The sequence below is a fragment of the Dryobates pubescens genome, chromosome Z (genome assembly GCF_014839835.1).
Source record: "Dryobates pubescens isolate bDryPub1 chromosome Z, bDryPub1.pri, whole genome shotgun sequence".
Lineage (NCBI taxonomy): Eukaryota > Metazoa > Chordata > Aves > Piciformes > Picidae > Dryobates > Dryobates pubescens.
Genome location: NC_071657.1, coordinates 126720095 through 126864273, shown reverse-complemented (window position 1 = coordinate 126864273; position 144179 = coordinate 126720095). Strand labels below are relative to the sequence as shown.

At 39.8% G+C, this 144179-nt stretch overlaps 1 protein-coding gene across 1 annotated transcript; it reads left to right on the top strand.

The window, feature by feature from the left end:
* Nucleotides 1-25471: 25471 nt before the first annotated feature.
* On the top strand, nucleotides 25472-109007 carry ADAMTS20 (ADAM metallopeptidase with thrombospondin type 1 motif 20). Its single transcript, XM_054178181.1, has 39 exons — nucleotides 25472-25755; nucleotides 26101-26447; nucleotides 39911-40070; nucleotides 41274-41533; nucleotides 49979-50062; nucleotides 50762-50886; nucleotides 51748-51788; nucleotides 52105-52210; nucleotides 54373-54519; nucleotides 56296-56437; nucleotides 57757-57861; nucleotides 64045-64190; nucleotides 64569-64750; nucleotides 64853-64989; nucleotides 66109-66226; nucleotides 70435-70530; nucleotides 71781-71947; nucleotides 72057-72186; nucleotides 74038-74164; nucleotides 74836-75046; nucleotides 75571-75735; nucleotides 76399-76563; nucleotides 77215-77337; nucleotides 79008-79115; nucleotides 79555-79719; nucleotides 79955-80221; nucleotides 80557-80718; nucleotides 82234-82410; nucleotides 98805-98972; nucleotides 100661-100834; nucleotides 101422-101592; nucleotides 102369-102569; nucleotides 102703-102832; nucleotides 102987-103081; nucleotides 103180-103274; nucleotides 103684-103817; nucleotides 104806-104897; nucleotides 107806-107910; nucleotides 108543-109007. Exons 1-39 carry the CDS (start codon nucleotides 25665-25667, stop codon nucleotides 108630-108632), a joined length of 5709 nt encoding a protein of 1902 aa, XP_054034156.1. The 5' UTR covers nucleotides 25472-25664; the 3' UTR covers nucleotides 108633-109007.
* The last annotated feature ends 35172 nt before the right edge of the window (nucleotides 109008-144179 follow it).

Sequence of the window (144179 nt, the reverse complement as noted above, 5' to 3'; positions counted from 1 at the left end):
CTTAACAACCCTGAAGCTCGAAGTCTGCTCATCCCCAGAACAGGTACCACTTACTCACAAATGCTGTGTTTCTTTCCACATTGCCAGACCAATAAATCTGAGCTGTTGCTCAGAGTACTTCTAGGGGTGAAAAGACAGTTTAATCTTCATGTCCATTCAATTTTTGGTCTCTTTACAAGAGACTGCCAAAAAAAGTTGCCAATTAGTGCTAATGGTAGAGAAGGTTTTTGTGATGTGCGCCCTTGCTCACTGAAAATTGGATTACAACCATCAAACTCATTTCCTATGCTGCTGATATATTTTATTCTGGTCACCAACACTTTTGCAGTTAGCCTTTTAAAAAATGGTATCTGATCACACACAAAGAGAACAGAGGTTGAAGAATTGTTGTGTTTCATCCCCTTTTCTCTCAGTTTGCTTGATACATTTAGGGGGGTTATGTTAGTTAAGTTTTCTCAACCACAATACACAAAAAACCAAAATAAGACTTCAAGAGCCTTTCGGTTCTCATGTGGTTATGTAATAACACATTAATATAAAGGATTTCCATTTTTAGACATCAAACCCCTGACAGATGTTTTTGGATCTAGTTGCATTCAGTTAGTCTCCATTATTATGGCACACTTTGATCTGGAGAATTCCTTGTCTGTGATCAAATGTAAAATGAATTCAGATTCATTTCCTTTCATCTCATGTGAGCAAGACGTGTGAACCATTTACTTAGCCCTGTGACTCTGTGTGATGAGTATTGTCTTTTCCACTGGTTCCTGGTGGGATTTTTTTCTTCCTCTGCTAGACGAACCAAGTCCTTTATATGATCTTACAAAAGACACCGGCAGAATGTCACTTCACATTTGTCAAGAGCAAGTCCCACAATCTCTTTAACAAGTGATGTTTTACAATGTCTTGCAAGAGATTTTTGCAAACTGATGTTAATTAGCTCAAAAAAAAAAAAAAAAGAAAAAGAAAAAAGATAGCAATTAAGGCATCAAAACTATCTTTGGAAAATCTGAAAGGTTTTATTCAACCCTGAACACTTAGATATTAGGAAGGATAACACTACAAAAGACTCCTTAACTCATCTTTTTATAGCTAAGCGTTGTGCTAATCAGTCAAGAAAGATTACCCTTGTTTAGGAGTCTTTTCTGCAACTATTAAGGCTCAACAGAGTGTGCTGAAAGAGATTTGCAGTAATATTAGTTTCTTTGTTTTCACAGTTTTGTACCATATCATTATTGTAGCTACATGTCTTTTCTATACCAGTATTTTGTTACTACAAGGAACATAGAAAAGACAAATAGATGCAACATAAATACTCTTCCCCTCACACACACAGCAGCAGCCTAAAATAAAGTGTCACTGTGTGCATTGAACATCACATGTCAACCATTCAGATTTTGAACTCCCAAACTGCATAATCTTTTCTGTAACCTATGAGAACAACCAATGCTCATATCAGGTTTGAAGAACAGGTTTTTAAATACTTATTTTTGTACATGTGATTTTCTTTAACCATTTATTTGCAAACTATTTTATAGCTGACTCTTATACCTTAGGCCAACATATTTAAAAGTGGGATACTATCATGGACTGCAATCCCACAAGCATACAATAGTGCATGTAACTTCAGCAATTTAAATACATGCTTACACATCTAAAAGGATGTTTGCATAGCACTTGTAGGAGAGACATCTTTAGACAGAACAGGATAGTTTTAAATTTGTGGCCCTAGGTCCTGAATTCCTAGTTCTGAACTCCTGCTAGCAGTTCAGCTTCAGCCAAGATTCATCTCAGTATCCAAAACTGAGCCTGGCACTGTACAACACCTCTATCATTGTGGACATCTCCAGGAGTTTCTGTTCTGTCCTGCTGGGATTTGTTTTGCTTATGAGGTTTTCAGCCTTCTCTGACACAAGGAGTCAGCCCAGCTCCCATTTCCTCACTGTTACCTTGAAACGTGTGCTCTGCCAAAGCTGTAGAGAAGGCCTCCATGCCTGACTGTCCCCAGGCACTCTCATGCCCCTGGTTCGTGCTCAGAGTATGGATGACTCTCCGTTTGAGCTGGCACTCTTAAACTGAGGTTGAGATGACACTTTCTTATTTTGCACTTCTAGGATTGGAGATAGGACAATAGGGCAAATACCAGTACAAAAATAGAGTCCAATTTCAACTTTAAGACACATTCTTTTTGTCCAAATTATTGACTTAGAAGTGTGAAATAAAACCTTGCTAAAAGCAGAAGTTGCGTACTTAAACATCTGCGCAATGTTTAGTTTCAGTTTAACTCCCAAACCCTGGTTATGATAATGGTGGTTGTTTTTATTGTCAGCTTGGTGTGTTTGAACCACTTCTTCAGAGAAAGCTACTTTAATGTCATATTAGATTGAAGGTTAGGAAGAAGAAGCAAAGTTTATTAAATTCAGTCCCTTTGGTTGCTTGGAAAGATGTGTGCTTGGAAAGCAGGAACAAACTACACTTCCAGTGTAAGGGAGAAGAGACAGCAAGTATGCAGGATCAGGCCAAGTTTTGATAATCTCCTGGTTTTCAAAACCGATTTTTAAAAATACAACATGAAAGAGATGGTAAAATCACCTTTTATATCTGCTAAGGCCCCAGAAAGCACCCACAGTCCTCATTGGTGCTCAGCTGATGTGGAAGTTGATCAAGTCATGGTGTCCCTTGCAAATGTATGGGCTTCCAGCATGTGTCCAAGGCAAAACTGCATTTTCACTTTCTTACTACTTTATACAATTTTCTCCTGTTTTGGCAGGAATGCCACTCCCCAAGCTAAGCTTTTGGAGGGAACACTGAAGAGCACACGTTATATTGTAGGGTAGCATGAAGACATTATTGATGGCAATATTTAAAGATAAAGGAATAAAATGATCCATGTAGTATGACCTGAAGCTCTTCTCGGCACATGACATAAATACCTTTCATAATCCCTTTTTTTCTTCAGTCATATGAGCTGGCATAGATGTCAAAATCATGCTGGTAAAACCTGATCATCACAATTATCTTTTTAACCATTTTCAGCTGGAATGCAAATTTTTCATGTGCAACACATTTTGTACTTTCTAACTGGCTGAAAGTCCTTGGCAAATTTTATTCTTCAAACTTTTTCTGTCTCTGGGATGGTGTTTGCAAGTCAATTATTATTAATAGTGGTTCTATACTGCCTCTGGATGGCAGTAAAGAGGCTGATATTAGAGGGATTTTTTTTCACAGGGGATATTTGTATGCCACTTCTGTTGTACACTATGTCAAGCACTTTGACTTCTGAGATGTAACAGTTCTGGGATAATAGGAAGAAAGGGAATCTCAGTCTCAAATTCAAATGTTTCATTCCTCAAGAAATATTTGTGACCTCAATTTTCTCTCAGTAAATCACAACCTTTCTTGCTGGCACACAGTTCTGCAGGTTATGGCCAAATACTTCAATGCCATTTGAAATAATTTAAATGTCACACATGCTTTCTACAGCAGTACATATAGAGAATAAATAGAAACAATCTGGAAATTAAGCCCTAAAAAGGTGTGTGTGCCTTCTGCATCTCACTGCTTAGATAACCGATGACACGTTTCAACACGCAAATTAGAGGTCCAAAAGATACAATGATTTCAATTAAAAATGAATTCTGCATTTTGAATAGCATTACATCTGGAGAAATGAATACACAAAGGCTGCTTTGCAGCTGTGGAAAAGATTGCAAATACTTTTTGTTCTGCCAACAACGGCCAGCGAGAAAGGGCATGCAACCCTACAGTTTGCTGTTCTGTATGGCCACAGTTACATTTTCTGTACGTAACAGGAAAGCGTTTTGCCCTTGTAGACAAATTTCATTCAGAATAGTAGGGCCCACAGAGGGCTCATAGTTTCATTGCATAAAGAGTGATAAAAAGAACTGTGGGTCAGGGAGACAAGAAACCCCTTGGTGTTCGAGAGTGTATCGGAATTAGTTTGCTATGTTCTTTCTGTTACAGGATGTTGGGATTTCCCCTTTCCCACATTTAAGGGGACAAAAGAAGTTCAGTAATTGTCAAACGTTACCAGAGCAACCAAGGAAACCCCAAGAGGCTGGCAGGGCTGTTGTGCTGAGCTCATAAACAGGCATGTATGCAACTTCTTCAGAGATGCCCTCAAGAGGCAGTGCCAAAACATGTCATCAAGGGGCATCTTGGACATCTCCCTAAACCTGTGGTGTGCTTGAAGAGATCACGATAGCAGACAAGCATCTTCTATTGCTGTGTTTGAAATGTCTAACAGTAAATCTCTGTAATGGTGTCATCACAGTGTAGTCATCCCAGAAGCAGTTTGGGACCTTGCTTAGTGTCGGTGTTGAACTCATCTCTACCTAGGACCATTTGTCACCATTCTGAAGAGTTTGAATACATCCAAAGAGAATATCTGAGATAAACCTTACTTTTGGTCCAAACAGTATCCAGAACAAGACTTGTCCTCAACTTAGAATTACTGGTAGGTGACCCTTCATTTCTTCAGTCTGTTGGCTTTGCGAGAATTTGCCTTTTGGAAGGAAGACAAATCTGCAGCAACTGGAGTAGGGAGAAATACCTGCAAACTAAAGAAACACTAATTCTTGCAACTCTGCCTACATTACTGTGTAATCCCCATCAGCCACTTATTGGAATCATGGTAAGAAAGTCATGGAAGCAGGATATTTCCTCCATGTCCTTTAGGTCTGGACTGGTTTCACCTAAAATCTTTTACTGTGTGGATGATGGCACTATTATAACTTATTATTAGTGTGCTTTGTCCATCAGCAGGTTTTGAGCACTTCATTTTCAGTTTCAGTTAAATTAAATATTACTCTTTTGACTCTGGCACTCACACACAAAACTGTCTTTCCAGTTGGGGTATTTTCAATTTGCTAAGCAGGTTCTCTATAGTCATCTGTGAAGATTTGTTCATTAGTTGTCAGTGTCTGCATGTAGGAAGAAGTTTTGTTTGGCTACTCAGTGATGTGCAAATCTATAAATAACAGCCTCTGACAATTTCCAGAATTACTTTTTTGATATAAAAGTCAAGTGAATCAAACACATGCAAATGCTATCAGTTACTCATGCTTCTAAGTTTATTTGCTGTTACTGGTTCACCCTGCAAACCTTGCCAGGAGATGTCTTTTGAGTGCAATTGTAGTGGGATCATTAACTTACACCCAATATAATATACTGCAGCTATTCTATTTTCTTTTTCTGCTGCCACAGTATGTGCAGATGCCTTTCATACTGATGGCTTTTATATTGATGCTCCACATTAAGAAGAGGGAAAAAAATAACATATCCTTCTTATTATTCACTTAACATAATGCCACAGGAAAAGCAGGACAAGATATCTTGTGTTTATATGGCAATTATTTTTTTTACCATTGCTCTTATAAAAAAGTGGAAGTTCTACCAAAGTTCCACTTCTTTGTCTGTTTTCCCAGTGTTAGAAGACTCCTGCATATCAGTCCTCAGCATTTCAGTGTCTCTTAACATTTGTCCTTTCCTTCTGGAAGTAGTTACTCTGATAAAAAAATCAAGACAATGAGCTTCCAGGACTGAAGACTCAAGTTTGTTTTATAAGTCAACAACATCTCAGGGTTGGACAACTCAAGAATACTTTTGCATGTGTCTAGTTCTAGGCAAGCAGAAGGGCACTGTTATTCAGGAAAGAAAAAAAGCAGCACACTACGATTCCTGTGTCTAGCAAGCATGACAATTAGACTAGTCTTGGGTATTTTTCAACAGAAGCACTTTAGGATTAAAGGAGCTGTCTTGCTACAGTTTTAATCTTCCACATTTGGAAGGGAAGTAAAACTAACTTTGTACCCATCACACTGGAGCACAGAATTGCAACCATTAAAATCACAGGTTTGGATCTGATTGAGGCACATTCTTAGCAAGAATAGCACATGCCTTACATAACCCCTGGCTCATGCAAGGAGGGGTGTGAAAATGGTCTTGCTCAGGTTGGAAGTATGAACTAATATAGCTCTCCAAGGAATTTAAAGCCACATACTTCACTCTCTCTTCACTTTAACACCATTTTGTGGCAGGTGATATAATAACAACGTGTCGATGATTTAGCTAAAGACATTTGTGGGAAAGGCTATGTTCACCTACCATTCAAAGACTCCAACTATGCTAACAGTCTTTTCTTGGGGCCACATAGCATACAAATGGTGAGATGGTAAGAATTTAAATTCATTCTCAAGTTCTGGACAAAGATCAAATACAAAAGCACATTGCATTTGAAGTGCAAGACTTTGACAGTTCAAAATGTGAAGCGCTTGCGTCAGGACATATTTCTTGTCTCTGCTACAGATTTCTAGAGTGAAGCTAAGGGAATCATTTAAAATGTGACATGTTGCAGTGTTTTGATCTCTGAAATGAGGACAGTGACAACTGCTCATCAGGAAGGTTGTGATGATTAATGTGTCATTCAAGCATTTTGAAATCTCAGGATGGAACTTGTTATAAAAATATGCAGTATTATTACTGTTGTGACTGGGCAAATTATTTACTTCCAGGGGATGTCATGGCTATAATTTAGATTCCATTTCATATCTTAAATTTTTGTTTGTGTTGGCTTTTCTTTATTGTCTTGGGCCACAAAATCACATGTCTACCTTACCCCAGAAGTTGGAAGGAAAGCCATTCAGCTGTTATCAGAATATTTCAAAAATTTATTTCTTTCAGCTGTTAGAGAAATTGAGAAGGACTATTTGGCACTTGGCGTCTCATATGCACGTTCAGTAATCACCACTGTGAACTGCTGCTTTGTTGAAAATTGCTTAAGATCCAAATTCAGTTTTCTGAATTTCATAAAGAAGAAATATATTCTCCCCACCTAGGGGTAAGGAGACAACATGCACATATACATGCAGTTAGAGAACTAAAAGTACATGGGCACCTCCTAAAAGGGTAACAGTAAAATAAGTGAAGTACAAATACGTCATGCTAAACCTTTTATACAGTGGATTCCAAACTACAGCTGTTGTGAGAGCCAGCAGTCCTAAATCTTGATTCTCTGACTGCTTTGCTCCAGCTTATCCATATGATCTGCTTCCCTTAGGATTTTCCTTAGAGCGTAAGTATCTTTCAGTCTATGGATGTCTTGGCATTATATTAGTTTTGCTCCATCTTTCCAGAAGTGGAAAGTAAGCATGGCTAGAGCAGGGCTGTGCTTTGATCTCCCTAAATGATGCCTTTTCAGGCACCAGCAACTTTGCCCAACATACAATAGTTTCAAGCTGTCTTCTAGGTTATATTGTGGACCAAGTGTTCTCCCAATCAGCCTCAGTCTTGGGGAGCTCAAAAAGAATATCTAAATATTCTGGCTTTCATGACTTTGCTCCAGACTAACCTAGCTGCACCAGAGAGTCTTGTTTCCACAAACTGTTGTCTAGAACTGTAGTAAGGATAATATTCTCTGTAGATCCATCTTAAATTATGGAAAATTGTATCAGTATGCCACCAATACAGGTGACTAACAGTTTTCCCCCATGTCAATCAGTAAGATTATGCTGTTTATTCCAACTGGAATCTGAGCAAGTGAGCTGAAAAATATTATTCATCCCTGTTGCTGCCATTATGTATTTAATTTCTTATTAGTAATCAAAGCTATCCAAGCTAACTTTGGTGTAAATGGAATCAGGATGTGATTATAGAATGTAATTGTTGTGTTTAAAAGCTACTACAGATAAATTCAGCATGTTTGCTGCCCGAGTGCTGAATGTGACTGCTGAAAACTGGATGAGATTTACATACTGACAGGTGAAATTTGGGGCCCAAATTCTAAAATTTTTATTATTCCCCCCAGCCTGTATTCACAAATTGTTTCCACAAGCTGTAACAATGTACATTCGCTCACTAGCATGATCTTTTGTTCATACGTCATACATCTACTCTTGCTTTGGTAAGACCTTAGGAGAGGAAGGTCAGTCTCAGCAGTAAGGCTGAGTGCTGACACAGATGCACGCAGATTTTCCATGTCTTGATCTTGACAGTTCATGTCAGTCTCTTGATTTGTAGAGATAAAAAATAGACAGACCTGGCTGCTATGTCCTCTTGTAAGAAGTGGGAAAGAACCAGCTAACACACACTTTAAACAATAATACAGGCAGCCATGTCTTTTTTTCTTTTTCTTTTTTTTTTTCTCTAAAGCATCTGTTAGTATAAAGTTCCAAAGTATCAAAATTATTTACTTTCCAGTAATGTAAGAAGTTATGGTAGGTAGGTATGATAGCTTAGAACTGAGATTGTATGAGGCGACCCTTACAGGATCCTGTTACCCTTGTTCACATCTTTACTGGATTCTAGGTTGATTATATATGAAAATCTTCAGATAGAATGCTGCAGACATCTCAGATAGACTACAGAAATAGCAAGTTGTTTTGTGCTTGCTGAAACAAATGTTGCTCACTTAAATGAAAGTTTCTTGGAGCAAAGGCATGGTATGTATGAAAGTGGAATGGCCTTTGCATTCTCCCAGATTTTGGCAAATTATGAACCTCTGAAAACTGAAACTGCACTAGCAGCTTCCACAATTTACAAGCTAGATCTTCTACAGGAATTTGCTTTATTCCCTTGCAGCTTCTGTGCATCCTCACTTCTCCTAAAAGGACAGCAGATGACTCCTTCTGGCACTTGAATTATCACAGTGCAAAATAATAAATAAGTTAGAAAAAGCTATCTCTCTTCTTGTTCTCCTTTTTATTTATTTATTTTTTTAACAGAGAGAAAAAATCTAATAGGAGTTATCTAATTAAATTGGAAAGTGCATAAGGAATTGTCTCCTCACTGCAAGGACATTTTTACCCAGTTTCTACTGCACTAGGCTGTGCAAACCCAGGCAGTCTGGTGTGGGGTGAGACTGTTTGGATCTGCTCCTAGCAACAAGCAGCACTGGCTCAGTATTTACCCAGCAAATTGGATTCAAATTAAATAGTGATATCCTCTGTCACATGTCTCTCTGTAGCAGCAAGCCACTCACATGAGTGCACAGATGGGGAATGTCAGGTCATCCATGTTTCCACCATCTCTGTTACGATTCAAAGGCCTTACAAGTCAACCACAGGTTTTTTATAGCCATTCATAAACCTCTGCATCCAGTGCAGCAGAGCTCATACAAGCTGAGTGGAAAATACTGGGAAAGGTGCCTTAGGCCTCAAACTGCCAGGGATGACAGGGGAATAGTGGAATAGGTTGTCCAGGGAGGTGGTGGAGTCACTGTCCCTGGAGGTGTTCAAGAAACTTGTGGATGTGGCACTATAGGGTGTGGTTTAATGGCCATGGTGACGTTAGGTTGGTGGTTGAACTTGATGATCTTAGAGATATTTTTCCAAGCAAAACAATTCTATGATTCTATGGTTCTATGAAAAAAGCAACCATACACGCCCTTTCTACGTTAGGAACCCTGAAATCAGACATCAGAACAGAGGAAACAGCATCTCTGAAGCAGCAAGAAGTCCCCAGTGGCAGCGCCATTCTGTTTGCCAGTGGCACCTGATACAGAAATGTGGCTCTCTGAAGCACTACCTCTGGGACTCCTCTGAAATTCTTCCTCCTTTCCCTTCCCTCCTTTGTTCTTTCCGGAGACACAAGAGAACTTTCTTCTGACTTTTCAGGCAGCAAAATTGAATTTTGCTTCACAATTCTAAGAAGCTTTGAGCTGTCTTTGAATTCATTCCAGGACAAACAGGACAACAAATAAACATCTAAGATCAGAATTAAGCTAATTCCACTAATTGAGTACTAAGTTACACTTAAAAAGGCAGAATATTTGTAATGGATGCCAGTGTGCATTTATCTCAATACATTTTAACACTACTGGATGTTTATCAAAATCAGCTTTAGTGTATTTATTTGGTGATCATATCTTAAAAATAAAAAGGATTTATAATTTCATCTTTCCTAAGGTGTTGCAAATAATTTTTGTGTATTACATCAGGTCTTATTGTTAATCAAAATGACAACAAAGAGCTCTCTTAAAATAAAGGACGCGCTTTATAATCAACTTTTAGCAGCTTTGGAAGAACATCTTTAAACAAGTGTAAAGTTCTGTTCTGATGTTTCTTTAGGACATGTCATTTGTTCCCGACAATGTTCTATTTTACAGAAGTGTAAAAGGAGTGACAGGTTATTGTCTATGTAATCATGGCTAATTTTTCCTTCAGAACTCCTCTGTGATCTTAAAAGCTTTTAATTTGTCCATAGGCACAGGTTTGTACAAGCCCTGGGAAACATCTGTTTTAACAAATAGTTATAGTAGTGGCTCTCCCTCCCCCACAGAAAAGTTTCATTAGATTTGAAAAGTGGCTTAAGCTGATCTGTGACTTTGACATGTACAAGCACCATCTCAGATGTTCTCATTTTGAACTTGGCATTGCAAAGTGCTGTGACTTTCATGCAAAAATGCTGTGTCCTGGTGTATTTCAGGGTGGGCAGCGTTTCACGAGACACAGTCAGTGCTTTTTTGAACTGGGAATATCTGTGAACTCAGAACTCTGTGGAAAATCTCTCGTGAAATGCTGTGTCACAGTGCTCCAATGCTTAGCTGATAGTTCAATGATATTAGAGGTCAAGAATATAGAAAAAGGTCATCTGTAGGTCCTTGTTCCCAAAATTGATGTTCTCCATTACCCCAACGTGCAGCATACCACAGATACTCCTCTTTGGGAGATATTTTGACTTGCTGGAGCATGTCCAGAAAAGGGCAACAAGGTTGGTGATGGGCTTGGAGCACAAGCCCTATGAGGAGAGATTGAGGGAGCTGGGGTTGCTTAGTCTGGAGAGGAGGAGACTCAGGGGTGACCTTATTGGTCTCTACAACTACCTGAAGGGAGGTTGTAGTGAGGCGGAGGTTGGTCTCTTCTCCCAGGCAACCAGTACCAGAACAAGAGGGCACAGCCTCAGGCTGCGCCAGGGGAGGTTTAGGCTGGAGGTTAGGAGGAAGTTTTACACAGAGAGAGTGATTGCCCACTGGAATGGGCTGCCCGAGGAGGTGGTGGGGTCGCCGTCGCTGGGGGTGTTCAGGGCAAGGCTTGACAGGATGCTTGGTTGCATGGTTTAATTGATTGGGTAGCATTGGATGATAGGTTGGACACAATGATCTCGAGGTCTCTTCCAACCTGGTCTATTCTATTCTATTCTATTCTATTCTATTCTATTCTATTCTATTCTATTCTATTTTTCATTAAAGAGACCCAGACTCTGTTACTGAGAACATCATACACATCATCACAGTTGAAATACATTGTAATGTTTATGTCCTGTCAGGTGTCACACACAACACACATGCTATTCAACACAGATAACTGAAAAAGACTAAAATCAATCATATTAATCAGTAATATTTTTAACTATGTAGTCAGATTAATGGCATCAGAGGAAGCTGTATATCTGTTTTAAAGTATTTCAAACTTTGTGAAAACAAAACATTTTAAAAGGCTATTAAATAGCAATTTTAGAAAAATCTTGACTAAAACTCTGCCTCTGTGTTTCATATTTGACCTAGTAGAATGTCTTTAAAGAGTTCTTTATGTATAATGTTAAGAATTGGAGTTCCTCTTTGTAAGAGCCTGAAACAATTCTATTTAAAAAATTTATAGTGGAAGTAAATTTAGGATAGGTAGCAAGAGTAGGCTTAAATTTTAAACAGTGGCCAATATTTACTGCTTTAGTGAAACTATACCTACTTACCTTGGCTGGCAAATTTGATTCCATTTGTGTTCAAGCAAAACCACATTATTCTTCCAGAAAACATGTGAGTGCTTATAGGACTTTTTCATATCTAATCCAGTCCTGCGTTTCTTGACATTAGTTGCAGAACTGCTGCAAACATTGCTGGGAGCAGCACTGAGCCCATGAAGTTTCTTCTTGTGTGGCAGGATCTCTCCCACTACCCAAATTCCAGAGCAAGGGGTGAGGTCTACAGTAACATCTATTTATAGTACCTGCTGCTCTGAGAAGCACAAGCAGAGAGTGAAATGGGATATAGCTGTCCAGTTAGGTGATCAGGAACCCTTAGAGGAGACAAAAAGCAAGCACCACCTCAGCTGTCAAGAAAGCGATGCAACATGATCTGGCTGTCCAGTGGGCCACCCAAAAAGAGGGGGTGTCTCCTTGCAGTCCTCCTGCACTGCCTGCTCACATAAAAGTCACTTGCACTTGCACATTTCAGCAGCTTTTACTAAAAAGATTAATTCCTACCATTCATTCTTCATCTCCTCTTTATTAAAGTGCTTTTTGGCCTCCTCTAACAGGAGCAGACTTGACCTGCAGGTCAGATTTTGGTACAGCCAAGCCACTACCAAAACTATAGCAACCAAGATAATCTCTCTCCCTGCACTAAAAAAAAAGGCAAGATAAAAGCAGATAAGCAGATAGTAATCAAGCAGATGCTTCATGTCAACATTCAGGAACAATGAACTGTTTCCTCTGCACTTCTTTTTTATAAGATGTGGCTCTCTTTAGGGATTACAATTTAAAAACACAAGCAGTGATATATCACAATGTATTTATTCACATTATGTGAGGATTCTGTGGTAAATGTTCCTCCTCTAGCATGCTGAGAAGAATCTGTTGCAATTGCTGTACGAGTCCTGCAGAATATCTGAGGGAAATGTAAGGTGTGTTCTTCAATTGTGCTTGAGTCATGACCTTATGCACCACCTCAAGCAGACCAAATTACACATAATCCCTTCTGGCTGGATCTCAAAGCTGTTGTTCACTGTCACTGTTTTTAGTTGGACTTATAGCTTAATGTATATAGTGCCTTTCCATATGCTGAGAGAAACATGGCAATACTGCATTTGTTCTGCTTGCTGCTCTCTTTGGTGACGCCAGTCTAGAGGTCCCCTAACATAAATGTTTGCCTTCTTTTATTTCTTGGCATACAGGACAATATCTGAGGGGAGAACAGAAAGTCCTTGGGTTTGGCATGACTGTTGGAATGAGCTGCTCCCAGTAAAAACAGCTGCATGTTACTCCTTTGTCCTGATATCTAAGTACAAAGTGCTTTGAAAATGCCAGCAAGGATTTTCCAAGACAAAAATACCTCTGAGTGTTTTCTAAGATGAGTGCTTATAGCTCCTTCACTTTGCACAAAGGATTTCACCATGAGCATCCTACTTTTCTGCATGTTTACCAGCAGCAAATCAAATAATTTTCAAATGAGAAGGAAGTGTATGCATCAGTTTTAAGTACCTCTGAATCCTGAAATCTGTTTGCTGCATTTAGCCCACTTTGACCTCTAATAAGGAAATTATTCCATGGTCCTGGCTGGCCTCCTGCCTACCTATCCCTGACATATATGGCCAGTGACTCTGGTTTTAGAATAGAATAGAATAGAATAGAATAGAATAGAATAGAATAGAATAGAATAGAATAGAATAGACCAGGTTGGAAGAGAGCCTCAAGATCATTGCGTCCAACTTATTATCCAACCCACCTAACCAACTAAACCATCCAACCAAGCACCCTATCAAGTCTCCTCCTGAACACCTCCAGTGATGGCCACTCCACCACCTCCTCGGGCAGCCCATTCCAATGGGCAATCACTCTCTCTGTGCAGAACTTCCTCCTAACCTCCAGCCTAAACCTCCCCTGGTGCAGCCTGAGCCTGTGTCCTCTTGTTCTGGTGCTGGTTGCCTGGGAGAAGAGAACAACCTCTGCCTGTCTACAGCCTCCCTTAAGGTAGTTGTAGACGGCAATAAGGTCACCCCTGAGTCTCCTCTTCTCCAGGCTAAGCAACTTCCACCGACATTAACCCACCTTACTGGACTTCTGTTAGGTCACCAGGGTAAACACTGCTAGAAAGTAATCTTCCCTCTAATCTCTTGTCAGGCTAATTTCTTGGCAAGAACCCACGTTGGATACATGACATTCGTTCTACTTCTACTTGTAAATCTCTTTTTAAGAAGATATAATATTCCAATTCTCTCACTTTAGGACATTTCCATTTCATTTAAATGTGAACATTTCTGCTGCTACCTCCATTTCTATGGCATCTATTTATAAGAGAAGTTTCTAAACTGGAGACCAGAGTACTTAACACAATGCTACCTAGCACATACTCTAGGCTTTTTTAAAAGATCCAGCATAATTAAAACTTTTTATAGAAGTTTGGTGGTGTGTTTTATATTATGATGCATTACATGAATCTAAAACCACTCTGACAGGAAAATGGATAAACTGCCTGTAGTCAGTGTAACAGGGAGGTGTATAGGTGGAAGCATTTCCCAAAACTAGAAGATTTTTTTTAAGCTAAAAATGGAAAACCAGAGGGAATAAGTTGAGCAAGGCTGAAACAAGATGCTGCATGACACTACATTGACAGGATTGTCTTTTATACATGTATTGAATGGTTCTTATTGTTAATTACTAGACTATAGTATCCTTCCTAATACATTCATATTTGATACATCAAGGGAGAAAAATGCATCTGTTGCCCCGTAGGCTTTCTCCTGTGGTTACAGAGTTCAAATTCTATTTTATCACTTATTCAAAGGAATAACCTGAGTAAGGTAGATTTCTTATTGTCTAATAAGCTGTCAGTCAGTCGTTGTAGCTAATGGTTTTCATCTCTAAGACATTGTGGTAAAGTTACAGATAATTACATTTAATTGTCCTTCTGCAAGGTATTGGGTGTCTGCCTGTAAAATGACAATGAAGAGATATCAGGCAAAACTGGCTAAGTTCACTAGTCATGGGTGGTGCAATTCATAGAAAAGTTTGGTCCTGGGTGTTCTCTAAATGTGGAAGGAGATAATTATTTTCCAAAGAGAAAGGAGATACATCAATAATAGTAGTATTATGCAAGAAACACGAGTTAATGTCTACTGCCAGCTAGATAACGTGCTTGCCATATTTCTGAGTGAGTCTTTTACTATGTCTGAAGTATTATGTAATGCATTGCTGAATGCAGACAAGAGCATATTGTTAGGGCATTCACTGATGCAAGCTATGAGTGTCCAAGCAGACTGTTAAAATCTGTAGGAAAAGTTTCCATGTGTTATCTTTTAGCAACTAGAGAACATAATTCTCCCTAGCCTGCTTTTGAGAAAATTGGGCAAAATGTTTCAAAACCAGAAAGTCTGTATCTAATGGCACAGTATGGGTAAAAGAAAGGGCCCATTTGATACTACACAGCCTTGAGTTAGCTATGAGAACAGTGTGTGTGTGTGTGTATTTGTTAAAAGAGAGTTACATTTATCTGCAAAATCCTTTAAAAACAGAAGTTTAAAGAAGCTTCCCTATTGAAAACAAAATTATATTTTTTTCTCTTAGAAAATGCTCTATAAATAAAAACCTCTTACAGGTATATCTACTGCATTTAAAGATCTGTCTTTGTAGGAATATGTACTGCATAGGTGTCTCAGCAAATGAACTGCAAGAAAGGACCAAAAAAGTGTCATAAACTCTATACATGAAAATATTGTTTAGAAAAGGCCAATAACAGAGCAAATGACATTACTTCATAAAAACAAACAAACTGAGTTACATATTTTACAGCAGCATCTTCTTACTGCAGTGCATGGAGCAGTGCGTGAGGAAGAGGAGTGGCGTGGTTGCTTATGGCAGTCTGTTAGAGAAATTTGCAAGCACAGGCAGTATGTACACACAGGTCCACTAAGTCTCATGACAGAAGGGTGGGATGATGAGCATTTGACAGCATCTCTACACCAATTCTACACAGCAAATTATAGGCTTCTAAAAAGCCCTTAGGAAACTAAGCAAACAACACTGATATGTATAGCGACTTAAACTCAGATATTTTTGAGTCACCATAATGAGTTAAATGATCTGTGCAATGACTCACTAAATTGCATGTGAAAGAGGAATGGTGTTTTCCTCTATTTAGCATTAATTTTTCTCATAAGGTTGATTTGCTGTTTATGAAAAGCCTGACTGATGGTACCACCTGCTAACTTGGGATCAGATTATTTCCTTCTACCACCTGCTGTAGGGAATAGAGCTGGGATTTAGCTGGTGTTTTTTACATACTGGTGACAAGACTGTAGCTGTTTCTGTAAACTGTATTTTAATCCAGGGGGTTCCCTGGGAATATTCTGCTAATTTTAGGTAGTTCAAAATGCTGCCATTATGAACTTGAACATTCAGAATCTGATGACTCAGGTTTTTTGAATCTTATTTTCCTTATTCATAATTTACTTTGGCTCCCTGTCAAATCCAAATACAGAATTTACTTTAGATCTTTTACTTTTTAATTCAGTTTGTACTTTTTTCATGTAGGCTTAACTGGCAGTAAGATGCCAAGCCATGGAAGATGGCATAATATCTGTAATAATTAAATTTATGAGGTATAAATTAGGATGAAGATTGCCCATGTCTTCTAGAAAAAGAAACATTCAGACATCACGACAACTACTTTTTGCTGAACAGTTTCAAGCATGATGAAGCCACATGTAATTTCTCCTTGTGAGAACTGATTTGGTGTGGCCACTCTTAATGAATGGGTAATTTCTAGGTAACTCACTGTACAGACTTACCTGTAATCCCATGCTTTGTAGCAGCATTTTTTCAGGAAGAAGTGTGTTTATGAGCAAAGTACATTTCCCTGTAAGAGGACTGCATGACACTGAAGTCCCTTTTAGGCTTGTAGGTAATTCTGTGAGTAGGGAACAGTCTTGTATTAAGTATTGTATAAAAGTGCTCATTATTGTCTCAGAGTGCAATGAAAGAGCTTATCATTATGCAGCGTGTGGGAGACTAGTGTTAAAATTACAGTGGAACTAAGAATTTCTAATTCTTAGTAACAGATTCATAGCTGAGTAGAGAACTTTACTATTTCTCTGCTTCTAGAAATGAAAATCTTTAGAAGACTGCTTGGTGTTAGGAAGAAAAAAGAGGGACTGTAGTTGTCTTACTGGCTCAAATTCCATGTAATCGTAATTCAAAGCTTGGAGATCTCAGCAAGAACAATGTGGGGTCCTCAAGTTTGTTTTCTGTTGCTGTCTTAATGAGATATGGAAGCATGCAAGAGAAAGCTGATCTAACTGCTATACTGTAACAGATTTTCTGCTAGGGAAATGGAAAGTATGCAATATATGTAAAGGAATATCATCAAGAAAATCAGTTACAAGCATGCCCAGCCTACTCTACTGAATACTAACAGATGCAAAAGACCAAATCTCCTTTGGAAGAAATAGAATTAAACCTGGGTTTTCCCCTGGATGAATTCTGCAACTGCAGGTTGAGTTAAAACAATTCTCATCCTTCATTAGTTTTGTAAACCTAAAGCTAAATTCAACCAAAATATTTGACTGAATTTGGATTTGTTTATCAAAATAATTTCTCCTAGAAGATGTAATTGATTCATTCAGTTGAGGCATCACTGCTTTCTGCAAAGTCCAGATGTATCCAGATGTAGCTAGCAGGAGCTAACCTTTCAAATTCAGTAAAGATGGAGAATCAACATTTCCAAGGCTTACAGAATAATGGATTTCAAAACAGGATGAAAATAAAACTGAAATTAATTAAATTGGGTAAGTTACTTAGAACTATGTAATCTGGTTTAAAAAAGGATCAAAATTTTATATTATATATCAAAGGGGAAAAAACTATTAAAAAGAAAAAAAAAAAGAGAAAGAAGTTCAGAAGCCCTCCACATAAAAATTTTGAATCTTTATTTATACAGGCACAGTACAATAAACACAGGTCTTTACATGCACCTGCATTTGCATGATATGACTATCATGTCAGAACAGTGAAATTAGTGCAGAGCAAGCTCATACCTCCTCTGAAACACAGCACTGTGATATGATGCTCATGATGTCTCATGATACTAGCTAGCATTGTGCTCCAAGTAATGTTTTTAGAATGATAAAAATAATAGAATTAAATAGAATTAACCAGGTTGGAAGAGACCTTTGAGATCATTGAGTCCAACCTATCATCCAACACTATCTAATCAACTAAACCATGGCACCAAGCATGCCATCAAGTCTCTTCCTAAACATTTCCAGTGATGGTGACTCCACCACCTCCCTGGGCAGCCCATTCCAATGTCCAATCACTCTTTCTATGAAGAACTCCTTCCTAACATACAGCCTAAACCTCCCCTGGTGCAGTGAATAAAGTTTAGATACGTCTGGATCCTTGTAGTCTTTGTGCAGCTTTCTTGTATGGACATTTATTTTAACATACATTTCTTGGTTTGAGGAGTTTAATTCCTGGTAAAGCTAGCATTTCTAACTGCCACATGATATGACTGGCTAAACATAGATTTGAGTTAGCACAATGCTATTAACAATTCGATGCTCACATTTTGCGACTCCTGTTTGTGCCTTGGAATGTTAAATTTATATTCTCTTGTGAACTAATTTTAGGGTACTACCCAGAGTGGGACTCAGGAAAAGGCTGGTAGCTAGGAGAGCGCTATGTGAGCCAAATTATGCCTGGCATAAATAACAGGGTTGATACAAGAGATGAATTGGGCCCTATGTCTCTTTACTGTTGAGAATATTTTCTCTTGAGCCAAAGTAACAGCTGCAGTGTGCTTGGGACTTAAAATTGAAAAAAAAAAATTAAAACAAGCTTGCTGTTTGGCAGAATAAGTACACATGTCTTTACAGCACAGTAATCCTTATTTTTCTGAATGAAAAATGCATGGGGTCACTTGTACATCTCAGGTTAGAGGGGGTTTTTTCTCATGCTCTCCTTTCTAAGAGCGTGAAGTGACCTACACTTGCCTTCTCTTGAAAGCTGAAAGTCCTCTGCTAATATCTCCTGCTAATACAACAGGTGCACTGTGCTGATAGAACACAAAGAGCAGGGTTCCTGCCCCAGGATTAGCAGAAAGCACAGAGCAGCCTGCCAGTTTCTGTCCTAGGACACCGAACCCCAGTACATCCACAGTGACTGCACAAAGCTGGGTGTAATACCTCGTAGCTGATGTATGCCTCTTCACCTTCCTTCCCACTGGATTTGTAATGATATTAAAGTGTCTGTACTCAGTTATAACACAAAGAAATTATTTTAATCTATCATATGGTACTTAAATTGTTACTTGTGACTGCCTGGCGTATATTTAATTGTTTCCAGATAGAATAGAATAGAATAGAATAGAATAGAATAGAACAGAATAGAATAGAATAGACCAGGTTGGAAGAGACCTTCAAGATAATGCTTTTTGTCAGTAAATTAGTATTTCATAGGCAATACTGTAAATGTATTCCTATAAAAAATAATGAGGGACCTCAATAAAAATGAATGGAAGTAAATTCCAGTTACATGGTAGGTTTGCAATACCTTTTAGTTCTATGTAAGCCTGCATTTCACAGGATAAAATTCATATTAAATAGCATAAAAGTAATGCACTTTCAGTTACCTTTGCTTAAGTGAGGTGCAGACATTAACCTTAAGAGTAAACATTGCTCAAAAACTGTTACAGTGTGAACACAGAGAGTGGCATAGAAGTATACATACCATATGGAAAAAACCCTTTTTTTGGTTGTTTTTCCCAAAAGAGATTTTGAATCAGCCTAAAGTGAAACAGGTTATTACATCAAACTGTTGAATCCATTCATTATATGGTTCAAAATGCCTCCATATTTCCATAAAATTTCATTAGTTTCACTATCTTTAAATTGTGTGGGTTTATGGATTTAGCCTGAATTGTCACCCTGTTCCCTGGTCTCCTCAGTATCCGTACACACACGTTGATATGCTCCTGGGCTCCCTCTGAAGTGACTAGACTGGTTGAAGGGAAAGCCTACTTGCATCTCCATGCAGCAAGGATGGATGAGACTATGTCAGAGTTGACATCCTGGCTCACCTCAGAGCATTTCTGGCAGAATCCCTGCTATCCCCATACTTTCACCCTTCTTTATACACTACTGTAATGCTTCCAGACCTTCCCATCCTGCTCTCAAGACTAGAAAAGCCCTTAGAACTGTGCTATCCAATGTAATTGTTGGGTTTTTTTTCTTTCACCTCATACATAACCAAGGATAAGTTTATTTTAAAAGCCCTTTGTTTGAACCCTATGACCATTTAACCTTTACTTTACTTGTGTCAATGACAATATATTTATATTTCAGTGCAAGATATATACTACCCTTGTGTAGTGTGAGGGTTTCACAGCAAGGTCTTTCCCTCATTGACCAGCTCCTGGAGCTGGCAAGTGGAGAGGCACTCTGAGGACTGGGCAGGATGGTGTGGGATAAGGTGAAGGAGGAGAGAGCAGGGTGGAGGATGGGACAAACAGCATTGGACCTTCATCATCTTTAATTTGTTTGGATTATGCCCAGAGACCTTGATAAAAGACAGTCTCTGATAGCATTTTGATGGATGATGCTGCTGACTCTGAGTTTCATGAGAAAAAAGAAAATTACCTGAAGTATCAGCTGCAGGCCATGCAGGAACAGCCCACCTGCCACCACACAGGGTACTGTTTCACCAGCATGCAGTGATCCAGCCAGCCTTCTCCCTCCAACAGCCCCAGCTTTATCAGCTGACTACAGATGGAGTTGTGCAAGAGGCATGGTGGGGCAGACAGGAAGGGCTATGACACAGGCATTGAGCCAGGCTCAGTGTAAAGCTCAGCATCTAGGCAAAGCTGGCCTGCTCCAGACAGTAGCCTTGATCAACAGGAATTCAAGCCTCTCTTGACCTGGTGCCAGGAATAAGGTAGTTCCATGTAGTTCCATGGTGTGTGTGTGTGTGTGTGTGTGTGTGTGTGTGTGTGTGTGTGTGTGTGTGTGTGTGTGTGTATACATATATGGAGAGAGAAAGAAAGAGCGAGTAAGCTTGAAGGTTTCATTGAAATTAAATTCCACAAGCCAGAAAAATGCTAAGATAGAATAAGGAAGTAAACCACAATTTGTATAGTCTCCCTTTCTAAATAAAATTTATTCATAGGTCTTACTTTTTATTAAAATGTCACTTACTTAAATGTTGCCTTTGCCTTTTCTGAAAAACTGACTTTTATTCTTCTACTATTTTCCACTTTACCCTTCTTGGTCAAAACCACTTACAAAAGCCCACTTTAAAGAGATGGAGGCAAAAAGAAGTTAAAGGATTTAATAGCTAATCTGTGGTAGGTTGTACTGGACCTAAGGAAGAAATTCATTAACTACTCAATGTACATTTTTACAGATCCTGCTCTTTTATCTGGCAAGCCTTATCTACTGCAGCGTGTTAAGTGTACAACACAAATATTTGAGTAATCATGACATAATTGCAATTCAGTTTGTCCATGCAATCCTAGTGAAACCCTGAGGAAGGCAAGTAGTTTCAGTGAGCACAGAATATCTTTGTGTTTCATTCACTTGCAAAGTAACTGGCACAACTTACTTCATTCCAAACATATCTGCTGAAAGAGATAAAGTGAAAAAGAATAAACAGTGTAAATAGATGGATTTATTTCACAAATGTAGGAGGCATTTTAAAGTCAACTGTTCAATAGCAAGCTTCAATGTGAATGCAAATTTAATGAAGTCAGAATACATTACATCCCTGAGGATAGCATTTGCAGATGTAAACTAGCACATTTCCACTGGCTTAGGTGGACCTTTACCAGTCTATAACTTCTAGCCTTGAAAAGTCTTCTCAAATCATCTCAGTTGTTTCTCCTTTCTTCCTCTTCTGTTTCTTTGTAGCCTAAGAATATTTTATCCTGATTTCCACCACCATAGATACCTGTTATTTTAGCAGATCTAGCGATTCTTTTATTATTCTCCACTTCAGATTTCTCCAGGAACCCTCTTTTCTTTGTTTCATATAATCATAGAATAATCTGGGCTGGAAGAAACCTCTACGGGTCATCTAGACTACCTCCTGCTCAGAGCAGGTCTAATTTCAAAGCTAGATCAGGTTGCTCAGGGCTTCCTTGTACAGCTGGGTTTTGAGTCTGTGCAAGGATGGAGACTGCACAACCTCTCTGTGCCCTTGTTCCAGTAGTTAACCTCCCATGTGAATTTTTAATGTTTCATTAGGTATTTTTTGCAGCTCTGCTCCTTTACACAGCTTCCATAATTCTGCAGTTTCATTTCATCCTTGTGACTGTCTCCACCTCTCTGCCTCTTAAAGTTGTAGCAAAGATACTATTCCCATGCTTTCTGAATTTTCTGGTGTACATATATTTCTTCATAATAGAAATACACCCCTTCCTATTATATCCAGGGTTACATTTACTCCTCACAAGACTCAAACTGATGCCATATGGGTGGAGGTCAGGTTGAATGACCGCAGATTATTGCCCAAAGCCATTAAGGTAACATGAATACTACTAGAACTGCCAACCCTCCCCCCACTCCTCTTAGTCTCCTGTGCTCCTGTACATCTAACACATCTTGCATTTGAAAACCAGACTTGTACCTGTAGAGCTCCAGTGATTTCTGACAGTGCAGTGGCTGCTAAATATAAAAAGGTGCATGATTTGAATGCCTGACATTGCCTGAATCACCAAATTCATGTCTGGGTGTTTACTTCTTGTTTAGGATGAAAATTTGAACACAACATTTGAAATAATTGGCTAACTTGGCAGCAGACTTTGAACAGTAGTCCCATGGCACTGCTGAGAGGTACTGGAACAACACTGGCAATCTAAATAAATTCAAAATTGTTCTAAACAACCTTTAGACAGATATAGACCGTCAATGATTATTACAGAAGAAATGCTATTCCAATTTTAATGTATAATATAGGGAAATTTGAGCATATTAAAGTGAGATTTAGGAAAAGTAATCTTATTTTGCTTATAACAGTCACATTTGGAAGTAAATGTTGCCTGTTATAAAATATGGGAAATATATACATAAATTGTAAAAAGAAATAAGTCATCTGCTTATATTTGTTTTGAAGTGGGCTACAATCTTTATGCTGGCAGTGCGAAGGCTGAACTGTGACTTCCCTGAGGCTCAATGCCTCTGCTCATTTTTAGGAAAAAAATAATTTGGCATATTTGGTCTCTTCTCCCAGGCAGCCAGTACCAGGACAAGAGGACACAGTCTCAGGCTGCGCCAGGGGAGGTTCAGGCTAGATGTTAGGAAAAAGTTCTATACAGAAAGAGTGATTGCCCATTGGAATGGGCTGCCTGGGGAGGTGGTGGAGTCGCCATCATTGGAGGTGTTCAGGAGAAGACTTGATGGGGTGCTTGGTGCCATGGGTTAGTTGTTTGGGTGGTGTTGGATTGGTTGATGGGTTGGACGTGATGATCTTGAAGGTCTCTTCCAACCTGGTTTATTCTATGTATTCTATCATAAAGAAGTGGAATGCCTCATCTTAATCAGAGGGTGTTGCTTACCCTTAATGAAATACTACCCATTTACTTCATCACTGACAAACATTTCAGCTGTCTAAGGAAGAAGGCAACTTGCTGCACTCTGATTACTGTTTTAATGAGTGAGATTCAGAAAAGGGAGAAATTCTCACTTGCTAGGAAAGCCTCTGGCATATGCAACAATTGCTCCTCTCTGTTTAATTTCTTCCCTTTGTTCATGCATTCTGCAAGTCAGTAAAATTGAACCATTCATTCTTAAACTTTGCTATACTACTGTGTGAGCATCCCACATGCTAGTTTTCTGCAGCAGGACATTGAGGGGTGCTGAAATCAGCTTTGTATTTTCATGTTTCTCTGACACTGAGGATGGAGCTCTCTCCACGCACCTCTTATTCTTTCCTACCATCCAGCACTCAGAACGGGAGTTTTGCCTACGTGTCACAATCCATCTTCTCCAATCTATGCAGTTTAAAAGAAAAAGTCTGGAATTCTTGCTTCTTGGTGGATTATTTTGATATTCATGGTATTTGAAGACACACAGCCTTTTTGTTTGTTGTCATTTCAGATTTCAAAAACTTGTTTCTTGGCATATGACAGTGTTTTTCAGTGACCAACATAAAGAAGACAGTTTAATATGCATCTGAGAGATGCCATCTTCAGAGCATTCAAGAAGACAACTCCATATTCCCAACAAGACTCAATATTCTCAAGATTGTGCTTGATACCAATATAGTCTCAACAATCCAGACATCTCTTCTACAATGCTGGACTGTGACAGGGGATATCTGGCTTTAGTCTAGTAGTGAAGGTTCTTCCAGTACTATTCACCTCCATCTAAAGTCTGATCAGCTCTTTTCCTCATGTCAGGGGAAGAAAATGTGTCCTCCCACTCTGTTTCTACCTTACAAGATTCCTAAAATATTTTGATCTGACTTAGCAATAAAATTGTGAGTTAGTTCACAAAAACGCTCTTTAATACTTCAAGCTTGAAGGCCATCCTTGAGGCCATTTTGCCTTTGGCAAGGAGGTTGCTGACTCCTCTTGTACTTCAGCAAAAACAGAGGAAGAGGCTGGAGGAGCTCAGCTCCCTGTGTATTCTGTTCCCTCCAACTATACAGTAAGCAACTTCTGAACACTTCTGAAGTTGTTCATGCTCTCTTGGCCACTAGGGTATCAATGAACAAATGCACTGAACGCAGTACTCATTCAGATGATTATAAACATGTCTGTTTAAACTCTTTATCTGACACTTATTGTTGAAGCACACAAGAAAAGATTGAGACAAAGTACTTAATAAAGAGGAGACAAAAGGAATAACGGGGGTGGTGGGTGGGGGGCGTGGAGAGTTTTCTGGAGAGCATTGGTGGCTGCACAGATTTCATTGCCTGTATTGCCTAGACCCACACCCAGCTTAGAAACCACAGGTATTGACAGGTGACGGTGAATAATGTTCTCCCATATTTAACAGTGATAAGTCATCAACGAAATAGATTCTTCAGCTTGAGTTGGCTCCCTGAGTGCTGGTACAAGCCATTTGATGAAGACTTTGCCTGGGCAGAGCAATCTAAGTAGGGCACCCAGCGTTAAAACAAGTCCAGTCTGTCCACGCCATGGTGTCAGACTCTGAGTGAAGATCTCCTTCCTTCCAAACTGTGCGTGGAAACGTCTTGCCTCTGGAGCTGATTTGCACGGCAAGGTGTTTGGCGGGGTGTGTGCGGGTGACATTGAGCCTGAGGCGACACCTCCAAATTTCACAGCCTTTGCCCTTGTCAGGGTGCATTCGGTATTGCCAGCCTTTTCGAAAGCCCTTTTTTTTTCCTGAAGTGGCACCCCTCTTGGGCTTTAATGCCACCTGCGACGCGGGGAGAACGTGTGGGAGGCAGCGGGAGGGGACGCCAGGGTCCCCCCGACAACTCCTGTCCATGCCGCGGGTGCCGTCGGCCTCCCCCGGGCGGGCGAGGGAGGTGCCGCGCGACAACCGCGCGCGGGGGCTACCCTCCGCCATTGGGCAGCGCCTGTCCCGGGGGCGGGCCGGGCCCCGGGTTCCCCTTTGAAGTGGGGGTCCGGGGATGGCTACCGCCTAAAGCCAGACGGGCATCCGCTCGCCTCCCCGCCGCCGGCGGGGGCAGGGACAAGGGAGGCGGAGGAAGGGCCGAGAAGGGCCGCCCTCGCCCACCCCAGCGGCGGAGAACGAGCTGGGGGAGCGGAGGCGAGGGGCTGGGAGGAGAGCGAGAGCGACGCGGCATCCCTCGGGAGGGGGCGTGTGAGGGGAGCGCGGAGAAGGCAGCAGGACAGCAAGGAGGGGCACGGGGAGCATGGTGGAGCCGCGAGGTGCAGGGGTGGCCCAGGCGGCCGGTGGCTGCTGAGGCAGCGGCCCGCGGGCGCTGTGGGCACGCCCGCCGCGGAGCCAGCCATGCGGGTGGCGAGGTGGCTGGCGGGTCTGCTCTGCCCACTCTCCCTGCTCGTCACCGAGTCGTGGGGAGTCCGCTTCCACCCCAGACAAGGTAAACAAGAGACAACAAAGGCAGCAGCTGCCCGGGGGTGCCAGCCCTGCGGCAGGCGCTGTGCCATGCGGGGCAGCCGCTGCTCGCCCCGCTACGGGCGGGGAGGCGGTACCGTTCCCTCGCGGTGCAGGAGCAGCGGGGTGACAGTCTCGGGGTACGTTCGCGCGGGGCGGTGGGTGGTGGGTCCTGGGAGTCTGTCCAGGCTCGCTGGAGGCAGGCCCCCGTCCTTCGCCCGTCACTGCACCCCAGGCTGGCACAGAGACTGCGACGCCAGGAGCTGTCTGGGCGCGAGTGAAGTTTGCTTCTGTGCTGTTGCGTTAGGTTGTCTCTTATTTTCTGTTGCAGAGACCCTAGTCAAGCAGCTCTCCTCCTACGAAATCGTCACACCTGTCCGGGTGAATGAGTTTGGAGAAGTTTTTCCTCACACGCATCACTTCAGCAGGAGGAAAAGGAGTTTGGAGGCGCCACTGGAGCCCATTGCTTTCCGAACACATTACCAGCTCAGTGCATACGGGCAGGTCTTCCAGCTCAATCTGAGTGCTGATGCAGACTTCGTTGCGGCTCAGTACGCCGTGGTGCACGTAGGGGCCCCGCAGAAACAGTCCTCCCCTGATTTGCGCCACTGTTTCTACCGTGGGCATGTCAATGCACAGGAGACGCACATGGCTGTCTTCAGCATCTGTGGTGGCTTGGTAAGCATGTTGGTTACTGCCTCCATTCATATTCTTCTGTAGTAGGATGCCTTTGCTGCAGATCTGAGATGGAAATTCTTGGGCATCAGTCCAAGTAGTTGGTCATGAAATGCCTTGGCATCGGCAGTTTGCAGTCATGATGATACTTTTTTGGTGGGACACAAATGCTGCTTTCAAAGGATCCATTGCTTGCCTGTAATAGAATTGGTTGATTTAACTCCTGACACCAAGAGCATTACAATGGAGGAAAAATCCATGCCACAGAAATACAGTAAGCTATTGTTTTGAGAAAATGATGCCATTAGTTGGCATCAGATATGTGTTTGTACCTTTGTAGATACTGTGCGTTTGAGGTACTTGAGATGATGAGAGAAGAACCAGTGTTGATATTTTTCTTCCCATGCTTTTACAACGCTGCAGAGGTGTGTCATGTTAATTGGTGTGCTGTAGTGCTCTCTGATCATGTTTCTGTTAGAAGTGAATGGGAAGCTTCCTACTAACTTGAGTGGGAGTTACTTCTGGACAACTCAATTGAGTGAACAAATCGAAACTCGCATTGATATACATTTTATATTTATCTCTTGGTAGCATCCCTTATGTCTTCCAAAGTGATAATGAATAAATAACATCACACAGATGCTGTCAGAACAATTGTACTGTGTTACTATATTTTATAGCTTTGTGTCTAGAAGCAAGACTGATACCTAGTGCTTAACCACATGACTGTTTCCTGATGCAACAAAAAGTTGAGAACAATCGTGTGATATGCACACTAAAAATATGAAGTAGCAAATGAGTACTGTGACTTTAAGTTGAAGTTGTTCTGTGTTTTTTGCAGTTAGGAAAGTAAAGGTGCAAGACCTATTTTTGGGAGCTGATCCAACTTGGTATTCTAGTCCCTTTCTAATACCCTTTAGAAAATAGAATAGTGGTGGCTGCATGCATGCAGGAGGGTATAATGTATATTAAAAGAAAGTGATACATAGTGGAAAAGATCAGAAATAATTGATTCTTGGGGCAGACACCTCTGCCTTGTGCTTATTCTTGGATATTTGTATATATATCATCTTTCTTTGGGTTGAGGTTTGTAGGCTTGGGCTAGTCCTTCGAAATTGCTGGAGAAGCAAATATTTGAAAATAGTAATTCTGCATTCATCTAAGTTTTGCCTGTCACTGGTTCTTGTCTGCATTATACAAAACCCAACTCTAACCTGTACCAAAAGACACAAAATTTTGCACTGACTCGGAGCAGGAAAGAGGAGGAATCACAAGGATATGATTTTTTTTCTTTTTATGTTTTAGTAGATGCTTATATACCATGGCTTTGAGAGTAGTATCACAGAATGGTAGGGAGTGGAAGTGACCACTGGAGATCACCTAGTCCTCTCTTCCCTGCTAACACAGGTTCGCCTAGATCAGGTTGCACATGAACACATCTAGGTGGGTTTTGAAAATCTCCAGAAGAGACTCCTTAACCTCCCTGGGCAGCCTGTTTCAGTGCTCTGTCACCCTCAAAGTAAAGTTTTTCCTCAAGTTCAAGTGAAACCTCCTGTTTTTTCTAGTTTGTACCCCTTGTCCTGTCACTGGACACCACTGAAAAGGGCCCAGCCCCATCCTCATGACCTTCACCCTTTAGATATTTATATACATTTATAAGATCTCTCAGTTTTCTCTTTTCTAGTCTAAAGAGTCCCTGGTGTCTTGGCCTGTCCTAGTGAGAGGTATAGTCCACCCCCCTAACCATCTTTGTGGCCCTAGTGTCCTACATTACAGAAGCCAGTTCTAACTATGAGGCATTTAAAACCCTTCTCGTATTTTTGTTTTGCACATTTTAATTCTGTCCCTGCAAACCATCACTTTTCATTACTCAAAGGGACCACATGCACTGAAAATACTTTTAATGAAAAACATGCACCTACTGTATTTGAAAGTTGTTTCAACTCACTATTATTTAGCAGTTCTCAAACTTCAGTGCAAGACCCTTTTCATTGTAGTAATTTGAATGTCTTGCTTCTCTTCTGTCTCTCCCTTACTGGTACGTTGCAGTTTGCATTTCTGAGCTTCAACTCAGAAGTCCCTGAGTGCCTTTAAACTGTGACTTTTCTTGCTGAACCTTGTTGAACTTCTACTATAGGTTGCAGCTGGACTTCGTGTTCTCAGCCACTGCCTGGCTAACAAGAGTGCCTGATCTGAGGCCTTGCTGTCCTAAAGCTCTTTGGACCTTCTTTTCACTGCTGATTTCACCTTCTGCCCAGGCAGACCCAGCTTGTGGAAGATCGGTAGCATACCCAGCACTGTGGTGGCTTTCCCCTTTCTAATGAAGCTGGTGAGGTTATCAGAAAAGGAAGCAGAGCCTTTCATGGGTGCTGGTGCACTTTTTGTGGGACAGGCCTACAGTTCCACAGGGAGTGGTTGCAGGGGGATGGAGAAGCAGTCATTGCTGGTTGTTCCGTCTGCACAGAGAATACTCAGCCTGACTCAGAGCCTTTAGCCTAGTGTTCTTCCTCATCATTGTGGATTTGAAGTAAAACTTACACTTTTAATTTGATTGCCAGGGACTTTTTTTTGTAGTTGAGAAGAATGGATGTGGGAGGAGGGAGATAGAAGCCAGGTGGGCTTTTCCTGTGAGATCTTGTCCTTAGTAAATGCATTCCCCACCCCCAGGAGGGACTACACTCAAAAGCTAGTAAAAAGATATTTTTTTTTCTTAAGGTTTTACAAATTTCATAGCTTTTTGATTTCAGCAAATGTACCTGCAAAAATAAGCCAGATGGTTGCTGCTCTTATTGAACAGTACTCTGCTTCATCAGTACATGCAAAGGTTTAAGTGGGACAGCTGTCAAGGTAAGATACTATTTGTTGTGAGGGAGACAGTGGAAACCAGAATAGTGACTTGATTCCTGTATTATATTCAAGTAAAACCCCTCTTTTTTTGGTTAGGATCCATTTGCCTTAATACCGAGCTTGAGCTTGCTGTATGGAAATTAAAATAGAAGTGATTGTGTTGAACCAGCAGCTTTGTGTTGAAGGGAATTCCTGTAGACCAGTGCTGTAAGAGCTAGGGAGGAGAAAAGCACTTTGACACAGGTGAGAAGGTGTAGGAAACTTAACAACAGATTTTAAAAAATTTCTCCAAAGATGTGCCAGAGTGGTCTGAAGTTAAACCAGATACTTGGATCTATCCCCAAGCTCTGCGCTGCCTTCATTCACAGCTTCACTCCTACTTGCCTTTTTTGATTTCTTGCATTCTCTAGTGTTCTTCCCCTCAAGCTCCGCTTTCCCCTTTCACCCTCATTTAAGGGTGAAAGTCTGAGTGTGTCAAGAGCATGTACAGCCCAGAGTACCCGTGGAGCATTGCTTAATGGCTCCTGACACCCTGTATGCAGTTTTGTTGTGTTATGTTTCAGAGCATGCCCTGAGTTCAGGGATGCAAATGGCAAAGTGAGGTTAGAAGGTCAGCAGGGAGTCTGTAGTAATTGCAAGGAAGGAGTGTGTAATTAGGGAAGTTTGGGATGCCGTCAAAGGCAGAAGGTCATTTGGAGTGATGGCCTGGATTTCTAGTTGAACATCTGACCACATCCAGGCATATTGCTTTCATCTTCAGAGTAATTTTTAAAATTTCACACTTTATTTCACTTTATTTTCCTAAGTTATTTGTCCTTTTTACTGCATTAGTCACTTACATGGGAAACAAAATCTTCTGGGGATGTTCCTGGATGCATGTAGACTAGAGAGACCTCTCAAATGTTGTTGAAACTGCAAAATCAAAGGTAATTAAAAAACAACACACCACACTTTCAAGAACATAGGCCTTGCAAGTTTGTTTTGCTTTGTTCTTTTCTTTTGCTGGCATTTGCTTGTATTTGTCAATAAAGTATCTTAAAATGTGGGAGCTATTGCCATCTATAACTAGAGTGGTCTTTAAATTCCAAGCAGGCCCTTGTCTGAAGAAAGGAGCTTTATTTTTATTAATCCTGAATGAATGCTGTAAAAACAGTTTGTTTAGTCCATTGAGAAGCTTGGTAATCTTTCTTGGAGGTCAGGAATGTGTTGACTGACACTGAGGATAGTAACAATTGGGTTTTGTGAGCCAGAAGAATGCCTCAGTGCCAAAGGTGTTTTATATGACTCTTGAGAGAGGAAAAGGTAAGAAAGAAGGAAACATGTCTTTTTGGATGTACAGAGCAGCTTCACATGCTCACTGACTGGCAAAAGGTAGGAGTAGGAAAAAACATGTGAATTTCTTCTTGCATGGATTTGCTAGCTGTCAGCTTTCTGCAATCAGAAAGGCAGGACTGCTTTGTTCTAATGTAGCTTCTGGAGTGTAACAAGGTCTGCGTGACAAATCCCTTCCTCAAGAGCTCCAGGAAGCCCCTTGGTAACACTCCTTTCCTGCACATCAAGCTTACGTTTGTCTGGAGAATGCAAGGAATATGACCTTAAGTGTGGATCTTCAGAATTTCCTCAGTACAGGGGGTTATGGTGTTTGGTTGGTGTTTGTGGGTGGTAGGGTTTTTTTGTTGTTGTTGGTTTTGTGGGTTTCTTATATTAGTATGGTTCAGCAGATGACTGTTCCAAGAGATTTTTGAGAGCATGTCTGTGCTACTATGGATGAGTGCAGTGGTTCCTCTTGAGGAACCATTCCTTTTAATGAAATGTATTTTTTTATTGTTTGGTATAAAAAACCCAAACCAACAAACAAACCAAAACCCCAACAAACTTGCTGGAAGCTAGTGCTGGCATTGTCAGCATCTAGTTTGTTCTGGAGATCTAGTGCAGGCAGCAGACGCTGGATACTTGCTCACCGGTTTTGTGCTGCTTGCTTTGTACTAATAACTTCAGTGAGTTAAACCACACTGTTTTTCCAGAGAATGCTCTAACAGTTGTAACTGGAAGCTGTGCTTACTTTGACATAATGTAATGCTTTAACTTATGGGCAAGAACGTCAAAAGAAGTTAACTTCTAAATCTGAAAGGAAGATTTAGTTTTCAGCATTCAGGTCACATTTATAATCCTGTGAGTGTATCCATAAACCACATACTATTTGTTTTATAGATTTTTATTTTAATGTAGAGATTCCATCATAAGCTAGGAACAAATCCTACTGAAATGTTAACTAAAGAGGCTATCAATTCTTCTTTGGACTTACTGGAGTCTTATTGCTGCTGACTGCCTGACATGATCACTTTCACTTAATAGTTCTGGTTTCACTTGTCATACAGGTGTAGAAAGTGAGAGTCCAGTTCTGAATCTCTGCAATGCAACAGTGAAAGGTGTCATCTTTCCATTATCAATCTGTACGCTGTAGCCAGGAGGGGGTTGGTCTCTTCTCCCAGGCAACCAGCACCAGAACAAGAGGACACAGTCTCAAGCTGCACCAGGGGAAGTTTAGTCTCGAGGTGAGGAGAAAGTTCTTCAATGAGAGAGTCTTTAGCCATTGGAATGGGCTGCCCAGGGAGGTGCTGGAGTCACCATCCCTGGAGGTGTTCAAGAGGGGACTGGATGTGGCACTCGGTGCCATGGTTTAGTCATGAGGTCTGTGGTGACAGGTTGGACTTGATGATCTTTGAGGTCTCTTCCAACCTTGGTGATTCTGTGTGTGCGATTCTGTGATTAACTGCATATAATAGATAAAATTTCCTTATTGCAGTGTTGTTCTGATTTTTTTTGTCCCCTTCTTAATTTAATTTACAATTTCTATCTCATTTGCTTTGGTTTGTTTTCCTGTTGGCTTTTCCTTAATATTTACTCTCACAACCAGGACCAGTTTTTAAATAATCCTACTTCTGTGACACTTGATCTAGTATTTTTCAACAAGAGTCTATTCTATTGACTGTCCTTATCTGAAGTCTTTCTGATCTTGCTCTACTGGTCACAGAACAAAGGCACGTGTATTTTGCTATTGCTCTCTTCTCATTTTGGCTTTATTTTCCCACGTATAGACACTAGATGTCTTTTTCATATGCATCTGAGAGTGGATTGTATCGCTTGAATTTAATTGAACGTGGTCCTGTATTGCAGAGTCAATTTCTGCCTGCCTGCCTTGGCAAAGTCACTGTTCACCAAACTGTTTGTTACAAAATGGTAAGACAACTCAGGTCTTGCCCATATCCTGCCTGGTGGCCTTCTTCTCTGGCAGCTGCTTCAGCACATTCTTCTTGCCAGAGAATTTGTTCTAATGGCTGCAGCATGTTATTAACTGCTGACTTTATAGGAGATTCACAATCTTTTTCATCACTTTGGGTTTATGTGACACAGGTGAGTTTGCTGGAAAGCTATGGACAGCCACAGAAGGTTGGATTTATTTTTAGGATACTTTATAAAGAAATAAATAAATAGATAGGTAGATAGATAGGAGGGAGATTTATATCTCTAAAAGCATAGTCTGTGTACATCCTGTAAGTTTCATGAAGGTACTGTGCATGAACATGAACGCCAAGAGTGCTCCTTTGCTGTTGCTACGTGAGCTAAATTACTGAAATGGTGTCATGGTATCATAGCCTTAGAAAGTGAAAGTCAGGCTACCTAGTGCCAGGTTTTACACTTCCTTCATGACTATTTTTTCTCCCTATTCATTTTGCAGAAAGAAAATTAATATCTGGGGTTGGATTTGATCTTTGGAGGGCCCTTCCAACCCCTAACATCCTGTGATCTTTTTTTTTTCTCCCCATGTGTTCCTGAGTGAAAGTAACTTGGCAGTAAGGGCACTAGATACAGTGTCATGGTTGTCAGTATAGTTAGATCAGCTGTGATCTAAACATGCAAATAGATAGGATACCTTCAGGAGTTTACATGGAATTCAAATTCCCATCTGGAATGACGTACTTTTATCTAGGCAGTGATTAGGTGCCTTTCCACACCAGGAAACTTCAGAACATAGGGGGGATGCCTCATCAGTTCTGTTCAAGACGTTGTGAAGTGTCCTACTGGTGTGATTACTCTCTGTTCATGAAATCCTGACATCACAATTTGTAAGGATGTGTAGTTAAATAATAATTAAACTTAAAATGAAAGACTTTTTTCTTATTAGCTTTTAGCATTTTATTCTATTTTCCTCCAAGAACTTCAAATATAATGTTGCATAAGCATTCATAAATGCTAGACATTTCTTCCCTTCTACTTAGCTGGTGTATTATTATTTTATTACTATTTCATTATTTCTATTGGTTCTAGTTCAAATCAGTACATTAATTTGTGGCAGCTACCTCTTGTTGTTTCTTGATGAATTGCCTTCTAGTAGTTTTGTGGTTTTTTCTTCAGATACAGAATTAACCAGGTTGAAAAAGACCTCAGAGATCAAGTCCAACCTGTCACCCAGCACCACCTAATCAACTAAACCATGGCACTAAGTGCCTCATCCAGTCTCTTTTTAAACACTTCCAGTGATGGTGACTCCACCACCTCCCATTCCAATGGCCAATCACTCTTTCTGTGAAGAATTTCCTCCTCACATCCAGCCTAAACCTCCCCTGGTGCAGCCTGAGACTGTGTCTTCTCATTCTGTCACAGGTTGTCTGGGAGAAGGGATGTTGGCAGTGTACTATGATAACCTTTAGTTCTCTTTCTTCACTGGACTAATTAAGTGATGCTTCTTAAGTCTTTCATTAGAGAACACTGAAACAGTGGAGCAGGAAGGAAAAGGTGAAGGGCTTCTCTCATGATTCAGAAAAGCTTTGCATTAACACAAGGGGGTGGGAAGGGAGGAGAGTAATATGAAAGGAGAGAATTTTGTAATTTACTTTGTGAAAGTGCTCTTTCTCTAAACTACTGGCCAGTTTCTGAGCTTAAGAAGCCATACCATAAGGGCATGAAAATTACTTGAGCACAGGAGTGGAGCTTACCTGTGAGGGATTCTGCCAGTTTAGTCATGTTTTCCAGAACTTCAGTTCTTTAGCATTTTAGTGAAACCTTTCCAATTTTGCTGTTGGACATATTAACTCCACATTTCTGTAAGCTGCTATATATCCCTTATGTTTTCCATGTGTTCCACAAAGTTGCCGTTATACACAAGGATGTAATTTGTATATGGGCATGGTACATACTTTAACCATAACTTGTGCAATATTTATTTCTACTGCTTTTGGAATAGAGCAAATACATTGATTAAGACTATCCAGTTCTGAGCCACTTTAAACGACTAAGACATACCATATATACCGAGTAGCTGGGTTGATCCGCTGAACCTTGATTTAATATAAAGTGTTTAATTCATTCAGAGTATTTTAAATCCAAGAAATAAATTTTCTTTCTCACGTGGGTTTTCTCATAAATTCCCTCAAATCTATGCATATGCATAGTCCTGGTTAGCACTCCCTCTTTTGGACCACTTATTTATGATGTGCAAGAGGCTGTTTTCAATTTTGTACTCCATTTATACTGAAGAGATATTTTAAAATGTACTCTTACCTCTTTATCTGAGAACAGAAATAGAATGTTTCAGGCAGATTTCTTGTTATATGATTTGAGAGACATCTGTAGATGATAAATAAATCCAGTTCATTTCTGATTTCATTTCCTGCAAATGCTTGAGCTCCTGTTTCTGCAACCTACCTCTGTATATCTAAATGACTTTGCTTTATTTGGTTCTACCAAAAGTATTTTTCATTCGGAGTTTGCAGCCTTTTTCCTTGTGTGCATAACTCATATTAATAGCTCCATTTGTATCAGCAGGGTCTATCACCAGATTAAGTATCACTTGAATGAATGAAGGACTGTAAGACTGTGTAGCTGGTGACTGAATTCTTGTATGCCTGTATGTTAGGAGAATGAGGAGATAACCATGTGTAGCTAGTCCAAATCCATCTTTCATTTTCATAGAGAATTTAAAGGATTGGAATTGATGGCTTCAAGCTCAATATCTGGATTTTAAATTACAAATATCACATATCTTTCTTCAGGTTGAGCACTCTGCATCTCTTATATTTTGTTCTTTTTCACATACAGTATGAATTCTCAACTTGAATTCTACACTTGAAGTGTCAAAAAAAATAATGAATTAACATAGACTACTGGTGAGAGGTCTTTATAACTAGTCAGAGGTAGTGATTACTTGGCTATTGATGAAAAGGAGAGACAATTGATTAAAAAAATGGAAGTTTTTTGCGTTATAGATTTATTGTATTTTTTGATCAGCAGTTTCTTCCATACCTAATTGGACATTTGATAGAGTGCCAGAGTGAGCACATAAGAGGAAGCTTGGCTTCATTTTTCTGAAATAGTTAGCCCGAGTATATGGAAAGGTGGAATCGTCAGTCTTAAGGACATTATTGTGCTTTCTTGTATCAATGTTTTGATTTTTTAAAAGTAGCTAAGAATAGATCAGCTGGCTGAATATGAGCCAGCAGTGTGCCCAGACAGCCAAGAGGGCCGACAGCAGCCTGGCCAGCAGAAGCGGGGATGTGATTGTGCCCCTGTGCTCAGTGCTCCTGGGGCCACACCTCAAATACTGTGTTCAAGTTTGAGCCCCTCACTGCAACAAAGATATTGAGGTGCTGGAATGTGACCAAAGAAGGGCAGTGAAGTTGGAGAAGGGTGTGGAGCACAAGTCTTCTGAGGAGTGGCTGAGGGAACTGGAGTTTAGCCTGGAGAAAAGGAGGCTCACAGGGGGGATATGTTACTGCTCTCTACAACTGCCTGAAAGGAGATTGTAGCGAGGTGGGTGTTGGTCTCTTTTCCCCAGTAACAATAGAAAGGGACAAGAAGAAATGTCCTCAAGTTGCACCAGGGGAGGTTTGGATTGGGACATTGGGAAAAATTTCTCAGGTGAAAGGGTTGTCAAGTATTTGAGCAGGCTTCCAGGGCAAGTGGTTGAGTCCCCATCCCTGGAGATATGTAAAAGATGTGTAAATGTTGTGCTTAGTAGCGTGGTTTAATGGTGGACTTAATAGTGTTAGGTTAATGGTTGGACTTGATGATCTTAAAGCTCTTCCAAAATGATTCTATGATTCTGTAATAATACAGGATTCTTCCCAGATTTCTGTCCTACATTTTTAGGCTGTAAGTTTATGGTGCTCTGTATTTTCTTTGGTATAATGAAGATTTCATTCTCTGTATTTATAGGCAATTTCTTTAACCATTATCTGTGAAGATGAGCACAGCTACTGCTACTTCTGAGTATCTTTTAAAAGATGAAGAATTGCCTGGTGATTTTTTCCTTCCTAGATGATGTCAGTGTGTCTTTTTCATCATAGGAGTCTAGATTTTAGTTCTGATAGAGGAGCTATAGGGTAATGAAAGTTGAGCCACAGATGTTGCCCAGCATTTTATGTTGTGTATTCATTCTTAGGCTCAACTTGATGCGCAAGCTTTAGAGCACCATTCTGAGTTGCTTAATGCAATGGTTTTACGGTAAGCTCTTGTTTATATGAAGTTGGTTTTTTGCCAGGAAAAGTGGTTTACTGTTCCAGGTGACCCTTACTGTTCAGTTGAAAAAATATCATTCATTGCTAGGAGGCTTAGATTTTTAACTACACAGAGGAGTTGGTACACAATGTGCAGGATTTCCAGTGCTAGTGCTTAAAGTGTGAGCGCACACCTTGAGGGAGGGCAGGTCAGGAATACCTCTTTTGGAATATCATCAATCCCAGATTGATTTAGACTAGTCATGATAGTTTATGTTGACACTTCCCAATCCACTGGGTAAGAGAATGCATGCATAAATGTGGTTTTGAATTCTTAGACAGGATTTTTCCTCTGGTAGCACTTGGTTGTCAGAGTATGGGGTTGAGTCTGAGTAGAACTTTCAAAGTGGTCATGCTCGCTCAAAAACATGTTTTAGTGATTTAAAAGCAAACAAACAAAAACTCCAAATGTCAAACAGTTACTGTAAAATGGTAGAAAAACATAGCCTTGTTCTTTCAGCACATAGTTTCCAGTGGAAGTCTGTTATTGTGGAAGATGAGTTTAATTTAAAATATGGAACAAACTCTTTCCTTATTAGTTCTGTGCTGTTCTCATAATTAGTATGTTTATTGTAGCTGAAATGATTTCTTTATAAAGTCTGAAAGCCTTCTAGTTGGAAATGCCATTGGAGAAAGAAATACAGACTACCTGCTGTAGCTGGAAGTAAAATGTACGTGTGTAATAAAGCAGTAACACTTTTTGCTTAAGTCTAAGATAACTCTTTAAATGTCTCCTCTTTAAACTGTGTTTATAGTATGTTAGGAGAACAGAATTAATTAGCATGTTAGCATTCAGAAATAGCATGGGGTGAAATGTAATTGGGACTTACAACAATTTGTATTATAAACATCAACATGAATCCTGGGGACAAAGTAGCACAAACTGATGATGAATGACAGGCTCTTGCCTGTCCCTGCCATTTTGCCCAGAAGGTTGTACCTACGTAGGACTGACAAGTTGTGTCCTACTTGTTTTCATGAGGCCCTTTCCAGGGAGGCACATAGCTTTCTCAGTAAGATCAATCTGCTGTCCTCTGCAGATGACATACCCTGAAAACACTGTATGTGAAGATGCTGAACTGAACATAAAGATCCAGCATGAAGACTACTTGCAAAGAATTTAAATGAAACTAAGGAGGAAAAAGTGTTTCTGCAAGTTAAACAGTTATGAAAGGAAAATCCTACTTAGCTGAGTGTTTTCTCATCCTGCAACAAAGGGGATTCAGAGGATTCAACCACAGTGGGTTTACAATACATATACTGTGTGTCAGGCAAGGTAACAGATAGCTGACATATGCCTGAAGCCTAACAGACTTTTAAACATAGAAAATTGGTAACTCTTGGAAGGATCCCAAATTGAAGATAGTCTGCAGTAGATTTAAAAAGACTGTTTGTAGGTGGCTTGAAAAAAACTCTTCTCATGTGTCTTATCCTGCCACTCTTTTCTAGAACTCTGAATTTCAATGTTGATGCGAACATTTAATTGCATAAACTATATTGTGTAGATTATCACTGTTCTCTTAATGGTCAACATACCTCAACAGAATGGCAAAGCTGCTGTCAGGATGCAGTGCACCTGCTCACTCCAAATACTTAATTGTCTGAAGTGAGGAGGTTGCCAAAAAGTCTGAAAATAATTTGATGAAATGATGAATTATTTTTTTCCTCCTTGTAATCTCCTGAAATAATACACTTATGTCATATGAAATGATTGGTTTTGTTAGAAGTGCAGTGAGAGAAGAGATTCTATTTTAGGATTTAATAATTGAATGAATTATGGGATAGGGTGGGTAGGGAAAAGAGCTTAATTTTTTTCTTTTTCAATGGTATCCTGGGGTGCATTAAGAAGAGTGTGTCCAGCAAATTGAGGGATGTTCTCCTCCTCCACTACTCTGCCCTTGTGAGACCTCACTGCAGTCCAGTTCGGGGCTCCCCCATTCAAGAGGAACAGAGATCTAATTGAGAGAGTCCAACAGAGGGCTACAAGGATGATTAAGGGACTGGAGCACTGCCTTATGAGGAAAGGCTGAGAGATGTGGGGCTGTTTAGTCTGGACAAGAGAAGACTGAGAGGGGATTTAATAAATGTTTATAAATATCAGGACTGGGTGTCAAGAAGGAAGGGACAGCCTCTTCTCACTTGTGTCCTGTGATAGGACAAGGAGCAACGGAGTAAGCTACAGCACAGGAAGTTCCACCTCAACATGAGGAAGAACTTTACTGTAAGGGTCACAGAACAGGCTCCCCAGAGAGGTTGTGGAGTCTCTTCTCTGGAGGCTTTCAAGACCTGTCTGGATGTGTTCCAGTGTGACCCCTAGATTATATGGTCCTGCTCTGGCAAGGTGGTTGGACTCAGATCTCTGGAAGTTCCTTCCAACCTCTAACATCCTGTGATCCTGTATGGGTGCCAGTGCTTTTGTTAGTAATCAAATTCCTTTGGTTCCCATTACATAGTTACCCATGTGTGTTTGCTGTAGATGGGGATGGTTGTGGAAACTGAGATTAAAGTGCAGTGATGAAACTGTCAACTTTGAATTCCTGTCATGTGTTTCAAAGTCTTTAAAAGAGTACCAGGTTAAGACTCTTTCTAATCTATGGGCAAAATGCAATTTTAAAAGAAAAGTATTCTATAAATTATGTAAAGGACAGAAGGCAACAAATCTGTTTAGCATTTGGACAACACTCAAATTTTTTAATTTCTTGATGGCCTCTGCTCCCCATTTCACAGTTTTGAGCTGGTCTTGCTTGGTTATACCTAGATAAATATATCCAGTCTTTACTTTTGTGGTCTCCTCTGTTTCATTAATTCTGTGTAGTAATTACCTTTTATATTGTTAATATGGAAGGTAGTCTGTTGTGAGTTACTATGGTGGGACAAGATTCTGAAAACAATTTTTCTTTGCCTTACATTCAAGGCTCCAGCTTCCACTGAAATTTCCTCTGTCTCACATGCAAATTTGCTTCTGTTAATTTCAAAATATCATCACAAAGTGTTTATTATTTCAATGACAACTGTGTCAGTATTTATAGTGGAAAATAAATCAGTTGCTTCTCTTACTTTCAGATGGGCACCTTTAAGGCACACGATGGTGAATACTTTTTAGAACCTCTGATGAAAGCGGATGGAAGCGAACATGAAGAGGAGCATAACAAACCACATCTTATATACAGGCATGAAGAATTAAAAAAGTATCAGAAATCTCATAAACCTTGTGAAGTTTCAGGTATAGTCATAATCTAAACTTCAATGTGACTTTTTTTAGCACTTGACATTTGAAAAAGTCCAGATTTGATTTTTGTAAATAATGTAGGTCTGCCTTTATTTTTTTTTCTGCCAGTGGCTAATTTAAAGTTAGGACAAAACGTGTCCAGAAAGCTACCAATGTGATCGTCTTGCATTCAATCAATTCTAGTGAAAGGTATTTCTTTTTGTTAGCTCTATTTTAGGAAGCTGATGCTGTTTATTAATTGTCATTGCAGAGCAAGGGCTTAGTAGTTTGTTTGAAAATCAAGCAAGTATTATTGTTCTTGGTTCTCTTTATAATGATGAATAATACTACTGACCCCAAGTAGAGGTCTTTCAGTTTGTGTGGTTTCTTTTTTTCCCCTCCATGATATGTGTGAGAATTCCACTTAAAAAAGGGGCAACCTAGTGTGAGAAAATGGCTCCTGGCATTAAGAATATGGGGTTACTGTAATTGTTGGGGGAATGAAGTTGCAGTAGTGTTAAAGGAGAAAAGGCTTGTGTTGTATTTCTGTCCTTCTGAAGAGGAGATTTGTCTCCTTTAGTGCTAGTCCTACCTGGTTATTCACATCCTCATAGAAGGGAACAGAGTATATCTATCAATACTTGTGAGAGTTTCTTTTTTGAGTGAGTGAACCTTGACAGAGAAAATGGAGAGGAATAACATTCAGTACATCTTTTTGTTTTGAAATTGGACCATGATAATGACTTCTAAAATTGTTTAATCTTTTCCTTACTTTGTACTAGTTTCTTCTAAACTATTTGAAAAAATAATTAAAACTCTGGTCCAAGCCTTACTCAAATCAGCAGGACATCTGCAGCATTTCCTCTATCCATAAGCCCTGGTATTCTTTAATACAGGGAAGCTCATCTGAGTTTGCCATAGTATATTTTTGATAAATAAGATAGCTATTAATCACCCACTTGTTGATTTCTGGCATTTCTAAACAAAACTAATTTCATTTGTTCTGGTATTGAGTTTGTCTTGGCTGGATTAATTTGATTTGTTCTGGTGTTGAATTTGTCTTGGCTGGTCCATGAATTGAGGCTGTCTGTAAGATCCCATTATAAATATAGATGCTGCTTTCCATTTTGCCAGCGCTCTGAAAGCAGCCTTTTGCCCCATTTTTTAATGTAATTTAGAAACTGCATTCAACGGTCCATATCTTCTTTTACTTTACAGAAAAGGAGTTGAAGAAGAGCACTTCACTACATACAACCCTCAGCAGTTTAAGTCAAGAGACCCATGTTTTACAGAAGTCTCTCAGCTTACAGTATGCTTTAAGCAACCTATCCAGAGAGGATGGTGGCAGTCCACGTTCCAGGAAAAGACGTTTTCTTTCTTATCCAAGATACGTAGAAGTGATGGTTACAGCTGACACTAAAATGGTTCGGCACCATGGGCAGAATTTACAGCACTACATACTAACACTGATGTCAATAGTAAGTAAACTTCAACATTATTCATTTCAGTTCTGCTCTGTTTTCTTTTATGCTTTTCTTTTATGTTTTCTTCCCTGTCTTCTGGTTTAACTGAGTTCTGTATTACAAGAATGAGAATACATAAACATAAACCAAAAAGTAAGGCCAAAATGTCAGATTATGAATCTTTTCAGTTAATGCAGTAAGGTACGTAGGTGAAATCATGTGACCTACTTCCTGATTTGCTGTTGCATTAGAAGAATTCTTAAGCTTCATTGAGTTAAACATATGGATTAATCACAGCAGGCAGAGGTTAAAAGGCATTGTAAAAATGCTTGGTTAAAGTAATCCAAGTTTTTTCAAGTAATTTCAAATAAATATGGGTCAGACTTTGAATTGGCATCATTTAGTTGAGCTTTTTCTGTGATAAATTCTTTATTGAACCAAAAGTCACTTCTTGTAACTTTGTTCAGGATGTAGTACCTAAGCTTCATCAAAATCTAAGGGTTTACCATGACATCTGTTGAACCATTTTCTAGGAGAAGGCATGCTAAAATATTCTGTATAGTAAATATAGATGGATTTCTGTCCTTTCATCTATTGAAGAAGCTTTATTTTATGTGAAACTGCATCTAACTTTGGGCTTGTAGATGAGCACACCTACATTTATGTAGATATGTGGACTTACCTGCTTTAAAGAATAGCTATTCACTTGACCACTTACCTGTTTTTGGAGAAATGGAGTACCTCTCTAGTTTTCAGTAGGATTGATAAATTTGCTTCATAGAAGTGTCCAGTACCATTTAGGATGCCATAGAATCTTAGAATGGTCTGGCTTGGAAGGGACCTCCAAAGGTCATCTACTCCAACCCACTCTGCAGTCAGCAGGGGCATCCTCAGCTAGATCAGGCTGCCCAGAGCCCTCTTGAGCCTCACTTTGAATATTTCCAGGGACGGGGCCCCAACCCCAAGAGTATGTATCCCAGCTCATATCCCTTCTCCTTGCAGCATTTTAGTGATGTCATAGAACTACAGAATATATTAAGTTAGGACCTTTGGAAGTCATCTGGTCCAACCTTCTGCTCACATACATATATTTGCTTTGTCAAACCAAATAATGCATATGAAGGCTTCAATATCTTCTATTTCCTTCCTTCTCCTTCCCTGCAATAGTTACTTTCAGTAAGCTAGTAATAAATGTGAAGAATAGGAAAACAAAGTACTATGACTCTTCAAGATGTAATCTGTGTTAGAATTCGTTAGTGTGCAGGTAGGTCATTTCTTGAGCCACAGCTTGTAATGTTTGAAATAGAACCATTATTAGTCTTACTTCATTACCCAAAAAGGGAAGAAATTAAACTATCACATTTTATCCTTTCTGCCATTACACAGATAGCTTTTTTAATTGAATTTAACTAGTACATGTGTCTAGTCAAGCAACTTCTCCTGTTAGGGGAAATTGTCAGGTTACTGGCATTTAAAATGAATCAAGTATTATACTCTACTCTTTTAATCCTTCTGAAACTTTTAAGCATATTCAGTTTTGGCTTAGATTTTAAAGAGACCAAAAAAAGTTTAATCGTATAAATCCCATTAAATTTTAATGAAACTTAGACATCTAGCTCCCAAAAGAACCTTTGAAATCCTGGCCCATTTTTCTTTTTTCTTAAACATCAACAAAGCCACCAAAGCAAACTTGCTGCTATAGGGTACTGTTTTTATGAGTGGAAAATAAGAACTGAAATATAGCGCTAAATGCTTTTAGGATTTTAAGTGTCTTGTCACTCCTCCAATTCAACCTGAAAAGGCTTAACTCTCAGCATGCAAGTAATCCCATTGAACTGGAACTGGAATGCATTTTCTCATTTCTTCAAAACTGCATAAAGCTTGGCAAGATGAGTATTCACAGTGTTTACACTTTGCCTTGGAAATACTTACTAGCTCTGATTGAAATATGTATTTAAATGTACCAGGAATACCTTTGCTGTAGAACTTTTGTATCAAAATACTGTAAGAGGTGATGTTATTTAGTGTGAAATGGTAAATGAAATAATGTAGATTGCTTAATGCTTTTTATTGTTTCTCCAAGCAGGCAGTAGGTACTGCCTTGATAGGTTTAGTAGCTGGAGGACTCCACCTTAAGCACATTATATTGTGACAAAGTCGCTAACACAAAGGCCGGATCTTAGCAACTAGAATAATTCATTAAGACACTGGAGTTGACTGTAAATGCACCAAACCCTCATCAGATCTGGTTCCAGGAAACATTTTGAGGTACTCTCCTCATTTTCTGAATCAGATACCTGATTATTGACATCTTTTTAAGAAAGGTGCTAGTTTGGCAGTAAACTCCTTGGTCTGTTCTTAGTCTACTTGCAGGAAGAACTGTACAGTGTGGCCTTTCTGAACATTTGACACATAAACCCACATGTGATGGGGCTATGCTGGCCATCTTGGATTGTGAACTTGGCTGACTGCCTTGTGTGAGTGCTTGAGCTGGAGCATGGGAGGAGGGTAGCCATGCATTCATGGAGAGGATTGAGAGGGCATCAATTTACATCATTTAACTTGCTGTGAGACTGTGGAATCATAAAATTGCATTATATAGTGGTGAAATAGAACCACTATAACATGATATTGAAAGCTGGTATTTTGTTCATCGAGACATGTTCCTAACTTGGAATGCACATAAATAGCTTTGACTCTCCATTGATTTGTTCTTTGTGTCATCTTTCAGATCTGTGCAAATCAAGCTGCCAACAAAGTACTTTGAAATAGTTAACGTTCTAGTAATATTTTGTGGCTAATGTAATTTGCCTAGATGTAAAATATAAGGCTATGAGTAACAGATCTTAACAGTGAAAAGATTGCCAGTTGCAGTCTTGTTTACACACTTCTATTATTATTTTTTTTTTTTGCTACTTAAGACAGCTAATCACCAGCAGTGATTGTGAAATACTTTCAGTGTGGAAAGATCCTGTGCACCAGTGTGCTGTCCCATTGTTTGAAGAATAGCCAAATGATTTTGTCCTGATATATATGGAGTGAATTTAAAGAATGCTGTTATACTTTCTTTGCAGTTAATACTATACAGCTATTCACACTTCATCTTTTCATAACACAGTATGTGACATACTTATTCTGCCACATGGTCATTTTAAAAATAGGCAGCAGGCTTGAAAAATTGTGGATTAATAATTTCATTTGTATGACTGGCACCTGAAAAGCAATAAATATTTTAAATTTCAAAGCAGTGGAATCTCCTCACATCTACCACTTAGACTACTGATTTGTATTTTACCCTTTTTTCACATCTAGTGGTCTATTACTGCTAATATTACAGAAATGTTCAGTGCTTTTTATCTCTCATTCAGTGAAATTTGTAGAGCCAGCACAGGCATTTGTTTCTTCCTTATGCTCTTTACCTTAGGAGATTAACACAGATGCTGCTACAAATAATATGTTAAGATTCTTGAATGTATCCACAGATGGGCAACAAAGATGGTGAAGGGTCTAGAGAGCAAGTCCTGCAAGGAATGGCTGAGGGACCTGGGATTGTTTAGTCTGGAGAAAAGGAGGCTGAATGCCTGCAGTGAGGTTGTAGTGAGGTGGGTGTTGGTGTTTTCTTCAAGTAACAAGTGATAGGATGAGAGGAAACAGCCTCAGGTTGCGCCAGGAAAGGTTCCAGTTGTCTACTGGAAAAAATTTTCACTGAAAGTTGTTGTCAAGCATTGGAACAGGCTGCCCAGGGAGGTGGCAGTCACCATCCCTGGAGGTATTTAAAAGATGTATACATGTGATGTTGAGTGGCATAGCTTAGTAGTGAACTTTGCAGTGATAGGTTACTGGTTGGACTTGATAATCTTAAAGGTCTTTTCCAACCTAAATGATTCTATGAAGTTTTTCAGTATGCAGACAGTCACATACTTGCCCATCTCTACATTTCAGTACTGTTACTTTTATTTACTACTATTGTTACATAAGTGATGGTGGTTGATAATTAGATATTTAATGATTAGGCTAGTACTTGCCTCTGTGACTTTTTCCTCAGGAGCACAGGTTCAAGGTCTGTCCCTACTCTAAAGTCTCTGTACTGTTTAATTATGACTAAGCTACTTGTGACTCATCTCATGTGTAAAAGTCACAAATGCTTTGCCAAGCACCACTCATATGTCTTTATCTGAGTAGCTTCTAATGGTTAGAGAAGCCTGGCTATGATTTTGCCTTGTGAAGCGACCTTCTCAAGTAATTCCTTTCAGATATTGCGAGGAGGGATGCTTTGACGTTTGATGCATACGTGATGGCATCCGATTATAGACTTGGTGCCTTTGTTCTCAAAAGACTGTAAAGTTGATGACTAAGTTATCAAGAGTTATTGCTATATTAAAGGCATATTTTTACAACCATTTCAAGTTAGAGATAAAACAGGCATTCCTGGCAGGGTGACTTGGCCTTTAAAAGGGATGTATTATTTTATTTATTTTTTTTCCCCCCTCACTAGAGGAGTTATCTGGAACCTCTAATTGGTTCTGTTAGGAAATGGTAGATGGAAGAGGATTTGGACAAGGGGATAGGAGATAACTTAAAATTCATAGGGGAAAAAAATGGTTCCTTTGAGGTGTGTAGGTATACTTGTGCAAGTTTGAGAAATCTCTGCTGGCATTTGCTTCCACTGGTGAAGCACAAGTTTGTACAGAACTATGGATGGAAAATAGGGATAAGAGTAACATGTAGCACCATCAGAAATCACACAGCTCTTTCTCATTATCTCAGTGAAGCAATAAAGGCTGCCATGACTTCTTTATCTCATGACTTTGGACAATTCTGAGGCCCTACAAAGTATACGACAGAATCAGGATGACAATGTAAGAGGTGAAGGAGAAATCTCCCAGATCCTGGATATCTTGCATACTTTCAGCTCTACAGTGATAAATAAGAGATTGTTGGAGCCTGCAAAAGACATGTGAGCTAAGAAGTAATATAATCTCTTTCAAGAGAGTGAATATGTTTTCCTGGTGCCATAGTTATGTGTCACAGACAAGATGAAGGAAAAAAGAGATCTTATGATACAACATTTAGGAAAAAATACCTGAGAAAGTCCAATCCAATTTGGATGTCATTTACTTATCTTTCAGCTTCTAGATAACCTTGCATGTTTATTAACCCTTTTCTAAATAGGTCATTTGCCACAATCCATAGTCCCAGTTTAATGGACAGTTACAATAGGGATATCAAGAGAATCTGAGCTGCTTTGTGACCAAGTTGCTTGCAGTCACCTGGCAGCCACAACTTTGGTGATGACAATATCTGGCTTAATCTTTGAAAATTTCATGAAAATGAAAGCTGTGATCCTTCCACTGAAGGGTAACTAACTTCATTTGTGTGTGTGTATACATTTTTCCTTTGTTGCTGTGCAGTCTGTTCTGTGGATGCTGGCTTTAAGAGTCTGAAAAATCTCCTGAAACAGATTTCCCTTTGTCTTGGCTGTTAACTCCTACATCTGTGAAGCCTGGATTTTAGATTGCTGTAAATCAAGTAGATCTGGAAATTGTAAAGAAATGGAGTATTCTATCAAATTCCTGTGCCATTTCATCATCCTTTTTCATGAGTGCTTTCCATAAGAGAGCATTGAAAGAGGTACGCTTTCAATACCAGGGCGGGGAGTACTTACATCTTTCTCTTTTTTGCACTAAAAATAAGAATGTCATATTCCAGATCTTTGATACTTCCCTGCACTGATCTGTCATTTCAAGTTTCAGTCAATGATTTTAGTATGATTTTCCAGGTAAACCTTCAAGTTTGGTTTTCAGCTCTCAAGATTTTTCTATTCACATGTGTTCAGGCAGCATGCAGAATATACCTTACCTCTCTGGTAAGGGTTCTTATTATCAGCACTGAGTCCTGCTCTTTGATCTTTCTAAAGCAGTGGTAAAGTAAGTGTTTGGAAGTGATGAAAGTGCCCATGAGACAAAGGATCCATACTTTAACTCAAGTGCAGGATTAATGAGAGCAGTGTTACTTTTCCTTTTAGTGGTATGAGAGAAAGTATGCTTCAGATTCTGGCAAGAGCTGCTGGCCTACACACTGAAGTGATGTCATTTCAGCTCTTCTCCACACATAGGTAACTTGGACTCCTTGCTTAGATCAGGCTAATTGCCCAGGATGAGAAAAGAGTCTTTCTTTAATCAGCTATGGTACAGGAGGTCTTTAAGAAATTGAGGGGTAATGTTGCATTGAAGGTTGATAGTCTCAATTTAGGCACCTGTGGTGGTGTTTGGTGTTAGCTGGACTTACTTGAACCTGCTCATCTAGTTCTCAGTCTCTTTAGTTATTCTGGCTATGATTTGTAGAACTGAACAAATTCTGTTACGACTTTGTGTCCATGGTGTTAAGTGTCACTCCCTCAGCTCTTTACTTGACAACCAGTGAAGTGCAGCTGTTGTCTGAATTTCAGAGCTTTCTGTTCCAAACCAAGACACTGACTAGACTGATTTACATCTTGTTAGAAAGATGTTTCTGAACTAGTGGCCCTATATGATGGAGTGACTGCGTTAGTGGACAAGGGAAGAGCTAAGGATGTCATCTACCTCGATTTCTATAAGGCCTTTTGTGTGGTTACCCACAGCATTCTGGAGAGATACAGGAATATAGATTTGATGGGTGGACTGTTAAATTGCAGTCTATTCCATGGTTCATCCTATCTGCTTCTCCACTGACCGCTGAAGAAATTTAGATGGCCTGCTTACTGTTAGTTATGTGAGCTATGATAGTGTTCTAAGGCATTCAGGAATGTGCCTTTCATGGGGAGAATAAGTATTCAGAAATATCCTTTCTAGGTTTATCAAAATGGATCTCAGGCTATAAGAACATATGGGCTTTATAGCTTGTGTTACTAGTTTGGATAGTAGCAAATGGCAGCTTATTGCATTCAAATTCAGATAACCCCTTCTGCCTAAATAGTGCATGAACCTTTACAGGTACCTTTACTTTGGTAAAGGTGTTTTGAATCTATCTATGCCTAGTTAAACTCTTCAGTGAGTCCTCAAGAGATGCTCCTTATTCCCACCTCAGAATGACTGAGACTTGCTGGTTGGTAACCAAGAATGGATTCCATATGGAAGGAAGCAGAAGATAGCTGTGCTGCTCTGAAATGTGTTCTCCATATGGATTCTAAAACCCAGGCTCCTTCCCAGCCTTTATTGAATGCTCTTTTCCAGCTTGTGTATCAATGAAGGAATGAAAGACAATGCTGCACACTGTACACAGTGTAGAGAAGGGAGAGTATGAGTCCAGGAGCCAGTGCTCTGTCAGCTCCAATTGTTGGCAGAATTACTTAATCTCAGCTACATAGGATTCCTAACACAGCAAGGCTGTGGGTTCACAAGCAATTTGGGCCAGTTCAAGTGTAGGCCACTTTTGGAAGAAGTCTGTGCTTCTACATCTTTCTCTCTGTCAGCACCTGTATCAACGGGGCTGCTCTAGGAATGAGAGTGAGTCAGTCAATATAACATGATACAAAAAAACCCTAAATTAAAAAAAAATAATGTTTTACAGATGGGCCACTTCCTTGATCCTGTCACTTACATAGCCTTGCTGTCTTGGTACAAGCCTGAAGGGAGGAAAGCCACTATTTCTGTGCTTGGTGGCAGCTCTTGATTAGATAACACTGTCATTCAACAACTGCTTTAAGTGAAATTGTAGAATCCATGTGGATGGGAAGTCTGAAGCTGTTCTTGAGAATAAATAAACTTTTTAACTGTTTCTATTAAGAATAACTTTCAAAGTGGTTCACTTTATGAAAGTGACTCCTGGTTGTCTGGCTGCAAGATTATATATAAAAATGCCTGCTGGGTATGCAAATAAGAGTTTTATGAATGAGGAAAGAAACATTTGTATGTGTCTTGTATGTTTCCAGTGCAGATTTACAACTCATTCCAGCTTCCATTAGAAGCAAGAGCAAAAACTTGCTTTCTAAAACTTTCTAATACTTTATGTAGTGATTCTACACATCATCTGCATAACCCAGTTGCACTAACATTACTTTTGGTTTTGCTTTGATATTTTATCAATAAACTACAATTTTGCAGTGTGTAATGAGTATACTTTTTTCTTAATGGCATTTCAACATGGTGTCTAAGCATTTGAAAATGAGTATAAAATTATACCTATTTGGATACTAAAGGGCAACTCTGGGTTTGTCACCATATGCTTGGGGAGAAAGGCACAGCAGATAGAATAGAATAGAATAGAATAGAATAGAATAGAATAGAATAGAATAGAATAGAACAGAATAAACCAGGTTGGAAGAGACCTTCAAGATCATCGTGTCCAACCTATCATCCAACACCACCCAATCGAGATGTCTTTTGCATAGCAACTTGGTTTTCATTTCTGCTTGCAAGACAAAAAGATATGGCTTATTAGGTGGGTTTATTGTTCTAATCTTCTGATTTTTGTTTTCTTTAGGTTGCAGCAATCTATAAAGATTCAAGTATTGGAAATCTTATAAATATAGTTATTGTAAAAATAATTGTAATTCACAATGAACAGGTAGGAAAAAGTATTTAAAAGTTTTCCTTCTAACAGCATAAATGAAATACCTGCATTTGCATGGTAATGACAAAGGTTACTTTTTTTGGTTGTCATTTTAAATACAAAATATTTTAGATTATAAAATAGCAGACTAAATATCAAATGGAGGTTAACTGCAGAACCTTGATTTAATACCTATATTTCCCTATCTCTCTGCTGTTACCTCTCTTGACCTTAGTAGGAATAAATCAGATACTATATGAAAGCTTGTGGCATAACTGCTGAAAGTGGGGTTAAACACATGGAAACACTACAGGGAAATGAGAGCTTTCATGCAGGGTTTTTATCCCTAACAGATCTAATATTTTAAGATTGTTAGGAGTATATGCTTTCCAAAAGCATGGGTTTGTATTTATTTGTTTTTATAAATGTCTTGTCACCATTTTAAGTTTTTTTTTTAGTATTTAAGGCATGGTGCATGCTCACTTACTTTGATTAAAATAATGGGTTCTCATGACCTGTACCTAAATTCAGATCTGATCCTACAAACAGGTCTGTGTCAGTGAACACCAATGTGGAGTCCTGCTGTCTTCCTTTCCACGCACAGTCATTGTATTGTAGATTAGGGGCACAAATGACAAAGTAATAAATGCATGTGCATGAATATTAAACCCCTTATTTATTCAGTGTTTTTGGGTTTGGCCATTTCTTGCTTAGGAAGGACCAACTATCACCTTTAATGCAGCTACTACTCTTCGTAATTTTTGCTTGTGGCAGCAGACGCAGAACACTTTGGATGATGCTCACCCTTCTCATCATGATACTGCGGTTCTTATCACTAGGTACAGTATCTGAAATAGTCATAGTTACTCAGCCAGGTGAGACAAATGCTTCAGTTTCTTATATACAGCATCAGTTTTTAGTCATTTCCCTGATACTTCATAGAAAATTGAAGTGAATAAAGGCTACCTTGCATTTACCAATCCCATCATGGGGAAGGAGCAATTACTCTGTCAGCACTATGTTGGTAGCTAACCATCTGAGGAAGCTTTTGTTATAGGTGATATAAAATTACTTAGATCTGAAATTGCTACAAGGAAATTGAATCATTATTTATTGTACATGTATGTGATAGGGACGGAGTGTTGTACATAATGGAATCACCTAAAGGATGCTGTGATGGTCAGCTCCTGATAGCACAGGCATGATTAGAACTACTAAAACCTTACAAACAGAAAACATTTAAATACTAGTATATACTCTTTCTGTATACTGATAGCCTCAATGAAGTTTCTGATGTTCATTCACTGGAATGCTTTCTCTCTTTTGCTGTTTGCTTTCATTACTGCCCTCCGGAGTGTCCTGAATTTTACATTGTTATTTCGGTCCACCACCTATAAGGTAGTTTCAAGTATACTGCAATCTGCACATTTTTCAGCAGCATTTCATGCTTGATCTGCCTGTTGTATTGTAGAGAAACAACGTAGGATTTGAATTTTTATTCTTTGCAAGCTAGATAGAAAGCAATAATCTAGTAATTTAAAATACTACTTTCACTTGAATGCAAAGTCTTTGAATGGACCTAAAAACTAAAAAAATATAGTTAAAATTGCAGTAGCTGTAATTAATATATCAACAGTGAAATTCTTGAAAAATACTCTTTTGTTTGCTCTAATAATTTAAAATAAATCTTTTCCTTCAAGGGAAGATATCTGCAGAGCTAGAGAGAAGTGTGATACTCTTGGTGAGTTATTCTTTTTTAGTCAGTATGATTTTATAACTGAAAATCTGTGAGAATTTTATTATAGGGAGAAAAATCAATTAGGAATAAATCAGAAAATAGATGCAAAATTTAACTTGCAGACAAAAAAAATCTACTTCCTAATGCTGTGCTGCCCCGGCACATACTTCTGTGCTGGGTAGTTTGTTCACTTTGTGTAAATTTGCTGTACAGTTGAGGCATAATTTTCTACTTGAGTGCCATAACATTTGTTCATAGTAATTCCTTCTACATGAAAATGAAGTCTGTTGAGCCTTTATATAAGGATTCGATTTTGCAGGTTTAGCAGAGCTAGGTACAATGTGTGACCCACTACGCAGCTGTTCTATAAGTGAAGAAAATGGACTGAGTGCTGCTTTCACTATAGCACATGAGCTTGGACATGTGTAAGTACCTATTTCTCTGCAGGTTTATTTCTTCTTGAATATGACCAGTTTCCAGTGATGGGCTCTATAGTTCTAAGAGGGAACGTTCTGCTACATTCATTTAGAGTAACCATCATTTCTGTGCCTTGCAGTGAGCCATCTCCACCCAATTTTATAACTTGGTTGTTACACTGAATTATGTGACAAACTGTCCACGCAGCTATATTTTGCCTCTTTGTCATATAAACTGGTTTGGACTCTGGGACAGATCTTGGTGCTGCAACATAGTCACAGAATATCGTTGGTTGGAAGAGACCTTCAAGATCATCTAATCCAACCTTCAATCCAGTCCTGCAAGGTCACCACTAAACCATGTCTCTAAAGCACCAGTTCCACCCGCTGTTTAAATAGCTTCAGGGATGGTGACTCCACCACTATCCTGGACAGACTATTCCAGTGTTTGATAACCTTTTCAGTGAATAAATATTTCCTAGTATCCTAAACCATCCCTGGCATGGCTTTCATCCATTTCCTCCAGTCCTGTCACTTGCCACCAAAGAGGAAGGGCTGTCCCATTCCTCACTCCAACCTCCTTTCAGGTAATTGTGGAGAGCACTATTGTCTCCCCTCAGCTTCCTTTTCCATCAGCCATTCCTCACAGGACTTGTACTCTAGGCCCTTCACGAGCCACACTGCCTTTCTCTGAACATGCTCCAGCACTTCTATGTTCTTCCTGTAGTGAGGGGCCCAGAGCTGAACACAATACTTGAGGTGTGCCCTCATCAGTTCTGAATACAGAGGGATGATCCCCTCCCTGTTCCTGCTAGCCACAGTGTTTCTGATACAAGCTAGTATGCCACTGGCCTTCTTGGCCACCTGGGCATATTGCTGACTCGTATTTAGTTGATTGTCAACCCTCAGGTCCCTTTCCAAGTTAGAGCTTTCCAACCACACATCCCCAAGCCTGTAGCATTGCATGAGGTTGTTGTGACCCAAGTGTAGGACATGGCCCTTGGTCTTGTTGAACCTCATACAATTAACCTTGGCTCATTGATCAAACCTGTCTAGATCCTGCTGTAAAGCTTCCCTGTTCTCTAGCAGATTGACACAGCCACCCAGCTTGGTGTCATCTACAAACTTAGTGAGGGTGTACTCAATTCTCTCATTGAGATTGTTAATAAAGATATTAAAGAGAATCTTAGGTGACACCACTTGTGACCAGAAGCCAGCCAGATTTAGCTCCATTCACCACCACTCTTTGGTCCCAGCCAGCCAGCCAAGTTTTTATTCAGTGCAGAGTGCACTTATCTAAGTTTTGTGCCTTGAGTTTCTGAAGGAGACAGTGTCAGAGGCTTTATTAAAGTCCAGCTAGACAATGTCCATGACCCTTCCCTCATCCACCAGACCTGTTAACTCTCCACTGTATTTTAGCCCTGATAGAAATTTACATTTAAGAAAAGACAATTGTTACTATAATGCAGAAATATTGTTCCTTGTGTTTGATCCTTTCAGAATACAGTAGAGTAACACAGAGAGAAATACATTACACAGAAAAATAAGAGGAGATGACAGCATTTTATTTTATGAAGCGTATCTCATCAATGATGACAGAAAGGTGCTATACTCTAGCTCCATGAGGCATGCCACAGTGTAGGTAACAATGATGTACAGAGCTCAGTAGCTAGCTTGTTGATTTTCATGTGCCTGGGAGTTCGTTTAATACGTGCCATTTGTCGCGATACTTAAACTGAGATAACGAAATAAGATGTGTTGCATAAATAGGATGTTGATGTGCTCTGCAGTTCATTTTTGTTACTGAATAGTGAGAGTTACGATGTGAATATTGGGGTAATATGTCCCAAACAGTCCAGTGATGGCCTTTATATTAGTTGAGGTGATGGGTTGTTCATGTCAAGTGACATACTCATCATTTTTTTTCTGATGAGCTAAAGAATTATGTGATTGTAAAATTCTTCCTGTTCTCAGCATTATACAATTAGGAGTGTTTTGGATGAGAGAATATTGTAAGGTGTTTTTAAGATCCCTATTGCCATAATGCCAGATAGCCCCATTAAATTTCAAGGCATTTTCAAGTTCAAAACTCAAGCATTTGCTGCTACAGCAAAAAGTTTCAACTGATTATTACTGAATTTGTTTTGGAGTTTGTCTGTTTTGCTTTTTAGATTTAATGTGCCTCATGATGACAGCTTTAAATGTAAAGAATCTGGAATTAAGCATCAATACCATGTGATGGCTCCAACTTTAAATTACCATACAAGTCCATGGACCTGGTCAAAATGCAGTCAGAAATATATCACTGAATTTCTTGAGTAAGTATTGATATAATATTATGGTTTTGTACTATTTTTTCCCCAATTTCATGTCTTTCTGAGTTTAAAATATATTTCTTAAATAGCATTTTTGTGTTGTTCTCAGGTTTAACCACTTACTTCCAGGGCCTTGTCCTCAAAAAAAAAAAGTACTGTGTATTTAACTCTGGATTATTCATGGCTTTTTTGAAGTTACACTCAACATGTAAAGCTAAGAAGATCTGGGTTTTTTTTTTAATATAGAATCACAGAATTGTTATGGTTGGAAAAGACCCTTAAGATCATTGAGTTCAGCTGTTAACTGTACCAAGTCTAATGTTAAACCATGTCCCTTAGCACCAGATCTCTGCATCTTTTAAACACCTTCAGGGATGGGATTCAATCACCTCCCTGGGCAGCCTATTCCAGTGTTTGAGAACCCTTTCATTAAAGAAGTTTAATATGCAATTTAAACCTCCCCTGGCACAACGAGAGGCCATTTCTTGTCCTGTCTCTGGCTTCTAGGGGGAAGAGACCAACATCCACCTCACTGCAACCTCTTTTCAGATAGTTGCGGAGAGTGATAAAGTCTCCCCTCAGCCTTCTTTTCTCTAGACTGAAATAACCCCAGTTCCTTCAGACACTCCTAGTTAAGATCTGTTCTCCAGACCCTTCACCAGCTTTGTCCTTCTCTGGACCTACTTCAGCACTTCAGTGTCTTCCTTTGGTTCAGGGGCTAAAGAACTGAACACATGATTTGAGACATGGCCTCACCAGTGTTGAGTACAAGGGGACAACCACTTCCTTGCTCCTGCTAGTTACACTATACCTGATACAGACCAGGATGTTTTTCACCTTCTTGACTGTCTTGGCACACTGCTGGCTCGTGTTCATGTGGCTGTTGATCAAGACCCCCAGGTCTTTCTCTCCTGGGCAGCTTTCCAGCAACTCTTCCCCAAGCCTGTAGTGTTGCACAGGCTGGTTGTGACTGTAGCTATGATTCTGCCATACATAATGGCATTGGTTATTGAAAATACCTTGAGTGTAGTTTTAGTAGGTCTAAGTAGGCATGCTTTATTTGTGGATGCTTTTATTTAAGAAATAAGTGGTTGTTATCATTTAGCAGTACCCTCTTTTTCCCTTGTAAGAATTTGAAAGTGAGAAATGACAGCCAGAAAGCAAAAAAACTTCAGCTTTGTTTGGTGGATATAATTGAAAACACAATAAAGGCAAACCAAATGACCTTTCCTTTTTTAAAATTGTAGTTGAAGTCATTATGTAGCACCTTGAGTACTGTGTCCAGTTCTGGGCCACTCGATTTAAGAAGGACATTGAGACTCTTGAACGTGTCCAGAGAAGGGCAACAAGGCTGGGGAGAGGCCTCAAGCACAAGCCCTGTGAGGAGAGGCTGAGGGAGCTGGGATTGTTTACCCTGGAGAAGAGGAGGCTCAGCGGAGACCTTATTGCTGTCTACAACTACCTGAAGGGTGGTTGTATCCAGGAGGGGCTTGGTCTCTGCTCCCAGGCAACCAGCACCAGAACAAGAGGACACAGTCTCAAGCTGCACCAGGGGAAGTTTAGGCTCGAGGTGAGGTTTAGTAGTCATGAGGTCTTGGGTGACAGGTTGGACTTGATGATCTTTGAGGTCTTTTCCAGCCTTATTGATTCCATGATTCTATGACAGGTAGGCAGGCAAACCCACAATTCCACTGAGATAGGCATGTGTAAGGACTGTGTGACTAGGCTTCCAATTAACTAAGAACAATATATTCACATTTTTTCCTGTTTTTACACCAGTACTGGTTATGGTGAATGCCTCCTAGACAAACCTAGTGGAAGAATATATGATCTTTCCTCTCAGCTGCCTGGGTCGATATATGATGTCAACAAGCAGTGTGAACTTATGTTTGGTCTTGGGTCACAAGTATGTCCATATCTGGTGAGTGAGCAACACACAAGTCATACTCAATCTATAACAAAAAAATACTACCATACAAGTTTAGAAATGAACTCTTAAGACTTGTGGTTTTGGAAGAATTTTGTCCTGAAATACATCAAAGTTCAGGTTCTATTCTGTTGAAGTAAGAAGAGTTGAGTAGAGAGCATTGCAGGGCTGTATGTAAGAAATACAGAGAACTGAAAGGTAGGATACATTCAGTTGATTTGCACATCTGTAAATGTCATTATAATTCCTTTGAAAGATCTGAAGCTGCATGAATTGAGGCTTCCTGCAGCTACTGAAAGGAAATGAGTTCAACTCTTTCTACAAATGATTTGATATTACAGCTCCTATCTTACATTGCTAGGACTTTCTTATCTGATGCTTTTAGTGCTTTTTCAAAACTTATAGTATAATTCAAATTATATTAATTCAAATATTTGTTTTAAATGTTTGGTCCAAAATGTAGATTCTCTTCATTTGGACAAAGAGTCAGAAAATACTTTCATGCCTGTTGGAGTGTGTATTTTGTATACTTAATGAAAATTGTGTGGGATCTGCTAATAAAATGTCAGTTAATAGTGAAACTTGAGTTGTATTTTGAAATTTGTGGCCAGTGCAACATAAAATAAATATAGATACAACATTATGACTTCATTTATTACTGTCATAGTAGGTAGAGTTATATTTTGGACCAACCTGTCAAATACCTCTGTTATTTCATGTCTTACTGGAGCTGTTTAAAGGAGAGAATTTAAGGTCAGATTCAGACTGAAAGTAGAGTTTTTGGTAAGGTAAAATGTGGTTTGGGAGGAGTCAGGCTTTATGAGAATATTATAGAAAAGTTAAGGGAGTTTACAGACTTGAAGATGAGCTTCCTGAACACTGCTTTGTAGATTTTGTAATCCCTGAGGGTTATTTATCCATTAAGAGTCTTTTAAAAATTTGAAATGGAACCTTTCCTTTTAATTTTCTAGCCAGTGCATTTTTAAGACAAATTCCAGTTAGTGTCTTTTTTTTTTGCTACAAACTGTCTGCAGAGAGTCCACTGTAATGTCCCAAATTGTTTTTAATTATATTTTCTTCTGATTTAGAAAATGAAGTTGTCTATTACTTCTAATGGGATTGGTTTCAAATATAGCACAGTCCTGCCTGGTCTTAAGTAAAATCCAGTTTGGTTTTTGGGGGGTTTGTCTGCAAGATGGCAGTACTAATAGCAAACACTAAGGCCACATAGTATGAGAAAACAACACAATTATCCCAGCTACTGTCTAAAGTGATTCTACAGGTACAATAAAAGTTCTCTTGTTTCTTTTTAGAAACAATGCAAACGCTTATGGTGCACAAGCACAGAGGGTGTTCACAAAGGCTGTCGTACTCAGCACATGCCTTTGGCTGACGGAACGGTTTGTGGTGTGGGAATGGTAAGCCTTCCTTTGTTTCTCAGTACTTGCATATGGCAGAATTGTTGATGTAGATAAGAAAGATCAGTGCTTACTGTGCATTTAACACACAGACTATGTGAACAGTGTCTACCTTATGTTACCTGCAGTTTCTCAGTCCTGTAATGTTGTGGCACAAATACAGGTTGTCTGTTCAGAATAATTGTACAAACATACATATGCTACATCAGTTACAAATAGATGGAAGACCTCAGGGGAAAGTTGCCATCTTTCCTTCTGTTTAACAAGTCTGTATCATTCATAAAAAGTTGTTGTGTTTGTTGTTTTTTTTTTTTCCTCATCAATAGTACTCCAAAGTGGAATTTCCTGGAAACAAAACAACCCAAAGGTGTTTCCCTCATTTTTCATTGAGGCTGTTTGACTGACCCAGAATGGATTAAGTTTTTTGAAAGATTAACTTTTTTGAAAGAAGGAGTTTTGGTTTATGTAGTAAAGATTTAGATTTAATATTTCTGGTGTTGGTATCTTCAAACACCACCATAACTCATTTACAAAGTGTATTTGCAGGTCCTAAGGGGCCTCTCTCCTCCTGTGCCCAGTTCCTGGTCTGGAGCTTTTCCTTGGCTCAGAGAGGGCTAAGGGGCCACTGTCTGGTGTGCTCCATCGCTGGGCTGTAGCCCTTCCGTGGCTCTTCTGGGATTCAGTTCTCTTGGTGCTTTTCACTTTTCTGCCTTCGGTGCAGGGCTCTGGGAGTGTTGATTGCCTTGGTCCAGGTGCAAGGCGCAAGTGTGGTTTGCCTGTTAGACTTTTGAGCTGCAATTCCAGCAGCATTTGGCTCTTGTTGCTTTCTGGGTGAGAACAAGGCAAATTGCCTGCCATCTTGGCTGGTTTAAATACCGTCCAAAGACAATTAATGCCCTTTGGCAGCAGAGAAACCTGATAGCTGAACCTATAGAATGGGGCATATCCAAAAATGGCCAGGGGCACGCACAGTTCACAGGTGTGTTACAAGGTTACTTACACGTGCTACACATTTTCCTGGACCATCTGTACCCCAGGAAGTGTCCAGGTTTGCACATCAGTTGGATTTGATGATCTTGGAGGTCTCTTCCAACATAGGTGATTCTGTGATTCACAGGTGCTTAACCCAGTGTCTGAGTTAGGGCATGTTTGGGGGCTTGTCCCTTCAGGACAGATTATAATCCTGATTGAAGTAGATAATTGTACATTGTTCACATACTCTAGTAAGTGCCTTATCCACAAATACCTTGCATTCATATACTGTCTTGCCTATTGTAACATAATTGGATCTGTTCAGTGCTGAAAACCAGGAACTCTCTCCGTGCTTACACACTAGTGCATGGGTGTATGAGGTATGGATTGAATGTTTTGATGCATAAAAGAAGATGACATGGGAAGTGGATTTCTTATACCCTGCTCATTGGTTTATTTGCTAAAGAGTGTTGAAGTGATGGGAGTGGTCTGTATCATCAGATGATACACATAAGTGTCCATAAGGGTCATGAGTATCTAATTAGAAGATGTAGTCAAGGCACTTGCAGAACCTAGGCAGAAACAGAAGCAGTGGTGAAAGGTAACTGAATCCAGAGTTATCAGAGAAGATTTGAGGGTTTTAGTTTTGGTCTAGTTTGGGAAATGAACAGAAACTAGGTGCTTGAGTTCTTTGCTGATATTAATCTTTGACTTTTCTGTGTCTCATTTCACCACCACCAAGTAAAAGTATATTCTTACCTGTCAGGAGATTGTGAGAATAAGTATTGCAGAGATTTTGTTTTACATGCTCATACATGACAATGATAATCTTAAATCTGGTTGGTTTTTTATGTTGATTTGATTTCAGTGTGTGTTGCCAGCTTCAATGGCTGTAAAAGCAGTGTTAACATTGTGTCTCTTGATAGTTCTGTACATTCAAAGATGTGTGATAGATTGCTACACTTCATTCAGTTATTACTAAAATCCTCCCAATAACTTCCAGTCTTTACAGTTGTTTTTTTCTTTTATTTCATAAGACAGTAGTAGTGAGGAATTTGAAAAGGCTGTCATAATGGATAGCAGTTTAGTGGCTAAACTATGTCAAATGGTTTCTTTCTGGTTTACAAGATTAAGAAAAGTTATTTGAAGGTTGTACTGGAGGCTTTGCCTGATGAAATACTATATATATGCAACTGATGTTGCAATGTTTAACCCATTTTTCATTCATTGATCAGAGAGGAACTTCATCTTTTATGTGAACTTCAAGCGTAAACTTTAGTGGAGTTGACTTTAATTTGCCAACATTAGAGAACTTCTTTTATATAAGAGTGCAAAAATCTATTTTGTACAATTACTTCAGTGAAGCCAGTTTTCTCTAGGAAGTGAAGAGCTAATTACAGTCATTACCTTTGAAAGATGTAAGAAAGAACAGCAATTAATCTGACAGATTGTCATCTGTTCCTGTTCCTGTCTAAGGGACAGCTCCTTTCAAGTTCAGTCAGCAAGTTGCTGTGGATGTTAATGGGCATAAGACATGGCAACTAGTAACTGCAATTAATATTTGCTGGCAAGCAAATTAAATTTATATTTGGCATTTGTGACATTATTGCTGTAATGGATTCACAAAAGAGCCGTTGAAGGCATTTCTAATTTTAGTAACAACTTTAAAGCTTAGATTTAGCACTTTGAATATATACTTCCTCATTAATCTGTAGTTTTTCTTCAGGTCGTGTGCCTAATTAGGGGATCCTGGTCTGCTTTTTCTGCAAGGCAAAATGGGGCTCCAATGCATGAAGCTATAACCTCATACACTACACATCACTTAAAAAACCATGTGTATCTCTGAGAATAATCTGGAAAATACAGGCTACAAGAATGAATTTCAGAGTCCTTTTCCTGCTGTGAGTTATACCAGGCTTTTTATGAAGTACTCTGTTTCAGAAAATTTTTAGTCCTGTTCTGTGTACATTCATCACTCTCCTTGATTCAGCTGAAATTGAGCATAGCCTGGTAATTAATGCTTTAATAATTTTTTTACAAAATTGCTTTCCTGGAAATTTAGCAAGTCAATAAGCTGTAAGTTGAAACATTGGAAATCAGTTTATTAAATCATACTTTAACCCGCAGGCAAGAGTCAAACTAGTTACTATGAGCAGGTTGTTAATAAATAGGAATCTGGGTATCTGCATGTTCATTGATCCCAAATTTGAAACATTAATCCTCCTTCTCATCTCTGAAGACTTAATAATTACAGGTGGATTTGGGTCAATTTCTGTCTTTTTGACAGTGAACCAGCTGTTGACCTTGGCCAGAGCGGTTGTCACTTGCTGCAATCAGTATGTTTGGAATTACAAGTGATGCCTGCTTTACATGATGCATGCATTATATTTGTCATAACTAATGTGAGGGGGAAAATATTAGCAATTATATTTAAGTTTATGAAAGTTTTGTATATCATAGTATTCTCAGTGAAACAATGGTTCAGGCAAGCCCAGAGGAACATCTGGGATATGTCTGGTGCTGGAGTTTTCTACTATGACTTCATCATGTTGCTGCTGTAGGAATGCAGCAGAATAATAGCTAAGACAAGCTTTTTTGAATAAGCTATTAAAATCCCAGATGTGAACATGTGCTTTGCATTTTTATGGATCAAAATAATGCTGTTGTGGGTATAACATTTCATTCTGCAGCTTTGTCTTTTCCTGAAATCTCCCTTCAAGTTATTGTAAATGTTTTTCTGGGTGACAGAACCACCTAAAATCTATGTCACAGTCTCATTATGGATGCAGTATACATCTTGTGAAGGGAGACTTAGAATGTTTAGCCTATGGTAGTAAAATATTATTTCCAAAGATGCTGATGACAGTTCTTGGAAAGGCAAAATCTTAATGTTTCCTCTTGCTTACCTTATTGCTGCACTATATAAAAGTCTATCTTTTATCACTAGGTACTAGATGCTAGGTACTAGGAGGCACAAAAGTACTCTGAGAGTGTCTTGAATAAGGTAATAAAAACTAACAGTAATTACAGTAGTGATAAATCATATGCAGATAGGCAGTGAAGTAATGGTGTCTTTTTGGTGTTAAAGTTTGGTCTTAGTCTTAGCATCAAGCAAGCAATGATCGACAACTTGTTGGAGCATTTCAATGGTTGTATGACGAGGTAGACCTAGTTTTTGTTCTCTGCTTGTTTTGGCTTGTAAATCACTTTGCTCCTTAGAGGAATGCAGTGAGGGGATATGGGCAGGCAGTTTCATCTGAGAGTTGGATTGGGAACTGGGGCAGAACTCAGCATATACAATTTAGGAAAAAAGTACTTATAGGAATTATATGCAGTGTTAAAACCACTGGACAACATTGGAGTTTTGTGTCATTTAGGAATACTGAGAGACTGCATGCATCATATCTGTGTGTTCAGCAAAATTTGTTAATTGGTGGTTCCCACAATAAATTTGTAACATCTTAATAACTCTTGAGAAATTGTATGTCATATTCACATTAGTTTTAAAAAGGGGGGAAATCCTTGCATTATTTTATCTTCTGCGTACCAGAGGTTCTTAAATTGTTTCATGTGCCAGAGACTTTAGTTACCAGACCTCTTCTAGATTTTAAGGTAATTTGAAGCTGTTTTGTGTTGCAGAGTGGTGAGAGGCAAAACCTAATCTACAGAAATAACAAGCAGTTGGGTTGGTGTAATCTATTCTTATGATTCTAGTGATTGATTTATGTATGTATGGCAGAAAAAGATGGAATAAGCCACTCCCTCTCAATACCACTAGGAGAATCTCTCCTGACAACAAACCTAATGATCAGTCTAATCCTGAGTCTGCAAACAGGCATCTAAAATTAAGCATTCTCTCTATTGTGTGTGATCACTGACCCCATGTAGTCCATCCTGCCCAGTGTCTCCAGATGTGAGCAGACTTTGACGCTCTCAGAGGCTGTTTGAAGTCAAGGACAAGGTTGGGGACACATTATTCACATAGTAATCAGCAGGACATATAGTGCTGACATTGTAGTACCTTGTAAACATTCTGTTTTAATATGCAGGCTGTTCACAGAATCATTGTATTGTTGTGATCAAATACACTGGTTAGGATTTTCTAAAGCATGCAAGTGAATTAGAATTCCAGCTGCCATAAGTTATCAATAGGATTAATGCTGGTAATTGCTGTAGGTTGTTTAGAAAAAGTCACATATGCATCAACCATAAGATTCTCATTTAGGCTTTAGTCATATCCTTTTTCAGTAACTACTGAAGTGGATAAATATTTGCAGACTCAGGAACTTAGTAAATATATAGAAGCAAGAGACTGACCACTTGATTATTATGAAAGAAAGTAGCTAGTAAATATAACTTTCTATAAATAATAACAGTTTCCAGATACAAGGTGATTGAGATCTCATAATTGATTTGACCACAACAGAATAATCTTGCAATCATTGTCTTAATGATCTAAATCTCAGCAGATTTTATGTGAATTTTTACTTTGAAATAGGTAATTCTTCAGCAGGGGTAAAATGTGAAGTAACACAATAGATATTACAGTGTAGTATTTTTATCTACTAATAATTATTTCTTTGTTAATTCAGATTTAGTGGTAATAGTAAATTTGTTAAATTAGTAGTAAATGTAAAATCATTGTAAATTATAAAGACATAAAAACATGAAATAGTTTACACCTGCTGTAGTTGTTTAAGTGTAAATCTGCGCCATTATCTTGCTTTATCATAAACAAGGTCTTAAATACTTCTCTGCTTTTGTGAAACAGTACCACTAGGTATTTGGCTTTAAGGATCCTCGAAATATCCTGATATTCTTGGCTGGTTTTTATCATACCTTTTTGATTTTTCCTATTAGCTTGGATTTCCCAATTAAACTGGAAATGTCTCATGCATAAGGAATGTCTGTAAATCTAGTTTTGAAGTTTGTGCATAAAAACATACCAGGAATTCAAGATCAGGATTTTGAGACTCTTATATAGGCATCTAAATAATATGACAAGACCTGGAGATATGTTCAGCATCCAGTGGCTTTCATAGAGATCAAGGACCTCTAGACAAGATATCTTAAAGGAATTTTAACAGTTTAGAAAATGTCCACACTCAGATTAAAAGCAGTGACCTCTTAGGTTTTGTTCTTTCTGTGCCTAAAATATGCAGTAACCTTATGCTTGACTTAAACATTTTATTTTGTTTGTCAACTGTGTAGCACTGCCGCCATGGAATTTGTGTGAGCAGAGAAATGGAGATGCGTCCTGTAGATGGAGAATGGGGATCATGGGGACCTTATAGCTCATGTTCAAGAACTTGTGGAGGTGGAATCAAAAGTACCACCAGGCTGTGCAACAGGCCAGAGTATGTTTTCTATTGTGTTTTACCTTGGTGTGTAATGAAAGTACTGTGACATAATGGATTGGTTCAAAGCAAAAATGAAGATACTGTGGGTTGTCCAAGTTAGTCTGAAGCACCAATTTAAAAAATGCTTGTTTCAGCTACCTTTGAAAAGAGAGATAAGTTTACAGACTCTAATACACAAAGATCTTTTAGATTACTCTCTTCTCTCTCAACTATGTAGTTCATATTCATAGATATTTCTAGAGACTGGGTGCGAAAGTAGCAGACGGCAGAACGCTGTTTAAGATTTTTCTCCTTTAGATCAGTGCCTCAAACAACTTCTCGTGGAAAACAGCAGTTCTAGAAACTGAGTGTATTTTGCATTTATCTGTTTTGCAGACCAAGGAATGGAGGAAAGTACTGCGTTGGCCGCAGGATGAAATTTCGATCGTGTAACACTGACTCATGCCCAAAAGGCAAAAGAGACTTCAGGGAGCAGCAGTGCTCTGAATTTGACGGCAAGCACTTTAATATCAATGGTCTTACGTCTGGTGTTCGCTGGCTTCCAAAATACAGTGGTAGTAAGTAATTATAGATATATAGTTTTTCAATTCATGAAATAAAAATGTTACTTTAATTAAAGTTTTAAAACAGACAAGAAACCTGTTGGATTTTCTTTCCAGTTTCTATGAAAGATCGCTGTAAACTTTTTTGCCGAGTTTCTGGAACAACTTCCTACTATCAGCTGAAGGACAGAGTTGCTGATGGTACTCCCTGTGGACCAGAAACCAATGACCTTTGTGTTCAAGGCTTATGCAGGGTATTTAAATCTAAACTTATTAATTATTAAAATCAATTTAAGCAGATGGTAAATAATTAAATATTAATCCAAGTAACTGTTACTGCAAATATGTAAAGCAAGATGTTTTAAATTTACTTACATTAATTTTAATCCCTACTAAATTAAAGATCTGGAAATGGAGGCAATTAATTGAAGAACATGCAGTTGAATGAGACCCACAGTCTTTGCTTATTAAGATATGTGAGAGAGTTAATACTGTCCAAGTGAGCAGAGGTAAACTGATCCAAAATGGACATAAAGAGAGGAAAGAAGCATGCTGTGTGTGTATTGCCATCATATTTCTGATAGGTAATGTATGTATTATTTCATTTCAAGACTAGGGGGAATTGATCTTGAAAGGGATCAATTCAGCACTCTGTGCTTAATAACAGTTATGGAAGTGCCACAAGATTTTGCTGGGAGAAGCATAGTGCTGTTACTACAACTCAAGATATTCTTTTTTTTTGTCAAGCCCAGGCTGTTTTACTAATTGCAGGAAAACTGAGTCAATTCAGGATGAGGAGAAAGTGCAGCCTTTTTTATAGTGTTGAATCAAGAGGAAGGAGGAAATGCCTGAGAATTGTCCGATTTGTCATAGTTCTTTTCAAAAAGAGAGTTTAAGTAAAGATATATAAACAAAAATGGTGCTTATGCTAGTTTAACCAGCATAGTCTGTGTGTATTCCTTTGTTTCTTTTGCAGTAATGACAGATATTAAAAGATCTGATGACCATGCATGCATACATACTGCTTTTAGGATTCCAAGATTTTTTTTTTAATATAAACAGCTTAACATTTATACACCAGGCTGATTTTTTTAAAATACAAAATCTTCACATACTACCATGTATTCTTAAGCCATTCTTGACATATGAAGTGTATTTAGATTGTACATTCTTAGTGCAACAGCGCTACTATGTTTTGCCCTTAGATCACAACGCTCAAAACCATAAAAAGTCTTTCGTGAATTGCCAAGGAGGAACAGATATATACAGTGAATAAGAATATTTGGGGGGAGTGCAAAGATTACACTGTTTGTTCTCATTGTTTTCCATTGAGCTGACTGGCACAGGGCTATTGTTTTGTTTTGTTTTTGTAGCAAGCAGGCTGTGATCATGTTTTGAATTCTAAGGCAAGGAGAGACAAATGTGGCATCTGTGGTGGTGATAACTCTTCATGTAAGACACTTGCAGGTACTTTCAACAGTGCTCATTATGGTATGTTTGTTTGGGTTTGTTGTTTTTTGTTGGTTGTTTTTTTTTAATCTTAATGCACATTTCAGTATGGCTTAGAAATTGTTTTGCATTCGTGGGGGTGGGATTTCAGTGTGTGTTCTTTAGGGCCTTTGTCAAGAAAGAAGTATCACTAATTTTCAGTCACGTGCCCTATCAAGGATGCAGAGGCAAACACTGTGGTGGACTAACCCATTCAAGGAGTTGGGGGGGGAAATACTAGTCTGCTCTTAAGTCAAAACAAAAGACAGAATTATATGGTATGATGAGGATAAAAGTACCTTAAAAGGAAGAATGCTTCCTGCTTTGTGCTTTGCATTCTGTTTTAGCTATCTGAAACTATGCAGCTTGAAGGACAATGTTTCTTTTTGGTCATGTATACATAGCAAGAAGTTTGGGGTGTGAGCAGCTGATGAGATTCCTCATTTCTTACAGTGAAAAAGCCTGTGAAATGGGAGCCTTCTCTTTCCTGAAGAGAAAAGAATATAAACTTTGGGTAGCGTTTAATGTTCTTTCCTCTTCATTGACATGTAGTGCATGGGAAACTTCAGAATGAGAAACAGAGTGCTCAGGGAAGTGGTTGAGTCACTATCCCTTGAAGTATTTAAAAGACATGTAGATGTGGTGCTTAGTGGCATGGTTTAGTGATGCACTTGGCTGTGCTAGGTTAATGGTTGAATTTATGATCCTAAAGGCCTTTTCTGGCCTATGATTCTGTGAATAGCCCTGGTAATTCCTGTTTATTTGATTTAGTTTCTCTAATAAAGCTACTGATATTTTATTCTATATATAGTCCTTTCTGGGAAGTATGGAGAGACTCCTGTGGATGTGTAGCAGAGCAGTTAAGTAGTTAGAGTGCAGAACATAGGGATGTAAGTCTTCAGGTTAGTATTAGCTTCCTAAAGTCTCCTTAATGCTGCTCCATTGGGTGAATGACTGCATGACATGAAAATGATACCTGGTGAGCTGCCACACAGGATCTTCATAGAACAAAGGAATTGCTGGTTAAAGAGGAAAGTATGCCCATGACCCTGATGGATTTTGTTTTGTTGTTTATTTTTCCTGGTAGAGGGCTTGCACCAAGGAAAAAGTACCAAAAATTTTGAGATAGGATACATCTACACTTCCCATGCAAATATATGTAACTTTTCTTGTGTCTGTCCTGAGAAGTTGGAAGAAGACATGATTAGCTACTAAAGATTTCTGGATTTCTGAACATGTGATTGACACACCAAAGGAAAAGAATGTATTCTTCTGATAATTCTTAAATTCTGAACATTCTGAATAAAGGACTGACAATGTTTTTGTTTTCCACCACTATCAAAGATTTTTTTGCTTGTACACAGCAGATATTCTGTCACAAAAATACTTGATACAAGTGACCATTACAGGAAACTGCCAGTTACACAAATATGGTTGAGACTGTTACTATCTGCTTTGTGTTATCACAGACTTATTTGCTGCTTCTATCTAAAGTTGGAGGGGGTGAAACAGACAACACCCAGCATGGTTTGGGAGGAGGAATATCTTTATTATTTCAGTTTTTTACTAAATATTAGAAATTGTTTGAATTATGAACATATGAGAGATGACATTTAAACTACTGGACATCATGCTAAGCATTTGGAATTATGAGCTCCAGTAAAAATGCAGCAATGCAAGCAAGAGTTTGTAGCTAGCTGATCACTGAAACGTCACTGTCTATGGGAGGCCCATGACATTGCTGGGCTAGTGACTGGAGACTCTGTCTGAGGAAATGTTCTTTTCCAAAAAAGTTCTGATATAGGATCACAAGATAAGTATGGCAGTGTCTGTGCACTTAATCTTTTTCTTTTACCTTCACCTGGTCACCTTCCATACTGACATGAGTCATTTCACTAAGGCAGAATTTGGAACTAGACAATAGAAGCCTGTGGTACACATTTGTATTCACGCACTTACAATATTGTCATTAAGTGTTTAAACAGTAGTGAAACAATCATTAGAAATTCATTACAATGAAATACTAATTAGCTTAGCTCCCAGTCTTGGAAGTGGTATTCTAATTATGTACACATAATCATTATGTTGGGTGTTATGATTGCATCTGAGGATCACCTAGAAAAAGGCCGTTCTCAATGTTCTATTCTCCTGTGTATCCTTTGCTCTGCAGTTTTGTATATAGTTTCCTCCCATAATTTTTCTTCTGTCATTCTGTTACCACAAGGTTTTCAGTGTGTGAGAGGAGGGTTTGAGTGTGTTTCAGTTTTCTTCTCAGTATGTTGGAAGATTGACCAAAGGCTGTGCATTTATCTGGAGAGCGCAGTGTGGCAATTTGCAATTGAAGTGCTGCCCCCAGCTGGTAAATGCGCTGGACATGTGGTTAGGTTAAATGTTGATTTAAATGCATGGCATAGCTTTTAATAGATTAAAAGCATTGGGAAGTTAATGAATTATGAAATTGAAAAGGATATTGCCATTTAAATTTTCACCCGCAGAGGCAGGTCAACTAACTAAATCACAGCTGTTACAGTTTGAAGGAGGAACTTTAGCCGAGGAGGAACTTTAGCCTAGTCCCTGACTTCAAAGACTGAAAGTAAAGTTATTACCACGGGATACAAAAGGAAAATAATGACAAGGTCTATATAATTCATTGGCTTGCTAATGGGGATATAGAATCGTGGCATAAACAGTTCTTTCTCTCTTTTCTTCTTCTGTCACTTCTGTTTGCAAGTTCCCTCTCCTCCCTCTCCCTCTCCCTCTCCCTCTCCCTCTCCCTCTCCCTCTCCCTCTCCCTCTCCCTCTCCCTCTCCCTCTCCCTCTCCCTCTCCCTCTCCCTCTCCCTCTCCCTCTCCCTCTCCCTCTCCCTCTCCCTCTCCCTCTCCCTCTCCCTCTCCCTCTCCCTCTCCCTCTCCCTCTCCCTTTTGGCCTTGCTGGGGTATCTGTTTTGACTACTGTGTGAGGTCATGGGAAGGAGGGAGGGAGTTGGGGGAGGAGGTAAATGGGTCCCCTGTAGCCGTCCAGAGGGGTCTGAGGAGTTTCTGTGTTGTTTACAATTTGTAAATACATATATATATATATAGACAGTATATATATTGTATATATATTGCATATTTTGTACATATTCATTGCATTTCATATTTCTAGATTTTAGTTGGCTTGTAAACATAGCTTCATTTGCTTCCCTCCCAAACAGAGGTAGTCTGGCAATTTTATTTTAGGGGTAATCTTCTCCAAATTAGTTGGGGGGTGATTTCAACCCACCACAACAGCAAAACTCTTAAACCCAGCAAGCTAAGTGGAAAATTTAGCAAAGATTATAAAACATGCAATCTGGAGCATTAGTGTTTATTATTAATTTCTGGTATTTGCCACACTCAGGTTATCTTAGACATAAGTATCCTTTTGAATTTGTGATTTAGCATTTGTGAGAAACAAGTTGTTGGTTGCGTTTTTATAACCTATGTTCAATGTGCAGAGCGACAGTTCTAAAAAATAGGCCTTGATTCATCTCATTTTGTTACTTTGTGACAAGGCCACCATGATAGTAGTTGGAGATATTGAAGCAAACAGTGATCTACTTGTGAAGCATTTGTATTTTGAAGGGAGCACACCAGGATAACATTATAAGTGGCACCTGAATCAAGTGTGACTAGTTTCTGATGTATCTACCAATGTGTATGGCCTGCAACACTGCAATATTTGAGTATTAAGAACTTGGTCTTTGGAGTGTTGTCATGCAAAACTCTTGTGAGTTAGTGAAAGCTAACCCACTTGTGCAAATAGAGTGTGAAGAATATTTCACATCAGGTGACTTCTTCAGGCTTGTGTAAAATTTTTGTGGTTAAATTGTGAGGAGCCAAAATGTTTTCTGAGTCCCACTTGATACACTTGACAGCTTTCTGGAGTAGTGCTACCATCTAGAGATTTTTCTGAGTAGGTTGAACTCATGTTACTGGTAAAGAAATGAATTCACATTTCTGAATGCAGAAATGAATTTTAATGAATTATGAAAATAAAAGTTCAGATGAACTGATAAAAAAAAGGCAAAAAAATCAACAGAGAAATTCTATGTGCATGAAGATGCTCACATTTCCTTTCTAAAACATGAGGGTATTTAGCAGTGGTTGTCACTGGTTCGCTGTTTGTATGATCATAATTCTAATATCTGACTATTTTTGCGTATAATTAATTTATGAATAATTACATTGCAGGTTACAACATTGTAGTAAATATTCCCAAAGGAGCAACGAATATTGATATTCAGCAACACAGTTACTCAGGGAAACCAGAAGATGACAACTACCTTGGTAAAAGCCTCCTGCATGTAACATTGATGGATAGTTTTTGTGCTCTGCCAGAGGTCTGCTTTAGATGTATGTTATCAGAAGTCCGATAAAGTCTTCAGAGTAAATATCTAATTATATTGTATCATCATTTGTCTGAGTCTCTCTGTGGATGTAGTTGTTTTCAGAAATATGAGTCAGGTGTTGTTAGGGTTCTAATTCTTAAACATGTGTGTTCATTTGTCAGAAAACAGGAATTCTAGCAAGTTGCATCATTTTGTCAAGGTTTTGTTTTGTTGTGGCAGTATTGAGTAAAACTCCACAAACTAATTCAAGAATAATGCAGGTATTTGTGATTTTAAATCTTGGAAGCATACACTTTGTTTAGAAATGAAGGAATCTGACTTTCAGCAAACTTAGCATTTGTTTCCCATTTCTTTTTCAGTCATAACTGATTATAAAGGTTGCAAGTTGCAGGTGTGTGAGAGGTAAAAAGAACTCATAAGCACATTGTGCCAAAAATCTTTGTTGTTCTATTTCACAGTACTTACATTATATCCAAAGTTCCTGAGAGAATACTGGTCCATATTTTCCTTCTGTTTCTTATTCCATTAGCATCCCACTCAACAAACTTGAGAGTTTTCATTTTTCATGCCACCTCATACATCTTGCAGGACAGAAACAGCCCTGCCCCCAGCTATCACTAGCTACCACTTCAAATGGAATGCCTGAATAGCATACCTTTACTAAAACCTGTATTTACAATTTGATTTTTAACTCACTGTCCTTCTTTATTATTGTAAATTGATCATTACATTAAATTACTATTATAAATGCTTCAAAATTTCCTTTATTTTTACTTTAAAATTTACTTTTAAAAGCCACTTCAGTAAAAGCAGTTATAGCAAGTACAAGGATGTGGGCTGAGAACAGACCAGAAATACCAATAGTTGTTGTTAGGTTCTGATACTGTTTTCTTCTACAGTAGCAGAACCCAGCCAAATTTAAAAGCCATGACTGCAGTCAACCTTCAGCAAAACAAATACTACTAAGGTTATGTTGTTAATGCAGTGAAAATCCATGACAGCTGCTCAGGTGACAGTTACTGATGGTTAGGATTAAATTCATGCATTAGAAACTAATAACAGCTTTAAAGTATTACACGTGGACTGAAATAAAGCTAAGTGTTGATGAACTTGTGATTATGAGTTTTTATTGACAGAACCTTTTAATCAAAGAGATGCTTTATTTCCAATATTTTATTTTGCTTATAGCTTTATCTGATATTCATGGAAATTTTCTCTTGAATGGAAATTTTGTTGTAAGCATGTCAAAAAGAGAAATCAATATACAAGGAGCCATTTTTGAGTACAGTGGTTCAAACAATACGATAGAACGAATTAACAGCACTGATAGAATCGAAGAAGAGCTAATCTTACAGGTGCATGTTTACTTTTTTCATAAGTTTGAAAATTTGCTACATGATCATTACATTAATAATTTGATGTTCAGATTCACTGAAAACCAGCTGTCATTCTATTTCAATTAAGGTTTTGTGTGTAGGGAATTTATACAACCCTGATGTGCGTTATTCGTTCAGTATCCCAATAGAAGATGGAAGGGATCTGTTTACATGGGATCCTTATGGACCGTGGCAAGACTGCAGCAGGATGTGCCAAGGTACTGTGAATTCTTTTGTCACCAGAACCAAAGATCTGATAACATCTAGGAAAGGACTAGTCTTGAGTATTCAAATTTTTCACCCCTGCTTCTAAGGAAGAAACTCAGCACTCTCAGTAAATTTTAGGCTTTTAAGGGTGGAATGACTTCTGATTTTATTTTGCTATTATGAAATGCAATTTTATATTAAAAAATACATTTTTTCCTTTTTTTTTTTTTTTTTTTGTGTAGCCTTAAAGTGGTTCATAAAAACTAAGCTGAATTCAGTCTAATCCATCCTTAGAAAGTAGTAATGTGTGTCTACTAATATCTATTGGAGTTTTGTGAGCCTTTTTCCAGATGGGAAATTATTGTCTAATAGCTTTCTTTTTTTTTTTCCTTTTTTTTTTTAATTGCTTACCTACTACATGGAATGAAGCTGTTTAAAGACATATTTTACAATTTTTAACTGTTATTCTGTAGACCACTGCAGTGTAAAAACAAAACCACAGTATGTGTGAAGTTACGCATAAAGTGGACATACACAGATTTGTGGTAGATAACTCCTATTAGCAGGTGCTAGAAATGCCTTTAGGTACATGATGGTGAATTTCTTCTGGTTTTGAGTCAGACTGTAGATGTGCCATGTGCTAGAGAAGAGTTATCTGTCAGCTCTAGTACTTCTCCCATTGATCCAGATCTTTTAAATACCCCGTGATCAAGTTTTCTGTTTCTAACCTCTAAGTTAACATGGTAATTTGAAAATCTGGTAATTAGCAAGGGACAGATGGGATGCATTTGGAGTACTTTGTCTGATGAGTAAATGGACAGTTGCACTTCTGCAGTTTTCTGGAAATTTATATCCTTGTGAGAGCACTGTAGCATAGCTGAGAGATAGCATGATCGGGGGGTTGGAGCACCTCTGCTATAAATACAGGCTGAGGGAGCTGGGGTTGTTCAGCCTGGATAAGAGGAGGTTCCAGGGAGACCTTATAGTGACCTTCCAGTAGACTTTCCAGTATCTGAAGGGGACCTACAAGAAAGCTGGTGAGGGACTTTTTAGTGTGTTAGGTAGTGATACAACTAGGGGAAATGGAAAAAAAATATATAAATGGGTAGATTCAGATTGGATGTTAGGAAGAAGTTTTTCACCATGAGGGTGGTGAGACACTGGAACAGGTTGCCCAGGGAGGTGGTAGAAGCCCCATCCTTGGAGGTTTTTAAGGCCAGGCTGGATGTGTCTCTGGGCAACCTGATCTAGAGTGAGGTGTCCCTGCCCATGGCATGGGGCTTGGAACTAGATGATCCTTGAGGTCCCTTCCAACCCTAACAATTCTGTGATTCTATTATTTTAATAGCAGCCTTCCAGTAGCTGAAGGGGGCTGACAAGAAGGATGGAGAGAGGCTGTTTACAAAAGCCTGCAGTGACAGGATAAGGGGCAATGGCTTCAAACTAGAGAAGAGCAGATTTAGATTGGATTATCAGGAGCAGGTTCTTTACTATGAGGGTAGTGGAACACTGGAACAGGTTGCCCAGGGAGGTGGTTTGGGCTCCATCCCTGGAGATACTCAAAGTGGAGCTTGACAGGGCTTTGGGCAGTCTGATCTAGTTGAGGATGCCACTTCTTACTGCGGAGGGAGTTGGACTAGATGGCCTCTGGAAGTCCCTTCCAACCCAGACCATTCTCTGATTCTATGTGTGACTGGTATGAGGCTATTTTTCACCTGTAATGTAGTCAGCTGCACAAAGCAGCATGTTTGTGCAGTATTAGACAATTAGACAGGGGGAATTTCTAAACTAATGGAATCCATTAGTGTAAAAAGGAGCTGTTACTTTAGCCTTTTGTTTACCCTTTTTGGTTTCTTTTCAAGGTATTCGAAGAAGAAGAATGACATGCATACGTAAAAGTGATCATGTGGTAGTGTCTGACCAAAGGTGTGAGCTTATACCCACTGTGCCAGATGTCCTTGAGGAGTGTAATACAGAATGTGAATTAAGGTAAAAAATAGGTTCTTAGCTGATGGAGCCACTTGTGGTCTTACATATTTCTGTTAGTAGAGAATGAAACATTGCTTTATCCTCTTGTCTCTCTATTCCTCTCTACCTCTCTCACCCCTCCTATACCTCTTCCCTTTCATCAGATCTATTGGTATAATGAGTTCATGTGTGGTGTTTACACTGGCGAACCTAACTTCAACACTCACCTAACTTCTATTGGCAAAGCATAAAGTCCTTTCTGAATCTGTTTTGTATCCTGGTGCAAAAATTTGGATTGCTGAGCAATACATTTTTCATGAGAATTGTGCCTACAACTGGACCTAATTTGAACCAGACTTGTATTTTTTCAACTCCAAGAAAGCCCACACTAAAATGGTCAAGAGGCTGAACAGCTGGAATTAGAGCTTACATTTTTGAAGTCATTTAGGTGATAAATAAAAAAGATCTTTTAAGTTTAAAAATAACTTTTGTGAGCCCGTGTGTCTTCAAATTCTTTGAAAATTCCAGTCATGAGATAGATTTTGCAGCTTTATCTGTTTCCTAAACTATGTATCTATATGTGCATGACCATTCCTGGTGCATTCTCTGAGTGCTTTGAGTGCTTTATTCACCATGGTCTAATTCTATTTTTTTAAACACAATTAGCTTTCTATAACAGTTTATCCTTGTAGGTGGCAGCATGTTGGCAAAAGTGACTGCACATCAAAGTGTGGCCCAGGGTATCGGTCCATAGAGATCCACTGCATGAAGTACTCTGTTTCAAAAGGACTAAGTGCTCCAGTGGATGACAAGTACTGTGCTGATCAGCAGAAACCACCAACCAGAGAGCCCTGTCATGGTGACTGTATGTTAACAAGTTGGCACTACACAGAATGGTCAGAGGTACAAATTCAAAACCTTTTAACTGAGTCATTATCCTTCTGGTTAGTCTGTATATCAATTTTTAGTTTCTATATACTTTTTGTATGTGTGTAAGTAACTAAAATAAAAGAGGAGCTAATACCAATCTTTATATTTCAGTAACTTAGTCATATTTTTGTAAGGAACTCAGCTAAACTGATTGCAGGTTGGGTTTGAAGGTCGTATTTGGTGATTACCAGATCTTCTCTGCCAACTTTCAAACCCAAGCTGCAACAGAAGTCTATATTGTATATACAGTCTTAAAAAATCAAATCTAAGAGTATGTTGGAGAAAATGAGCAAGTATAATTCCAGCTTTAATCATCATTAAAAAGCTTTATCATGGAATTACTAAACAAAGTATCAAATTTATGTCACGTGAACATTAGCAGCCTGTGGATTACACGTCTAACAGTCATTGTCTTTCACCTTTAAGACTGATGGTGTATTTCAACTTTATTTTATCATGTTGTTTCCTGTTTTATAATATTTTTTTATACACCTCAGTGTTCCAGGAGCTGTGAAAGAGGCATCAGAACCAGAGAAGCTTTTTGTATGAACAATTTGGGTCGCCATCTTCCTGACAGGGAATGCCAGGAACTTCCAAGACTTGTAACACAGAGCTGCAATGAATTTTTATGTCCAAGCTGGACTGCTAGTCAGTGGAGTGAGGTAATGAACCATGTAAAGCTTGAGTTGCCTTTGGTCCTGGTCACTGATACAAAATAAGTGTGTGGTTTTTTTTGTCCTTTTGTTCTGGCTAATTGGGAGTGCATAATAAAAATACTAATGTCCTAGGATTTGGCTGATGCACATCTCACCTATACAAATGGCATGAAAACGTTGGAAACATACACCTGGAATTTACTTTAGTCTGAGTTTTTTTACATTAACATAAGGTAGTGAAGCTACTCAAAGTAAATGTATTTATAGTCATGAAACAATGAGAAGCATCTAGGTGAAGAACAGTCATATCCATTTTATTATAAGGATTATATGAGCATGAAAAAATAATAGATAATTCAGACTTCTTCTCCTGTGAAATCTGTGATGTGTGCTCCTATTTTTTAAAAGTATTCTTTATTCTAATGAAAATAAATTACCTGTATGCTGTTCCTATATTTTTGTAGCTTTAGAAATAGTTATTGTTTTGTATTGTATTTGGGTTGATGTTTACAGGAAATGGAGAGTTCATAAAAGAACTGATTCTGTTGGACTGCTTGCATTCATGGAATATTTTTGTTACTTATGGTCTTTGAAATCAGATTCCTAAAAGGAAGTGAAGCCATTAGTGTAGATTCATGTCTTTACAAAAGGATTGCTCTAATTTTACAGTGTCCTGTGACATGTGGCAAAGGAATGAAGCATCGTCAAGTATGGTGCCAACTAAATGATGAACGTCTGAGAGATGATTTCTGTAATCCAAATGACAGACCAGAATCAATAACACTATGTGAACTTCATGAATGTGCTTCTTGGGAAGTAGGACCCTGGGGACATGTGAGTACAGAAGGATTCCTGTTTTTAAGTTCAGACTACGAATGATCACAAACCATTACCTTTTAAGCATTTTTATTGTGTCTTAAACTCTTAGCTTAGTTGAATTGATTGACATATTTGTTTGCTACTATTGGCTATCTAACCTGTAATTTAGGAACACCCCCACACAGGTTAAATGTCGTTGATCCTGAGTCTTAATCACAGATGCAAAAGCACTGTTCAGCAGTAGCCAGAGTGTTGGTGTGTTATGAGCACTGTTAAGAACCATGTAATCTATTGTGAAGAAAGTTAACAGCATCCCAGTAGTCATAGACTCATAGAACTGTTTAGGCTGGAAAAGACTTTTAAGACCATTGAGTGCAACTGCTAGACTAGCACTGCCAAGTCCACCACTAAACCGTGTCCCTCATCACTACATCTACATGTCTTTTAAATGCCTTCAGGGATAGTGACTCAACCACTTCCCTGGGCAGCCTGTTCCAAAGCTTGACAACCCTTGTGGTGAAGAAATTTTTCCTAATACTCAATCTCAGCCTCCCCTGCTGCTAGTCATTCCTATTCATTCTAGAAAGAGTTTTAAAATGTAATTAAAAAATAAACTTTGTTATAAACAGTGCTATCTCAAGCATGTGAAATTATTGACTTCAACAGTGTTCTGTAACATGTGGACGTGGGTACCAGATGCGTGCAGTCAAATGTGTTACTGGGACTTACAGAGTTATTTTGGATGATGACAGAGAATGTAATGCTGCTACTCGCCCTAGAGATAACCAAGTAAGTAAAACAATTCCTTTCAGTTGATTATACTTTTAAGGGAGAAGTCTCTAAGTAGTTGTCTGCTGACTTCTTGAGGGAACTTAAAAGACACAGAAAAAAAATACTGAAACTCTGCTTTTTTTCCCCTGAACTTCAGATTAGGCCCTGGGAATTAAGTACAAAAATACTAGCTTGGAGTTTGGAGATTTGGAAATGACTGAAGGGATCTAAAGGCCTTTGATTATTTGGAGAGGAGAGGGAGGGAGTAAGCTCCAAGATACAGAGTATCAAAAGGACAGTGCCTGTCATGATGCTTAATTACATGATTCTAACTGGCTTGGTATTTGCTAAAACTCTGTTTGCATGTAGTTCATAAAGAATGACATAGTCACTTCAAGAAAACTTTAGTTGTTAGAATTCTGCTAATTCAAAACTGTATAGACATGAATTATGATTTGATATGGTATTAATATGGCTCTTTACCATCTTGTCTCAATTTACTTACTTCGTCACTTCTCTTAATTTAAACCTATCATTTTTCAGAAGAAATGTTTTTAATACAGTCTGAGGTGCTGGAATGAATGTATTGCTCTGACCACCAAATTGCTACATCTCATTTATATCCAGCTAAGCTGGTAACCACATAACTGCTTTGGGGCATACTCTGCTTTTTGTTTGAAGAAGGGGGGGGGCGAAAAATGGGATTCTATTGTCTGGAGTAAACTCAGTCACAAATTACTAACCCTCTGCTGGCTGGTATTGAAAGAGATTTCATTCAGTATAAAAACCAAGTAATTACATTTTTATTTCCACTTCCATGGGAAAAGACTGGGTTTGAGTAAGCTTTATAGTTTGAATTGTGGTACCTGTTTGGCGCTCGACTGAAACCACGCAATTTCGTGTTCTCTGTAGCTAAAGTCCAGAGAAGAGCAACAAAGTTGGTGAGGGGTTTGGAACATAAGCCCTATGAGGAGAGGCTGAGGGAGCTGGGGTTGCTTAGCCTGGAGAAGAGGAGACTCAGGGGTGACCTTATTACTCTCTACAACTACCTGAAGGGAGGTTGTAGACAGACGGATGTTGGTCTCTTCTCCCAGGCAAGCAGTACCAGAACAAGAGGACACAGTCTCAGGCTGCACCAGGGGAGATTCAGGCTGGATGTTAGAAAAAAGTTCTATACAGAAAGAGTGATTGCACGTTGGAATGGGCTGCCTGGGGAGGTGGTGGAGTCGCCATCACTGGAGGTTTTTAGGAGAAGACTTGACAGGGTGCTTGGTGCCGTGGGTTAGTTGCTTGGGCGGTGTTGGATTGGTTGATGGGTTGGACGCGATGATCTTGAAGGTCTCTTCCAACCTGGTTTATTCTATGTATTCTATTCTATGTATTCTAAAGATATGAAGAACAGGACTGCACAGCCACTGTCTTTGCTCAGTTCTGTAGTGCATGTGGCTATGAAACAGGGCACTGTGATCCATATACCTCTTGTCTCCAGCAAGTTGCCTCTTGATTGAAACAAAACAATTAAATTAAAAGCCTTTAAATTATGTTAGGAAAATGTTAGAAGATGGTATTTACTTGTTAATTATTGCTAGCCTATTGTAATGGGAGGGTCTTTCCTTGTGGGAGCTAATTGCATTATGGTTGGCTCTTCCAAAATGTATATTTCAAAAGCTTTTTTCTTATCCCCACAGGAATGTGAATTGCCCTCTTGCCTGGACATGACAAAATTATGGACTACATCTCTTCCTCTACTTCATGTGGGGAAGGGAACCCAATGGAGATACGGATCATGGACCCCAGTATGTAATGTAATGGTAGCTGCATGTTGCAGACCAGTCCTCATTCCTTCACACATTTTTCCATAAAGCCCTCATTAGTATTTTTTTCAGCCTAAATAATCTGCATGGGATAAATTTTAAAGGGATTCTAATGGTTTTTGTATTAACCTGTTTTTTAAGGAGAAAATGGACACTTCCAGCAAATTCTGTGTGCTTCAAATATAGCCAGGGAAAATAAGAAGGGTAAAGCCCAGAATTCTAGGAGCTGGAATTCTGAACAAAATGGCTTTCATATGATTGAAAGTGTGCAAAGAAGTTTTGTTATTTTTTAAAACAGTGATTAGTTTCTAAGCATGGAGAACATTTAAAGACAAGCATATGCTGAGCTATTTTAGTATTTTGAATGCTTGCATGGTCTCAGTCTCCTAAGGTGTGATGAGCTTGGATTGTTCTCCAACAGTGCTCTGCATCCTGTGGGAAGGGCGATCGAGCTCGTTACGTGAGTTGTAGAGATGCTTATGGAGGAATAGCAGATGAATCCTTCTGTGCTCATTTACCACGGCCAGCTGAAGTTTCAAGCTGCTTTAGCCCATGTGGAGAGTGGCAAGTTGGAAATTGGTCCCCTGTAAGTATTAATTATAATTTATTGTTGGGTTGTGTTTTTTTTGATGTGTCTGTTTAGATCGTTGGCCAAAGCCTCTGGGTAGAATTTGGGACTTTGTATTCTGTGTGAGTGTGCTTGAAGTTGCATCCCTTGAGAAAGCAGAGTAGAAATTTCTTATTGTCATAAGAAAATATAAATGTCTTTGGTTATTACTTATCAATATTCTGTCACAAATGTTGGGTTAATTTTTGGTCAGTGCACGGTTACCTGTGATAGTGGAATAATAACAAGGCAAGTTATGTGTGTCAACTATCATCAACAAATCAATGAGAATTACTGTGATCCTGAAGGCCGACCTTCCAAAGAACAAGAATGTAACATGCCTCCATGTCCAGTAGTTTATCGTCATGTTCCAAAAACAGATGACCATCCAAGCCATTTTCCAGACATGGGTTACCTTCCAATACACCATCCACAAGACAACATGGGAGGATATCAGTGGAGAACTGGACCCTGGGGAGCAGTAAGAAATTTTTTTTGTAACTAGATTAATTTGTTCTCTCACGTGTGTGTTAACACTTCTAGCAATGTTCATACAGTACAGATTTGGTCAAAAGAGAAGCACTTTTTATTTAGGAAAAAAAATTATAAAGAATAAATTCAAATTATTTTCTGTGTTTCCTGTGGTTTTCTGTGATTTTAGCTTTAAAATTATTCTATCTAGTAGTAATTTCTGTTTGCAAATTTGAGGTTTGAAAGTTGGCAACAAAATAGAATAATTTGATGTTGTTTTAACCAACATACCTTACACATTTCTGAGTATGCAATAGTGACAGGTGTGCTTACTTGTTTTGGTAGTGCTCCAGTACTTGTGCAGGTGGATTTCACCGTCGTGCTGTGGTATGTCAAGATGAGGAAGGAAGAAGTGCTAGCTACTGTGATGAGGCAACAAAACCTCCAGAGTCAAGACACTGTGATTCTGGACCCTGTCCACGGTGGAACTATGGGAACTGGGGAGAAGTAAGATCATTTCATTTTCAAAGGGAATTATTTACCATGCAAGCTTAGAAATAGCAGCATAATTATTTGAATGTGTGTGGAACTGAACACTATTTTTTAACTTACTTGAAAAGAATGAGTTTCAACCTGTTTATCTAAACTTTGTTCTTTGATCAAATCCTGAACTGTGTAGTGTAAATATAGGTAGTATAAATATACATCCAAAAGAATTCAGTGTTGTATGAGGCTAAGGATGTACAACATACAAGTGTTGCAATAGCATCCTGACTCAAGATACACAAAATTATTTCATATAACAGAAAGATGAATTATATTCAGGAAAGCCTCAGTGTAATTGTGAGTCTAATTAAAAAATGAACACAGGAAGCTGTAAGGAAACTTTGCATCAAATTTCATGGGTGCTGACTAGAATAACTTCAAGTAGTAGCATCTAATGAGTTGTAGTTCCAAACTAAAAGTATAGCTAGAATCATGCATCTAAAATATGTGCCTGAATTAGAATGTTTTGATGAAACCTTGTACATTATTGAACATACAGAAAGAACAATTTCTCCATGCCATATAATGTCATATCCTGACCATGCATCCTTGCTTAAACACTGCAGAAAGAGTTAATGCTGGTTACTTTGACATTCATTCTAATCTAGCCTCTTGTGATTCCTGTCTGCTATTTTACTTACTCTTGATACATACATATCTAGAGTTGGGAATAGAAGATAAATTGTTCAGATGTCTTTTTTACTTCCCCCCCCGGACCCCCCATTTTGGCCAGATCCAGCCATTTAGTTCTCCAGGCCAGTCTGAGTGTCATCAGGTTTTATCTGTCTGTAGCTATAGACTTGGAGCCAGATAATGCTTATCATAGAATCAATAAGGTTGGAAGAGACCTCAAAGATCATCAAGTCCAGCCTGCAGTTTTTGTCTCATTTAGAATTCTCTGAAAATACAGTAAAAAATTGCAAACCATGTGAAAATCCTCAGTTTTGATCAGATACCTCATTAGGAATCAGAATTAGTTGGGGTTTTCTTTAAGGTATTGCAGAATTGCAGGAAAACCGAAACCCAGAAAATGCATTCTATAAGTATTTTACACTCCAAATGAATTAGACTGTGAGAAAGTGAGACTAGTGCTTGACTTTTCTCTATTATGGCAGGACAAACTAATTTCAGGATGAATTATCATCATTTCCTCCTGTCAAAGAGATATACACACATTCTCACAAATGGCTGCTGCTTAATGATATAGTAAGTAATAGTACAGAATAGATTCTCTGAGACTTTGTGGAAAATCATTTGATAAAAATGTAGTTTGGTAAATCTATTGGTGAGAATTGTTTTGTTGTTGTTTTTTTTCATTATATGAGATTAAACTGGAAGATTTTAGTCTTGAACTGAGTGTCCAGAGAATATGAAAACAGACATAGTGAAAAATGACACGTACTGAGCATTGCTGTATCTTTTTGTTTTGATGGCATGTGATGACAAAAATATTACATTTTAAATTCTTTATTTCAGTGTACTCAAACTTGTGGAGATGGAATAAAGACAAGACTGGTGATTTGTCAGCTTCCTACTGGCCAGATGTTGGGTGATCAAAACTGTGAAATTCTAGACAAGCCACCTAACATGGCACAGTGTAATATGCATTCTTGCCCTGGTGATGTTTCATGGCATCGGGGACCGTGGAAATCGGTACGATAGCATTCACTAATACTTTTCACTGTCTTGTTCTTTCTGTCACTTTATTTCCCCTTGGCTTTTAAAGACTACATTTTTGTTTGAGAACTGTGAAACAATAATGCATGTGTAATATAGTCTGTAGTTTTATTAAGCAGTTGTTCCTGCTGTCACTGAATTAAATGGGAAACAGCCATTTCCCGTGGTGGGAACAGTCTCATGCTCTTTAAAACATCATAGGGAGTATTTTGAAAATCACCAGGAATCATCATAGCCAATAGCAACACCTAATGGGTTGTTCTGTTTTGAAAGGATGTGATTTGATCTGTGTTTAAATTTAAAATCAAAGATATATGCTGTAATTTATGCTGTAGTATTATCTAAGTATTTATATTTGTAAAGAAAAAGCTTTTTGGTGCATAACTTTTTTCTAATAGTATATCTAAGTATAAAATAACACTCATGTGTATATTACACTCTGTCATCAAACATTTTACTCCATTTGACATGTACATTTGTGTATAAAAGTTTATATTTGTGGTTTTAAAGCAGTGACTAATTAAACCTGTCTATGTATAATTATGTATGTAACTATGTTATTGTCTACATGTCACTGTCCTATTAATCTGTAAAAATGCCTGCAGTAATCACCATTAATCTTTAAAACTGCCACTAGCAGATTATTAACATACTGAAGTAATCATAGCTAATTCAGCAATATAGAGTACATTATATTTCCCAAGCTGTGAATCTGACAACAATATTTATTACTGTGCTCGAGTCTAAGGAGAATAATAGCAAAGGATGCTGGATCCAGTTCTGGTTCCATTGAAAGCAGTTAAAAACCTTCATTAACACTGCTGGGAGATGGGCTCGGACAACAGTTCTATTAATTTTTTTATTAAAACAAAATGTAATTTGTTTACTTTTTTCAGTTAATATGGAAACATCTTAAAAATATTGTCCAATTTAAACTTTGAATAATTTATTACTGTTTATGTAATCTATTCTAATTTATTGCAAAGAGACTTCACATTGAAAGACTGAATTAGTAAATTGCCACAGTTATCTTTTTCTTCCACTCTGCAAAAGAGAGTTTTGGGGTTGTGTTTAACAGACACCAGAGTATACTATTTAGCCATTAGCCAAATAATTAGTGGTGGCTTGCTAATGCTCAATTAATGTGTCTAGTTCAGGTGCTGAGAAGACAAGCAAGGCATTCAGCACACAGTTGCATTTGAACTCAAACATTTTCCTTTTACATAGGGAATTATTCACACAGCCTGTTTGTTCCCTGAATGATGCAGCTTGTCATGCATAAATAGGTTACCTGTAAGCTACTGGAATGTGTTGTAAATGTTGCATATGGCTCATTTTGCAAAGATTTTCATGTTGGTTTGTGTCTCAGTTTACACAAAAAGCCATTTTAATCCTCCAAAAACTGTTTAGAATGCAGCTGTTACCAGACTTCGTAGCCTCTTTTATATATGATTGAAAGCTCTAAGGGTATTCTGTAATAGCTTTAATAGTGTTGTACAGGAACAGATGTAGGAGATTCAGGAAATAAAAGCAGGCTTGCAAATTAAATATGCTGTCATTTTTTAAGTAATTCACCTAGTTTGAATGCTGCCAGCACACAAACCTCAGTTAATTTTTGTTCCTGTTTAAACAGAGAAAAACATTCATTATGAATGACTATTATAGGAGATCAGTAAAAGCTTTAGTCACTGGAATGTTGTAGCCTAGGATGAGTGGCTTTGTGATCGTTTGGCAGTAGATCATGGCTCTGCCCAACTGATGCCTTTCTGTCATACAATATACTCCTATATAGAGGACTGTTAAGTGACTGGATGCTTTTTGGAGGCTGGAGTCATTAAGCATGTCACATATACCTTTATTTCATAGAATCATTTAAACTGGAAAAGACCTGAAAGATCAATGAGTCCAACCATTAACTCCACTCTTCCAAGTCCACCACTGACCTATATCCCCAGCACCATATCTACATGGCTTTTAAACACATCCAGGGATGGTGACTCAACCATCTCCCTGGGCAACCTGTTCCAATGCCTGACAACCCTTTTAGGTTACTTTTTTTTTTCACGATGTCCAGCCTAAATCATCTCTGGTGCAGCTTGAAGCCATTCCCTCTTGTTCTGTCACTAGCTACCTGGGAGAAGAGACCAACACCCACTCTTCTGTGGAGCCACTCCATCAGGCTGATGTCTTTCTTGTACTGAGATGTCCAAAACTGAACACAGTACTCAAGGTGTGGCCTCACCAAGACAGAGTACAGAGGGAAAATGACCTCTCTGGTCCTGCTTGCTGCAGTATTTCTAATACAAGTCAGGATGCCAGTGGTCTGCTTAGCACACTGCTGGCTAATATTCAGCTGCTTGTTGATCAGTACCTTCAGGTACTGCCCAAGTCCCTCTTTAGAGCCTCCCTACTCTCACAAGCAGATCAACACTCCCACCAAACTTGATGTCATCTGCAAATTTACTGAGGGTTCACTCTATCTCCTCATTGAGATAATTTACTTTGCTATAAAGACAGCAAGAACCAGATAAAACACCATTTATATTTTTGATGAATGTGCTGGATAATGTTTATGTATCTGGACAGCAGTGCATTTCAGCTACTAGTGAGACTCCAGTGTCAAAACTGAAGTAGGAACTGAAACGTGAGACTTCCCACATGCAATCTAACTTGCTATAATAAATTCTGCTGTCTTTTACTTTTGATGGCACAAAGGTAATACATGGAGAGAGAATGAAAGGAAGGGAATTTATGAGCAATTACAATACATGGACCAGCTCTTTGCCCTTCATGAATACTGGCCCTGTCTCTGGTGCAAGTCAGTTCAGAAGGAGGTGTCAGATGTACTTAAAACACTTTTTCCTCATTCTTTCTTTGCACTAGTGGAAGAAATCTATTCTTTAATGAATAAAAAATACTCTTTTTAAGAACTGGGATCCCAGTCCCCTTCCAGTATTGTTACTGCCAGGCATCCCATTGACTTCTGCAGGAGTAGAAGCAGCCCAAACTTGTGTTACTGAAATATTTGTGTTCATTTTAATGCAGAGAATTTTGCTGTGTATAAGTGCCTTCATTCTCTTTTTCTAATATGTAAAAAGTATTTATATCTTTAAATATAATCTTTTATATTAAAAGGGAATCCAGAATCAGTGAATTTGGTTTTCAAAACCAGCTTCAGGTTTTTACCTCTACTTCTGCTGCTGCCTAATGTCTAACTTCAGAATACCTCATTATCAATACAGCATGTGTATTTAATATCTCACTGGCTGAAATCTCAATGTTAGCAGATGCTATTCCTTTGGGTTTTTTAAAACTTTGGAAATGAGGGGTGCCTTTTCAGAGATAACTAATAACATGTGTCACTACCCAAATAATGTCACAGAGCAGACTTGGGATAGTGGATTTTATAGAAATGAGAACAAAACAAAACAAACTTGTTTCCAAAAGTCAAATATTTGTGTACTGTTCTTTAAGTTTAGAGGAAATTTCTCCTTTTTGGTGCTATGTTGCCTGTATAGCTTGAAATAATAAATGAGTTACAATGTATGTGTGGAAAATTAATGACTCTTACTCGTGTCTGTGAAATACAGTTGCATTTTAACCCTTCTTTATTGTGCATGTTGTGTGGCTTTGTGCTTGTAATTCATGTGTCTGTTATTAAGGAATGCTGATGTTTAAAGTCCTTACATTTTTTTATTTGTTTTTAAAAGGTTGGAGGAACTATCCACTCTTCCAAAAAAAAAAGGAAGCGTTTTTGCCATTGAGTAGTTTTTGTGTTGCAGTGAACTCCATAGGACATTTTAGTGGTATTGTTCTCATGAGGGGAAGGTCTTACACTTGAACAGAAAAAAGAGAAAAAAAATCCCCAAACCAACATGCTTATTGATAAAAGGAGCAACTGATACCATTGGATGACTGGAATAGGTAGTTGTCTGTCCAAGTTTTGAGCCACAAGCTGCTAAGGGCAAAAGGACAGAAAAGATATTTTACCCCTTCTTAAGGAGTAAATTGAAATAAAAATGCTCCGCACTGGATTGGAAGTTTAAATGGAAATTCTATTTACAGATACAAACCACAGGCATTCAGGTAAAAGAAATAAACCTGGGCCAACCAGGCCAAAGCCTTCCAGAAACCTCCACCCTACTCAGCCTCAGCAGGCACAAGAGCAGCCAACTGCATGCCCCCCCGCTAGACTCAGGCCTTCCGCAGGCTTCAAGAGGCCAAGTGGCATAGCTGGAAATTCACTGCCAGCCAAGGGCAAGAGAAAACCTCTCCCCCACAAACCACAAAGATAAGGCATGTGCGTGTCCCAAGGCAGAGAGCAGAGAGAGAGCTAGCTTTGGCTGTACACTCCTTTGTATAGAGAAATACAGGAATAGCAAATACAGTAACAGATTACAATATCCTGGGATGAACTGCCTGCTCCCCCACCCTGGGACTCTCTAGCCTCTGGAGGTATTTTCTTTGTGGTTATACCAATTAACTCTTGATTCCTCTTAACATACAACATTCTTCAGTGATAAGGCTCAAAGATACCTTTTGAACCTTTTGCTGGAGCTATAATTTTGTGGCTTAGGGCTGTTCCATTTAGTCACTGACAAAAGACTGAGCATTACATTATGATCCTTAGCTTTCTGTCTATTGTCTCTTAATATCAAAGACATAACACAGTTTTTTGGTGTTCCTAGAACACTCTTGCATGAGTTTGCAGAACGTTCAGGCCCTCCATTTAGAGAGGATGTGTAAGAGACAACAAAACCAAAACCAACCAACCAACAACCACCACCACCACCAAAAAACAACAAAGCCAAACACCACCTTCCTCTCCCCTGCCCCCAACCTAACAATCAACAGCACAACCCCTCACCCTGCCCTCCCCCCCCCAACAACAACTGAACAAAAATCACAACCGAAAACCCACACTTCAGAATATCATGGAAGGGGAAGATGGGAAATACAGCTAGTGATCCTCAATACCATTCCTAAATACATATAGCCATTTAATGAGAATTAAAGAAATGTGAAGCTACTCATGCATCTTTTTTCTTCCTTTGGTGTGTTTTTGTTGTTTGGTTGTTTGGTTGGTGGTTTTTTGTTTGTTTGTTTTTTCCCAGAGTTAGAACTTTCAGAAAAGTTGAAAGATTCCTGGTGGTCAGATCCATGTGAAAATCATTCTGAGCTGCTGGTCTGTGTATGTGGCAGTTCTGAAAACCCCAGTCACAACTCATAAAAATGGGATCAAAGTGGTTTTGAGGTCCAAATTTAAGTTATTAAACATAATGTTGAAGTATTAACATTTCCTAGCATATATGAAAATTAGTATACAAACATTTTGGTTAATAGGGCCTCAGTTGGAAAGCAAATAAGAAGTTCTGTACTTCTTTATTATGGGAATTCCTACTCCATTCTTTGAAAATTGGCAATTTTGGGAGGCTGTTTGATCTACTAAAGTAGACTGCTAGATTGATCGTGTGTTCTAGGATGCATCTGCCTATAGCCCTTTCACTTCAGTGAGAGCAGGTCTGGGCGCAGATTTCCTGCTGAATTAGTCCTTTAGAAGCCTGTATGCATGCTCACATTTATGCCCTTGATTGTAATGTTGGGAAGACTGACCTGTAAGTAAACTGAAAATACACAGAAGAGTTCCTTAGGTTGAAGACAAACTAGAATTCAACATGTGAAGGTGGGTAAAATGGTGTATTCCTTACTATCTACAAAATACCCATTCATATTTTCATGTCAATCCATATTTAAAATAGTTCTATTGTGTTTCTTAATTTGTTAGTTGATAATTAGTTAAGTGCCATAGAAAGACTTCAATATTTTTGTATGCTTCTAAAAAGTTTGCAATATTTCTCACAATGCCATATTGTTCCGGTGTATAGTCAATACAAAGTTTTATTTTATCATATGAAATGAAACAGTGAAGCAGTACTCTTTTTGTAGAGGAGATAGATGCACAGAGCTCCTGTGTATTCCTTTAATTTCCAAGCTACTGTTTTCTTACAGTTGATTAAAAATGATAAAGCAGAGATGGCCGTTGCTGGGACCCGGCGTTTCTTCTGCTTCTGTTCAGGTTTTTGCAAACTTGGCTAGAACTCACTGATCTACTATTGTTAAACTGTATTATCTCTAGTTACTTTTGTAACTTTTGTATCTCTTCAGATTAAAAAAAAAAATAGAATGCATAAAATCAAGTTTTAAAATGTGAAAAGAATATAAACAAATGCTTTTCCCTGTGCAACTCCTTTGACTGTGCAACTGTAGCTTCCACACAAGAGATCCTCCATCACATTAAAAACAGGGTCCGACTTTTACTATGAAGATCTATGAATAAAACATAGGGTGAATAAAAATGGGTGAACATTAGTTTTCAGTGAGAACGCAGATGAGGTTATTCTATGCATTTGTTCAGTTTTCTCAGGCTTCACAGGAGGCAGGAGGCTGTCTTCCCTGTGATGCAGTCTGTTAAACCGTGGTTGCTGGAAGCGAAAATAGATTCACTTTGGGTAGCTGTTTGGGTTTTGTAGTGGTTTGCAAACAAAACTGCTGAATGGACACAGATACATCTGTTTGGAAAACATGTCCACTATTGTATCCATTTACTGGAAACAGAATAAACCTCTTACATTTCCCTTTCCCTTCCCTGAGATCTCCTGTCTGTTTCTGCTGCTCTTCTCTTGATGCTTCTGCTTTACTCACTGTGTGTCTCCAGTGCTGCCACATTTCTGTAAATGCTTGAAGGTTTTACTGTTGTAATGTGACCATGGAGTAAAGAAAGATGAGATTTGCTAAATTCTGGCCAAGTCAACAATTTGGCATCTGCCACTGTACCAAGTACTTTGTAGGAGGTTGTCAAAGGCAAAGAGCAGGACTTGTAAATCTGACACAGATTTATACTTGAAAACTAAGATTTTCAGAAGGACCCAGTGAGGTCCTTGATGTGTTCCTGTTTGCCACATTTCAGAGGGAAAAGGGAAGGCAAAATTCTCTGTTGAATTTTGGCTTTCTGTTTTGGTTGGTTGTTTTTTTAGTTTACCACTGTTCCTGTATTTTCAGTTGTGTTTTGCCTTAGCCAGTTGTCTGTCTATCATTCAACTAAAAGATGATAAAAGTTAGGCACACATACAAGATGTGTTGTTGCAGGAATGCTGGCTAAGCAGTGTAGTTTCTGTTCATTCTCTCCCAGCTATCAATAAGCTGATCATAGAAGTATCATTGTTTCAATATGTACTGTCATTAATTGCAGTGATAATATTTCTTGAATGAGGGCTGACAGCAAAGTTTGACAGAGGTACATGCAGACCCTTCAGTGGCACTTAACACCTGCATGTGAGGTAGCAGAGCCTGTCAAATGCCTATTGAAAGGAAGCAGAAATACCTATTGTTTTTCCTGATTCTCAGATGGTAACCAGATGCAATGGATTAAAATTAAGAGCAAATAAGGCAGGAAGAAAAATCCCACAACTCAGTTTTTACTGTAATTGAGAGCTGAAATGGCACCTATAAAGGCATTGTATTAAATGAGATACCAGTGGTGATATGTAATTACTGTTCAAGGAGAACCTACTGATCAACTCATCAAATTGGAATTATTCTTTTTAAATTTTAAAAAATACGGAGCAGAAATTAACAGAAGCATAAAATAATCTTCTATTAGCATAAGACTAGTTTTTGCATCTCACTAATTCTGTCATGTAGCAGTGTTAGCATGTCTGTGCTTTTCTGTTAAGGTTACTGTTGTGTCTACTAGTGAGCTCTTCTGGGGAAGCTGAAACCTGAAAGTCATAATTGGGGAACAGGTCATGACAGCTGAGTCTGATTTAGGGCTATAACTTGACTATTCATGTTGAAGTCATGTTGAAGTATGATACTACTTTTCCTTGAAGAATTTACCTCTTTTTCTAGCCTTTTTAGTATTTTTTGCCACTATTCTATTCATGTTTTATTGCCCCCTTTTGCACTGTGCCACACACAACCTTCCATCAACACTCACACAAATAGCTCCACAAGCCATGTGAAATACGACACTGGATAACAATGTAATTGTTCACCAATGCCTTGTATTTTACTCCTACAGAAAATGGGAAGTTCATAGAATCATAGAATCAACAAGGTTGGAAAAGACCTCAAAGATCATCAAGTCCAACCTGTCACCCAATACCTCATGACTACTAGACCATGGCACCAAGTGCCACGTCCAGTCCCTTTTTGAACACCTCCAGGGACGGTAACTCTACCACCTCCCTGGGCAGCCCATTCCAATGGCTAACAGCTCTCTCTGTGAAGAACTTTCTCCTCACCTCAAGCCTAAACTTCCCCTGGTGCAGCTTGAGACTGTGTCCTCTTGTTCTGGTGCTGATTGCCTGGGAGAAGAGACCAACCCCCACCTGGCTACAACCAGTTGGTAGCCCCTCCCTGCAATGCAGTATTGTCTTTCCCAAAATTTGAGTCAGATTTGGATCCCTGTTGTGAAACTTAGACTTAAATATTACTTGGGCCCAGATTTTCCTTTCTGAATTATGTGATTAGTATTGTTTTAGACTTTACAGTGAAATTTTATGAAAGGCCTTTGTTTAATTTTAGCAGTTCTTGGGTGTCCCTAAAGCTTGATATACTTACGTGGCATCAGGAATTTTCACTCTTTATTGCAACACAGTATTGGAGTTGCCTCCAAAACAAGTTGGATAACATTTTTCTTTTGAAGGAAAATGGATAGAACTTTGAACAAAATCCTATCCCCTGTAAGTTGTAAATAATTTCTGAAATGAAGAGTAATAAGACTTTAGAGAAAAAGAAAAGAAAAGAAAATGCAGGATGAGTAGTTAATAATCTGTCATTTACAGTTAAAAAAAAAAGTTTCTTTAATGAGGACACCTGAAGTAGCATATCTGAAATACAGCAAACTCCTGGCCAAGCTGTCAGCTCATGGCTTGGACAGCAGCACTATGTGCTGGGTTAGGGACTGGCTGGAGGGCCGTGCCCAGAGAATAATGGTGAATGGTGCCACATCCAGCTGGCAGCCAGTCACTAGTGGTGTCCCCCAGGGATCAGTTCTGGGTCCTGTCCTGTTCCATGTCTTTATTGATAGTCTGGATGAGAGGATTGAGTCAGTCATCAGTAAATTTGCAGATGACACCAAGTTGGGAGCAGGTCTTGATCTGTTAGAGGATAGAAGGGCTCTCCAGAGGGACCTTGCCAGGCTGGACAGATGGGCAGAGTCCAACATGATGGCATTCAACAAGTTGAAGTGCCAGGTGCTGCACTTTGGCCACAACAATCCCATGCAGAGCTACAGGCTGGGATCGGAGTGGCTGGAGACCAGACAGACAGAAAGGGACCTGGGGGTACTGGTTGACAGCTGGCTGAACATGAGCCAGCAGTGTGTCCAGGTGGCCAAGAAGGACAATGGCATCCTGGCCTGCATCAGGAATGGTGTGGCCAGCAGAAGCAGGGAAATCATTGTGCCCCTGTACTATGCACTGGTTAGGCCACACCCTGAGTGCTGTGTCCAGCTCTGGGCCCCTCAATTTAAGAAGGACATTGAGACACTTGAACGTGTCCAGAGAAGGGCAACGAGGCTGGGGAGAGGCCTTGAGCACAAGCCCTGTGAGGAGAGGCTGAGGGAGCTGGGATTGTTTAGCCTGCAGAACAGGGGGTTCAGGGGAGATCTTATTGCTGTCTACAACTACCTGAAGGGAGATTGTAGCCAGGTGGGGGTTGGTCTCTTCTCCCAGGCAATCAGCAGCAGAACAAGAGGACACAGTCTCAAGCTGTGCCAGGGGAAGCTTAGGCTTGAGGTGAGGAGAAAGTTCTTCACAGAGTTGTTGGTCATTGGAATGTGCTGCCCAGGGAGGTGGTGGAGTCACCATCCCTGGAGGTGTTCTAGAGGAGACTGGATGTGGCACTTGAAGCCATATTTTAGTAGTCATGAGGTGTTGGGTGACAGGTTGGACTTGATGATCTCTCAGGTCTTTTCCAACCTTATTGATTCTATGATTCTGTGATATGATTCTTTGGGCACTGAGTTATTATCTGCTAGGATATAAATAAATATGCATCAGGACCTAGAGATACAGACAGAAGACAAAAGCCAAATCCTACAATTTCTAAATCAATGTTGCAGCTGTTTTGGCAGTTCTGTTGTTCTTGTGTTATCGTACTAGCTGAAAGCTCCTTTGAAGATCTAATTGTGCTATGTGTATTATGTATATAAAACAAAGAGAAGGTTGCTGACTGGGAAGGTTTGTGGTCTCATTTTCAGAAATTATTTCTGCTTCCTTTAATTGTAAGGAGTGAATTTCAGATATTCCTGTCTTAGGTCATGATACAGGCTGCAGATTATAATACTTGGAGCAGGTGGCTCTCTGTTTTCCATTCCACTAAGAGCAGTAGATAAAGTCAGTTACTTTGTGTGGGGGCCATCCTTTGTGGGCTTCTGTGTTGAGGAGAACAGCTTCCAAAAGGCAAACTTTTGCCATCATGAAAAATATTGAGGGAACTGACCTTTCACACAACTTTTCTGTATTAAAATATCTATCACATATTGTACTTCCAAATTCCCAATTTTATTTTTATTAATTACAAGTAGTTGAGATGAAATTGTTGGGGGAAAAAATGATGTTGCGATTGAAGAATTTGATCACTCAGAGCATCACTTTCACTTGAAAATTGCCCCAATACAGAAGAGGTGTTCTCATAAGCCCAGTCATTTTGATTTAAAATGATCTGTGTATAAAAATAGTAGCAAATGATATTTTGTGTGTGTTAAGTTTCTCTCAGTGCTAACTGGAAAAGCATGATTGTTCCCTGTGGAATCTGAGCTCAGGTGTTAAACTTTGCGATTGAAATGTTAGGGTGTTTTTGGAAAATCCAGTCACAGAGGAATGATGGTGGGAATAAAGAGGATCTGAGATGGGAATAAAGAGGATCTGAGACTCTCAAGCCTGCCTAAATTTGTACTCAAAAATATCTCTACAAGTCACAGCAGTATTGTTGCATATAGTGGATGGAGAAAGGCTTGGGGATAAAACAAATTTTATCGATAATTCAGGTGAGGAAAGGTTGAGAAATCATGGCCCATCCAGGAATCACAAATCATGACCCATGCAGGCTTAGCAAGGAATCAGACTTTGGGCAGCTCTGATAAGGTTATGGAAGATTCAATCTTGCACAGTTGATACAAATTTGTATTTTGTAAGGTGATAGCCGTTCTAGCAGCTAAAAATTGTGACCTTTTTTTGTGGCATAGAACTGGCAGCTTGTGCTGTGAAGTCTCAATGTAGGGTTTCAACAGAAAAATATCCACATTTTTGACCTCTCTCTGTTTAAAGCTTGGAAAAGTACAACAGCTAAGCATCACAATTACCTGTGTGACTTAAAGGTGTGAGTGGAGCATACATTGCTGGGTTGCCTATACGTGGTTTGGTCTTCACATGTGCTGTGATACCTCATGGCATGCTTTGCAAATGGTTTTGACAAGTCAGACACTAGGAATCTGGAGATTTACTGTGTCACTGGCCTTGGGGGACCATTTGTCAGTCATGGGAGCCAAAGCTGTGCTGTGGACTGAACTTTGCAAAGCCTTTTAAGGTTTGTGTTTCACCACAATGAAACATGAGGGGTACTAGTTTCTCACTTTCGCAATTTGATACACAAAGAGGTCAAACAGATTCAAGGGGTGCTGTATTTCCTCATGCAAAGGCAGCAGACAGGGAGGAATTTGCAGTAATAGTGGGGGCTTTTTGGAGCTTTTGAGAAGTAGCCCTCACTCAGCAGTAATTACCAGCTTCAGAGAAGGGGAGCTGTTAGAATGCACTGGGCTCAGCTGGCTGTGCATTTGGTCATTGCAGGTACAGTCTTGCTTGATTTTAAAAAATGCTACTGAGTTTTGAAATCTGTTGTGTTGTAGGGATGTCATCTATGTGGTGTTTGGATCTTAGGTAGTATCGTAACCCTCCTGAATATATGTATTACATTTTGTCATGGTTTGATAGGGTGTCTTTCAAAAAAGAACACCACGGAGTTGAGACCTCCAGGAGGTCCAGAGCATCCAGCCCAGTGGGTGGACACAGGAAGTTATGTTATTTCATTCTCATAATGCATTGCATCTCCAATATAAAACTGGCTGCAGAGTCAGTCTCTACTCCCTTCTCTTCTCACTTTTCTCCTTTTCCCTTCCCCTCCCTCTCCCTTCCTGATGCTGCTCCCTTAGCTCCCTTATATTTGTGGGGGTGTGAGGCCTCAAGTGGCCTTGGCAGGGACCTGAAACTGGTGAGCTGAGTTTTAACTGCACCACAGGGGTTCGGTAATAGGGTTGCCAAAAGGCTTAGTATGGGGGGGGGGGGGGGTGGGGGGTGTGCATTTGAGGCCTGAGGTTTTTTGCCTGATTGGTGGACATTTGGAGAAGGCTTTTGCCTGGTGGGGTTAAACCCAGACTATGGATTTTTGTGTAGTTTTGCACTGTAGATTGTAGTCATGAATAGCACTTCCATTTAATCTTCCAATATATTCTGTGTTTCTATCCCATCCTGTGTGGAGTCTTCAGCTACTTTGAGAGTAGTTTTAGAGCCTGCCTTTTTCCACTGCTTAAATGAAGACACACTTCTATGAAGGAAAGTGGTTTTGTAATAAATTTGCATCAAAGATCCTGTGAGGTTTGAGGTATAATTCTAAATATTGCTGCAGGAAGTAGTTTTCACTTTAGATTTTATCTTTGAAATGTCACCTAGAACACTGCAAAGTGGGAAGGCCATAAAGAATTTCAACAGGAAGAACAGTATTTGAGTATGTGCTTATTTGGTATATGCTTTTTCTCATGGCATATTTCAACTAATGCTTTAGTTGGTGTACAGCATTCAGTCTTGGATACCTCCTAACAAACATGCAGGCAGTTGGAGTGTTCAGAGGACAGCAATATAAATGGTGAGAGACAAGAAAAAGCTGGGGTAGCTTTGTTTTTCAAGACCAAGTCTACAGAAGAATGGACTGAATGAGTGGTTATAAAGAGGTGACTGTTTCTGTGTCTGCTAAATAACCATCTCATTTAGACATTAAATCCCAAGATACTTTTTATAACTATAAAGATGGTTATGTGGTGAAAAAATGCATGTTAAGGAGGATGTGGCATCCCCATCATTGAAGACAAGACTGACAAGCTGCTGCCAGGAATGGGCCAGGTATAGATGATCCAAAGTCTAAGCAGCATGATAGACTGGATGAAGTCTTTTGAGTCCTCTTAGTTTAGCCTTCTTCCCTTCCTTTGCTGGAGCTGCAGAATCACATTTAGAAAAGTGGCAAAGCAGACATTTTGTGAACGCAAGAAATGTGTCATGTAACACTGAGCTTTTGAAATGAAGCTATACTCAGTGAAGTGACTTAAAAATATCATCAGTGCAACTACATACTTAAAGAACAAGCTTTTTAATACTTTTAGGTGAAAAATGTCTCTTTCATGCTCAAACATTAAAAGGACCTCTGAGAAGATGCAGCTAACAGGGCGGAGGTGGGCAAGAGAAGGAGTAGTTCTAATATGGCAAATGAAAAGTTGAAGTAACTCTCAACTGAGTAATAATGTTTTATAAGGTTCTTTCATATTTTTTTTAACTGATTTTCGTGTCTAGTCACAGATGTACCTGACAAAAATGAAGGGGAAAAAAAACAGAAGTCAAAGAAGAAAATACTTGTCAACATTTGTAGTATCTTTTGTCTTTTTTCAGTGCTACTGTTGTGGCTTATCCCCAGTAGGCTCATTCAGTGCCACCTGGTGGAGAGAAATGAAAGGGTAAAAGTGTAGAAAAATCATGGGTTAATATATAGTAATTTCACTAGGTAAAGCAAAAGCTCCACCAACAAGGAAAGTAAAATAAGGAATTCGTTCATTACCTTCTATCAACAGCAGGTGTTTGTCCATGCCCAGAGCCCTGTTATGTGTAATAGTTAGTTGGAAAGACAAAAACCCTCACTTTGCCTCCCCTCCTTCTGCCTCCCCTCCCTCCGCCTCCCCTCCCTCCTTCCCTGCAGCATTTATTGCTGAGCACAATGTTGTATGGTCTGGGATATCCCTTTGGTCAGTCGGGGTGAGCTGTCCTAGCTGTCTTCCTCCAAACGTTTTGTGTACTCCCAGCCCACAGTCTGGTGGGGTGAGAAGTAGAAAGCACTGCTGTGTGTAAGCACTGCTCAGTAACTGCTGTTGTCGTCAACACTTTCAGTGTTTCAGTTACAAACCTAAACTTTGCACTACACTAGCTACTCTGAAGAAAATTAACTCTGTCCCAACCAAAACCAGTACAGTTACAGTACTGCTTTTAGTCACAGTCATTTGTAGTTAAAGTCCTTTTATATCTAATATGAATACAAAGAGAAACTGCTACGTCCTTTCCATTTACTGGCCTGGTTTTCAGGATCCAGAAGCCCACTGAGCTACCAGCAAAGCTACACAAAATGTTCCCTTGAAATAAAAGGTTGAGAATATTTAGAACAAAATCTGTCCAAATAATCCAGGGTCTTCACCTTTTCAATGAAATAATAAGAGCAAAAGAATAAAAAGGCATGTCAGCTGCAGAATGAGCCTTAATTTGGTAGAAATGGATGGAATGCCTGTGCCAGGGTCTGCCTGTGTCACAGACAGCACCAGGAGTTTTTGTCAGGCTAATCCTCACAGAGCCTTATTGCTATGGAAAAAAGAGGCCAAACAGATGATTCCTAGTTAACAGTGTTAGGGAATGACTTTGAATAATAGTAATCAAGTTCAGCTTCTTACTGTAGCTTTATATTTTTAGAAAGACCTGACATATGGGAAATATTACTTTAGCCAATGTTGAGACAAGTGCTAGGATTTCTGTATAAAATGGTTACAAGATGGGGGGGAGGGGGGATGGGGTGTTCAACTTGCATTTTTTTTAAAGAAATGTTCAGATTTTATTGGAGATTGAGTTCTTACAGAAATTTTTTATTCTGCATATGCAGTCAGCAGGAAGTGTGTGGAAAAGGTACTCTCTGTAAGCCTCCAATTGCATGGCATGTCATATAAGTGAAGCCGCACACATGTATTGAGCCATAAGGACTATGTTGTTCTTGACCGTGTTCAATTTTGAATGGAAGGAGGTCAAGCAGCAGGAGAGCTAAGTGAAGTTGTGCTTTCCCCAGTCAGAAAGGTTAAGCCTCCAGAAGATCACTACCAGAGCATCTCACAGAGCAGAGTGGGGGCACTAAGTATTGAGAGGACCTTATGATTCAGATAGCATGTAGTAATGCGTCAGGAGCTCCAAGAAAGAGTTCAGGCTTATGGAGGGCAGAAATGTGCCGTAGGCTAGATGCATTAAAAGAACACAAGTGGCTTCCAGAGCACAGATAAAGGCCTTGTTCCTGTACAAGTGGGAATCTCACTCTTCTCACTGATGATACAGAGCTGAAAGCAAGCTAGTCAGGCAGGTGCTTAGGACAGTGTGTCCAATATGCACCTCTCTAAGGAAAACACTGATGGTAGGGATAAAAGTCAATAAAATTTAAATGCTTGGGAGTCTCACTCAGGAACTTATATTTTGCGTTCAAAGAACTAAGCAGATGTTCTGTTCTAACCTTAACAGAAAAATTAAGTGACCCCTTTTAAAGGTCTTTGTGGCTTGGCAGCCTGAGTGCTTCTGTAAGTAAGGTATGGGTCAGGCTCCTCTCCCAGGCAACTTTTGACAAGACAAGAGGGCATGGTTTCTGAAAGTGTCTGTGCAGCCACGTTGATTTTACATGGGAGGGAGGCAGGCAGGCCCTAGAGCCAGCAGTGTTTATCATAGTGACTTTTGAGAAGATGCGATGCTGAGGTGGCAGGGCAAGGCCATATCTCCAGGGACTGCACCATAACCTGTGGTGTCTACTTTCTAGGTCTACTCTTGCCTCTGTCACATAAGACATCCCAGGCTCACGGATGGGAGGTGGTGGAGCAAACATGACTTTGTAGCCTAACAGCTGGAGACATGTATACCCATGAGTCTGTGTTTTTTCTTTCTTTAAATGCTTATGATAAGCATAATGCTCACATGAAAACAGCAATACACATACTAGAAATAAAATGCTAGAGCATGTATTCTTGGCAGATCCTAACCTCAAGCTGTCTCCTGTATGGATACAGATGGTGAGCTCAGATATTTGTCAATGATGACAGAAATGAATGAGCAAAACATGAGATGTTTGACATCTGATCAGTAAGGCTCAGTATGAGGGAGGTTACACAGAAATTCCAGATATATGCTGTAGATACTCTAATAAAAAACTTTCTCCTATAAGCATAGAATCTGTTTGGGGTGAGTCCACAGCTTCTTTTGGTTTTCTTATTTGGGATTTTTTTGTCAAGTAATGAAATGTACTTCTTTTTTCAGTGTTCTGTTTCCTGTGGAAAAGGTTTGAAGTTTCGTGATGTGCATTGTATTAATGGCTTCCAAGCTAAAATGGAGGAAGGAAACTGCAGGCATTTGAAAAAGCCACGAACATACAAAATATGCAGAGCTGGAAGATGTCCTGCTTGGAAGACCAGCAGATGGAAAGAGGTATGTAAAATCTGTTCTGTTTATGTTCTCTATGAATACAAGAAAAGATGATATTCAAGACACCCTGCTTCAGTAGAAGTAATTGTCAGGAAGCTTCTCTTTGTGTACCCACCACAATTAAATTTACAAATGAGTAAGTTAATTATATTTTCATGATCTTCTGTTAAAAGTACTTAGAAGTGAGTATCTGTGAAAAATGAAAGTGATAACTGGAGTGTTGGACAGATAGGTACTTAGGGCTTTCCTCAACTTACCTTGTAAATTCAACACAGCAGTAGATTTTTTATGTTTACTCCTTGTCTTCAGTGATTAATTCAATAATATCACTGTAGTTGCTGTCATAGTCTGAATATTGAAGTGAAGCCATGTTTATGTGGTGCCATGGATTGAGTTGAACCTGCTGCTGTTGTTTGTCCCATGCTGCAGTCAACAACTGGAGGGACGTGTTATGGGGCTTGAAATTCAGACTGCAACATGGGAGGCTTCCGGTTTCAGTTGCTGTTTCTGGGTTCCAGGTTCTTGGGGTGTGGTCTTTTTTCTGCAGGCATGGTGGTAGAAAGAGTGGGAGTCAGCTAGCTGCTGGTTTGGGTTTTCTGTTTTATGCTGGTTTTTATCCTGTGTTTTTCACTGCACTTCTGCAAATAGGCTAAGCTAAGGTAATCATACATTATATTAGATTAATTAGATTATTAGCTAAGGTAATTACTCATTGTGCTTATGATGGCTCATGTTATATTAAACTCCTATTTCTTTATCTCAGCCCTGAGTTTTGTGTCACTCTTCCCTTCACTTTTGTGTTGGGTGAGTAGGCAGTTTAGCCCTTGAACTGAAGTGTTATGTGGGGGAAGGACAAGTAAAAGGGCTTGTGGGCACAAATGCTGGCCTTCTATATGTTTGATGCTACAAAACAGGTATTGCATTGTTGTGAAATCAAGTGTAACTGAGTGCATGCTGATACTTACATTTCATTCACTCTTTCAAAGCAGAACTCCCCACACTGATAAAGACATGTTACCACTCTCCACAGCTTGGCTTGACAGACTCTCATTAGGCTTGAGGGTTTAGGTTTGCTTTCGGACCTGAGTTTCTGAGTGGGTTAAGAGAGTGCTGTCTATCAAAGCGGGTCTTGGTATTGTAGTGAAATGACTTTGTGGCAGGAAGAATTTGAAAGTTTAAGCTCCTCAGGTACTATTTTCAAAAGAAAGAGAAGTACTGCACCATTTGCAACATTTTTCTAACCTGAAATACCAAGATTTTTTTAAATTTCATTTTAATATTTGCATTTCAAAAAATCTGACAAGACTGTCAGTCTGTAATAAAGGAATCATGTAAACTCAGTACTTAAACTGCCTGATCTTGAAAAACATTAACTTTTGCTGTGCATGTGCTTATGGTGAGTTTTTTTCTGCTGTGAATTAAGGTAAGCAGAAAGATCAGTCTGGGTAACTTAGATACATTTATTTTCTGTATTTCCTACAAATTATGATTTTAATTGTAGTTTTATGTTTTCAACACAGGTTGTTGGGTTTTTCTTAGAAACAATGGAAGCACTAGTAGGGTAGCTGTTGTGAAGTACTATACAGCTACTATTTAAATATAATCCAAAGAACTTGTAATAATGGCAACTGTACCACCTTCTGGGGACTGGCTAATTTCACAATAACAGGATTAATTCTGATCAATTTTAGTGTTCTGTATCCTGCGGAGTGGGTATTCAGCAAAGGGACATCTACTGTCAGGTGAAGGGCCTGGGTCAAATGCATGAAGCAATGTGTAATCCTAATACCCGCCCCATCAGCAAGAGGCGTTGCTGGCTGCCTGCCTGCGTGCAGTACCGGTGGTTGGCAGATGAGTGGGAAGATGTAAGTAAGGCTTTCAGCTTGTATGAAGTAAAAGAGTGATCTCATATGTTTTCTTTCTTTTATTTTTTTCTACATTTGATTGAATATGTTTCTACACCCTCCTGCCACAGGAGGCAGCTCAAAGCTGCCACTGGCTTCATTAATAAGCATTTTGTTTTATTTTGTTTTATCAGTGTAACATCAGATACTTGTTTCCAGGGATTCTTTCTGGTTTGTTTTTAAGACTAATTTATTGTTTTCATATTATAACTTAAATCCTTGTCTTGGCTCAATCTTTTCATACAGCAGAGCTTTATCACTGAACCTATCATTTTGGCCTGATATTTCAATTTTCTTTTTAGTCTCACCCAAAAGTTGAGGTGTTGTGTAGTCATACCCTCTTGGGATTTTAGCTGATTGAAAGTACCTGAACTTTGAAAACACAGATTTTGATTTTGATTCAATGAGTAATTCAGCCCAGTACTGATAACAGATGTCATAAAAATTGTTACTCTATGGGGTTTACTGGTGTGTGTCAGTTGGCAAGTAACTCTTCTGTAAATGACTAGTTTAAATACAAAATCTGTGACTGTTTTTCTCACACTCAGTGCTTGACATCATATAGAAGAAAGGAAGTATACCAGAAGGTTAAGTGTGTGGATGAAAACCAGCTTCAAGTGGATGACAGCTTCTGTGATCCTGCCACAAGGCCTCTGTCAACCAAAAACTGCAGGGTAGCTCCCTTCAAATATGTTGTGTTTACAGGAGAACTGTCACAGGTAAACTCATTATATTGCTCACACATCGTTCATATAACTTTACATTTAAGAATGTTATGTTGCTGTAAAACATACATCAAATGTGCAGAGAAGAAGAAAAAAACCCAAAGTGTATTTTCATCTAAACATGGATGCCTAAACTTTTTCCACATTGAACTTTCCAATCAGCCATAACTTATTGTAATGACTGTTACCAGTCTTCTGGTAGCCCTTCTGGGACCCATGAGCACCAGTTAGAGGATACCTCCTTCTACTACAAGATTCCTTTGTTGGTTCCCAGGAAACATACAAGCTCATCTCACTGAAACTCATATCACTTCATTTCAGTGAAGTGATAAATCAGTGCCTTGATTCCCTTGCACAACTACGGTGCCCATGTGTGCATGTCTCTGTGTGCACTGCAGCTGAAAGGGAATTGCTCTGAAACATCTCTGAGCTCTGAGAAAGGGGTGGCATGGAACTTCCCATCTCCCTGCATGCGTGACTACTGCAGACCCTCCCTTCTGCACACTGATGCAGCAGCCCCAAGGTGGCATGTGTTGAATTACAGGCTTTTGTCAAAGTGGGGGTCAGAACTGACTCACCTGTAATTGCAATGCTGCAGAATCGTAGAATCAATAAGGTTGGAAAAGACCTCAAAGATCATCAAGTCCAACCTGTCACCCAAGACCTCATGATTATTAAACCATGGCAACAAGTGCCATGTCCAATCCCCTCTTGAACACTTAAAGGCTGTTTCACAGGAATAATGCTTGTGCATGGGGATTTTATTGTAGTGCTCTGCCAGCTGTGGGTTTGGTTACCACCAGAGGATCACACAATGTGTTGGAATCCATTCTGCTCAAAATCTGCATGCCCATGGCCTTCGGACAGTAACATACCGAGAATGCCCGGTAGAGCCATCCGCCTACATCTATAAATGTAATATCAAAGGGTGTTCACAAGCAGCTACCTGGAGAGTGGGGAAGTGGACCAAAGTGAGTACAGATGTGCAAGACATATTTGATAGCTGCCTCAAATGTAAATTAATGCCAAGACTTATTTGCTGACATAATTATGTTAATTATTTACTACCTTCTAAACTAATTCTTGATGGCTATACACATCTAGTGCTCAGTGTCTTGTGGAGTGGGAGTAAAGGAGAGAACTGTAGAATGTATGACTGAAAATGGCTTATCAAGTGACTTGTGCCTGCCACAATTAAAACCAGATGCCAGAAAGATCTGCCATGAGGAAGAATGTAAGTGACGGCTGTGATGTTCAGCTGAAGTTAATATTTTCCCAGGGTATTATATGAAAGCTGTAAATATATTTGAGCACTATTATGCAAAATAAGTCCTAAAACTAATCTCTATTCATGAAATAGTAATGTGATTTAATAATTCATTTTGAAGGTGAATTTCTTACCACCTGCAAAGACGTTCAGATTAAAAAAGGAATTAGAAAGGATGGTGAATACCTACTTAACGTTAAGGGAAGGATGATAAAGGTACTCTTAATATTTATGAGTTTTTCTAAGCATGTATTTTTATAAAACAGTAATTTTCTAATAAAGATTTTGCTAAAGGGCTGTATTTTCTCTTCCAGATTTATTGCTCGGGCATGCACTTAGAGAATCCCAAAGAATATTTGACATTGGTAAAAGGCGAAGCAGACAACTTTTCTGAAGTATATGGATTCAGGTACAAAAGTGGTTTTGTGCCTCTTTCAAGTGCATTTATTGCTTCCAAAATGAAAGAATAAAAATAATACTCAGCTTTTCTGAGAACAGATGAGTAGGTATTTTCCCCTTGATTTTCTGGTTTGACTGTGCAGGCATATGAACATACATGCAGAACTGTGGATGCTCTCAAGCTGAACTTGCATTGATTGCGTTGAATGATTACAAAAATTTGCTGTTTTGACTTCAGTAGAAATAGCTTCAATCCACATTAGTGTTTCAGTTGGGCCAAGATTAATGCTGAGCTTCTTGATCTGTAAATGGTGTTTAATATTTTTTTATGTGGCATAGTGCAATGCAATTATTTTTCCCCCCGATGTTGTGTTACAGAAAAATGTCAGAAGGAAAATGAAATCTTTGCTGTTCTCTAGGCTGCAGAATCCATACGATTGTCCTTTCAATGGGAGCAGAAGGCAAGACTGTGCCTGTCGAAATGATTACCTGGCAGCTGGCTTCACAGTTTTTAGCAAAATAAGATTTGATGTAGCTTCCATGCAAATTAAAAGTAAGCATTTTGGCAGTTTTAGCCAACGTGGGTGTTTTCCATTTAAATTTAGCATGGTCATGATTGCCAACCTGGTTAATTCTATTCTATTCTATTCTATTCTATTCTATTCTATTCTATTCTATTCTATTCTATTCTATTTATCCAAATTTCTAATGTAAATCATAGTAGATAGTGTTGGATGATGGGTTGGACTCGATGATCTCAAAGGTCTTTTCCAACCTGGCTTATTCTATTCTATTCTATTCTATGCTATGCTATGCTATGCTATGCTATGCTATGCTATGCTATGCTATGCTATGCTAGTCTATGCTAGTCTATTCTGTTCTATTTTCTATTCTCTCTCTGACCCAATAATAGATTGAGTTGTGCCATTCTGGGGCAAAAGTCCTTATTTCCTTAGGAATTCAATGGTGATTTCTACAGGAAAAAAAATAAATATTGAGAAATCTCCACCACTTCCCTTGTTAGTTTGTCCCAAATGGTCAAGGGATATGAATCTTGCAGATTCATATTTTCATATGTGTGGACTAACTTCAGTTTCTAATGTTTTGTTCACTTCATTCGTTTTCCTTTTAGTCTATGGTGTATTTTTGTGAGAAAGTCTTCCTGTGCTGTAGTTAATCCCTTCTCAGACCTTGGCAGACACACTGAATGCACAGGGAATCTTGCAGTGCTTTCAAGCCCCTGCCTGGAGGTGTCAAGGTGGCCACTGACCAGTTCACATGGAGCTGTGTCCACATGCACACCCATCCTCCTCCCAGCTGTCTCCTGTCTCAGAAAGAAAACATGGCTTATAGGTTGGGCTGATGTTATATTAACCAAAATGGACTATTTCAAAATTAGTTTCTAAAACCCAGCCCAAACATGCAAAAAACCAAACCCAACCCAACCCAAACCCCCCACCATGTTAATGCCTTTTCACACTGCATTTTGCCTGAACTTCTGATGCAGCAGTTTCAGTGTTGAGTAATCTTCTGTTTTCTAGCCACAGATTTTCTTTTTGCTCAGACTATACTTGGGAGACCTGTTCCGTTTGCTACAGCTGGAGATTGCTACAGTGCTGCAAGGTGTCCACAGGTATTTATAATTTCTTATCCCCTTGAAACTGAGAGTGGAAAAATATCTCTGTGACTGGTTTAGAGCTGCAAGGTTCCAAACCAGTCTTCTATTCTGTTTAGACGGCGTTCCACATTCATAAAATGTTTTTCTTACTCTCCTCTGTTCTTGTTTCTCCCTCAAATTGTTTATTCCACACTTTTCCTCTAGGTTCCATATATGTATTTGTGTATTTAATGTATTGCCCTCCCTCCTTCTGGACATGATTTATCCTTTGTTTCCTCCTAATCCCTTCTCAGTCTTTGTTCTCCTCCAGCGCCTTTCTTTTCTATAATCCTGCAGAATTTTTCTTATCTTTTTTTCTGGTTCTCTCCTGATGCTTCATATCTTTGAAGACTACCAGAGGAAATCAGTTCTGTTGTGCAGTGTAATTAGTGTGTGTGCATTAGTGGTTTATTTTGGATTGATTTTTAAGTTAATGTGTGTATTGTCCCACTTTACTGTTGGTTTGTTCATATCATGGAGTAGTCAGAATGCTGTCTAGATGAAACTAAATCAAACAGTAACCTCCTGAAGAAGAATCTTTATGAACTCCAACTGCTAATGAGGATTCAGCCTACGGATGCAGTGAGAATTAGTTGAAAGTAAAACTCTGATCTATATACTGTATACAGACATTGGGCTCTCTGACCCAATGTTTTTGCTCTACAGATGTGTTCTGTAGTGTCCTTCTTGCTAATGCAAGGGTAGGCTCAGTCTGAACTAGTCAACCTAGGCAGCCTTTGGAATCCACTGACAGAAGTGTAATTCCCTAGAAAACAGTTCAGCTAGTCTTATCCTATAAGACATTCTAGGATGTGCATACTTATTTTCACGGATTATAAAGGGAATTAAGATCAACTAGCTCAGACTTGCATGGAGTCAAATCCCTTTTGTCCATGTAATGTAAATGGATGCATTCAAGGACAGCTAAAGACAATTTAGATACAATCTGGGGAAAAATGAGATGCCTAAATTAAGCAGACTTCGCTCCTGACAGAAAAGCAGATGGAGTTTGTTGCAGTATTCTATACCATCAACCTCAAAATTCTTCAGGCTTAGTATGACACAAACCTCTGATCTGTAACTTCTGTTGGGAAGTCAGTTCTGCATATATGGTATTGCACTGATGCATTTCAGTCTGCCAGATCTGCACTGAAACTGACACTTATGCAGTAAAATTACTTAATGAAGTAAAAAAGTCTCTATTCCTGCATGCTCAGCCCTTGAAACCTCTTTCTGGCCTTTCAGTATGCTCCATGACACATCAGCCAGCTGTTAAGCTGTCATTATAATTGTACATAGCTCTTCTCATTCATTTTTGCCAAATGATATCACTGTGGATAAACTTACTTTGGTGGGGTTTTTTTGCTTGTATGGAACCCCTTGAAATGCTTTATTTATTAAATGAAATCTTCTGCTTTCTTGGACACTTGAAATATAGAATAGAATAGAATAAACCAGGTTGGAAGAGACCTTCAAGATCATCATGTCCAACCTATCATCCAACACCACCTAATCGACTAAACCATGGAACCAAGCAAGAACAACCTACCCTGTCTCTATGTGCTCATTATAAATATATGAGTGCTATAGATACAGCAGCTTTTCATAGGAGGGCTCTCAAAACAAACCTGCCATAATGAGCAATGAAGGAAATTCAGTGAATCAAAAGAAGAAAGGCTGAACACTGTATTTTTTACACATGCCCACATACATATACTCACACAAATATTTATACATATATTAGTGTGTATATGTATACATATCTATGTATATATATACACTATCATGATATTAAGCAAAAAATTACAGAACCTACCATATGCTATACTTGCTAAAGCTTTGATGTCAGTATTTAGGCAATTTAAACTCAGCTTGATTATAGAAATTCAGTGAGTTGTATGGAGATGTGAAGGGATTTTCTGCTTGTAGTGCTGTCTAAACTGCCCTTTAGGCTCTTTGTGGAGATTGTACTCCTTTCCAACATACTGCACTTCTATGTGGATGCAATTTCATAATTTTCTGTAACTCAGGTTGTTTACCAGGCCAGTGCAGTTTGTTGCTTCTAACATATTTCTTATTCTTGTATAAACTGACTCCATTTAAAACCTAATTTGAGAAAAAAAATAGTTTTGCATAAGCATGTATTTCAGACTCTGTTAACTGCTTCGAATGGCTTGTATTGAGAAACATTGCATTTACAGTAAGTTTATCTATTTTAACCTCCACTTACTATGTCCATGTTCAGTTATGGGTTTTGTTATCTTCCATTTCTTTTTCAGTGTAAGATGATGATGCTAGGACAATGTGCTTGCAAATATTTGAGTTGTAGGTGGCTAAGAAGTGATTTGTCTGTGATTTCCAGATAGCAGTAGGTCCTCACTGTGTCATTTCCAAAAGGTCTGGGCACTTCAAAACAAAACAAAGCAAAACAAAACAAAACAAAGCAAAATAAAACAAAGCAAAACAAATCAAAACAACAGTCTTTCAAGAAAGATAATCTCATTCTTGCATTTTGCAAGTCTGAACTTTTTGTAAATTAAATTTTAATATGGAGGAAGGAGGCTAAAATAATCTGAATTGTCTGATGTTAATTCTATATTCAACCTGCAGACAAACTCTACAGCTCAGCTGATGCACAAGTGCTAGTTCAGAATAACTTGTTCTTGTCTATGAGTCTCCAAAACAACAAAGGGTATAATGCAGTGTAACTAACCAAGGTTACACACCTTTGAGTACTTAATGTCTGGAGATACCCTAAGTGATACGTGCAGATGTGCCAATGTAAATAATGTCAAGTGTTTTAGTCTTTTGAGCTCCATTTACTAGCACTGTATTTTACCTCTTTCATTTTTTTTCTTTCCCCCTTTTTTTTTGTTGTTGTTAGGGACAGTTCAGCATTAATCTGGCTGGAACAGGTCTGAGATTATCCCATATGGTTAGGTGGATTGCTCAGGGAAACTATGCAACTGCTGATGTGCACAAATCACAAGTAAGCCAATGATGTTTTCATTTACCTGTTCTTACAGCTTGCAATGTAATTCTTCCAGAGGTGATGACTCCCTAGTGATAGCTAGTTGTGACTCAAATGCAGTACTCAAAGCCTTTGACCCATCTGAGTCTTCTTCCAGATACAATGTTTAATCACGCTGCCCAGAATCTAATCCAGATCAACACTGTCTGCTAACCCTTCTCTCACTACGTTTTAAGAGTCTGTTCTATTAATTAAGTTTATTTAAAGTTTTGAAGATGCCTAATTATACTTTTAAAAACAGTAAGCACAATAACCCACACACACCCCCAAACCCCCACGTTTCATTAAAGATACTACTTTACAAACGTCTGTCTTGATTCGTGTGGGAAGCCAATAGAGCGGTTGGGCAAGAACAGTGAGCATACATGGTTTAAGACAGCATCAGTTGGTAAGCCAGGAAAGGTGTCATAAAGTGAGACTGATAAAGGATCTCTCTGCTTATTTTGTTCATTTGATACTGTCTTTTGATTTAGCATTTGTAACTAAGGTTTGTCAAAAGATCTATTGTTTGCAAACCTCAAAAAGCTTTTTGTACAACTGTGATTTCAATCTCTTTTCCTGTTTGACTGTTCTCTTTGTTTAACTCTCAGGATGGTACTAAAATATATGGAAGATGTGGAGGATTTTGTGGAAAATGTGTTCCTAACACAATTATTGGTCTCCAACTTCAAATACAATGAGAACTCTGATGTGGTAAGAAGATCAAAGCAGGGACATCAATCATTTAGGTGCAAATCGTAGGTACTGTGTATGTATGTGTTTTAATTCTTTCATCTCTGCAATGTTTGTTGCTCTGATGCTTACTACCAAGAATTACTGTTCCCTTCAGTGTTCATTCAGGGATGTATTATCTGTTTGTGGGCTAGCAGGTGCATAAGTCACAATCATAAGCTCTCAGGTTTTAATGGAGAGGCATTCATTCAATGTACAGTAGATATTAGCAAGTCAATTGCACTGAGGTCGCTACCATTGGTAACACTCTAAATTGTACCATAATTGTAGTAATTTACCTGCAACTAATCAGGGAAAGCCTTTATGCAGTATTTGATAAAATTGATGCCTTACTGGTTTTCTGGATCAGCTCTACTAAAATTAAGAATTATTGCTATATAGAGAGGACAGGCAGTAATTTCAAATATTTCTGATTTCATAAAACCTGTTTAGGAATTATGTCAATAAATTAAAGCAGAAAGGTGTGTTTCTCAGTCAGTAAAATCTTTTGTTCTGCCCCCTTCCCTTTTGTTTGTGGTGCTTAAATACTGGCAGTAATCCTGAGAAGTGTGGCTACCCTCTGTGTAGGACATGTTAGACATCTAGGCTTGGTTTTGTTATGGTTATAGGAAAAGAAAATAAGAAAACAAATTGCTTGGAAACCTGATCTTGAATCACTGCCTCTCATCCTAGTACTCTGCAAAAAGCAGTGCATGCTGTTTACTAGAGGATCTCCTACGTGATTGTATGAACACGTGTTTACTTAAACACTTTCCATATGCACCTTTAAACTGGCCAACAATGTATTAGCAAAGGCTACAGTGCATGTGCCTCTTACATTGCAATTCAACATAATTTCAGTACCTTTAGCCAAAACTCTAGGCAGAGGCAGCATCAAGCCCCATAGTGGTTTTGGTCTCCATCTTTGATTCACTGTAGTTTTTCAGTGTTTGTAAATACAGTTCTGACGCCTGATAATTAAGATTATTTCTTCCAGGCAAAGTAAATGTGTGAGAGTTGCAAGGTAAAAGCAAAACAAAACAAATCCCACAAAACAATCATCCAGCTCTTTGTTTTGTTTTGTTTTAATATAACTTTACAGGCCAGAACTGCAGAAATAAACGCATGTGTGCTTCGGGGCCAGCTCTCAAGTATTCCTATGTTCTCAATAACATAGATTATGAACCAGACTTGCTTTTTCTTTTTGGCAACGTGCATCCTGTAAACCAAATATTTCTTTTGCATGTCAGTACAATTGGTAGATCAAATGGCAGCTGTCTCATATTTTTAGCCACAGAGAGTTAGGCATGTATTAACAATATGTACTCATTAAAGCCAAAACTGTACCGCAGAACTGTAAGCAGCTACTTCTTAGATAACACATGTAGGTAATTATTTTGTGATCTCTGCATCAGAAAAGTATTTTTGCACTATGTGCCTTGTGTTAGTTGTAAACATTAATAAGAATATAAAACATTCTTTTCCCAGAAATGTTTACATTTATAATTTATAAACTATTTATATAATAAATATGCTTGTGTGAATGGTAACTGATTACTTCTGCTTTGTTTTTTGCTTTGTAGTATCACTCAGTACAAAATGTTGCAAAAGCATTTCAACTTGTTTTAGAACAGAATAGCTACACTCCTAACACCTCTTCACAGTAATATACATTAGTTTGTACTGGAATTACCACCAGAATTGCAGCAGTTTATAGGAGGGGTATTTTCCATGGAAGCAAGTCCTACTTCAGAGGAACAAACTCCATGTCTTTCTGCTCTTTCCATTCAGTCTTCCCTATTCACCTGTACCTTTCTTGGTGGTTTGCCCTGTAAACACTGATGTAGAAATCTGAAATAACCTTCCTCGTCCTTGTGCTAAACTCACATTGATTCCTTTACATGGTCCCTCAAAAACTGCTTTAGCAGAAGGGGAACTGCTGTTCACCTCCATCCCCAGGATGACCATTTCCTTTTCAGCCCTGAAACCCCAGTTAAGGGCTAGAAAGTGCTCAACTCCACTGCCACAGAATCACGCTGACAATCCAGTACTGAACAAAGTGACTTTTTATCAAACATTCAACACAGCATGTTTTTATTGGGCAATAGTAGTGATTTTTGAGTTTAAAAAGAAATAAGAAAGTATTTTCTGTAACTGGAGCAAAGCCAGCTTCTCCATAAAAGACCACTGCCCTGTAGTGTACTCTTCACAGTCTTTTTTTTTATTTCATCCTTTGGAGTTTCAGTCCTAGTGTAGGAAGAAAGGACTTGGGTGTTCTGGCTTTTCGGTAAATTCCTTCTGTTAGAGTTTTGAGTTTGTTGAGAATGTACCCAGAGAAGGGCAACGAGGCTGGTAAGAGGTCTGCAGTACAAGCCCTACAAGGAGAGACTAAGGGAACTGGGATTGTTTAGCCTGGGGAAAAGGAGGCTCAGGGGAGACCTTATTGCTCTCTACAACTACCTGAAGGGAGGTTGTAGCCAGGAGGGGGTTGGTCTCTTCTCCCAGGCAATCAGCACCGGAACAAGAGGACATAGTCTCAAACTGCACCAGGGGAATTTTAGGCTCGAGGTGAGGAGAAAGTTCTTCACAGAGTTCCTAGTCATTGGAATGTGCTGCCCAGGGAGGTGGTGGAGTCCCCATTCCTGGAGGTGTTCAAGAGGGGATTGGACATGACACACGGTGCCATGGTCTAGTAGTCATGAGGTCTTGGGTGACAGGTTAGACTTGATGATCTTTGAGGTCTTTTCCAACCTTATTGATGCCATGATTCTATGATCAGCTCTGAAGAATTTGAAGACCTTATGATGTGGACATGTTACAAGGGCTGTGCAATGAAATGAGAACCAGAACATCCAGTATGATGTTTCCATCTCCTTTATTTGACGTTGCTGGAGATTTCCTTTGCTCTGGGCAGCTGAGATTCCAGCCAGAGTATCAGTGCCCTTGAAAGTGCTGTGAGCTCCACCTTGTGGGTCTGTATGTGCTGAGCTGCCCGTGGTTGGTCACAGTCACACAGTTCTCCAGTTTTGGTTGATGATCAGGGGATTAAATGCTGAAGTGTCTTGTCACTATTCCATACAGAAAATAATAATAATAATAATAATTCAGAAATGGTAATAATTAAAGATTATAGTATAAATGCTTTTTTAGGTGACTTCTTGGACATTTCCAGCCCCATCAATAACAGAGATGCTGCTTTTTAATGTTTCCATAAAGGAACAAATGGATTTCTGAAAAATTTTGTACTGTGGTTATCAAAACTGAACTTGAATTTGAAGTGGAACAGAAATATGCCATAATATTTTAACCTTAACTTTAAAGGTAGACAACAGGAAAATGGGTGTAATGTTTCCTTTCTTCCAGTCACCAGGGACTTCACCAGACTGCTATGACTTTTTGAATATGGGGAATGGCTTGGCAACTACATCAGCCAATGCCCTCAGGACTTCAGGATGCATCTACTCAGGGCCTATAGGCTTGTGTATGTTCAAGTTCTTTAGGTGGTCATGAACCTTGTCTTCACTTGCAGTGGGAGGGACTTTGTCCCCCTGGTCCCTGTCTTGTGGTCCTTTAACTTGGAAGGTGTGAGGAGACAGCTTGCAAGTGAGGACGAAGGCAAAAATATTGTTGAGGACCTCATCTGTTGTTACTAGCTCATCAGTTTTTCTCATAATGGGGACACATTTTCTTTAACTTCCCTTTTCTGTAATATAATATATATGTACACATTGCACTTGTGATTTCATAGTAACCCACACTGGCGTTATCACAGAATCACAGAATGTTAGGGGCTGAAAGAGACCTCCAAAGATCAGTCCAACCCCCCTGCCAGAGCAGGATCACCCATACCAGATCACACAGGAATGCACCCAGATGGGTTTTGCATATCTCCAGAGAGGGAGATTCTACAACCCCCCTGGGCAGCCTGTTCCAGTGTTCCATCACTCTCACAGTCAAAAAATTTTTCTTCATGTTTCCATGGAAATTCCTACGCCTCAACTTCCACCCATTGCCCCTTGTCCCATCATTGGGCATCACTGAGAGGAGCCTCACTCCATCCTCTTGGCACTCACCCTTTACATATTTATAAACATCCATGAGGTCAGCCCTTAGTCTCCTCTTCTCCAAGCTAGAGAGCCACCTCCCTCCTATTATGCAGTTGGACGTTATTTTAACTTACTTTATAAGTTAAAAGAATTTCCAACTGCAGTCCAAGGAAGCCTACCAGAATCTTTTCCAAAAATTAAGTTTCATGACAGACTACATTTCCATATTTCTAGTTTTATAGGTGTGGTACTTGAGCCATGAAATGCCAAAGGCTGCATTTAAATGTCTTTATACTTATTCATGCATTGAACAGTTACATATTGTCTTAACACAGATAAAAGTAGGACTGGACATCAGTGTGGCAGAACCAGTATGAGATAATGTTCTCCAGGCTAGAATGGCAACCCTGGGAAAGCATTTCTATCTTCTGGAACAGCTCATAAGCTCTCTGTGAGAGCTGCTTTTGCCCCTCAGGATGAGGGGCAATGGTTTCAAACTAGAAAAGAGCAGATTTAGAGTGGATGTTAGGAACAGGTTCTTTACCATGTGGGTGGGGGAACACTGGAACAGGTTGCCAAGGGAGGTGGTTTGGGTCCCATCCCTGGAGATATTCAAAGTGAGGCTCAACAGGGCTCTGGGCAGTCTGATCTAGTTGAGGATGTCCCTGCTTACTGCTGAGGGGGTCGGACTAGATGACCTTTGGAGGTCCCTTCCAACCCAGACCGTTCTATGATTCTATGTTATGTAGCATCTGGCCATCTTTTCCTGAGCATTTATGATTTTTCAAGATAGTCTCCTTGTATCTATGCATTAGAAGAAACTTTGAGGGATGCCTCATCAGTCTCTCTGTCTTGTGCTTTGGAAATAGAGGACACAGTCTCAGGCTGCGCCAGAGGAGGTTCAGGCTGGATGTTAGGAAAAAGTTCTATACAGAAAGAGTGATTGCCCCTTGGAATGGGCTGCCTGGGGAGGTGGTGGAGTCGCCATCACTGGAGGTTTTCAGGAGAAGACTTGATGGGGTGCTTGGTGCCATGGGTTAGATGTTTGGGTGGTGTTGGATTGGTTGATGGGTTGGACGCGATGATCTTGAAGGTCTCTTCCAACCTGGTTTATTCTATGTATTCTATGTATTCTAAATAGATCATGGGAAAAGTAAGGTATTGGTGAAGTGCATTCCTACTTCACAATACTTTCTTTCCCTCAGAGCAGAAACTGATGACAGAAGGAGAAAATTACCTGTGTTTTATTCAAGCAGAGGAACAAGCTATCTGGCTTGCACTTGAATCTGAAATTTTATCTTCCCCTCCACAGAGGGCGGTTTTCTTCTGCACAATTAAGTTTTTAGCTTGAGAGGCTTTTCTGGGCTTTGTTTATCCTGGCTTTTGAGAAGCAATCTGTGCTCTGTTTCTGATCTATTTCTCCTTGTGTTCAGTTGTTGCAGATATTCCTTTGAATCGACTGTATAAAAATACTGTAGCAGCAGAGCAGAGCGAAGATTTAACTGTATTTACGTCTGTATTCTGCCTTTAAGCATGAACAGCTGTGCACACATTCATCTGTCTCATGTCTGACTCTGTGCTGCCATCCAGAACCTTTTCCTTTTTAATAAACAAATGTTTCCCTCTTTAATCTGTGTGTGTTTTATCTCTGTTCCTGCAACAAAATTTTCTTGACCACATATGTTTTTCCAATCTTATTTGTGTAATTAAACAAAGCATGCAACGGGGAGAACTTGCACTGTAAATGGTAGAGAACTGCTGCCTCTGAGTAGCTGAAATAAAACCAGGTATTTCTGCCTTGCTTTTTGGAAAGCAAAAACCTGCATTTGGAAAGCAAAAACCTGCAAGACTCCTTTTGGAATCACTGTATGGGCTTATTTTACAGCCTGATTTACAGAAGCAAGGAACATTTGAGGAGAGCTCATGAATTTTGTAGATGCAAAAGGCTAAAGTGATTCATAGGAGCAGCATACATTTACACCTGGTGGGATGAAATCCTTTTTTGCACTTTAGTTGTCTTTGCCAGGCATTCATTGATCATGGTAATGACATTCATGGTCAGTTCCTCATTCTCCATGAGGCTTTTGATGTTTCCCTGGAAGCTGGGATTTAATTAGAAATGTACAGAACACAAATTGAAATTTGTGCTTGTAAAATCAGAGGACAGAAAGGAGGTTGAAATGCTTTGTATTTAAAATGTCTTGCAGAAAAGGCTCACTGTAAAAACATTTGTTTAACACCTCGGTAAAGAAAACAGAGGCTCTGCTAGAATTTGTGTTCCTGGAAGCCCTGCAACTCAGGGCTAAGAAAACTGCCAGCAATAACCCCTTTCATCAGGGTTTACAAGATATTTAGCTAGGAATTATTTTGCTCTTCAATTATTGTCCTCTGTCTTAAGTTTATTACAGCTTTTGCCAGAAAAAAAATAGCAGTCCTAGTTCTTTGACTAAATTCTTGTTTGCAGCTTCTGAGAGAGAGGAGTCTAAGAGAAGTAAATTTGTAGTTGTAACCTCAAAGGGAAAACTCACAACCTGTGTGTTAATGTAAAACCTGCAGCAGAAAGTGCACAGTAAAAAGGAAATTATTTCACTTCCAAAGTCCTCTCTTCCATGCCAGGATTAGAGATTCATTGCTGTTCTTTCTTACACAGCCAAGTATAATTTTCATGTTATCCTGCCAAATATTTACTCAGAGGGATTATTTTGAGACGGATCTATGGAGATCTATGGAGAATGCAGGGAGGCAGGCACAAAAGAGGAACATTTTCTTTGCATTGGAAGGATACCCTCCTGCAGTGTGTTTGCTTGGCCAGCTGTCGACAGTATTGCTTCATATAAAATTCAACATTCAGAACGTTTCCAAAGCAGGGAAGGAAGTGAACTCTGAAGCACTGTTGCCAACAGTAACTTACACAACCCTCTTTAAACAGAAGGCCAAGGAAGGCTGTATCTCCAAAATGGAAACAAGCTTCTGAGAAGAGGAGGCTCAGGGGAGACCTTACTGCTCTCTACAACTATCTGAAGGGAGGCTGTAGCCAGGTGGGGGCTGGTCTCTTCTCCCAGGCAACTAGCACCAGAACAAGAGGACACAGTCTCAAGCTGCAGCAGGGGAAGTTTAGGTTGGATGTTAAGAAGAAATTCTTTACAAAAAGAGTGATTTGCCATCGGAATGGGCTGCCCAGGGAGGTGGTGGAGTCACTGCCTCTCGAAGTGTTTAAGAAGACTGGATAAGGCACTTAGTGCCATGGTTTAGTTGATCAGATGGTGTTGGGTGGTAGGTTGGACCTTATGATCTTGAAGGTCTCTTCCAGCTTGGTTGATTCCGTGTCTGCCTAAAAAGCTTACGTAGCTCATAATCAAAACACCCTGCTCCCCCCCTCCCACCCCCCCACCCCCCCTTGTTACCAACATTGTGTTGTTACTGCCATAATAAATAATATATAAGCATAGGAATCATGAAATTTTAATGAAAATAAAATAAAGGCAATTCCATGCTGTGCACTGTCATTTTTTAATCTGTGTGCTTTGTTCCATGCACCGCAAACACTGTTTCCTATCTTTTGGATGAGCCTGACTTTTCTAACAGAAACAACTTTCTTTTTGGAGGAATTAGTGCTTCAAAGAAATTTCTTTCTGCTTCACTCACTGAAGAAAGTGAGGTAGCATATTTTGATGTTTTTCACCTGGAAACACTCATGTCATGGACTGAGTTGAACCTGCTGCTGTTATTCACACCATGCTGCAGTCATACCAGCTTCAAAATGAAAGTGCTAACTGGAGCAAAGTATTATGAGGCTTGATGTTCAAATTGCAGCATGGGAGGATTCCTGTTCCTTTTGCTGGTTCTGGGTTCTTTGGACATTGTGCTTTTCTGCTGGGATGGTGGCAGGACAAGGAGGGATGGGGGAGTAGCTTTCTGGATTGGGCTTTTGGCTTTGCTTCCTTCTGTTTTCTGCTGCTTTGTGCCATGCTTTTTCTGCAAATAGGCTGAGGTAGTTATGCATTTTGTTCTAGTTTTTCTGATTTTGACCAGTAAACTCTATTCCTAGCTCATTTTTTTTTGGTCTCAATTCCGAGTTTTCATTTGTTACTTTTCCCTCATGTCTGTGATGTGAAAATATCCAGGTTAACCCGCTGGTTCAGTATAGAATAGAATAGAATAGAATAGACCAGGTTGGAAGAACCTTCAAGATCATCATGTCCAACCTATCATCCAACACTATCTAATCAATTAAACCATGGCACCAAGCACCCCATCAAGTCTCCTTCTAAACACCTCCATTGATGGTGACTCCACCATCTCCCCAGGCAGCCCATTCCAATGGGCAATCACTTTCTCTATGAAGAATTTCTTCCTAACATCCAGCCTAAACCTCCCCTGCCACAGCTTGAGGCTGTGTCCTCTTGTTCTGGTGCTGGTTGCCTGGGAGAAGAGACCAGCCCCCACCTGTCTACAACCTCCCTTCAGGTAGTTGTAGAGAGCAGTAAGGTCTCCTCTGAGCCTCCTCTTCTCCAGACAATTGTTTGACCCATTTTGTTCTGACTCAAACCATTGCAACTCATTAAAACAACTTTGTCATTCAATATTTCTACCCAGCCCCCACATACAACTTCTCATCAAGCCTGTGCCATCTTCCATGTCAGAAGACACAAGCTGGCATAAGCATAAGAAGCAACTTGGCAAAGTTTTTGAGTTATTATTCTTTTTCTAATATGGTGCATTAGGAAAAAAATGTTTTGTGAATTGCTGTGACCACTGTTCAGTACAATAAAAGATTTCTGGCTCTGATCCCAGAAGTTGCCATAGCAGGGTGTATTTTGAGCTCTTTGCTGAATCCTGATAATACTTGTGTAATTCTGCACTGATGCACAGATCTAATGTGGGATCCAGTTCCCTCAGGCCATGAGTTTTTTTGACATTTGTTCCTGGCCAGGTGTCTTCCTCTAGAGTTTTGTCCAGAGAGGGGGCATACACAACTTCTCTGAGCAACCAGTTCCAGTATTTCACCACCCTCACAGTGAAAAGCTTCCTCCTTACATCTCTTTTAGTGTAAAGCCATCACCTCTTGCCCTATCACTACATGCCCTTTTTTAAAGGCCCTCCCCAGCTTTCCTGTAGGCTCCCTTCAGGTACTGGAAGACTGCTATAAGGTCAACCCAGAGCCTTTTGTTTTCCAAGATGAGCAACCCCAACTCTCTCAGCCTGTCTTCATAGGAGAGGTGCTCTAGCCTTCTGAGCATGGCACTCCTCTGGACTCGCTCCATCAGTTCCATGGCCTTCCTTTGCTGGGGGCCCCAGAGCGGAATGCCAGATGCAGTCTCACAAGGGGAGAGCAGCAGAATCACCTCTTTCTACCTGCTGGGCATATTTTTTCAGTGAAGCCCAGCATACAGTTGGCCTTGTGGGCTACAAGTGCACATTGGTCTTTCATGTTGAGCTACTCATGACCCAACAGCCCAACGCCCTTCTCCACTGGGCTGCTCTCAATCCATTTATCACCTAACCTGTGTTTGTGCTTAGGATTGGCTGAGCCAGGTGCAGGCCCTCACACTTGGCTGTAACATGTTCAAGTGCTGTGAACAGCTTAACCTGCCTGTTTTCCCCCCAACACAGAAGTGGGGGAAAAGTAATACACAAAACCTCCAGGCTGAGATATGATAAGAGTTTAATATAAATGAGATGACATAATGCACATTTACCTTAGCCTATATGCAGAAAAAGCAGAGCACAAAGCAGCTGCAAGCAGAAAGCCAGCAAGCCAAAACCCTACATCTGTCCTCCTGATGCTACCACCCAAGCAGGAAAAAGAGCCAACACCCAAAACTCCAGAACCCAAAAGTAGCAACTGGAACAAGACACCTCTCATGTTACAGTCTGAACTTCGAGCCCCATAATATTTTGCTTCAGCCACCACTTTCATTTTGAAGCTGGCATGATGGCAGCAATAGTATGAATATCAGCAGATTCAGTGTAACCCATGGCATTGGCCTCGTTGAACATCATGAGGTTCGCTCAGGCTTCATGAGGCTTGCACAGAACATGGAACATCTTCAAGTTTCTAATAGTGTGGTTTAGGGTTCTCTATTATTCTTATCTCTTATTGAGTGTAGCATATTTCACAAGAGGCTGTTTGAAAAAACAAAGAGCATCCAGCTGACATCAGTGGTCCCTTTTATAATATTGTATACAAACAGAGGCCTCAGGGCAGGAGGATTGTAACATGCTGAACAATGAAGGATGGAAGTGACATAAATGGTGCTAAAAAATGTGAAATAATCTGATTATTTCCCATCCAGCTCCCTGCATACCTGTATTAAAGTCTGAGACACTTCTTGTCAAGAAAATGTGACTATCAATACAGACAAGGTCTTGCCAATCATCAAATAAAATCTTGCATCCGTGGCTACTTCTACCCTAATAAGTAGTGGCACAACACAGTTCATTTCCATACACTTATTAGGGTATAAATCACCACTCCCAAGGCAGGGGTCACTGCTTGTTGCAGGGAGCCTCTGGCCTGTGCCACTGAAGAGTGGTACTGGCCAAAACACGGTGACACTTTAAAGTCCCAGCCAGCAAGGCAGAGCTCATCCAATGCCCCAGCCCTCTTTAAATTTACTAGCCCTAGAGCAGCCCTGAGGCTGAGTGAAGAGACCTTCCTTGTCCCTCTTGCGTACAGCTTACACTCTTCAACTCGTCTGCAAAGCATCATTCCTATCAACATTTGATGCAAAAAAACTTTACCACCCCCAGGTTGGGGAGATGCAGGGAACACTTGCTAATGTATTCCTATGCATGGGGCCGTTGTGCTGGTTCACTATCACCCTTTCCTCTCCTCATTAACAGCAGTGCTCAATTGGATCACTAATTTTTCCTTGGAAAAGGAGGGAGATACTCACTGGAGGAAAGCATCTTGAATTTTTAATAAGTTGCAAAAGAGTCTGTAACTCTGGCAGATTGTGAGGGAGTGGAAATTTGTGGCTTTGGATGACATAAAGTGGCGCCAGCTCCTCTACTTTTCTTCCAGAAGAAATTATATTAAAGGTTGGGAAATACAATTTGACTCCAGATTTCTCTGTCACAGACCTCGCAGATATGATGTCCTTGGCTAATGCAGCAGCAGCAGGAGAATGGTCTGTGAGGCATCAGTGGGCAGAGCTGTCATAGAGGGATTGCAGTACCCAGCCCAGGCTTGACACCTCTCTTAGAACCCCCTAGTGTGGCATGGTTGTTGGCTACAAATCTGTCTTGCTGTGCTGCATGCTGAGCAACAGCCCTGGAGAGAGTGTGCTGTGTGTCTTAGTGAGAATGGGCAGTGAGGGGGCTCTGACAGCTCCACGAAAGGGAGTCTGGAGCAGTGTGCCCACCCAGACAACCCTGTGCTGCTGTGCAGCAGTCCAGCTGACTCACACTGGCTCAGGTTAGAAACCCAGGACAGAAGCTCATGAGTCAAGGCGGGGGAACATCTGGTTCACATTTACCCAGAACAGTTTGCATCAGACACCAACTGCTTGGACTGATGGAGAGGAGAAATGCATTTCTCAAGCATCTTCAGACTAGTCAGTTTCTGAACTTGCAAGTAAAGAATTAGGGCTTAAGGGAACCATTTGAAATTAGATGGCTGAAACAAAGACATTCTCTGAGAAGACACAACTGTTTATATTAGCAGTCTTATTTCTCTTCCCCACTTTGTTGTGCCAACTTTAATAAGAATCTGCATACAGCCTTTGGGAGAAATATTTGGCCTGCAAGTGGGAAAGTTTGCTCAGCAGCACAGTAAAACTGCAGCTGCTCTCAAATGCTCATTTTACAGCATTGTGTGCACGGACACCAGTGTAATATTTAGAGCAGTCACTTCCTCACCATTTTCTTCAGCACATATTGGACACACAAGCTGAAATCAGGAGCACCCCAGATGTTGCCCTATTGTCCCACAAGATGGTGACAAAGAACTCTAATTACACGAGACTTTGATTTGTGGTACGTACAGACTTTGAGACTCCAAGTATTTTCTTAGCATCAGCTGTGTTAAACTTTGCTTATATAACATACTTTGAGCATATTTTAATGGCTTATTCATTTGGCAGAGGTTCACTCTTTCAAGAGCTTTGTTGATAATATCTTAAATTAACTTCAGGACTACATAGTGAGTTTCAGTCCTCCCACACTAGGAGTCACAAGTTCCCTAGATGGTGGAGAAGGAAAAGCGCTTTTATTGCTTCTGGTCAATCCCTCTGCCAGACTGCTTCCCCTTCCTCCCTCTGTGGTTTCTTTTCAGTGAGGTCTTATGGTCCATAAATTCTTTCCTTTCTTTATAAAGCATGAAAAAAGGTAGCTTGGTAAATTAGGCAGAGGAAAGGTGGCCATTGTAGAGCAGGTACATGAACTATAGAGGCAGGGCCAGGAAGAAACATGATGGGGAAGAACTGAGGCTTCAGAGTCACAGGATGCATGGAAATCAGCTCCCCTACCATTAGCCCACAGATGGGTTATTACACTAGATACTTATTTATTTTTTTAACTGTGAACTGTTTGGGCTATTTGGAGTTTTTTGGGACAGTCATCCTGAGAAACTTGAAAGAGGTCTGAATTGCAGAACTCACCACTTTAAAATCATGCCCTCAGAGTGGGCGCTGGAGATGGAGCAGGCATCCCACTTTAAAAGCAGCTTGTGATTTGGGGTTTTGTATTATCCAATATTAGAAACAATTGCTTCCCTAGGTCCCATTGTTTTAGAAACAATAAAGGAAGCAGGGTTTTGGTTTTTTTTAGCCTGTCAGGGGACAATAGAAACTATTCTGCAAATGCTTGATGTTCACTTCAGTGAAGACAGGAGCTGATTTTCATAGACAGAATGACTCCAGTCATTCAGGTGCCTGAAAAAGATGGTAAAGAAAATACATTCACAGCTGTTACTGTGGATTTCTATCAATAGATGGCAAGATCAGACTAGCCCTTTGGTTAAGACTTCCTGGTGCATTTCAGTGACTTGAAAGCCATAGGACCAGATTTTCAAAGGTGTTTAGACATCTAATTGCCAGTCATTTAAATATGAATTTGGTGTCTAATATGTTTCTGGCCAGAAATAACACTTAAAAAAAATTATTTATGCATTCAGAAGCCAATGTTAAGATCTCATGTGGTAAAGCAGGGCTGTGCAGAGACACCCAGCTTGTTCTGAACAAGCTTGTTTGGCTATCAGACGTGGTGCACCCACGCGAGCACAAAAGCCCGCCCAAGAAAATCAGCCCTGCTGAGGATGTGCTTAGATCATCTTCAGAATCTCACCTCCCGCCCTCAGCACTGCAAAGACATTTGCTGTGAATTTCTTTCCTGTGGATTTTGGCCAGGACTAATACAGCCTGCCTGCAGTGCCCTTGTATTTATTTAGTACGTGTTCAAGAAACGTGTGGACATTGCACTTCGAGACGTGGTTTAATGGTGGCGGTGGTGTTAGGCCAGTGGTTGGGTTTGATGATCTTAGAAGTCTTTTCCAACCAAAATAATCTGTGATTCTATGATTCTATGATATTTGGTGCCTACACTGGAGACAGGATGTAGCCAGTTGGAAAAGTACACTTTGATGGCAGCCTAAGTGGCAGCAAGTGAGATAGTCTGAACTCAGGGACAGCCCTGTCCTCAGCAGCAGTAACTTAGTAGGGCTTGGCAGGACTTAGAATTTTCCCACTTTAATTCTGATGTTAAGGTTTTCTCTCCCTCTCCCTCCTGCCCTCCCTCCAGCCCTCCATCCCTCCCTGTCTGCATCTCTTTCTTCAAATGCCATGTATAATGTCCATCCCAGACCTGGTTGGTGGCAAATTCCCACGCAGGTGAATCTTCAAATTGCGGTACATTGTTCCACACCTCTGCTGGTGTCTGGTGCTGCATTTTGACACCTGGCATTGGAGGAAACCCTGCCCTCCCCCGCCGGGACAGCCATGCTGAGTGAGTTCCTCCTGGCTACACCCACTTTTAGCAAGTTTTTACATATAAGCAAAGCAAATGATCACAAGCACAGCCATGCTTGTCTGGATGTGGGCTGTTCACACTTGCATAATATTTCAAATAAGAAGCTTAGATGCCTAAACTCATGCTTGACGTAGAAATAAACATGACCTAATTTTAAGCATCTGCCATTCCCCTAGCCGTTGCAGACATGATTTAAATGTGCAATCTTTGGCACCCAACTAGGAAAGTTTTGGCTTATGTTTCCAGAGGCCCCTAAGGAAGCTGCCATTATTTTAAAGGCATAAATGCAGTGATCTGAAAGCAGGCTTCTGGGCTTACCATCAATCCTGGGCAAAGCATCAGAGTTACTGATAAAGAGCTCTCTTTGCAGGAGAATGCTATCAGCAATGCCAGTTGACATGGTTTCATGGAAAACAGCTCTAGCCACAATCAGCTGGTATTATTTTTCAAGCCATGTTAAAACATGGGCATTTAACAAAATAAGGTTGATTGATAGAGATTTTAAGATTGATAAAATTTGTTTAGGCTTCTGCAGGGCATTTAACAATCATCTGTTGTGGGTTTGTTGTGTTTTTTTGTTGGGTTTGGATTTTTTTTTTTCTTCAGAAGCAACAAAAATGTAACTCTAGAAGAGAAAACATCCTTACATGACTCTTTTCCTAGTCAGGCCTCACATGGACTGATTCCTATACAGCAATGATGGGGGAAATCCTTTAACTATGAATAAAAATTGCAGATCCCGACTCCTCTACTCTTAGTTGGCTTTTCAACTAGATGAGCTAGGTCAGGTTGCTCAGGATCTTCTCATGTAGCTGGGGTTTGAACATGTACAACAACAGGTGTTCCACAGTGACTGGGCACCCTCTTCCAGTGTTTGACTACTTCTTGAGTAAGTAGACCAGGCTCAGGGTAGACCTCATTCCAATATTCCAGTACCTAACAGTACAGCTACAGAGGATTGAGGCTCTCTGTTCACAAGGAGCCACATAAAGACAAGGGATGATAGGTACAAGTTAGACCAGGGGAGGGTTTATGTTGATATAAGGGAGACATTTTTTACAGTGGGAACAATCATCAGTGGAAGAACCTTCCCAGAGACATCCCCAGCTCTAGAGGTTTTCAGGATGTGATTGGAGAGGGTGCTGGATAATCTTATCTAGGCTCCCTTTCTCAGAAAATATTGGACCAGGCAACCTTTCAAGATCACTTCCAACCTGGGCTGCCCTGTGATTCTATGGTTCTCATTTACAGGCACTGTAAGAGTATGTGGTGTGTAATTATTGAATTTATGAGGTTTTAAAATAACTACAGAGCAAAAATGGACTAGAATCAGGACAAGACATGGATGTCTTGAGTCCTGTGTTGCTTTGGTCATTATTCCTTTCCCCATTGTGGAGAGCAAGATACATAGTCTGTTCACTTCCAGCAGATGTTATTTCTGATACCGGTTTCTATCCACACAGGTCTGCCTGAGCTGGAAATTGATAATTAGGGCAGAAGCAGAGGACAAGTCTGGGGCAGTGTATAAGACAATTTTGCAAGGCAGGCCCTGAGAAATGATGGTGGCAGGAGCCGGCACGGGTTGAGGAATGGCACATCTCTCCAGACCCCATGGCCTCTCAGGGAGATGCAGCAGTAAGGAAAGTGGTTCACATCCTTCCACTGTGCTTCACAGCCCAGTGAAGAAACAAGGTTCCTCCTCACTGTCTGTCAGGCTGAGAGTGAAATGCAGCCCCCTCCTCCCATTAGCACCCTGTACTGCGGAGGGGACCTCTGACAGAGGAAGGGAAGATCAGGGACAAAATGAGGAAAAGCTGTGACCTCTCTAACAGCCCCATCAGGATTTGGCAGAGCTCTGCTGTTGGAGCCCTCTGGCACAGCACAGGGCCTTGTAGGGTGGAGCAGTGGCATTCCCTCCATGTCTTCAAAATTGAGCCCTGTCATCACTTCTGCTGCCTCCCTCACCTCTCTTCTAAAGAAAAAAAAAAGACTGCATTATGAAATCTCTGGAGCAAGATGTTCTCTGAATGCTGCCTCTTGCTGATCCCACCCTGGAAACACAGAATGTTGCAGCATTTGGGAACATGCATGAAGAAGAAAATCTCAGTGCTGGATTAAAGCCACTTTTGGCAAAAGATGAAAGACGATCTCTCTCACACACACAGACAAACATGAAGAAGTGCTCTCAGGGGCACAATCAATTACAGTTCATATCTCTTCCGGGCTGTCAGAGATAGTCACTGGCATGAGCCCTGCTGGATTGCAAACCCAAAAGGGATTCATAAAAACAAATCCTCAGCTGGGGTATACCTTGTATACCAGCACAGCCCACAGCAATTTGTAGAAAAGGAGGAAGAAGACTAGCATATGATGATATGCAGGCACAATGAATATTTTTTTCATAGAATACATAGAATACATACATAGAATACATAGAATAAACCAGGTTGGAAGAGACCTTCAAGATCATCGCGTCCAACCCATCACCAATCCAACTCCGCCCAAGCAACTAACCCACAGCACCAAGCACCCTGTCAAGTCTTCTCCTAAAAACCTCCAGTGATGGCGACTCCACCACCTCCCCAGGCAGCCCATTCCAATGTGCAATCACTCTTTCTGTATAGAACTTTTTTCTAACATCCAGCCTGAACCTCCCCTGGCGCAGCCTGAGACTGTGTCCTCTTGTTCTGGTACTGCTTGCCTGGGAGAAGAGACCAACATCTGTCTGTCTACAACCTCCCTTCAGATAGTTGTAGAGAGTAATAAGGTCACCCCTGAGTCTCCTCTTCTCCAGGCTAAGCAACCCCAGCTCCCTCAGCCTCTCCTCGTAGGGCTTATGTTCCAAACCCCTCACCAACTTTGTTGCTCTTCTCTGGACTCGTTCCAGCAAGTCAACATCCTTCCTAAACTGAGGGGCCCAGAACTGGACACAGTACTCGAGGTGCGGCCTAACCAGTGCAGTGTACAGGGGCAGAATGACCTCCCTGCTCCTGCTGGCCACACTGTTCCTGATGCAGGCCAGGATGCCATTGGCCCTCTTAGCTAATTTCATAATTGAATTTCCTCTGGTCTTCTGCAGTGTACTAACTGAAACAAAGGCTCTGCTGTTTCATGCTGTTCATGAAAAGTTCAAGAGTTTTGGAAATCCGACTCGGCCCCAACCAGGACAGACAAAATCTTTATCCGTAGTTATATAAAGACAAATTGGAAATTCTGAAAATATTTAACTTCAAAAACAGAACATCTGATGCAAAATGCAGACCTCCTGATGTGCATGGTCTTGTCCATTCTGTTGCTGCTGGAAGTGGCTGTAAAACTAGCTGGAGTATGGATGGCAAATTCAGAGAGAATTTCCATCGGAAGGTAACCTGAAAAAAATCACCAGCCTCGCCTGGTAGAAATGACAGCATGCATTTTATCAGTTACAACTCAGAAATGCAGCTCTACTGCAAATATTTGCAACCACCCCAGAATTAAATGTTTGTTCTGTTATCAGGTGACAGGTCATGGTGGCAGCCATGTAAATCCAGACTGACGTGGCTGTTGTGAAGGATGGGGAGCTGCGCTGCCGCAGTGTAGGACAATACCGTGTTAGCTTGATTTGATGATACAAAGCTTTGGGACAAGTAGCATGACTTTCGCTGCAGAAATGTGTGGGATTAATGTTGGAGAAGGATTGAAAACAAGTTGGGCTGAAAAGCAATGACCTTACAGCTGTCCCCATCCAGCACATGCTTTGGATTTGTTAGGAGCTGTAAAAATCCCATCCCTCAGGCTGCCACCAACAACCCCAGCCTCCTCTGGCAACAATTAATCAAAAGGACTATAAATACTTAACAGATGCCCTGGGTCCGTGAGGCAGGCTGAGAAATGCCGTGGGCCATCATTAGGGGTGTGCAGGTCTCAGTATCCCTCATGTGCTGCCCTACTGGGAGACAGCAGCATGTGCTCCTGACCAGCAACACTTCTGTGGTGCCAGTAAGTGGTGTGTGAGGGGTCCTGGGTTAGGGATGTAATTCGGACAGAGGGTTGCTTAGACCAGATCTGCCACGAACATGTACTGTTGAGCAGCCCCAGCCACTAGCACACCACAGGCATATGGCAAATGTGTCTTCAGCCCATGGTTCTGAAATTGTTTCCTTCTGCATTATGGCTTACTCCTCTGCTAAGTGGCAAGAAGAGCTTTATGTGAGCAAAATCCACAGTCCACTCACAACTGTGTCAAAAGAGTGAGAGTAAGAGTGGCAAGCAATTCTTCATCATGAGTTAACTGATGTGGGACACAACCCAGGGCTTGTAAGGCACAGAGGAGCTGACATGTCAAAGCAACATGAAAAATAGTTGAAATCCTCTGGAGAAGTGTTACCATTAATTACTCCACTTCAGCTTTTGGGCTGAAGTCTGAAGGCAGACACAGTATTTCAGTCGCTTCTCTGAATGCTTGCACCAGGGAAATCACAAAGTCTATGTGAATCACATAAAATTGTTTGACTATTATACCACAGTCCCCAAATGCCATGCAGCTGTTTGTGAAGATGGTTATAAAGGATGATCTTGTCTTTGGGGACCCCGTGGCTGCCGGGCCAGTACAGTCGGCTGATACTCAAGTCAGCTAGGGCTGTAGATGCCTGAGCAGGGTGGAGACAGCTGCCATGCTACTCATGGCTCTATCCACCATACCCAAACCTCTGAGGCTTTCCTGGCGCTTCAGGCTGTGGTCAGGAGGTAGCACAGGGCTGTGAGATACTGCTCTCCATCTCCAGCCGCTTCCCTCCCGCTCCCTACCCACCTCCCTCTGAAGCCTGATGCAAACACATTGCTTGTTTATTTTGATGTTACATTCAGTTTAGCTCACATTCTCATTAAATTTTCATTTCTGACTTTGTTGCAGGCTTCTGCAATCCCAAGTGTAGGGTGCAGGGAAGGAAGTGGCAGAAACTGAGAGCCTGGCTTGGCATGGGGCGGGAGGGGGTCAGAACGACCCAATTCATATAAGGGTGCCTGGGAAGCTGCTTTGGGGCTTAGTAGAAAGCCAGGAGGTGAAATTGCAGTAATCAATAAAAAAATGACAGTTTAAAGCTGCAGCAAAGACAAGTTATGAATGTAAATTAGAAACCTAAGTCCTGCTCAACAGCTCTTAAGATCTGGAGCACTGATTTGAGCCACATGTCTGATTAAAGTAATGGCATCTCTTAATTTTGTAACTAAGCTTAATCTTCACTGTACTCAATACCTCAGTGTCTACAAAAAGAAATCTCTGCATTGCAAGCCTGGGCAGTTGCTGTGGGCAGAGGAGCCTGAAGGCAGCATTGGTCCAGGGAATGGGGGCAGGATCAGAGCTTCTGGTTTGGAGCAGGGACTGAAGGTGTCTGCAGTTATAGGGCAAGAAAGAGTTGCTTAGAGCAATTAGTAGCCTGGTCTCTGGTGAGCAGACCTTTATAAGGGCCAGGGAAAATGTGCTTGAGGAGCTATTTTGAAAGCAGTGTGAGCTGTGCAATGTTTGATGGGTCCTGTCACCCGCGTCATGCCTGCTGTGCAGGGCAGGACTGATTTACCCATCTCAAAATGGGATGCTAACTCTCTGTCAGTGGCTTTGGACATGCCTCCATCCCAAGGAATAGCTTGAAAAACTTCCTTCAAATTGTCATTAATTGTCACTGGTGGTTAGTACGTACATGCTTCAAACTCTGCTGCATGGCACCTTCGAGCACTTCGTTTCACTTTGATTACCACAGGTCATGGCTGGGGTTGTGGAATTCAGATAGGTTACTGAAAACAAAATCTAGACAACAAAAATCTGGGACACACACACACTCAGTTTTCCTTTTGTTTCTTTAACTGTTTTTCTAAATATTGTGGGGCATGGTGTGGAAAAATATTAGCCATCTGTCTAACAGATATTAGTAAAGTGGGGACTGCATTGAAAATAAAGTGCCAGGTTGTCCTCTGCAGAAAGTTAATAAAAAGAAGGAAGTGAAAGGCTGCTCATTATTTTTAATGACTTTGCTTTCCAGCAGAGTGCCTGTATCTCCCTGCCTTTACATTCTGCCTTATTTCAGTTCATTATGGCGCATTCAACTGCTCTGGAGAATGATGGCTTTGTTCTAAAGCACTGAAGTTATCAAGAGGCCCCTGCCCCAGCCTGGCCAGGCTGTTAATCATGGTCCCCGCTGCCAAGAGGAGGATGCTGAGAAGAGCCTGATGCACAGGGAGTTCAGCCTGGACTGCTGGAAGCCCTTTGGTGGAAAGAGGCATGCTGGGCACTAGCACTACTGAATGCCATGTGCAAAGCCATCATCAGAGTCAATTAAGCAGTGTTTGGTGACTCCCTGAATGTTTTCTGTGAGTGTATCTCTACATTCATCTCCTTATTGGCTCCGCCTGACATGAGCCTCTCATCCCCTGTCAATGGATATTTGCTTTATTAAATTTAAAATGTAAGATACATTTTGGAGTTCAGAAGATGAAGATTCACGAGTGTGTAGTTCAGAGCAGGGGACTAAGTAAAGCACCCAGAACGTTCTGCTAAATCTGCAAGCTCCTTTCAGGGAGCAGACAGCAGGTACAAAAGTTAAAAGCAGAAGCTGCGTTTCCAGATTTGAGATTTCTCAGCAGCCTTGCTTGCAAAAATCCATGCTGTGATTCTCTTAATCTAAAATTCTTCTGCTATGCTCTTTGCATAATTCAGGCCCACATTACAGCAGCGTTTTTATAGCATCATGGTTACAGCGATTTGTATGAGCATTTTCTAGGGCTCAAAAGAGTCAACAAAAAGGGGTCCACAGCCAGGCCCCAGGGGCCTCCCAGGTTGGTTTTTTTCATACAAATTCTCCCAAACTCTTCTGCTAAAAAATTTTGTTGTCATGCTCTGCCTCCTCTTCAAGATTATTGATGGTTATGGCCCTGCATCAAAACCTGCATTGCTCCTCTTTTATGCAATGTGAGTACAGAATTCCTAAGTGCTATTGTATGGCTTGGTGCAGCAGCAGAGGATACAGGGAGACCTGGCACAGCTGTGCTTACACCTGGAGTGCCTCCCTGGCTCTTTCCATGTCCTTCCTGTAGTTGCTGCTCCCTATCTCTGCTGCTAGTCCAGGAGGTATGAAGATTCATGGAAAATTAAACTTAAGCAATTTGTAACCCAACAGCCTTCCATTACAAATGATGCTTTATTAGAACAATGTCCTCAAGACCAGCCTGGTCAACAGGAGGAAGAGTGGGTTTTCCTGTCACTGGGGAAAGTTTGGATAGGATGGCAAGGTGCTGATCTGTTAAATTTTAGGCACAGGAGGCTGGCTGATATTTTGAGTTTGCTTATCTTTTAACATGGAAGAAAGGCAAAACTCATTTATTTTGCCTTAATCCAGGAAATGAAAACTGTGACTAGAAGTGTAGTCACCTTGCCTGGACACTGACATGCTGGTGTTTGGAAATAGAGAGTCACCATGATTCTTCTCTATTGCCTGAACAGTGAAATGAGAGCTTCAGCCAGGGAGGAAAATGAGCCTGTTCCTATGTGGAAACTCAGCACAGATCCAGGCAGAGATTTTTTTGGGGGTAGTGGGAGCTGTTTGTTTATTTGTTTTTACCCCAGCCCTACCAGACACCAAAGTTGGCTGTACCCTGACAAGATGCTACAAAGCACTCTTCTGGCAATAAGTTAACAAGAGAACCATTTGATAGATGCCTGCTGGAGAGCTAATTAGAAGAGAAGGGATTCTCTGGATTGCAGGAAAAACAAAGGAAGGAAATCAAAATGTTCAGGCAGATCATTTAAGGTCCTCACCCTGGAAGAGGGAGAGTAACTGGTTTCATTTCCCAGAGGCTAATCCTGCTTTAATTGACTTGTTATTGGAGTCTGAAGGAAAACAGTCCGTGTGGCCATGGGGAAGGCGTGATTGTGGCTGCAGGAGGTAGGGGGAAAACACAAAGAGACAATAAGTTGCAGTGTGTGAAATGACACAGAGTTAACTTTGGTCACGTACGGATCTCAGCGGCACAAGAGCCGTAACTGGGTGCAGTGGTTAGCATTACACTATGCATGAGGAGCGCTGTGAACAGGCTCATGATTCAGTTTGACTCAACGGTTTCAAAGTCTTCTGTGAGGAAAAGCTGAGCCTCATTTTAAACACAGAGCAGATGACCAGGGATCACACATTACGGCGTGGTAGTTGTAGGCTGCTCATGAACTGCAATAGTCAAACTCAGGACAAGCAGATCCTGGTTTTGCTATGCATGTAGTGTGACAGCTTTGAGGACAAAATAGACTGGAAGCTGAGCAAAGGCTGGGGAGATTTGCATTTTTCAGCACTGGGAAAATCTGTTGTGCTTTCCATTAACACTGGGAAATTGTTCTGAGTCCCTAGTTTGCATAATTAAAATACATAGCTAGAAAGGAATTCAAATTTGGGCTAAATTACACTGAGGAAACTACATTCAGTTTTGATAATTTTGCTTGACAAGGACATTTTAGTATTAGAAATGCACTATGACTAAAATAAGAACTGCTATGGAATGCCTAAGGGATATAATTCATTATCTAGATAAACTTTCAAATAAGCAGACATAAATGTATGCTAAATTACAATAAAATTCCCTTGGAATGACATATTTATTCTGTAGTAGGCCAGATGATCTCATCTCATGAATATTATTGCTACCACAGTTCTCTGGGGAAGTTCAGAAGACACAGTGGACTTCAAGTAAGGTTAGACAGTATTATGATAAATTAAAGAAGCCAGACTCAGAAGAGGAAAATGCAATAAACAGAACATCTGTATAGAAAAATGTCATAGCACCATAGAATCACAGAATGGCTGGAGTTGAAAATTACCTTAAAGATCATCTAGTTCCAACTTCCCTGCCACGGGCAGGGTCACCTTCCACTAGATCAGGCTGCTCAAAGTCTCATCTGACTTGGTCTTAAAGAATTCCAAGGACAGGACATCCACAACTTCTCTGGGCAACCTGTTCCAGTGTCTCACCACCCTCACAGTAAACTTCTTTCTAATGTCTAATCTAAATCTACCTTGCTCTCATTTAAAACTGTTGCCCCTTGTCCTGTCACCACAGGCCCTTATACATAGTCCCTCTCTCTTCTGCATCTTCTGATGAACTTTAATCTAAGATGTATTTTCCTGCCTGAAACTGCCTTTTTTTCCAGAAGGACTTGGAGGGAATGAGCAAGTGTTGAAAACAGGTGACTGAAGACCCCATCAGATATTTGATTAATAGGTTTTGAAAGGAAGGTGTAGAAATCCAGTATCTTCTGTTGCACCAAGTTTTCAGAAACTCTGTGCCAGGCTTTTCAAGTAGGGTTTTTGTTTGAGTGTTTCCAAGGGAAAAGTGGTAAAAAAAGAACAGCCTGAAATTAGCAGACCAGAAGTACTTCATATTGCTGGAAGATGTGTATGTGCAAGTAATAGACATTGCTAAGAAAGTCAAAAGATCACTGGAAAGCAGGAAGCCAAAGCACCATCAGTCACGTTTGCAGAGGGTAAACCTGGCATACAGCTATGGGGAGGTGAAAAGTTATGGAAGCTCCTCTGAATACAGCACGTTATAGGGGCAAAAATGATATGTGCCATCCAGCTGAGGGCAGGGATTCATTTCATTCCACTGGTTCAAGGTGAGAACACTTCTGCCAACAGCTGGGGCTGGGCTTTGTGACCAGGTGAAATGTTCAATCTGTAGTTTGTCAGGGAGGGACTGCAATTCTAGCAGCTTCTCCAGAACCATGCTTCTTGTCCTACAGACAAAGAAATGCACCTGCACATTTTGCTCCAGTGTTCTGCACTCAGAAAAATTTCAGATGTTCTAAAAAGTCCTTTAAAGCTTTGGCCTTACTGCAAAGTTTTTCATGTGGCAGAACCAGCTGTTGCACCACACAGTAAAATAAAATAAATAATAATAATAAAAACCCCACAAAAAAATAAAACACACCAAAAAAAAAAAATAACCCCAGACGTGCTAGAGGCAGGGAAGAAAGCTCTCAGAGAAATTGGTACATTTCTCACTTATTAAGACATTTCCTTCATTTTAACTGTAATTTATTCTGTTTCAGCCACATGGTTTCTGTACATTTCCTTTGAAACATCTGTAATTCTTTCTGGCAGAGATCTGAAGCAATACAGAGTAGCCTCATCTGGGAACAGTATTCTAGGAAAGCAAAAATATCCTGAAGCTGTAAAGAAAATAAAATAATGAATTGGCATTGAAAGGCTTGAATAGAAATGGGACTAGATCAGAGATAAGTGAATTTCCCCACCCACTGACTTGGGCAACATGGAGGAGGAGGCGCTTGGTGTCAGCCCACCCTGTGCTCCAGCTGGCGTGGAAGAGATGTCCCTTCTCCAGCCTCTGGGACTTAGCAAGTGCCATTTCTGATGGACTCATGTTTCAAGGCTGCCTGACTTTTTAACTCAATTGTAATAGGAGCAAGGCATGAACTCTCTCCTCAGTTGAATCCGCCCAGGAGAGAGAAACTGCAACCAAGGAGTCAATTATTTGGAGATTAAGAAGGCAAAGCCCTGAAACATGCTTTGCACAGAGGAGGGCCCACCAACTGCTACAGGATCATTCATTTCCCCAGGAGAGGTCTCCAGCACGAACAAAGCACACAAGCTCCCCGGTCACTGACCAACTCTGGCAGTTCATCAAGGGCTGAACATGAACAAATATCACGAGTAGACTCATTGTGCCCCATGCAGCATGGAGTGGAATTTCAAACCCCAGCAAGCTGACAGGTCCATGTGGTGCTGTCCCATGCCCTGCAGATGCACTCACTGAGGTCCCAAAGCAGTGTGGACACATCAACATAACATCTTGCCTGGACTAAAGAAATTGAGCTTATTAGGCCAGATGTAGTGCCCTGTTGATTGGATGGTAGAGGCACAGCCCTGACATCTAGATGTGCTAGTGGGATAACATAGCACTCGGTTTGTATGTTACCTGGGTAAACCAGAGCCTTTATTCTCTGTAACTGTCATTGTGGTGCTGCTTGCAAGCATTGCCTTCATGTGGACTTCAGCACTGCCTTGTATTCTGGTTTTCTTTAATGTTACCCAGTCATCTCTCTCTTTAGTAGGCACAGTTCCTGAAATATGATTAACTTTGTCTCCAGGGATCAATTTCCAAGCAGAAAACCAAAAGCTGTGCAGGAGAACAAAAACAAGAGAGGGAAAAAAAACCTAGGCTGTGTTGTGGACCTTCCGTTTAAGATATGAAAAGCTTTCAGGGCTCTCTATGGGGAACTATCTAAACCCACAGATTAGGATCTATGCTCAACCCCTCCATATTCATCTAACTGTGAGGAACCAATGGTTTCCTGGCTGGGGACTGTTCCTGAATATACAGATCACTGCATGGATCCACTCCCCAGTGGATCTTACCCTGCAGCCTTCTCTGTCCAGACCTACCCCACAATGCAGCAGCCTGACAGAAGCCTGGCTAGCTGAGAAGGTATCCTGAAGATGCCAGCACAGTACAGCAACAGCAGGAGGACCTGTTCTCTTGGTAGTTCTTTTGTGTGGCATCCATTTGCCAATTCCAAAATACATCCACAATAGACATATTTTCTTTTCCAAAATAAACTCAAGTAGCTGTGAGAATGTTAATAGTTATGGGTCTGACTAGTTGGGAAATCAGACTTCCTCATATCATGGTGTACCCATTTTGAAGATCCTGTTTCAAGGAAAATCAAATCCCAAGGTTCAAGCAAGGCTGAGAAAAAAGAGAATATGTTATTATCTGTGAATTCTCATATCAAAGCAATATCAAAAGCATTCCTCCTTCTGCAGAGAACACAATGGAGAATGTGAAATAGGCAGAAATTCTAATGCTCACTCAATAATACACGTGCCTGCACCTCTGACTCCCCTTCCCACAGGAAAATATCAGCCTTTTTGTCTGCAGGCATGTTCACACACCTCCATTTATCAGTCTGTGAATGTCTCTATTTTATTCCATTTCGGTCTGTAAAGAAATGCAAATGGACCGATTAAACAAAATTACTCTGTCCGTGGAAAAGGTGATGGAGGTGTTTTACTTGAGAGCAGACAAGAGGGGGCACTCATGCATTTCCTAATGAGGGGTTTTGATTTATGCTGTGTTGATGAGAAACGTATCTGAGAGAGCCCTTGTTGGAAAACGTAGCAGAAAAAACCCCAATGGATTAACATGAGACCATAAAGAAGCAGAAGATTTGTCAGAAAGGGAAAGAAGAAAAATGGAAGTGCATGGGTAAAGGTAGAAGACATCCCAGTGACCTGTGCTGGGAGGCCTGACTGCAAATCTGTTTAAGTGGGAGGATGAGATGTCGCAGAAACAGAGGTGGAAGCGAAGACCCTCTGTAGATGAAAGAAAGTCTGGGTCTAAAGTGTAGTCCACAGCAGTGAGGTAAAGCTGGCCTCAGGCCCCTTGCAAGCATTTAAATTTTCAAAGCAATGAAAAATGGCAGGATAGGGGCTGAGAATAGCTGTAAGAGATAAAGCTTTAAGGACAGTCCTCATTTTACTAAAGAGTTTGGGCTGGCTATGTAGGGTTGCTCAGGAAAGTTAAATAAATCAATCAGCTAAAGGTGTGAAGTCAATTTATATAAGTTATAGCATATTAAAACCTCTGTGTGAATAGTTTCATTCAGGGTAAGTAGCCTAAGATTACTACAGCTTAATTTTCTAGATTAGCAGGAACAAAATATGTTTTGATAGCAAAGTAAAACAAGATGGAGGGAGAATAAACATCCAGTTAGTAAATTAGTTCTGCAGCTATAGTCTGTCTTTGTCTTAGAAAAATAAAGTTTAGCATCCATTAGAAATATCATCTGACAACCTTAGCTGCAAAAGGTTGTAAGGAGTAGAAATTGTGTTATGACAACTAAGTACAAACCTCACAGTGTTTGGTGTGCCATTGCAAGTCTCTTGCTGCCCACATTTTTCTGCAGGCACCGTGACTGGAACAGAACTATATTCCTCCTGCAAATTAACTATACATTAACTTTTACCTAAACCAATTTAACTCAATTACTGAAATGTCAGAAACACTGAATAGTGATATTATCAGAAACATAACTTACTATTTTGCCAAAAACTACATTCAGTTGCTCAGTTGAGTGAAACATCAGTCAGTCAAAACCTCTAACTTCCTCAGTAAGCTTCCCTTATCTTTCCTTAGCTCACCATCAGGCTTTCCTCAACTTTTTCTTTTGTACCAGTAAAAAGAGTTCATGCTTATGTTTGTTATTTTTATCTTCAGTAGGCTTCCCCCATTGGTGTCATCAACATCTCAGGCTCTCTGATATCTGAATGAAGAGCTTCTGATGTTACAACTAAATAAGTAAAACAAAACCAAGGTAATTATCAGAGGTCAGTGTGTGCTTGTGGGCACTAGTTTGCTATGGGTATCTTCTTCACAAGGAAACCTGAATTGTAAGCAACTTCTGAAAATCATTAGTTCCCCACTACAACTTTGCAGGCTGTTCATTAAAACTAAGACTGGGATATTTTAAGCAAGTGAGTTTCACTAGGCAGACACCTTGCACCAAATCACTACCTGAGGATGAAATTCGATCAGACCACAAAATACTGTACAGCATAAATGTTACAGCATTGTAGGTCATAATTTAATGCATAGGTTAAACTAATGGCTATATATAAACAGATATTTTTCATTAAACTACTCCATTGTTAAAGGCTTATCACAGACTTCCCCCTAGAATATCCTAGGCATCAACGTGTTAATGTCCTCAAGGGTCACATTTTCCTTTTGGAAAGGGGAAAATTTCAGGCTTGCTTCAGGATATTTCTTACCTATTTTAATAAAATGAGTTTGGAAATATAACTCTAAACTGAGTATTATTCACTTTCCATGACTCGTAGTGGAAACTTCCCAGGAATGTGAATGTGGGAGGAGCAACCCCATGACAAAGTAGTGCAGAAACACAAAGCTGTTGAGGGCATTAACTTTAAAAAAGTATTAAACTCTTATTTGAGGAGAAAAGGAAGGCTGAAATTAGATTACTGAAAGTTACAAATCCCAAATGTAACTTAAAGGTTGCAGAACCTGAAGCTCCATGATGCTATCCCCCTGTTCAGAGGTGAAGTGTATCTTCTGTGTTATAACACATTCTCTGTCAGACTGATTAGATACTAAGATATTAGCATAATTACACTGCTCACTTAAGCAAACCATATATACAAACAGTATATAAACAGTATATAAAACAAGAATCTTGTGATGGTTCTTCATTGCCTTTTTAGTGAGCTAAGAAGAAAACTCTTGTGCCTTTCATTCGCCCTTTATTTCCAATGAGGTGGTAGAGAGTTATGCAATACACAGCATTTATACAGTAAAAGACCACTGAGTTGAGGCCTATTGGCTCCATCACAACAAACAGTCAATAATTAGGCTATTCCTCCAGTCTTTTTCTCTAACAGTTATATACTACCTTTGTATTCATTGCTATAAACTACCATTGCCCCAAAAGCAGAGCAAGCAATAGGAGAAATATTGTTTCGTTTATGGCAAGGAAACAGCATTTGAATTTCACCGGTGAAGGAATTCTTCTGGCATTTTAACAATGAACTTCCTCCTGGATTCAGAAAATATTTGCCCAACCCAAGAGCCAACTAGCTTTCAAAATGTCTTCCTAAGTTCTGGCAGAATGCTTCAAAAGGCTTTGTGGGATGGTTAACTCTCAGGCATTTGTCTGTCTATAAGAGATGCTGAGAAACAGGCCACGATGTTGTGCTAGTTTAACACAGCCATTTCCCTATGACACAGAAGTGAGGGAAGGCAACACACAACAAACTCCAAGCTGAGGTAAAGAGTTCAGATAAGAGTTTACCAAATAAATGAGATGATGATAATAATGCAATGCACAATTACCTTAGCCTATTTGCAGAAAAAGCACAGCAGAAAAGCAGCAGCAAGTGAGCCAAAAAGAAAATTAAAAACAAGCCAGGGAGCTACTCCTCCCATCCCTCCCCGTCCTGCTGCCATCCCAGGGGAAGAGACAGCATCCAAAAAGCAGCAACTGGAACAGGAAGCCTCTCATGTTACAAGCTGAACTTCAAGCCCCATAATACCTTGCTTCAGCCAGCACCTTCACTTTGAAGCTGGCACAAGACAGGATGGTTTTGATCAACAGCAGCAAATTTAAATTCAACCCATGACAGACACACTAAATAATTAGGAGGCTCTTTTGGTGAAAATAAATTATATTTACTGAAACATAGCTAAGAGATGAGGTTAAAAAAACAAAATAGGATCAAGTCAGAAGTCTTAAGTCTATCAGACTGAAATTACTTTCCTTATCCCTATAATTACCTGCAGGAAATCAATGAAATAATTATTTTATTTTATTTTAAGTTAGTTAGTTAATTAGGACAATTAGTTTTCATTTAAAGCAAAGAAGCTGTAGAAATGTTCATTGCCTACAGAGAAGATCAATCTAGTATGTATGTTCCTACTTCAGGCAACCAGCTTTCTAAGATCCTCTCTTCAACACTTGCAAATACTTTCCTTATACATTTTTGCTCAGCTACAGTCCTCCTGGTCTTCAAGACACCACCCACTGCTCTTCTAACCCTTCAACACTGGAGCTATGCTCTTGGTGTCAAGAACCCTCTGGTCTGCTCAGAATCTGCCAGCATATGCTTGAGACGCTACCGTGAGTGCTGATGTAGCATTCCCTTGTCCTCCCTTGGAAGATGATGACCCAGCACAGCTGGGCTCTCAACCCCTCAGGACTATCAGCCTCTGACAACCTGTCTCTCTCTGTGCCTTGTCCCTCTTCCTGCCACTCAATCCCTTTGCTTTGAGAGTAAGAGAGGGAGGTTTGCAGAATATTGTGAATGCTCCCAAACTCAAGTCCCAGGAGGCAGTAGCCCCGTGACCACTAAGTCTTTAGACAGCAACAAGTGCAACCACAACAACTTCCAAGAAGAGAGGGATCAATACTGTTCAGCAGGGAAATAACACAAAAAGGTGTCTGAAATCCTAAATTCCTAAATGACTATTTGGGAAAGGAGACAAGACTTGTTTTATGCTGAATCCCTGAAAAGTCACAGGCAACCAGTTAGGGAAGAGTCATAAAAATTCTTTCAGGGTACCGTGAGTGAACTGCTTTCAAGTGAACTCAGCATGATTCAGCCCCTTCCAGAATCAGGCTATGTAACAGCCTCCTCAGAGCTTAAATTTTTATTATTACCACCACACACTTTTGTACTCCACTACAAGTTAGACACATTTTAAGAAATGGGGAAGAAGAAATAAACAGTTAAGCTTCGGAGACTAAGACAAGACAAACACCTCCGACAAAGAGAAATCTATGCCTGCATTTCCTCATAAACAACAGAAGGAAATTCATAATACTGTGTATAATGCTTTAAAAGCTATTGGGAAAGCAGACCGAGAAGGGTGAGGGCAAAATGTTCAATGTCCTTAAGCAGCAGCTGAAACAGGCTCTAAATTAATCAGGATTCTTAGAAACTCTAATAAGAAGGGACTGATGAATAACAGCTGTACCCAATCCCTATAAAAACCTTCAAAAACAAGGGAATTAAGTGATAATGTTGGTGGAAGGGCATATCATCACAGGATGGTCTCCTGCTGCTACAAAATGCCAGAGCAAAACCAAGTAGTTTTCCAAAGGGAGATAATTATGATGAGTCTCAGCCCTGTTTTCAGTTCCTGGACTTGATTTCCACTCTATGGTGTGGTGATACAGCACAGGGCAGGCTTTAAATTGTGGTCAACTAAGAGTAAGAGCATTCAGATTTATTAAAACTGATATTCAAAACACCTCTCCTACTGCCACCACAGAGATTTTCATGAGAAGAAGGTTGTGTATCCAAGGTATGGCTTTGTAAAGGGGTTGGATAGAAGGAAAGAATAAAATACACGCTCACAGTTAAGCATTGAAGATTTCAGTACTGTAGACTCAATAAAGTTAACTTACAGTCCAGTACTGGTGAAGGAGAAAGTATCCCACAGAGAGGCAGGATATAAGTCAATGTCTCTCAGGAAACCGGTTGTCTGCACAAAGAATCATTTGTAGAATAGCAAGAGATTATACTAACAGATTTTAGTAGTATTTCAGAGGAAAAAACATTTGCACAACTAATGGTGCAATAAAGTAATGTTGTACAGAACCAAGAGTTTATGGAAAGAAGGAAAAAATAGTTTTTTTCATGATTCTCCCCAAAATGTACATTGACTTTTTTTGTTTTTGACAGAAAAGCAGTTGTCTCTCAGTAACTCCCCTTGCTGTGTGTGATGCTGCTTCTAAGTGTCCCCCAGGGCAGATAGATGGGCAGCCTGCCATGGAGCTGCAGTCTCTACACACATGATTCCTGGCCTCCATGAGTTTACAGCAGCTTTTCCCCCAAAATCTGTAGGCTTTGAGTAACGCTGACAGCCTGCAACAAAATCCCCCTTACCAAAAAGACTCTACAGATGTAAGAACATGGATGCCGAGGTCTGTGTTTTGCCTGTGGAAGGGCTTCTGGTTAGCAGCATGCAAAGGTTTGCATGTAAGATTTTCATTCTCATTTCTTTCCCCTGAAATAAATTGCTTAGTTTTTGTTGTCTTCAGTTTCTGTGGCTTTAAGAATGTCTTAATGCTCGTAGTTAAGCTGGAGACTGCAAATGAAGATTGCAGGACTCCCATGTGGAAACACACTTGCATCAGAGCTACTGCTTTTCCTCTAACCCAAAGGATCATGACAGGAAGTGACTGGTTGGTAGGAAATATTACATATAGATGATTACATACAAACTATAGACACTCATCTAATGTTCCTACAGAAGCTCAGTTATTACTCCCTAAGCTAATTTTGTGCCAAAGGTTGATCACACAATCAGTAAGACTTTTGCTTGCATGGACTCTGTGGAAAGGCAGTGGTACAAGCACTACAGAAGGGCCATAAAGCAGGTATTCACCCCCATGGGGAGGCTACTATCACTGCCTCAGCATAAGGACTTGGCTTCCTCCACTTCCTGCCTTGTGCAATCCCCAAGCCCATCATTTCCCAGCATTGCTAAATGTTGAACCCTGAAAAAAATATACTTGATAATGCAAATGTATTTATTATGGTGAGCCATTTGGAGGGCTTTGCAAGAGTCGTAAACATGTTTGTTTTAAATGAGGTAGGGTAGGGTTTGTAGTGGGATAGAGTGATGAAAACAGCCCTGATTAACAGCACCTCTCATCTCCTGCTCCAACAGCCCCTTTCTCATAGCACCAATATTACCCACTTATAAAATGGATTTATGCCAACATTTAAAGCACTTCTTCTTTCAGCACACCAGATGGTACTAAAAATTCAAAATATTTTCTCCAACAGCTGTATCTTTGACAACAAAATTAATACAAGCCGAAATACCTCTGTTGTGTGTAGGCCATAATGACCAGACTCCTCGGTTTTATGTCTAATGTTACAAGGCATTTTATATTTAAAAAAATAGATCTGATCAACTCAGTATTTCATCAGCCATGTGACTCCATCTGGATTTTCAAAACCAGATGCAAAATTTTGTGCCTTTATAGTTTAACAGCTGGTCTGATAAGAATGTAAAATACACCTTTCCCTAGAGCTATAATAAATGTGTTAACACTTTCTTACAATCAACCCTTTCCTACAACTCATCATTTTCTTGCCCCAAGCTCCGTCTTTATGTATTTGATGACATAAATCTTTTAAGCAGGTTTTGACCAGAAGCTAACTTCCCTTACTCTCTGATATCTGACAATAATATGTTTGTGGGGTTGTGGGTTTTGGTGGGTGTTTGCTGTTGGGTTTTTTTTTTTTCCTTTGGTGTTTGAAGTGGAGTAGGGAGGAGGGGGAATACTTTCAATTCAGACAAAACAAGAACCCCAAATGATCATGCTTGCAATTTTCATATCCTCTAACACAAACACATACAGCACTCTTTTTTAATGACTTCTTTGCTAGGTCATTAGCCAGAACATTAGATACAAGGCTAGAAGTTTTTAGCAATTTCAACAGTGTGGTAGCTTCGGAGAACCTTGAAAAGTGAGCAGTAAGGGCAGGAAACACACACACAAAAACCCTAAAGCCAAATAATTTGCCCATCAAAAGGGTGTAATATTCAAGCAATGTAATGAACAAGATTCTGTTATCTGTATATGTTTCTGCATGTATGTGAACATTCTTGATGCTAGCGTGTGAGCATCTGCTAAAAAGTTCAATTAGTTAATAGTGCTGTCAAGCAAGAAATGACTGTTAGCTCTTGTAGAGAAGGAAGGTGCTCTGGTGGTTATTGATGCTGGACTCAGCCTAGGGAAGGGCAATTTCAGGTCCTGCCTCTGTTATGGACTTGTGAGACACTGAGCTACCTTGACAGGGAGATTTACATCCCAAAGTTCTGTAAGGCCTGAGGCAAATAGTTGACCTGTCATGGGAACAGACACTAAAATCCCAGCACTGCAGCTCTATCCATCCTTCTTTTAGTCAGACCTTGTCTGTCATAGGCGAACATCACTTTCCTCACTTCTTGCTCTCTGCCAAGCACTAATCTCTGCTTTCTCATTGGCACCCTTGCTTCACAAATCACTCCTCTCATTCTCCTACTGTGCAATTCCCACCCTTATCTGCAGGATTCCCTTCCCTCTGGGTTTCTGTTCCTCATTCAGCACAAGCATATGCTCACATAAGGCATCTGGCATTGAACTGTTGTGATAGGTCATGTGGGACATGGAGGTGATGAGCAAATGGTTGTTATTTGTGGATGTTGCACTAGAGCTATTTTTAACCATCTTCCTTTTGACAGCTGCAATGCTGTCACATTAGTTCAGTATACTTGAAAATGAACATTCATAAAGCAAAGAATGAAAGGTTTTAGATTTTTAGAGTATTGGTAGAGTTTGTTAGTATTAAAAAAAAATAGATAAAAATTATTTTGGAATGCAATTAATTTAAAAATTTGCAGTCCCTGCTCTCAGCTCATTAAAGATACAGCATCTGAAAGTGGAACAAAGGACTATAAGTTAGAAGGAGGTGGAGAACCAAGACAGCTCACATCACTCAGGGTTCCCTGCAAGTGCTGCAAAGTCTATATACTGCCCTGTGACCTTCCAGGTACAAGACCAGAGGAGGAAGGCAGGCAATGACTGTGCTCAATGGCATTCCACTGAAACTGTGTGAAGGTAGAATTGAGGATAGTTTTAACTCTGTGTTACTCAATACAAGTGTTCCTATTTAAAATTTTAAAGTTAAGTAATTAGTTCCTACATTAAGTGTGACTAGTTCTAAATAAAATTGTCAGTAATCCCCTTCAAAACGAATCTACTGTCCAAACTGATGATCAGAGCGATGTCAGGCAAATGTGTGTGACCTTAGCAGAGATGAACAGGTGATTGTACTTTAGATAAATTCAAATATTTATCTAGATATCTAAATTTATCCAGAATGCTTTAAATGCAACAAGGGTGACAGTTTTCTGTCTCTCAAGTTCACAATCATCTCAGTTTCAAGATGAACAATACAGGATAATAGGTGACTTCTATGCCCCGGCAATCACCTGAGCAGGATCAGGAGGAGAACAGGTCCCTCTGTCGTGCTTCCATGCTCTTTATTATTCTCTCCTTCACATTTTGTTTTAAAACCTTTCATTAGAATCATAAAATCACTAAGGTTGGAAAAGACCTCTAACATCATCAGGTCCAGCCATCAGCCCAACACCTATCATGACCATTAAACCATATCCTGAAGTGCCATATCTACACATTTTTTTAACACCTCCAGGGATGGTGACTCCAGCACATACCTGAGCAGCTTGTTTCAATGCATGACCACTCTTTCAGCAAATAAATTTTTCTCTAATATCCAATCTAAACCTTCCCTGACACAACTTGAGACCATTTCCTCTTGTTCTATCACAGGTTACTTGAAAGAAGACTGAAGACTGAGCTGATCTTGGAGGTTTAGAGTCACCTTTGGGTTTTTTTCTTGCCCCTCCAGAGCCTGTTGACTGCCAGCCAAACAAAAGCTGACCCACTATGAAGGCAGGGACCCCTTTTAATTCAGGTATAGAAATTTTAAAGCTTTTTTTTTTTTTTTTTTGGAAAAAAGTCTCTAATGGACACAGCAATGTGGACAGCAAGCTCTGCTAGACTTCAGCCAATGATAGCTATGGGGCAGAAATATCCTCTGGAACCACTTTTCAGTTTTATCTATTTTATTCCATTGCAAAGCCAAGGAGGTTAAAACAGAAAGCTCCACTGCTTAAGGCTAATCCATTTGGTTTTGCACAACAATGAAAGGTAGCTGAAAGGGGTTAAAAGAAACATTTTCAAGTTGTGGGTTTCTTTTTTTGCCATTCTTCTTGATAGGACTCCATTCCCCGCTGTGTAATCACTTGGATAAAACCAGAGTAAATCAGGTGATGCATTGGGTCAAGTCTCTGGACTCATTATTTTGTCACATTGTTGAAAGCCAAAGCCTTCATTAAAATTATTTCCTTCTTCAGCGCCAGCTCTGC

Coding starts and splice junctions, on each gene's coding strand:
- ADAMTS20 (XM_054178181.1), top strand. CDS start 25,665: ATGCGGGTGGCGAGGTGGCTGGCGGGTCTGCTCTGCCCACTCTCCCTG. Junction 75,736..76,398: donor CTGCTAGTCAGTGGAGTGAG/GTAATGAACCAT, acceptor CTAATTTTACAG/TGTCCTGTGACATGTGGCAA. Junction 80,222..80,556: donor GAACTGGACCCTGGGGAGCA/GTAAGAAATTTT, acceptor TTGTTTTGGTAG/TGCTCCAGTACTTGTGCAGG.